Raw genomic sequence first — 140892 nt, forward strand, 5'->3', positions numbered from 1 at the left:
AAATTAATTATCACAAATTCATACTTCATACAATACACAAAACGTACATACAGTACAGTGCAACCATATGAATTAAATTTAATAAGCTTCCCTTACTTGGATCAGTGATGAACGTTCTAAGAGTAGGAATTTCGGTGGTCCGTCTACAGTTCTCTACCCCAATGGTTTCTTACTTCTTCCACTCAGGCTAACCATAACCAAAATACGAAAAGATTTAGATAATATCACTGCATGCAACCAAGTCTTGGTTTTGTATGTCACCCATGAACGAACGTTTTGAAAAGAAGACTTACCAGCTTCAGATTCTGAAACTGTTCGGTCCAAACTGCTGTCTATGGTGCCGAGAGCACTTCTATGGTGTCTGAACGGAGAAAGGAGAAGATAAATGATGAGTTTCAGTAGAAAGAAGGAGGAAGAGGGTTCTAGAGAGAAGGAGGAGGAATTGAAATCTGAGTTTTGGGAGGGAGAAGGTGCATGCAGGAGAGTGGAAAGGTTTTTCAGAATAAATCAGTTTTGTTCAATTCCCCTTCCAAACGGACGAGCGTCTCCCCTGTCGACACCTACACCCCCACTACTGACTTCAGAAGCTTCTATTTTGACAAGTGGTGTGCATGCATGGAACGTGTAGTGGGTTTTTAATGCCTCTGAGCAATGATGTGAGTGCATTTATGAGAGCTACCAGGTGACTCAGCAGTGCATTTACTGCGACGTGACAGGAGTTCTCTGCAGAACATCAAATTGGTTGGAGGGCAAGGAGTGGAGTAGATGTCACGGCTGCTGGAAGAGAAGAGTTCTGGTTGAGTTTTGGTGAGCACGGTGCACAGCAAGGAAAGGAGCTTAGCTTCAATAGGTCTTGTTTGTATCTTAATGCTTGAACCAATCTTATTCTACACGTTGGAAAACATTGATTGAAGTAGCTTTATTCCCTTTGCTGTTAACGTTTTCTTTTATGTAGTGTCATTTCCACTGTGAATTGCATTTAAATACTTAGTTACTTGTTGCATATTTATTTTATTTCATGCACTCAATGTTTACAAGGTTGCACTCAATGTTTGCTGTAATGGGAAAAGTGGTACCTTTATTTAATTGCTTTTAAGGAGGAATAACTAATTAATCTGACTAGAATGAAGTGTTAGTGGTCACGGCACATTTAATGGAGAATAAAAAAGAGAAAGAAGGAAGTGGGGTCTTAGCTTTTGAAGTGTTGCACGGTTCTTATTCCTTCTTTTAAAGTGATTCTCGTCTTCCATTTGTTTACAACACTTTTATTGAATGTTTTTGTCTTTTAACTCCAATATGTTGACGGGTTGCTGATGATGGGATGGAAGGAGTATGTTTAATCACATGGAGATTGAGAAGAGAGGCACGGGTTCTAGTGGTAGAATAGGAGCACTTTCACGTGAAGAATGAAATGGAGGCAAGTGTTGATTGGAGTAGAAGTGAAATGGTGCACGGGAATGTGAGCTGGAAAGTGTATTTTAGTTGCCACTTTGGATGAAGTTAAATTGTTTGGTGAAAGAGGAATGCTGCATGGTTGGAAGGATTGAAGGGAGATAGCATAATGGTAGTGGGGTCACGGCTGCTGGAAGAAAAGAGAATGGTTTCTTCAAATTGTTTGTGAATGATGAAGTGTAGAACGGTGGAGGGAGTGGTCAAAGAGTTCATTTCGTTGTGTGAAAAATTAGAAAAAGGATTGTTGATGGACAAATTTATGAACACCAAATTATGATGTCACAAACTTGTTTTTCAATCGGCAAGTATGACCGAATCGTTCAAGTAATAAACTTGGTAGACCAAGTATCGTTCTTCCCAAAGGACTCAGGGCCTAGTTTAGTTGTGTGATTTCTTGATTAGCTAAGACTTAAAGACAAGATATTTGAACTTTATATGCAAAAGACGAAAATTAAATATGTATGCATGAAGTTTTTGATCAATGGCAAGAGCAAAAGATAAACACTTTCAAGGAGATATATGTATGAATATGTTGTTGGGGGTCAATTTCATCTTATCCACTCTCATATATTTTAGGAATTCAACATTCAAATCATCATTGTTAATGCCACTCTCTAATGTACCTTTCAAGAAGGCTTCTCCCTAATCACGAGTTCATACAATTCCTAGCATTCCTAATGATCAGTTCATAAGTGCAGGAGCTTAACGACAACCAATATAAAATTGGGAGAAATTCCCCGTATCTAGACTTCCCCGTACGTGCCCGTATCGACAAAACCAATAATCATGCATCGAATGAGTTAAACAACGCAAGCATTAAGCAAAGAGGAAAAACCCTAACTAATGATGAAAGAAAGCATAAGTCTTAATTAAAAGATGTAAAAACAGATTCCATATATGAGAGCTTCAAAAGATTACATTGATTCCCCAACAAACATACAAGGTTTAGTTCACCATATTCATGGTGAACCTAGATGAATTACAATGAAAGAATGAAAGATAAAACCCTAAAAAGGTGAAGAGGAAGCCTCAGCATCCAAGATCCTCCTTCAAAGGGGTGGAAGAGAGAGTGTTTGCTTCGTTTCTGCCAAAGATACCTAACCCTAGGAAACCCTAAAGCTTAAATATCATTCGTAAATTACAAAAAATTAGGTCCAAGCCCATTAAAGTGCCGCACAGCGGTAAGTGCGTGTCTTGTTTTCTCCCCTCAGCGGCCATTTTGCCCCTCAACGGTCCTCCCGTGAGCTCCTGAGTGCCGCTCAGCGGTAAACTGCCGCTGAGCGGTGACTTCGGCTTCTCCTTTTGCACTTTTTGATGTCTTTTCTGATTTCATCTCTCTCCTTCTTCACTTCTTTCACCAAATTCACCTTAAAACCTGCACAAAACACTGAAATCAAGCATAAACCTGTCCAGCTCTCTTATTTCTTAAAATATTAATAAAAGCATGATTTCAAGCTAGTTTCTGAGTATAAAGGTTGCTTTTAGTATCAATTTTAAGCATGAAAATAACAGTTTTTCAACTGTTATCACAACCCCAAACTTAGAACTTTGCTTGTCCTCAAGCAAACAAGATGTAACTCAATCTTCAACCAATTCTTATGATGGTTCACTTTGATGGAAAACCATCAAGAAATCACATTGGACCTCTTACTAGAGCAATGGCTAGGAAGATTCAAGAAGAAGAAGGATCATCTAACATTTTACTTCTATGGAAGGTTACTTATAAAAATCCTTCTTCTCTTAACTAAAGCACTTATATTTTGTTTTGTAGGAATTAATAAATTTTGGAGAATATGATTGAGCCATCCGAGAAAGAACCAAGCAAAGGAGCCAAAAAGCAAAGGAGGTGCTTACGGCATGCACCAGCATTTTCCACGTGAATGTTGGCTGATTTGGAAGGAAGCACACACCTTGCTGGATGAGCTGGAATGAAGCATGGATTTTGCTTGATCAAAATCTGAATAATTTGAATTTTAGGAGGGAATTACAAACAGAATTTAGGCTCCTCTTCACCTATAAATAAGAGGGCCTTCTCTTTGTATTGGGTTACTTTTGAGCTTAGTAAATTGCTGCTGAAATTCATTGCCAGCCCTATTGCTCTTGAGTCACTAATTCTCTCTACTTTCTATTCCCTTTCCTCTAGCTTCCTTCCATTGTAGGAAGGCCTTCTGAGCTGTGAGGTTCCCACACATACTTATTCCACTCAAATACACCAAAATCTCACCCAATTGCTACTGCATCCATTCTGCTGTATTTCATCCACTGCATCAATACTGTTTTTCATCCGCTGCATCTGTTTTGTCTGCAAGGCCAGGTCATTCAAGCATGGATAAGCTTCCATCAAGTGGTATCCAGAGCTTAGGTTCTCCATGCACCAAGGAGCTAAGCATTTCTTCTCATTCTACAATTTAATTCTGCTGAATTCCATCTCTGTTTCTGTTTTCTATTTCTGTTTTAGTTTTAATTCTGCTTCTGTAATTATGTTCCAGCCTTTAATTCTGTGTCTTACAGTGCCTTATGTCCATCTTTCATTTTAAACGGTGAATTTTATTTGTTTGAGTCATTTCTACCTTTATTTTTTTCATTTTCCAGTAATGTCATGGTCATGTCTTGTTGTGCAGTTTTTCAACTCTGTCATCAAGTATTTGATTCTGTTCTAGCTTTCATTTTCGTTTTAAGTGTGTCCTGAGCAATTGCTAGCTCTATATTGATCATATAAAGCAATGGCAACATGTCCAGCTTTGATCATTTGAGCCAATTAGCATTGCAAATATTAATTCCAGTAGAAAAATCTGCATAAAACATCATTTCTGGATTAATTTGATATCAGCTGATGCAGTCCAGATTTCTTTATTTTCAAGCTTTGTACAAGTTTGTTTACTGTTTTTACATGTGTTTGAAGTGATAGCAACTCCTAATAATCACAGAATTGAAAAATGAGTGGTTGAGTTGCTTGAAATATGGTTTCAAATCACTGTTACTGTTTTAATCCAAGCTTTTCACCGTGCTAAGTTTTCTTGAATTGTATAATCTGAGTTTGGTCATGCTAAGCACATTAAATCTAGCTTAGATCTGTGTTTTTACACTTCTTAGAGTCATTTCCTTTGCTGTCCAGTTTTTGATTCCATGAAAAGCTAAAATTGGTTGGTTCATTGATGGTTTTTGCTGCATAATTTGGCCATAGCAAGGGTGATTTTCGAATCCTGCTATTTCTGTGTGTTTGGACAGTTTGAACAAGTCTAAATGGATGATTAAAAGTTGCTAATACTGTTCATTTGGTCAAAATTGAAGTTATATGCAGATTGGATACTTAAACCATCAATTTTGAGTAAAAATTGGAAGTGGACCAGTGAATTTGAGTAGTAAGCATTAATTCAGCTGTTTAAGAGTTTAAACATGTTTAATATCATGAATAAAAGTTGTTTGAACATTCATCCAAGCTGCTGAAACACTGCTACTCATTTTGGGTTCCAAAACCACCATTTTAGTTCATTTTTCTAGTGCAGTTTCTGTTTTCCAGCCACTGTTTTGGTAATTTTAGTGTAAAATTCATTGCTGGATTGTGAAAAAGCTGGTTCAATGTTTAAAAATGAAAATACATGATCAAAAGAAGAAGTATCAAGTGTTAAAAAGTTGTTAGAACCAACCAATCCAGATTACAGGCCCTGAAAAATCAAAAACAAAATCTGAAATTCATTGGGGCATTTTATCAAACACTTCTGAAAATTATCAAACAGTTTGCATTTGGAATAACTTCTGAGTTGTGCTTGTGTTTTTCTTGCTTTCTTCATCCATTCTAGTACCTTTGATAAGTTCATCTTGTGTACCTACTTTCATTTGTGTGCTGTCCAATTGTTTGTGTCTATTTTTTTTTGGCATCTAAAGTGTTCAATACAACAGCCTATACTGGTGCAGTATGCAGAAATTTGGTGCAAATTTTTAATCTGTTTGGTGTGATTTTGCTGAGTTTTGGAGTGTATGTGCAAGCTGTTTGGGGCATCCAGCACCAGAATCCTTCTCCTACTTTGGTAGCCTCCTAGGAAGTGGTTTGAGCATTGAAAGTGGAGCAAGAAGGAAGACTCAACAGCAGCCCAAACACCACTGTCCAGCAGCTGGAAAATTCTGTTACAGCAGCATTTCAACCCTGGAAAAAGAGCAACTCACACCTTCATTTTGAGTGGCTTTCTGCAGCAGCAAGAAGACAAAGCTCACATTACTTCTAGGCCTCATTTCAAGTTTATTTACATCAAATATCACGGAATTTGCTGTTTGAAAAGTGTATTTCAGTTTATTTTTGCTGTTTTGAGTTAAGTGACTTGGGAAAATGCTCTTGAAGCAATTCCAAGTTCACAATTGAACATTGTAATAGTCCAATTTCGTTTTCTTTAGTGTGGAAGTGTGTCAAGGGGCTCCAAGTGTCACTTGCACTTTCACTTAGGGCCGTCTAGCATTTACATTCTTGCATCTTTATTGCTTTCCTTAAATGTCTTGAGTAATCCTTTTGTTTTTAGGTCTCCGTGGTATTTAGGATAGCATAGCATATAGTAAACCTTTCTTTGGTTTGTAGGTTCATAACATTTAAAAAGAATTTGAAGAATTTCTACTTAGAAACTAAAGTAAAAGAACATTCTAAGGAAACTCTGGCTAAGGAAGAACTTGGTTTCTAAGCTTGTCCATTTGTGACTCACCTCTTCTTCCTGGGAGCTACTTAGAAACATCTTTTACTTCTAGAATCTCTTAGAAATTTTTCACCAAAAACAAAGAAAGCTTGTGAAAATCTTTTCACTCATTACTTGTCAAATATTTTGAAAACTTTGTGAAAACCTTTTCCTTTGACAAGAATGAGTCAATCAAGTGTGCAAGGAAGTTTGAAACCCAATAGTGAAATGTCTTTAAGGGAAGAATTTGAGCAAAGATTTGAACAAAGGGATAAAGAGATTAGTGAGCTCAAAGATATGATTAGTCAACTTTTGATTAATCAAGATAAAAAGAAAGAGAGGTCTTCCCATAGGAGAAGAGAAGAATCATCATCTTCTCCAAGTGAAATTGAGCAAAATAGTAGTCATCACAATAATGACCACTACCAAATGCCTCCTAGAAGACAACATAGAGTTAGAGAGCATTACCCAAGAGAGCCTAAGATTGATCTTCCTTCCTTCCATGGAAAGGATGATGTAGAAGAATACCTAGAGTGGGAAATGAAAGTTGAGCAATTGTTTGAGTGCCACCAAATAGATGATGAAAGGAGAGTCACCATGGCTTCTCTAAGCTTTCAAGGTTATGCCTTAATTTGGTGGACAGCCTTAGTCAAGGACCATAGGCTAAGACACTTACCTCCCATTAAGTATTGGAATGAAATGAGAGCTGCCTTGAGGAGGAGGCATGTACCAGCCTACTATGATAGGGAGATAATGGATAAACTCCATAAACTCCAACAAAGGAACATGAGTGTTGAGGAATATAGACAAAAAATGGAGTTACTCATGTTGAGAGCTGGGATAAGAGAAGAACCTAGGATAACAATAGCTAGGTTTCAAAGTGGACTTAACTATGACATAAGAGATAGGGTTGAACTTATACCCTACAATGATCTCAATGAGTTAGTCCAACTTTGTGTGAGGGTTGAGCAACAACTAAAGAGGAAAAGCTCCACCAAGAAAGATTACCCTCATAGTTCTTACCATAAGAAAGAGTATAAGAGGGAGGGTAGTCAAACCAAGCCAAGATATGAAGACAGAGAGAGAGAGAGGAAAAGAAAAAGTCAAAGAACCGTCAAGAGATCATAAGAGTAAGGAGACTAAGTGCTTTAGATGTGGGGAAAAAGGGCACTATGCATCTGAGTGCCGTAATAGAAAGTCAACTTACATCCTTGAGCATGATAGTGAAAGTGAGGGTTCTTCATATAGTGAGTCTGAGACATCCACTTCTGAAGAAGAAGAAGCTTTACCTTGTGATGGTGACTTACTTATGGTAAGGAGACTCCTGGAAAGTAAACATGTAGAATTAGAACAGTCACAAAGAGAGAACCTATTCCACACAAGATGCAAAGTTTTAGAAAAGACATGTTCAATGATAGTGGATAGTGGCTCTTGTTGCAACTGTTGTAGTTCTAGAATGGTAGAGAAGCTTGGCTTAACAACTACTCCTCATCCTAAACCTTACAAACTTCAATGGATCAAAGAGGATGATGGAATAGTAGTTAAAGAACAAGTAAGTGTACCAATTTCCATTGGCAAATATGAAGATCAAATTGTTTGTGATATAGTACCAATGGAAGCTGGGCACATATTACTTGGAAGACCTTGGCAATATGATAAACAAGCTTTATGATGGAGTCACCAACAAAATCACCATTCAACACAAGGGAAAGAAAATTATTTTGTGTCCTCTTACACCTTTACAAGTAAGAGAGGACCAAATAATTCTTAAGAAGAAGTTGGATGGAGAAAAGAAAAAAGAAAATAAGAAAGAAAGAAAGAATTTGGTAACCCATGCCTCAGCCCATGAAGTTGTCCAACCTCAAACCTTGAATATTTACAAAAATCTTTTTCTTGGACAACCTCATTTCCTTCTTTATTGCAAAGAGGCATTTGTTTCAATCACTCATGAACTTGGTTCTCTACCAAAGGGGTTGCAAAAACTTTTAAAGGAATTTGATGATATATTTCCTAAAGAGGTACCAAGTGGAATACCACCTTTGAGGGGAATAGAACATCAAATAGATTTGGTGCCTGGGGCAAGCCTACCCAATAGGCCAGCCTATAGAACCAACCCTATGGAAACAAAAGAAATAGAGAAACAAGTTAATGACTTGTTGAACAAAGGGTGGATCCAAAAGAGTTTAAGTCCCTGTGATGTGCCTGTGTTGTTGGTCCCTAAAAAGGATGGGTCTTGGAGAATGTGTACAGATTGTAGGGCCATCAACAACATAACTGTCAAGTATAGGCATCCCATTCCTAGGCTAGATGACATGTTGGATGAATTACATGGAGCAAATCTCTTCACCAAAATTGATCTTAAAAGTGGATACCATCAAATAAGAATTCATGAAGGAGATGAATGGAAAACTGCTTTCAAGACCAAGTTTGGTTTGTATGAATGGTTAGTCATGCCCTTTGGCTTGACCAATGCTCCAAGTACATTCATGAGATTAATGAATCATGTGCTTAGGGAATGCATAGGCAGATTTGTAGTGGTCTACTTTGATGATATCTTAATCTATAGTCAAGGCCTTCAAGAACATCTTAACCATGTCAGAAAAGTCTTGCTTCTTCTTAGAGAACATCATCTCTTTGCCAACTTTGACAAATGTACTTTTTGTCAAGAAAGTGTGATTTTCCTTGGATTCAAAGTGGGAAAAGAAGGTGTACATGTTGATCCAGAGAAGATCAAGGCTATACAAGAATGGCCAACCCCTAAAATTGTAGGAGAGGTGAGAAGTTTTCATGGGTTAGCAAGTTTTTACAGGAGATTTGTGAAAGATTTCTCCACCATAGCTGCTCCTTTAAATGAGCTAGTCAAGAAAGATATGCCTTTTATTTGGGGTGATAAGCAAGAGTTGTCTTTTGAGACTTTGAAACACAAGTTAACACATGCACCTATTCTAGTTTTGCCTGATCTTTCCAAAGCCTTTGAACTAGAATGTGATGCATCTGGGGTAGGAATAGGAGCTGTTTTAATACAAGGAGGACATCCCGTAGCTTACTTTAGTGAAAAACTTAGGGGGCCTACCTTAAACTATCCTACCTATGACAAAGAGTTGTATGCCCTCATTAGAGCTTTAAAAACTTGGGAGGATTACTTGGTAACTAGAGAATTCATCATACACACTGACCATGAATCTCTCAAGTACATTAAAGGGCAAGCAAAGCTAAACAAAAGACATGCAAAGTGGGTGGAATATCTTGAGCAATTTCCCTATGTCATCAAACACAAAAAGGGGAGTACTAATGTTGTTGCGGATGCTTTATCTAGAAGACATGCATTATTAGTAACCCTAGGATCCCAAATATTAGGATTTGATGACATAAAAGAGTTATATGAAAATGATGAAACATTTGCATCCACTTATTCATCATGTCTTAAGAAGCCTTTTGATGGATTCTATCTTTCTGAGGGGTATCTTTTTAATAAAGGAAAACTTTGTATACCCCAAGGATCCATTAGAAAACTTCTTATCAAAGAGAGTCATGGAGGAGGACTCATGGGCCATCACGGAGTTGATAAAACTCTAAACATTTTGAAAAGTAAATTTTATTGGCCACACATGAGAATATATGTTCAAAGGCATTGTTCTAAATGTATAGCTTGTTTGCAAGCTAAGTCCAAAATTATGCCTCATGGACTCTATACACCTCTTCCTATAGCTAATACCCCTTGGGAGGACATAAGCATGGACTTTGTCTTAGGATTACCAAGAACTCAAAGGGGGTATGATTCTATATTTGTGGTAGTAGATCGTTTTAGTAAAATGGCTCATTTTATACCCTGCCACAAAGTAGATGATGCTAGTTATATCTCTAGACTCTTCTTTAAAGAAATAGTGAGATTGCATGGCTTACCCAAAACTATAGTGTCTGATAGAGATGTGAAGTTTCTAAGCCATTTTTGGAAAACTTTATGGGAAAAGCTTGGAACTAAACTTCTATTTTCTACTACATGTCACCCACAAACTGATGGGCAAACTGAAGTAGTAAATAGATCTTTATCTACATTATTAAGGGTAATATTAAGAGGAAATAACAAATCTTGGGATGAACATCTACCTCATATTGAATTTGCTTATAATAGAGTAGTCCACAAGACTACAAATCTTTCTCCTTTTGAGGTTGTTTATGGTTTTAACCCTATCACACCTCTTGATTTACTACCTCTTCCAGAATCATCTTCTTTTCTTCATAAAGAAGGTGCTTCTAAAGCGGAGTTTATCAAGAAGTTACATGAGAAAGTTAAAATCCAAATTGAAAAACGAACTCAAAAATATGCAGAATACAACAACAAAGGGAGAAAGAAAATAGTTTTTGAAAAAGGAGACCTAGTTTGGCTTCATTTGAGAAAGGAAAGATTTCCCTCTCAAACAAAATCCAAACTTAGTCCAAGAGGAGATGGTCCATTCAAGGTGCTCAAAAAGATAAATGATAATGCATACATATTAGACCTTCCTGAAAGTTATGGTGTCAGTCCTACTTTTAACATCTGCGATTTAATTCCTTTCACAGGAGATGATCAACAGGATGAAGCAGATCTGAGGACAGATCTTTTTCAAGAGGGAGGGTCTGATGGAAAACCATCAAGAAATCACATTGGACCTCTTACTAGAGCAATGGCTAGGAAGATTCAAGAAGAAGAAGGATCATCTAACATTTTACTTCTATGGAAGGTTACTTATAAAAATCCTTCTTCTCTTAACTAAAGCACTTATATTTTGTTTTGTAGGAATTAATAAATTTTGGAGAGTATGATTGAGCCATCCGAGAAAGAACCAAGCAAAGGAGCCAAAAAGCAAAGGAGGTGCTTACGGCATGCACCAGCATTTTCCACGTGAATGTTGGCTGATTTGGAAGGAAGCACACACCTTGCTGGATGAGCTGGAATGAAGCATGGATTTTGCTTGATCAAAATCTGAATAATTTGAATTTTAGGAGGGAATTACAAACAGAATTTAGGCTCCTCTTCACCTATAAATAAGAGGGCCTTCTCTTTGTATTGGGTTACTTTTGAGCTTAGTAAATTGCTGCTGAAATTCATTGCCAGCCCTATTGCTCTTGAGTCACTAATTCTCTCTACTTTCTATTCCCTTTCCTCTAGCTTCCTTCCATTGTAGGAAGGCCTTCTGAGCTGTGAGGTTCCCACACATACTTATTCCACTCAAATACACCAAAATCTCACCCAATTGCTACTGCATCCATTCTGCTGTATTTCATCCACTGCATCAATACTGTTTTTCATCCGCTGCATCTGTTTTGTCTGCAAGGCCAGGTCATTCAAGCATGGATAAGCTTCCATCACACTTCATTCAAAAATCTTCTTTTCAAGATAAGTAAAAACATCAATCAAACTTATGACCAATAATTCAATCAAGATATGCACATGCTTTAGTGTTCATAAAGTCATTTAAATTCCAACAAATGCTATTTTTCATGAATGATCAATCAATTAAGCATGGATGTTCATATGTTCATGGAATATTTCCTCACTAGGTAAAGTGTTTCACTCACACACAAGTGTATAAGAGGTAATCACTCCTTCACTCTACTATCACAATGTCACATGAATCAACTTTGCCTTTCATTTTACCACAATCAAAAACATTCACAAGCATGCATTATCACAAGGACTTTTCAATGGCTTATAATGTGGCTGGGCTAACAAGAAAATTGGTTTTTCTGGATCACAAAATCCTTGAGTTAATAGAATCATAACAACACAATCATCTTATTCATTCCCAACTTTCTTTTTGCCTTTGCATTGAGCTTTGCTTCTTTTTCTTTTCTTTTCTTTTTCTTTGCATATTCTTACTTTTTAGCTCTTAGCTCAATGCTTTTCATGTTTTCCCAACAACCCCAAACTTGAATATTTAACAATACCACACAAAATCTTCTACTTAACTCAAGGTAAAGATTTTCAATCAAGGGTTTTCAGTGTATATTCAAAGCTAAGGGTTCAAAGGGTAGAACACAAAGTGTTCCCTTTTAGTGGGCTACTTTTACGAATTTGGCCAATAAAAAGGTTTCCAACAAATGGCCTTGATCATATGATGCAAAACAAGCAATTGATTCAATCATAGAAAACTTGGGCAAAATCATTCATGCTTCCAAAGTAATAGCATTTAACAATAACAACTCTGGAGCTGAAAACCTCACATATAAGCTCATTCACATTTGACATACACATCCTGCTTAGTCTCACAATCACAATCATGATATCATACTCAAACAGAGCGAAATCAAGCATGAAATGACATACAATGCCGCCAGCTTATATGAAGAGGGTGTGAGCAAGGTGTGCTTATTCCAGTATATATGACAGTATGAACCAGTGAAGGAGTTCCTTACCTCTTGGAGCTCCTGTGTTATTGCTTGGTGCGTGAAGCCGGTGATCTCCTTCTCCTTCTTCCTAGCCAACCTCTGTCTTTCTTTGCGGGTGAAAAATCTGGATGCTCCCACTAGGAATCAATGATCCTTTTTCTGAAGGCTCTCTCTAGTTTTTCTTTTTGGTCCCCTGTCCTCCAAATCCCCTTTTTTCTTCTTTTTCTGTTTTTTCTCCCCCGCTCCAACCTTGTGCTCAAACCTTTTTTGCTGATTCCGTATGCCCAAACCAAATTGTACCAAATCCGTACGACGCCCCAACGCCTCTGCCACCACCTTGCTCTATGCAGAAAATCGTTTTTTTCCCTTTTCTGCTCCCCACGTTCCAACCTCCACAGCCAACCTCTCTTTCTTTTTCAAATCTTTTTCTTATATTTTTCCTTTCTTTTTTTTTCTTTTTTAGCCGTATTAAACAAAATATTTAAAATGGGTAAAACTTAACACTAAAATGAAAATAGGATAAAAAATAAAAGCAATAACTAAATAGTAAAATTTTAAAATAAAAATAACGTAAGAAAAATATATATACATATATGTGGAGAAAAATAAGATAACATATAAAAATAGATAAAACAAAAATGATGATAATAATAAATAAAACAAAAAAAACAAATAATAATAAATAATAATAAAAAAAACAAATAAACAAGTAACAATAAATCAAGACAAAAACGAGAATAAAAATAAAGATACAAAGAAGTAAATAATAGATTACAGTAAAGCCAAAAACGATCCGGACGAAATTTGGTATTGACAGTTCACAATGCTTGTGAACCACCTGTATAAGCATATAATGTGCACATTCTCAACATCAATCAATATCAAAGCATCATCAGGCATTACTTATCAAACAACAATCATAAGCAAACCATCATAACAGACAAAGTTTCCAATTAAGTACATCAAATCCTATTCTAAAAACAAAAGTGATTGATAAAACAAATCCTACTCTAGTGCTTTGAAAAACTCAGACCCATCAATGATGCTCTCTCCCAACCCCAAACTTAGATGGAAAACTAGTGAGAAAGTGAGTGGAAGGGAGATTTTCTAAAGAGAAATGAAAGGAAAAATGTAGAGAACCTTTGTAAAAATGTTTAGGAGTGTGTGTGCAGAGAAGAATCTAAAAATAGAGGCCAAAGCGTGACTTAGGGTATAAAAATACCCTAATGGGCTCGGGTTCCGCTAAGGGGCAACCTAAGCCCCTTTTACGATACCACCGTTCAGCAGCACTTTCGTGTTGTGCTTTTCTTCTTCCTAGCTTACCCTAGGTGCCTTCTACTCATGCCCCTCACTTGCTCCCTACAATTAATTTCTCAAATCACTCAAACATTCAATCCCTATCATGCAACTAAAGCAGAATGAAAACAAACAATACAGATAAAATCAATCAACTGGGTTGCCTCCCAGGTAGCGCTTGTTTAACGTCACGAGCCTGACCCAAAATCCTCCAGCACCCTTCAGTAGATGCAAATCTTTCTTACCAACACCCATCAGTAGGTGTATACAAACATAGTATCCTTCAGTAGATACTCTTCCGCCTAACATCCATCAGTAGATGTAAACCCTGTAACAAACTTATAACAAAAACAAAAATACCCAAAAGTTCAAAATTACATCACTAAACCAAAAATTAAAAGTTCTTAAATCACTGGGTTGCCTCCCAGCAAGCGCTCTTTTAACGTCACTAGCTTGACCCAATAAAGCTCATGTTCCATCTTCTTTTTCTTCTTTCTACTGAACTTCTTCAGAAATTCGATCAAACCAGGAACCTGTTGCAGTGTCTCAATCATAGGAACTTTAATCTCCAATTTCTTGAAGATTTCCATGAAGCACTTAAATTTCTTTTCCTTCCTATGATACTTCTTTGGATGAGGAAGAGGTTTTTCATATGATTCTTTCTTTTTTTCTCTCGTCCTCTTTTTCTTTTCTCTCACTTTCTTTTTTTCTTTTCTTTTTCTACTCACTTTCTCAATCTTCACACAAATTTTCTCTTCTTCTTTCTCTTCTCTCTCTTTTCTCTCTTCTCTCTCTTCTTTTTCCAACTCAACTTTTTCAACATTTACACCCACTAGCACTTCACACTCTTCCCTAGGGTTAACCTCAGTATTAGCCCCAAAATTTTTGTCAGGCCTTTCTTCCAATTGCTTGGTAATCTGACCCATTTGAATCTCCAAGTTCTTAATAGCGGCTTCAGTGCTCTTTTGAGAAGATTCAGTTTTCTGTATGAAATTGTTGAGAGTTTCCTCCATCCTCGTGGACCTTTCATTAAGCATAGATAACTGTTGCCATAAGGTGGGTTGCTGCTGCTTATTATATTGACCAGCTTGCCCAGTTTGCCCTTGACCAATACTTGGGTGTGGTTTCCACCCCTGATTGTAGCTTCCTTGACGGTACTGATTGGTCATGTAGTTTACATCCTCTACGGCTTCAACTGGAAAGGCACATTGACCATTGATATGGTCGCCTCCACACAATTCGCACAACTAGGATTGTACCTGTGCAACAGTTTTCAACTCTTTGGGTAATTGTGCAAGAGTTTTGGTCAGAGTCTCCAACTGTTGAGTTAGAATTTTGTTTTGAGCTAGCAGGGCATCATGTGTCTGTAATTGGAGGACTCCTTTTTGCATAGGAGCTCCTTTCTCATTGTGTAGCTCATTATCACTAGTAGCCATGTTTTCTATGATCTCTGTTGCTTCCTCTGGAGTTTTCCATTTAATATTGCCTCTTGCTGAGGCGTCCAGCATCATCTTGGTTTGTGAACCAAGCCCTCCAAGGAAAGTTAAGACTACTTTCTGATCTTCAAAGCCATGCGTGGGTGTTTTTCTTAGCAAGCTTTTGTATCTGTCACATGCATGCCCCAGTGATTCTTCCATACCCTGCTTAAATGAAGAAATCTCTTGCTTGCCTTTTGTCACCCTAGATTGTGGGAAGTACTTGTTTAAAAATTTTGTGACCACTGCTTCCCACTCTGTGAAACTTTCTTCTGGGAAAGAATTCAACCAAAGCTTAGCATTGCCTCCCAATGAGAAAGGAAACAAGCTAAGTTTGATAGCTTCGTCTGGCACCCCATTAATCTTGATTGTGTTGCAAATCTCATTGAAGGTAGTGAGGTGCTCATATGGGCTTTCATGAGATAACCCATGAAATTGGTTGCTTTTCACCAGTTGAATTAGTGCTGGTTTGACCTCCATATTAGCTGCATTGACTCTAGGTCTAGCTATACTGTTAAAGTACTGAGGTCCAGCTATATTGGTGTAGTCAACAAGAGTTCTTCTAACATTGTTGTTCTCCATATTTTCTGTGCTATGAACAGAACCTTGTGGTGGTGATTGTAAGAGAGTTTCTGGAGAAGGGAAAAGTTCTCTAGATGTTCGGATTCTTCTCCTCCGTCTACTCTCGTCTAGACCTTCAAGCAGAGGTTCTGTTGTTTTCTTGCTCCTTGTTCTAATTGCTTCCTGCATGCACAAGAAAACAAAACCCTAGAAAAGATTTGTTAGCACAAAAAGATATAGGAGAAGATATAGGTTCAGAAGATAAAAGATTCAGAGGATAAGATAAAATAATATAAAATAAAATAAAATAAAATATAATCTAATCAAATCAAATCAAATAAAATAAAATCTAATATAATCAAATCAAATAAAATCTAATCTAATCAAATAAAATAAAATAAAATCAAATCAAATAAGATAAAATAAAATAAAATCAAATAAAATCAAATAAAAAAAGGAAATAAAAACAGAAATTCAAAATTAAAGTCAAAGATAATCAATAATCACACAAATTAACCAGTTAAACCAGAGTCCCCGGCAACGGCGCCAAAAACTTGATGGACAAATTTATGATCACCAAAATATGATGTCACAAACTTGTTTAACAATCGGCAAGTATGACCGAATCGTTTCAAGTAATAAACTCGGTAAGACCAAGTATCGTTCTCCCAAAGGACTCATGGCCTAGTTTAGTTATGTGATTTGTTGATTAGCTAAGACTTAAGAACAAAATAAGTGGAGTTTAATATGCAAAAGACGAAAATAAACATGTATGCATGAGGTTGATCAATGGATAAAACAAAAGACAAGCACTTTCAATGAAATATATTGATGAATATGTTGTTGGGGGTCAATTTCATCTTATCCACTCTCATATATTTTAGGAATTCAACATTCAAGTCATCATTGTTAATGCCACTCTCTAAATTACCTTTCAAGAAGGCTTCTCCCTAATTACGAGTTCATACAATTCCTAGCATTCCTAATAATTAGTTTTTTTAGCACAGGAGCTTAAGGCAACCAATATACTATTGGAAGAAATTCCCCGGATCTAGACTTCCCCGTACGTTCCCGTATCGACAAAATCAATAATCATGCATTGAATGAGTTAAACAAAGCAAACATTAAGCAAAGAGGAAAAACCCTAACTAATGATGAAAGAAAGCATAAATCTTAGATTAAGATGCAAGCACAAATTCCATATATGAGAGCTTCAAAAGATTACATTGATTCCCCAACAAACATACAAGGTTTAGTTCACCATATTCATGGTGAACCTAGATGAACAATAATGAAAGAATGAAGGATAAAACCCTAGAAAGGTGAAGAGGTAGCCTGAGCATCCAAGATCCTCCTTCAAAGGGGTGGAAGAGAGAGTGTTTGCTTCGTTTCTGCCAAAGATACAAAACCCTAAGACATCTAGGTCTTTAAATAGGACATAAAAATAATAGAAAACGGGTTCAGGCCCAAACAGATCATAAAATCGCAGAAAACTGGCCCAAAACTCGGATGGTTGACTTTTTCCGTATTCTGGTTGACTGTTGACTTTTTTGGTTGACTGGTTGATTTTCTGTTTGACTGGTTGACTTTTATGGTTTCTGGTTGACTTTTCAGCACTCCAATCATTCGGTACTTCAATTCTTCTTTCAAATCATTCAATTAGCCTACAAAATCAAGGGAATCTTGCACAAAACCATTAAATTCACTTTTAACTCTCTTATTCACAAAACTAAAGCAAAAATATGAGTTCAAGCTAGTTTCTAAGTCTTAAAGGTTGCTTTTGGTATCAATTTTAAGCATAAAAATAATGGTTTTTCAACCTTTATCAAAAGGGACGAAGTGGAGGAAGTGGTGGAAGTGGAGGAAGAGGAGGAAGTGGAGGGAGTGGAAGAAGTGGACGAAGTGGAGAAAGCTGACAAGTTGAGGGACTGAAGGAAGTGGACGAAGTGGACGGAGTTGACGAAGTGCACGAAATGGACGATGTGGAGGAAGTGAACGAAGTTGATGAAGTTGAGGAAGTGAAGGAAGTGGACGAAGTTGACGAAGTGGACGAAGAGCAAGAAGTGGAGGAAGGGGAGGAAGTGGATGAAGTGAATGAAGTGGTGGAAGTGGAGGAAGTGGAGGAAGTGCACAAAGTGGACGAAGTGGTCGAAGTGGACGAAGTAGAGGAAGTTGAGGAAGTGGAGGAAGTGGACAAAGTTGACGAAGTGAAGGAAGTGGACGAAGTTGACGAAATTAACGAAGTGGAGGAAGTGGAGGAAGTGAAGGAAGTTGAGGAAGTGGAGGAAGTGAAGAAAGTGGAGGAGCGGACGATGTGGACCAATTGCACGAACTGGACGAAGTGCACGAAGTGGACGAAGTTAAGGAAGTTGATGATAACAATTGAAAAACTGTTATTTTCATGCTTAAAATTGATACTAAAAGCAACCTTTAACATTTAGAAACTAGCTTGAAATCATGCTTTTGGTCATATTTTTAGAAATAAGAGAGCTGGACAGGTTTATGCTTGATTTCAGTGTTTTTGTGTAGGTTTTAAGGTGAATTTGGTGAAAGAAGTGAAGAAGGACGGAGATGGAATCAGAAAAGACATCAAAAAGTGCAAAAGGAGAAGCCGCAACTGCCGCTCAGCGGCAGTTTACCGCTGAGCGGCACTCAGGCAGTCACGTTGGATCCATTGAGGGGTGAAAAGGCCGCTGAGGGGAGAAAAACAACTCACGTACTTACCGCTAAGCGGTAGTTTACCGCTGAGCGGCACTATTTTTGGGCTTGGGAAAATTTTCTGTAATTTTAGAATAGTATATAAGCTTTAGGACGTCCTAGGGTTTGTATCTTTGGCAGAGACGAAGCAAACACTCTCTTTTCCACCCCTTGAAGGAAGATCTTGGATGCTCAGGCTACCTCCTCCTCTTTCTAGGGTTCTATCTTTCATTCTTTCATTATTGTTCATCTAGTTTCACCATGAATATGGTGAACTAAACCTTGTATTGTTGTTGGGGAATCAATGTAGTCTTGTGAAACTCTCATATATGGAATTTATTTTAACGTCTTATATTAAGATATATGCTTTCTTTCATCTTTAGCTAGGGTTTTTCCTCTTTGCTTATTGCTTGCTTTGTTTAACTCATTCATTGCCATGATTATTGATTTTGTCGATACGGGAACGTACGGGGAAGTCTAGATCCGGGGAATTTCTCCCAATAGCATATTGGTTGTCTTTAAGCTCCTGCACTTTAAGAACTAATTACTAGGAATGCTAGGAATTGTATGAACTTGTAATTAGGGATAGGCCTTCTTGCAAGGTGATTTAGAGAGTGGCATTAGCATTGATGATAAGAATGATGAATTCTTAAAATTTATGAGACTGGATAAGATGAAATTGATAACCCCAACAACATACTCATCCATCTAATTCATTGAAGTGTTTGTCTTATGTTTTTCTCCATTGATCAAATTCATGCATACATATTTAATTACTGTCTCTTGCATTAAAACCTACAATTAAATTGTTCTTAAGTCTTAAATAATCAACAAATCACATAGCTAAACTAGGCCGTGAGTCCTTTGGGAAAACGATACTTGGTCTTACCTTGTTTATTACTTGATACGATTCGGTTACACTTGCCGATTGTTCAACAAGTTTGTGGCGTCGTTTTTCACTGTTCATAAATTTGTCATCAAGTTTTTGGCGCCATTGTCGGGGACTCGTGGTTTAACTAGTTCATTTGTGTGATTATTGCTTATCTTTGACTTGAATTTTGAATTTCTATTTTTATTTTTTCTGTTTTTATTTTATCTTATTTTATTTTATTTTATATTTTTTATTTTATTTTTCTGTTTTTATTTTATCTTCTTATCTCTGATCTTATATCTTCTTTTATATCTTTTTGTGCTAACCAATTTTTCTAGGGTTTTGTTTTCTTGTGTATGCAGGAAGCAATCCGAACTATAAGCAAGAAAACTGCAGAACCTCTTCTTGAAGGTTTAGATGAGAGTAGACGGAGGAGAAGAATTCGTACATCTAGAGAACTTTTTCCTCCTCTGGAAACTCTGTTACAACCATCACCACAAGGTTCTAACCATAGCACTGAAAATATGGAGAATAATAATGCCAGAAGAACTCTTGCAGATTATACAAATATAGCTGGACCTCAACACTTTAACAGCATAGCAAGACCAAGGGTCAATGCAGTCAACATGGAGGTTAAGCCAGCATTAATCCAACTGGTGAAGAGTAACCAATTTAATGGGTTGTCTCACGAAAGCCCATATGAGCACCTCACAACTTTTAATGAAATTTGCAACACGGTGAAAATAAATGGGGTGCCGGATGAAGCAATCAAACTTAGCTTGTTTCCATTTTCACTAGGAGGCAACGCTAAGCTTTGGTTAAATTCTTTTCCAGAAGAAAGCTTTACAGAGTGGGAAGTAGTGGTGACCAAGTTCCTAAACAAATACTTTCCACAATCAAAAGTAAATAAAGGAAAGCAAGTAGTCCTAACCTTATTAAAGCTGGGACAGGTATAAAAGCTTATTAAGAAAAACACCCACGCATGGCTTTGATGATGTGCAAGTAGTCCTAACCTTCCTTGGAGGTCTTGGTCCACAAACCAAGATGATGCTTGACGCCTCAGCAGGAGGAAATATCAAATGGAAAACTCCAGAGGAAGCTACAGAAATCATTGATAATATGGCTACAAGTGATAATGACCTAAACAGTGAAAGAGGAGTTTCTAGTCATAAGGAGTTGCTACAATCAAATGAGGCCCTGCTTATTCAAAATAAAATTATTTCTCAGCAGTTGGAAGAAGTAATTTTGAAACTTTCTCAATTACCACAAGAAATACAAAATGTTTCAATGGTTAAATGGCAGCAGCAAAAATGGCAAAGGCAATTTACTCCATCTGAGAGGACAACAAAACTTGACGAGACTTTCCAGCAGTTTTTGAAGATGAATGCATCTTATTGTAAGAATGTGGAAGTTGCTTTTAAAAAAATGAAGATCCATATTGAGCGAATAGTTGACAAGATGAAAAATGGTAATCTCAGAAAGGAGTGTAAGACTATTGTAACCAGAAGTGGTAAGGTGTTAGAGGAGAGAAAAAAAGAAAGAGAGGAGAAAGAAAATGAGAGTGAAAAAGAAACATATGAGTGTAAAGAAGGAGTTGAGAGAGAGAAAAAAAGAAGAAGAAGAAGATGAGAAGAAAGAAAAAAAAGAGAGAGAAGAGAGAGATGAGAGAAAAAAAGAAAAAGAGTTTGAAAAACCACTTCCTTATCCAAAGAATTATTCAAGGAAGGAGAAAGAAAAGCAGTTGGAAAGATTCATGGAGTTGTTTAAGAAGCTGGAGATTACTATACCATTCTCTGAAGCATTGCAACAGATGCCATCATATGCAAAGTTTTTGAAGGAACTTCTTACAAAGAAAAACAAGTACATTGAAAAGGAAACTATCAAGGTACAGGGTAATTGCAGTGCAATCATACAGAAATTACCTCCTAAGCTTAAAGATCCAGGAAGCTTCACTATTCCATGCACCATAGGAGACTTGGAAGTTGGAAGAGCATTGATTGATTTGGGAGCTAGCATTAATTTAATGTCGTTATCCATGTGTAGAACAATTAAGGGTTTCGAAATCAAACCAACCAGAATGGCTCTTCAACTGGCGGACAGGTCTCTTAAATATCCATATGGAGTGGTTGAAGACGTTTTAGTGAAGGTTGATGTAACATCCCAAAAATACAGTAATAAAACCATATAATAGAATAATTACGATTAATAATAATACAGATCAGTCTTAACATTTAAAATAGAGAGTACAGTTATGGCCGAACGGCCTTACATAACATCCCAACTAAAACTGTACCACATAAGAGAAATTTTGATCGAACGGTTTACAAAACCAATACCGAACGGTCATTCAAAACTTAAAGAAAAAGGTGAACGAACGACCACCTAACCACACTAACCAACTACTAGCCGAACGTCCTATTGTTCGGTTTTCACCTCGACTTCGACCAAGTTTTCTTCCTCCAAATATTTCTCTTCCAACGCCTCTTCCAGCAATGCGTTTCCTATGCTCACATCCATACGGATGATCATTGCAAAGACAAAGACGGACGTACAAGGACAAGACAACACAAAGAAAACACAGGGTAAGCTTATGTAATTTAATTTAAGTAATACCATACATTTTCATATCCAAGCTCATTCAAATACATTTTAATAAACAATTTCAATCAACCCTGATATTAGACTGACAGTCCAGACTGTATGAATTCTGTGTAGCTACGACGTTCGTGCACCCGGGAGGTGTAGTAACTGGAATTCTCATCAGCTGCCACCCGAGGTTAGTCCGTTCCGTCCAAAGTACCCCTAAGGACTAGGACCTCCTGTCGTTCCCACACATGACCTACTCCCCTCTACTTGAGGACGAGTACTCACGGAACATCAGGATGAATCGCCAGCTAAGCTTTGTCCACATTCATACTTTACCAATTACAATATTCACACAAGAGTCGTTCCTCCCTGGAACGCTCGTTCAAATCCATAATTTCATACTCATCTCATAAACTCTTCATCATTTATAACTTTTCACTTAAGGGTCATTCTTATCATCATTTCAAAGAACATCAGATACCGAACGTTCAGCCTTCTTTAATACAAGGACGAACGACAGGAACGAAACACGAACTCTCTCGTTCTAGAACAGAATACTACCAAAGGGATTTTACTGAAATTTTAGAAAGGAATTAGGTACACCTATGCAATATGTGACGAACGTCTTCTACAACCCGAATCAGTTAAATAAACTGACTCTCGTGAACTCCAATCGAAACTCAAAGAATACCTAGAACTGGGAACTCTTGATCCGATACAATAAAGTGGACATATTAGAACGTCAAAGGACCAAACTTAGAATAATTCACATACAGAAATCTCATGTCAGTAATTGACCGAACGAGGAAAGGAAGGTTCTTCTGAAATTGGACGAACGTTATTTTTATCAGGGTAGATCTACTGTAAAAATACGAGCGCTTGGTGTAAGACCGAGCACCACTAAAAATTCAGAATAAAAGATTTATAAACAAGATATCATAGGAATGGTGTTTAGAAACAACTACCTATACAATCATATATATATATATATATATATATATATATATATATATATATATATATATATAGATACCGAATTTAGGTTTACTACTGGATACTCAGAGACAACTACGCTTGACCGATCGTTCAAGCACAACATTACGATAAGGAGGCGCTCGTCCTCAACTAGAATTCTTTCCAAATGAAAGAATCCCATTTTAACTATGTTCAACAGGAGAACCGAACGGTCAATGACCGTCCAGTAACGAATGTATTTTAGTATAATCTCATATAAAGAATCATTTATTTCAAATCAGTTTTCTCAACTTATACTCTCATAGCTTCAGAACTTTATAAACTTTCTATCAAGATCAACCTTCATATCTCATACATCACATATCATACAGGTTTCATATATTTCATACATCATAACCTAACTCAGCCATATTTCATTTCATCTCATCAAGTAAACTAACATTCAATTCATCCAACCATATCAACTAAACGAACATCAAACAGTTCAACAACATACAATTCAAATTAAATTAAATAAGCTTCCCTCACCTCTAGTGTCAACGTACGTCCTTCAGACCAAAACTCAGTTCGCAAAAATAAGATTTCTTCTACCCTCAATGCTCAACCAAACTCTTCAACTAAAACAGGTTACAGAAAACCAAGATTGGTTCAGATAAGGTGACTGCATGCAACCAGAGTTTGGCTTGCATGTTCATATGGACGAAAAGATAAAGACGAGAAACTTACCAGTTTCAGAATCAAGAACTGTTCGGTTCAAAGTGAAGCTTGAGACGCCGTGAATGCTTCTACGGTCTTTGAATGATGATCGGACAAGAGAAAGGGTGAGTTACAGTAGAGAGAAGGAAGGGTTTTCTAGAGAGAAGAAGAAGAAATGGAAAGTCAGAGATTGGAAAGGAGAAGGTGCATGCAGAAGAGAGTGGGTACGAGTTTTTCAGAAAATCACTTTTGTTTTTTCCCCGTCCAAACGGACGTCCGCTCTCCTGCTGACACCTGTCTTCCACTATCTGATTTTCAAAACTTCCATTCTTGACACCTGGCGTTAGTGCATCAGAGTTTGGGTGTGTTTTTAATGAGTCTGAGTAGGGGTTTTTGGTTCGTTTTTCGAGGTCTGACAGTTGACAAATTTGTATTCCCAGTAGATTTTATTGTAATGGAGATGGAAGGGAATAGTGATGTGCCTCTTATTCTTGGGAGACCTTTTATGAAGACTGCTAGAGTTTTAATTGATGTAGAGAATGGTAAGCTTAAATTGAGAGTTGATGATGAAGAAGTCACTTTTGACGTATCCAAGGCCATGACATATCCAAATTATGATAAAGCATGTTTTCAATTTGATGAACTTGATGAAGTTTGTATGGTGCAAGAAAGGATGGTGCGGTATGTTTCTCCACTAGAGAAAACTTATTGATGATTGTGAAGATTTAGATGATGAAGAAGAGAAATTAATTGATGAATGTCTGATGGACTTGGAAACATTGAAAAAGAGTCCAATGGAAGATCCAATATTTGAAATAATTGATAAGGAAGAAGAAGTCAAAGCAAAGACGCTAGAATTAAAAAGATTACCAGCACATCTAAAATATGTTTTTCTAGAAGAAGATGGAACAAAGCCAGTCATCATCAGCAACTCTTTATCTCTACAAGAAGAAGAACAGTTGATATAAATTCTGAAAGCTAACAAAGAAGCAATTGGGTGGTCAATCTCAGATCTTAAAGGTATTAGCCCAACTTATTGCATGCATAAGATCTTTATGGAAGAGGATTATAAACCGAGTGCTCAACCACAGAGAAGGTTAAATCCTGTAATGAAGGAGGTGGTTAGAAAAGAAGTGTTGAAACTGTTAGAAGCTGGTATCATCTATCCAATCTCTGACAGTGAATGGGTGAGTCCAGTACAGGTGGTTCCAAAGAAAGGTGGGATGACAGTAATTCATAATGATAAGAATGAACTTATTCCTACTCGGGCAGTTACTGGATGGCGTATGTGCATTGATTACAGGAATCTAAATAAAGCCACTAGGAAGGATCATTTTCCTCTTCCTTTCATGGACCAGATGTTAGAAAGATTATCAGGTCAAGGTTTTTATTGTTTTCTAGATGGATACTCTGGATACAATCAAATTGTGGTAGATCCAAAAGACCAAGAGAAGACGGCCTTTACTTGTCCTTTTGGTATCTTTGCTTATAAAAAGATGCCATTTGGATTATGTAATGCTCCAGCTACATTTCAAAGGTGTATGCAGGCAATTTTTGCAGATCTCTTAGAAAAATGCATTGAAGTATTCATGGATGATTTTTCAGTTTTTGGAAATTCTTTCCAAAGGTGTTTGGCTAATTTGAATACTTGATGAGTCAATATTTTATTGATTTCACTTAGTTTATTGTACCAAATTTAATTAGGGAATTGTGCTTAAATGTCCGGTATTTTTCCGTTGTTGCTAATTGTGCTTAATTTTACCAAAAATTCTTATTTTAATTAATTTGAATTATTTGAGCTAATTATTTGCATTATTAATTGTAGGGAAATTGTTGGATAATATTTGAGACATTTGGAGGTCAAAAGAAAATACCACATCAAATATACTTTAAACTAAGATGAGAGAGGAGGTGTGGATTTCATTTCCGGGGGTGCACACAGCAGAACACATAAGCAGGGGGTGTCCAAAGAAGTGGAGGTGCACGCAGAAGCACAAGTCCAGCATTTTCCAGCAGGCTTTGAAGAGGGTGGTGTCTAGTAAAGAGAAATGGTGTGACGGGTTGCACATCCAGGAGGTGCCACGGTCCAGCTGCCAGCTCCATGCTGCACACACTCCACGGCCTATGATGAAGTGACACGTCAAGAGCCCTTCACATGGAAGAAATTGCTGAATTAGCAATTTGTTTGGTAGCACACAGCAGCACGCGTCCAGCGCTACACGTGGAGAAAAGAAGAAGGCAGTTGCACGTCCCACATGGCTTGGAAAAGGAGGTGCTGGGAGAAAACTCAAATTCATTTGGGCTGCACTTGGCCGTCCAACAAATCCAACAGTAGCTTGGAGGTGCACGAAGAAGCTCATGGCCGGGCCTAGCAATGAGAGGCACGCTGATCACACATAAGATACATTTTGAAGTTTCAATTAAAAAGAAAGAGAAGAAGGCAGCAGACGTTCCAGGATGTGCGTCCAGCAGCAGACTTGGGAGCTTCATTACGTCCAGAGCGGGCCCATAAGCAAGTCTGGGAGGTGTGTATGTTGAGGAGGTGCTTGGACAAAAGCAAGGTGTTACATCCAGTAATTCACGCTCATCCAAGGGCACACGGTCCAGGGGCTTCACTCAAAAGCAAGGGCTCCAGCAGTGTTGGAGGGGGGTCTCGGCCTGGAGTAGAAGAGCAGCTGCAGTTTGGTGTCACGCGGAGAGAGGGATGAGAAGTGGCAACAAGAATACACGGCCCAGCAGCCACTTCATGCTTCCAGAAGCAGGCCACGTCCTAGTACGAGAAATGAGGCAGCAGCAACTCGGCTTTCAATCCAGCAAAGAAGAAAAAGTCCAGAGATGGCATGCACGGTCATGGCCCAAAGCAGAAGTGAAGAGAGCTGTTGAGATGGCAAAAGAAAAGAATCCAACAGCTTGGAGAATAATGCACACGGTCCAGCATCCAGGGACAGCTCCCATCCAGCTTGGCAGCAGCATGAAGAAGCCGTCTAGCTTGGCACCACGGAGAGGAGAGTCCAGCACGGCCCATGAACAATTACAAGAAAGCAGCAGCACGTGAATTAATTAGGAGGTGCTGGGAGAAAAAAAAAAGGGAAGAAGCTTGGATGGGCTACGCTTTGTGTGAAGGAAGCTTCACCGAAAGAAGGAGGAAGAGCAAGTGGTGTACACGGGAAGGGGACACACGGCCCAAGTCCAGCCGCCACAATCTTATTCTGCTTTGGTTTCCCTGTTGCGAAGTTTGACTCATGAATGAAAATGGGTTCAGCAGTTTTTTTTTTGCATTGACCACGCTGATTCTCTTGGAAAGAAGTAGGTGCTGATTCATTTGAGATTTTGGTGGTGCACACACGGAGGTTGAGTCATTTGGAAGCTGTTGTCACGTCCGGCATTGGGGTGCGCTAGCTGCTGTTGACATGTCCAGTGTTGGTGTGACGGTGACTCAATCAAATTCTTTTGGTTATTCATTCCAACAACACAAGGATTTGGTTTTTCCTTTTCTTAGAATATTAGCGGGCTGATTTCATTTTGGAGCAAGGAGAGGCGGTGATTCATTTCACATCCAGCCTTGGGAAGCACACGGATTCAATTTTCATTCAATTAGAATAGGGCTGCTGCCACGTCCAGAGGAGCTCCAAGGGTTTACTTTTATATTATTTTAAATGCTTAATCTTATAGTTAAGTTTGGTTACAATTTTCATATTGAATACATGCATGAATGCTTGCCAACTTTTAAGTCATTTTTGCTAATTCGCCAATTGCTTCTTTCAATGCTCATCATCACGAAAGTTACTTTTCACTTTTTTTTTTAAATTGGTTAAAATTTTTGCATTGAATGTTTTAGTTTTGCTGCCGTTTTTCGCACCTTGGGCATTTAATTTTATTTCACATGCTTGTCACTTTCAATGTTACGTTTTCTGATTTAGCAATTTCAATTTAAGTGAGTCACGCAAGTTTTCTTTGATTTAGTTGTAATGTTAGCTTTAGTGATCAACCATTTTAATTCTTCGTTTCGTTCCGTGTTTACATTCGCATTTTAATCTAGTTCACTTACATTCACAAAAATCTTCACCAACCCCCCCCCCCACTACGTGTTTGACCTAAGCCTCGAACCACATTTGGTCCTTGAGAGACGACCTAGGAGTCACTGATGAGAGGGTCGCACCTCACACAAAAGTTGACTGCAAAATTAATGCAGTATAGTTACTAGGAAGTGACTCCTAGGTCGTCTCTCAAGGACCAAATGTGGTTCGGGTCTTAGGACAAACACGTAGTGGGGGGTTTTGAAAGTGTTTTTTGTGATTCAAAATGAACTAATTTAAAAACTGGAAATTAAAGACAACCGAAAATAATTGAAAGCATTGAAGTAAATATTAAAATTAAATAAAGGAAAAAAAATAAAAAAAACTAAAAAATCTAACGGCCGCATTCCAGCTAAAGCAATTGGAGCAGTGAAATAAATTGTTGAAGAAAAGGACATCCATAAACCATCGATTGCAAAGCATTAAATCACGTGCAGCAAGAATGAAAATTCAATGCACGTTTTCATGAACCAATTGAATATGAACTTTTAACTTAACATTAAATGCATTTCATCACAAAATTCAATGAATTAAAAATACGTAAGCAATAAAGTGATTTAAATAAACAAGCTGCTTCTTGAATGCATATATAGAATCTAATTTATACTTATTGAATTCAAACGTGAAAGTGAAAAAGATGAGAATGAAATGAGCTAGCTGCTTCAACCTAAATCCACTTTAATATATAAGATATGAAAATAAAATTTGGCTCAAGCATGAAAAAAAATAAAAACCGAACACCTCTTCCTTGCTCCACATCATGGACAACACTCCGTTTCTTCATTCATTCTCGGACACCGTGCACACCAACTCTGGACCATCCATTTGTTGTCCGTGTGCTTCCAAAAATCCTAGACTCTTCTCCTCTAAACGTAACAAGCCTTCCACCGTCTCAAAATTCCACGCTGGAATCAAAATAAAATATAGAACCAATGCCAAACAATGTAACCGCGACAGCTTTGGAATCAAGAAGACAAAAGAGTACTCAATGCAAAAGTGTTGAATCCCACTCTAGAGAAGACAGCGTAAAAACAAACTCTCCAAAATACGTTCTAAAAACCAAGAGCAGAATCAGAGAAAGTGGCGGCTACAGCTCCAGGCCGAGACACACCCAACACTCTGGAGCCCCAGGAGCAAGCGTTCGTGGCGGCTCCCACACACGTCCCCCCAAAAACACACAAGCCTCCAAACCAAAAGCCTGGACCGAGAGTTAGTGAGAGAGTGGCGGTTGTCCTTCTTCTAAGGCCGTGTGTCCCTTTTTTTAGGGTAGGGTCGACACAATAAAACCCTAGGGTGCCAAGTCATTAACTTCTAATTTTTGGGTCTAATCTAATTTACCAAAAATTGACCCAAAATATAAGAGTTGATTCAAAAATTATAAACTACTGAATTACAATTTAATTAATTCAAAAATGTCTGTGTGGAGACTCTTGAATTTATTTGGCATTCTTCCTGATGTCCCAAAATGTATTTCCGAAATTTTCCTGCACTTCAAAAAATGCACTTAATCAGCTCAGAAAACCCAAATTAGCACAATTACAAATTTCTGACCAAATTAAGTAGAATTCGGAAAACGGGGAAATAACAAACAATTAAACACAATTCCCTGGTTTATTTAGGTGCATTAAACTAAATATAATTCAAGAAATAACGACTCATCAAAATAGACCACACTTAGTCTTTTGCACTCTTGGGCAAAACCAAGACGCAAACCAGGGAACTACTCAAACATCAGGGAGCTGACACAGACTCGACAGACAGACAACAAAGACTCAACAAGGATAGAAACAGAATTACACAGTTCTCCAGGAATCTGGACCAAGAAAAGAAGTAGACAATATCCAACACAGAGTCAATCAGAGAAAGCAGATACTCATGAAATTATCCAAGCAATTCAAGACATGGCAAAATGATCAATCAGTTCAAGGGGTGAATCAAAAGTAACAAAACCTCACAGATGCACTATTAGTGTTTCTCTCAAGTGTCTAAGGTAAAGAATATCAACTCAATGCACTCAAGAAAGCAAACAACAAGAGACTTGGCAAACCTCTAATATCATCACTCAAAACATATGCATGTTCAAATCAAAAGGTCTTTATGGATGTAATGGGGCCAAGGACAAGGGGGAATATATCTGGATAAGAAGCTACAAACCATAAGGAACAGAGGAGCAATGGGGAACAAGTGTAAACACATTCAAACACACCCACAACCTCTAATTCAATCCTCTTCTTGACTCCATTATTCACAAATTTTTTTTTTATTTTTCTCATTTTTTTGCACTTTTTTTTTTCATCCTATCTCTTTTCTTTTCTCTCTTTAGCACACAACTATAAGAGACAAGATATAAATCATATTTCTAAAAATAAAACAAGAAGAGGAACCAACTAGCCAATTTATCAGAATCCCCAGGGTGACCACACTTGTTCCCAAGACACTTCCAAAGCTCCAAAATTCCCTAAGGTTAAGGTAATCATGATTTTTCACTTAGGGCTAGTGTATGAGCTTCAAAACAGAGAAATGAGGAAAGTATAGGCTCAAAAGGGGTTATCAAAGGATTAGAACAAGGTAAGCTTATTTGGCTAGAGAGGCTCAAGAACAAAACTGCCTTTATCACTTCCAAACATGCATATCAATCAAGAATTATCAACAAGAGTCAAGCCAAGGCATATGTGCAAGCAATCAAGAGACATATCACGCACAAGAAAGAACATAAAGTGGCTCAAATTCTCACACAGGGCATTTGTGTCATAATCAATTCAACTCTCAAACATCATGATCATCTTCCAAGCAAAGAAAAGCAAGGAATCCAACATCTCAGAGTATCAATGAAGTGAAGGAAAACTGACAACCTAACCACAATCCAGAATTCACGAAAAGCATGCAAAACTGTACACAAGACACAACAAAACTACCTAGAAAAGAAAAAAAAAATTTAACAGAGAAAACAAAAATTAACAAAGAAAAGTCAGAATCTCCCCCAATAGACCACACTTAAACTACACAGTGTCCTCAATGTGTCATAAGCATAAGATCAGAAATCAAAACAGTCAACAGATCATGGACAAGTGCAATAAAAGTAGGGAAAGGGGGAGAAGAGAGAAAGAAAACTCCCCTGATCATGGTGGCACTTGCCAATTTTGGACTTTCAGGGAGATGTCTTCCACCACCGGATCCAGCAAGGAAGTTTTGAGGAAGAATTGCTTCATCCTCCATATTTGATCTAGCAGGGAGATATCATCCACAGCTGGATCTAAGAAGCAAAGATTGTTGATGAGCAGGTTCAGCTGGTGCCTATTGATCTTGAAGCTTTTGTCAATGTTAGCACCTTTATTTTCCACTGTGGGTGCATGTTGGTCAAATTCATGTGTACCTCCTGCAACATGGTTAGTGCAATGTGGCTCCAAAGAAATGACATGCAGAGGTACAACACCCAATCCTAATTTATCAATGTGAACTTCAAATATACTCTCAGAACATGAATCACTTTCAAATTTAGAAACAATATCAACAACATGCTCAGATTCATGTTCAATGCATAGATAAGAGGTATTCAGATAGGATGACAAAAGTTGTTTCTCATCATGCAAAGAGTGGAAATGAAAAGCATGCTCATCAACAAGATAATCATCAACATAATCCTCAACAACATAATCATCAACATAATCAAATTGAGGTATGTTTAACTCCACTTCCCTGAAGATTGGAAGAGTGGTGGAAGATGATGATGGTCTACCTTTCTCAAAAATGTTGCTCATATCTGCCTGGTCCTCAAAATCTTTCTCGGTCTCCTCAGGTGCAAGAGTGGGACCATCGGAAGGTGGGAAAGTATGTGGCGCAGTAGTAAGCTCATAACTCTGCTCCCCATCTTCTATGTGGATGACACTAACATCATCAGGAATCAGCACAGTCTGAAATGGTAACTCTGAATCTTGAGACTGTTCCTGATTTAATTGAGTAGCCATCTGTCCTATCTAGTCATTCAACCTCTGAATGGACGCTCTGGTCTCTTGCTGAAACTGCAGGTTCTGCATGGTCAACTGCTCCAACAACTCCTGCAATGTAGGCTCAGAAATAGAAGGCTGAGGAGCTGTTTCGGCACAAGCATCATATTGCTGACTCTGATATTGCTGGACTAGTGGAGGCATGAAAGTACTCTGGAATGGTGGTTCTTGATATTGATGTTGTGGAGCATTGTACCATCCCAAGGTAGGGTCATTCCATCCAAGACCGTTGTCGTATCCATCTTGCACATGGGAGAATTTGCTCAGAAATTTATGCTCAAGATCTTCCCATCTGGTAATGGATCCTGGAGGAAGAGAGTCTTTCCAATCTTTTGCTGCTCTTTCTAATGAGTGCGGGAATGCCCTTAAGAAAACTAGATCGTCCGGGTGATAACAATTGAAAAACTGTTATTTTCATGATTAAAATTGACACTAAAAGCAACCTTTACACTTAGAAACTAGCTTGAAATCATGTTTTTCTTCATATTTTTAGAAATAAGAGAGCTGGACAGGTTTATGCTTGATTTCAGTGTTTTTGTGCAGGTTTTAAGGTGAATTTGGTGAAAGAAGTGAAGAAGGAGAGAGATGAAATCAGAAAAGACAATAAAAAGTGCAAAAGGAGAAGCCGAAGTCACCGCTCAGCGGCAGTTTACCGCTCAGCGGCACTCAGGAGCTTGCGGGAGGTCCGCTGAGGGGCAAAATGGCCGCTGAGGGGAGCAAACAAGTCACGCACTCACCGCTGAGCGGTATTTTACCGCTGAGCGGCACTTTAATGGGCTTGGACTTGACTTTTTGTAATTTACGAATGATATATAAGCTTTAGGATTTCCTAGGGTTAGGCATCTTTGGCAAAGACGAAGCAAACACTCTCTTTTCACCCCTTGGGGGTAGATTGGGAGATGGTGACAGCTCTCCTCTTCTCTTTCTCGGGTTTTTCTATCTCTTTCATTCTTTCATTATTGTTCATCTAGGTTCACCATGAATATGGTGAACTAAACCTTGTATGTTTGTTGGGGAATCAATGTAATCTTTTGAAGCTCTCATATATGGAATCTGTTTTTACATCTTTTAATTAAGACTTATGCTTTCTTTCATCTTAAGTTAGGGTTTTTCCTCTTTGCTTAATGCTTGCATTGTTTAACTCATTCGATGCATGATTATTGGTTTTGTCGATACGGGCGCGTACGGGGAAGTCTAGATCCGGGGAATTTCTCCCAATTTTATATTGGTTGTCGTTAAGCTCCTGCACTTATGAACTGATCATTAGGAATGCTAGGAATTGTATGAACTCGTGATTAGGGAGAAGCCTTCTTGAAAGGTACATTAGAGAGTGGCATTAACAATGATGATTTGAATGTTGAATTCCTAAAATATATGAGAGTGGATAAGATGAAATTGACCCCCAACAACATATTCATCAATATATTTCATTGAAAGTGTGTGTCTTTTGTTTTAGCCATTGATCAACCTCATGCATACATGTTTATTTTCGTCTTTTGCATAGTAAAATCCAATTATTTCGTTCTTAAGTCTTAGCTAATCAACAAATCACATAACTAAACTAGGCCGTGAGTCCTTTGGGAAGAACGATACTTGGTCTTACCAAGTTTATTACTTGAACGATTCGGTCATACTTGCCGATTGAAAAACAAGTTTGTGACATCATAATTTGGTGATCATAAATTTGTCCATCACCGGGACATTTGGAAGTTTCATTAAAGAGCAAATTCGATAAAACCTATCCAAATGTTCATGTGGGCATTCATCTGCAAGACCATAAAACTTGGGCAACAAATTCATCAGTCCAGTGGTGAGAACTAAATGATCACCATCCTCATTAGGTGGAACCGGCTCCCAAAGAGAGCTCTCAGAAGTTGGAGGATGGGTCATATTGTTCTCAGCATAAAAATCAGCAGAATTAAAATCAGAGTAACATGCAGAAGGAGAATCGTAATTAGAGGCACAAGCAAAAGAAGCAGTATTCACATAATCAAAATAGGTAGACATGGAAAAAGAAAAATAATAAAAATTACGAAACAAATAAAACACAACACATTTATACATGCAACACGCACACACAAAACAGAACATCACATCACATCACATCACAACACAAGACAAAACACAACACACACAAACACACAAAAACCTAAGACTGAACCATTGGTCCCCGGCAACGGCGCCATTTTGATGAGAGGGTCGCACCTCACACAAAAGTTGATTGCAAAATTAATGCAGTATAGTTACTAGGAAGTGACTCCTAGGTCGTCTCTCAAGGACCAAATGTGGTTCGGGTCTTAGGACAAACACGTAGTGGGGGGTTTTGAAAGTGTTTTTTGTGATTCGAAATGAACTAAATTAAAAACTGGAAATTAAAGACAACCAAAAATAATTGAAAGCATTGAAGTAAATATTAAAATTAAATAAAGGAAAAAAAATAAAAAAAAACTAAAAAATCTAACGGCCGCATTCCAGCTAAAGCAATTGGAGCAGTGAAATAAATTGTTGAAGAAAAGGACATCCATAAACCATCGATTGCAAAGCATTAAATCACGTACAGCAAGAATGAAAATTCAATGCCCGTTTTCATGAACCAATTGAATATGAACTTTTAACTTAACATTAAATGCATTTCATCACAAAATTCAATGAATTAAAAATACGTAAGCAATAAAGTGATTTAAATAAACAAGCTGCTTCTTGAATGCATATATAGAATCTAATTTATACTTATTGAATTCAAACGTGAAAGTGAAAAAGATGAGAATGAAATGAGATAGCTGCTTCAACCTAAATCCACTTTAATATATAAGATATGAAAATAAAATTTGGCTCAAGCATGAAAAAAAATAAAAACCGAACACCTCTTCCTTGCTCCACATCATGGACAACACTCCGTTTCTTCATTCATTCTCGGACACCGTGCATACCAACTCTGGACCATCCATTTGTTGTCCATGTGCTTCCAAAAATCCTAGACTCTTCTCCTCTTAACGTAACAAGCCTTCCACCGTCTCAAAATTCCACGCTGGAATCAAAATAAAATAAAGAACCAATGCTAAACAATGTAACCGCGACAGCTTTGGAATCAAGAAGACAAAAGAGTACTCAATGCAAAAGTGCTGAATCCCACTCTAGAGAAGACAGCGTAAAAACAAACTCTCCAAAATACGTTCTAAAAACCAAGAGAAGAATCAGAGAAAGTGGCGGCTACAGCTCTAGGCCGAGACACACCCAACACTCTGGAGCCCCAACAGCAAGCGTCCGTGGCGGCTCCCACACACGTCCCCCCAAAAACACACAAGCCTCCAAACCAAAAGCCTGGACCGAGAGTTAGTGAGAGAGTGGCGGCTGTCCTTCTTCTAAGGTCGTGTGTCCCTTTTTTTAGGGTAGGGTCGACACAATAAAACCCTAGGGTGCCAAGTCATTAACTTCTAATTTTTGGGTCTAATCTAATTTACCAAAAATTGACCCAAAATATAAGAGTTGATTCAAAAATTATAAACTACTGAATTACAATTTAATTAATTCAAAAATGTCTGTGTGGAGACTCTTGAATTTATTTGGCATTCTTCCTGATGTCCCAAAATGTATTTCCGAAATTTTCCTGCACTTCAAAAAATGCACTTAATCAGCTCAGAAAACCCAAATTAGCACAATTACAAATTTCTGACCAAATTAAGCAGAATTCGGAAAACGGGGAAATAAAAAACAATTAAACACAATTCCCTGGTTTATTTAGGTGCATTAAACTAAATATAATTCAAGAAATAACGACTCATCAGTCACTTCCTAGTTTATACTGCATTAATTTTGCAATCAACTTTTGTGTGAGGTGCGACCCTCTCAACAATATTGTTCTTAAAAGATGTGTTCAGACAAATCTTGTTCTTAATTGGGAGAAATGTCATTTCATGGTAACTGAAGGAGTGGTGTTGGGACATAAAATTTCTGCTAAAGGAATTGAGGTAGATAAAGCTAAAGTAGAGGTCATTGAGAAACTGCCTCCACCAATAAATGTAAGGGGGATTAGGAGTTTTCTCGGTCATGATGGGTTTTATAGAAGATTCATTAAAGATTTCTCAAGAATTGCTAAACCATTGAGTAATCTTTTGATGAAGGATGCTCCTTTTGTGATGAATGAAGAATGTTTGAAAGCTTTTGACGTATTGAAGAGCAAATTAGTGTCAGCTCCAGTAATTGTAGCTCCAAATTGGAATAAAAATTTTGAATTAATGTGTGATGCAAGTGATTATGCAATAGGAGTTGTTCTTGGCCAGCGAAAAGAACAAATTTTTCATCCAATTTATTATGCCAGCAAAGTTCTGAATGATGCTCAGTTGAATTATGCTACCACAGAGAAAGAATTTCTAGCTATAGTGTATGCTCTAGAGAAATTTAGACCTTATCTTATTGGGTCTAAGGTGATTATCTATACAGATCATGCAACTATCAAATATTTGTTGACAAAGCCAGATTCTAAGCCACGTCTGATTAGATGGGTACTACTATTGCAAGAATTTGATGTGGAAATTCGTGATAAGAAAGGAAGTGAGAACTTGATTGCCGATCATTTGTCACGGTTAGTCAACAAGGAGGTCACTAGCAAGGAATCAGAAATCTGGGAATCTTTTTCAGATGAAGCACTCATGTATATTCAGCAGAGGCCATGGTTTGCTGATATGGCTAATTTTAAAGCTGCAAGGGTCATACCAGAAGATTTAACTTGGCAACAAAGAAAGAAATTTTTGCATGATGCCAAGCAGTTTGTCTGGGATGATCCTTATTTGTTCAAGATTGGAGCAGGTAATCTTCTGAGGATATGTGTGACAAATGAAGAAGCAGAAGGAATTCTCTGGCATTGTCATGATTCACCTTATGGAGGACATTTTAATGGAGAAAGAACAGCAGCAAAAGTTCTTCAATCAGGGTTTTATTGGCCAACTTTATTTAAAGATGCTCATAATCATGCTAGAAATTATGATAAGTGTCAAAGAGCAGGGACGATCACTAAACGTCATGAGATGCCATTACAAGGCATTTTAGAGGTTGAAGTTTTTGATTGTTGGGGTATTGACTTTGTGGGACCCTTTCCTCCATCTTTCAACAATGAATATATTTTGGTAGCAGTGGATTATGTGAGTAAATGGGTGGAAGCATTAGCTTGTCCTAAAAATGATGCTAGCACAGTAATTACATTTTTGAAGAAGCAGATATTTTCACGTTTTGGCACTCCAAGAGTGTTGATTAGTGATGGAGGATCTCACTTTTGCAATTATCAGCTAGAAAAAGTACTCAAACATTATGGAGTGAAACATAAGGTAGCTGCACCTTATCATCCACAAACCAATGGACAAGCTGAGGTATCTAACAGAGAAATAAAAAGGATCCTGGAAAAAACAGTGACTTCATCTAGAAAGGATTGGTCACTAAAGCTGGATGATGCTCTTTGGGCTTATAGGACGACAATGGAGACGTCTATGGGACTATCACCGTTTCAATTGGTCTATGGGAAAGCATGTCATTTTCCAGTAGAGTTGGAGCATAAAGCATTGTGGGCTTTGAAATTCTTGAATTTTGATCCTTATGAAACTCAAGGCATACGCAGAAGGCAGATTCCGGAGCTTGAAGAAATGCGATTACATGCATATGATTCACCCAAGGCTTATAAAGATAAAATCAAATTCTATCATGACTGGAAATTGGTAAATAAAGTTTTTAATCCAGGACAACAGGTACTATTATTCAATTCAAGATTGAAGATATTCCCTGGGAAATTGAAGACAAAATGGTCAGGACCATTTGTAGTAAAAGGAGTGCATCCACATGGAGCAATTGAAATATTTAATCCAGGTGCTGATGATCCACAGAAAAGCTGGGTGGTGAATGGTCAACGTCTCAAGCCTTATTTAGGGGGAGAAGTGAAACACTTGTCCACAATGATGCAGTTGGTTGATCCTTGAAATTCTGGGTCAGGCTCGTGACGTTAAACAAGCGCTTACTGGGAGGCAACCCAGTGTTCTTAATTACTTTTGTTTTTAGAATAGGGTTTGATGTACTCAATTGGAAACTTTGTCTGTTATGATGGTTTGCTTATAATTGTTGTTTGATAAGTAATGCCTGATGATGCTTTGATATTGATTGATGTTGAGATGTGTACATTAGATGCTTATACAAGTGATTCACAAGCTTTGTGAACAAATGCATGATATTGTGATTGTGATTGTGATATTAAGCAGGATGTTTATGTCAAATGTGAATGAGCTTATGTGTGAGGTTTTGAGCTTCAGAGTTTGTTGTGATTGAATGCTATTCCATTGGAAACATGAATGACTTTACCCAGGTTTTCTATGATTGAATTACTTACTTGTTTGCAACATATGATCAAGGCCATTTGTTGGTAACCCTTATATTAGCCAATTTCATGATTAGCCACTAAAAGAGAACACTATGTGTTCTATCCTTTGAATCCTTAGCCTTGAACATGATTTGGAAACCCTTGTTGAAAAGCTTTACCTTGAGTTAAGTAGAAAAAAATTTTGTGGTATTGATAAATGTTCAAGTTTGGGGTTGTTGGAAAATAAAAAGGGAAATTGAAAGCCTTGAGCTAAGTGCTAAGAAATAAGAATGTGAAAAGAAAAGGAAAAAGAGAAAGAAAAGAAAAGAAAAAGCAAAGCTTAGTGCAAAGGAAAGTTGGGAAAAATACGAATGATTGTGTTGATATGATTCTCTTAATTCAAGGGTTTTGTGATCCAGAAAAACCAATTTTCTTGTTAGCCCAGCCACATTATAAGCCATTGAAAAAGTCCTTGTGATGATGCATGCTTGTGAATTTATTTGATTGTGGTTAAATGAAAGGCAAAGACAATTCATGTGACATTGTGATAGTAGAGTGAATGAGTGATTACCTCTTATACACTTGTGCTTGAGTGAAACAACTTACCTAGTGAGGAAATATTCATTGAGCACATGAACATCCAAGTTTAGTTGATTGATCACTCATGAAAAATAGCATTTGTTGGATATTAAGTGACTTTGTGAACACCAAAGCATGTGTACATCTTGATTGAAATCTTTGTCATGAGTTTGATTGAAGTTTACTTACCTTGAAAAGAGGATTTTTGAATGAGTGAACCATTATAAGGTTTGGTAGAAGATTGAGTTACATCTTGTTTGCTTGAGGACAAGCAAAATTCTCAGTTTGGGGTTGTGATAACAGTTGAAAAACTGTTATTTTCATGCTTAAAATTGATACTAAAAGCAACCTTTAACACTTAGAAACTAGCTTGAAATCATGCTTTTGGTCATATTTTTAGAAATAAGAGAGCTGGACAGGTTTATGCTTGATTTCAGTGTTTTTGTGCAGGTTTTAAGGTGAATTTGGTGAAAGAAGTGAAGAAGGACAGAGATGGAATCAGAAAAGACATCAAAAAGTGCAAAAGGAGCAGCCGCAATTACCGCTCAGCGGCAGTTTACCGTTGAGTGGCACTCAGAAACTCACGTTGGATCCGCTGAGGGGTGAAAAGGCCGTTGAGGGGAAGAAAACAACTCACGCACGTGCCGCTGAGCGGTAGTTTACCGCTGAGTGACACAATTTTGGGCTTGGGCCTAATTTTCTGTAATTTTATAATAGTATATAAGCTTTAGGACGTCCTAGGGTTTGTATCTTTGGCTGAGACGAAGCAAACACTCTCTTTTTCACCCCTTGAAGGAGGATCTTGGATGCTCAGGCTACCTCTTCACCTTTCTACGGTTTTATCTTTCATTCTTTCATTATTGTTCATCTAGCTTCACCATGAATATGGTGAACTAAACCTTGTATTGTTGTTAAGGAATCAATGTAGTCTTGTGAAACTCTCATATATGGAATTTGTTTTAACATCTTATTTTAAGACTTATGCTTTCTTTCATCATTTGTTAGGGTTTTTCCTCTTTGCTTATTGCTTGCTTTGTTTAACTCATTCATCGCCATGATTATTGATTTTGTCGATACGAGAACGTACGGGAAAGTCTAGATCCGGGGAATTTCTCCCAATAGTATATTGGTTGCCTTTAAGCTCCTACACTTCAGAACTAATTACTAGGAATACTAGGAATTGTATGAACTCGTAATTAAGGATAGGCCTTCTTGCAAGGTGATTTAGAGAGTGGCATTAACATTGATGAAAAGAATGATGAATTCCTAAAGTATATGAGAGTGGATAAGATGAAATTGATAACCCCAACAACATACTCATCCATTTAATTCATTGAAGTGTTTGTATTCTGTTTTTCTCCATTGATCAAATTCATGCATACATATTTAATTACTCTCTTTTGCATTTAAACCTACAATTAATTTGTTCTTAAGTCTTAAATAATCAACAAATCATATAGCTCAACTAGGCCGTGAGTCCTTTGGGAAAACAATACTTGGTCTTACCTTGTTTTATTACTTGATACGATTCGGTCACACTTGCCGATTGTTCAACAAGTTTGTGGCACCGTTTTTCGGTGTTCATAAATTTGTCATCAAGTTTTTGGCGCCGTTGCCGGGGACATGTGGTTTAACTAGTTCATTTGTGTGATTATTGATTATCTTTGACTTGAATTTTGAATTTTGAATTTTCTTTTTTTATTTTTTCTGTTTTTATTTTATTTTTATTTTATTTTATTTTATTTTCTGTTTTTATTTTTATTTTTCTGTTTTCTATTTTTATCTTCTCATCTCAGATTTTATATCTTCTTTTATATCTTTTTGTGCTAACCAATTTTTCTAGGGATTTCTTTGCTTGTGTATACAGGATGCAATCCGAACTAGAAGCAAGAAAACTGCAGAACCTCTTCTTGAAGGTTTAGACGAGAGTAGACGGAGGAGAAGAATCCGTACATCTAGAGAACTTTTTCCTCCTCCGGAAACTGTGTTACAACCATCACCACAAGGTTCTGACCATAGCACTGAAAATATGGAGAATAATAATGCCAAAAGAACTCTTGCAGATTACTCAAATATAGCTGGACCTCAACACTTTAACAGCATAGCAAGACCGAGGGTCAATGCAGTCAACATGGAGGTTAAGCCAGCATTAATCCAACTAGTGAAGAGTAATCAATTTAATGGGTTGTCTCACGAAAGCCCATATGAGCACCTCACAACTTTTAATGAGATCTGCAATACGGTGAAAATAAATGGGGTGCCGGACGAAGCAATCAAACTTAGCTTGTTTCCATTCTCATTAGGAGGCAATGCTAAGCTTTGGTTAAATTCTTTTCCAGAAGAAAGCTTTACAGAGTGGGAAGCAGTGGTGACCAAGTTCCTAAACAAATACTTTCCACAATCAAAAGTAAATAAAGGGAAGCAAGAGATTTCATCATTCAGGCAAGGCATGGAGGAATCACTGGGGCATGCATGGGATAGGTATAAAAGCTTATTAACAAAGACACCCACGCATGGCTTTGATGATGTGCAAGTAGTCCTAACCTTCCTTAGAGGTCTTGGTTCACAAACCAAGATGATGCTTGACGCCTCAGCAGGAGGAAATATCAAATGGAAAACTCCAGAGGAAGCTACAGAAATCATTGACAATATGGATACTAGTGACAATGAGCTCAACAGTGAAAGAAGAGCTCCTATACAACAAAAAGGAGTTCTATAGTTACAAACCCATGATGCCTTGCTGGCACAAAACAAAATACTAACTCAGCAACTGGAGACTCTTACAAAAACACTTGCACAACTGCCAAAAGAGTTGAAGACTGTTGCACAGGCTCAATCACAGTTGTATGAATTATGTGGAGGTGACCATATCAATAGTCAATGTGCTTTTCCAGCAGAAGCCTTAGAAGATGTAAATTTCATGGCCAATCAATACCGTCAGGGGAATTTTAATCAAGGGTGGAAACCACACCCAAGTATTGGTCATGGACAAACTGGGCAAGCTGGACAAACTGGGCAATTCAATAAGCAACAACAACAACCAACCTTATGGCAACAGATTTCTATACTTAACGAAAGGTCAATAAGGATGGAAGAAACTCTTCATCAATTCATACAGAAAACTGAGTCTACCCAAAAGAGCACTGAAGCTACTATTAAGAATTGGGAGACGCAAATGGGTCAGATTACCAAGCAGTTGGAAGAGAGGCAAAACAAAAATTTTGGGGCTAATACAGAGGTTAACCCCAGGGAAGAATGTAAAGTGGTAGAGAGTACAAATGATGAGAGAGTTGAGTTAGAAGAAGGGGAGCAAGAAAAAGAAGAGAGAGAAAAGAGAGAAAAAGAAAAAGAAGAGAGAGAAAAGAGAGAAAAAGAAAGAGAAGAGAGAAAAGAGAAAGGAGAGAGAAGAGAGATAGAAAGTAATTTTCCTTTTCCAATAAATCAAGAGAAGTAATTTGATTTTACAGAATTATTCAAGATGGTGGACAATGATGTACCTTGGAATCAGATATTACAACAAATTGCAGCTTATACTAAACCTGAGGAAGAAGTCTCTACAAAGAAAAGACGTAGAGATGATGATACAAAGAAGTATAAAGCTATTAAAAAGGAGTCATTCCCTCAAAAGGAAAAAGATCCAGGAGGTTTCTCCATTCCATGCACAATAGGGAAGAAGAGGATAAACAAAGCCTTACTCGATTTAGGATCAAGTGTTAACTTGATACCTTATTCTTTATTGGAGCAGATCGGTGATGTTGATGTGAAGCCTGTAAAGGTTAACTTAGTAATGGCAGATGGATCTTCAAAGGAACCCTGTGGAATAGCAAAATATATTATAGTTTGTGTGGGCAAACTCCAGTTCTTGGAAGACCGTTTATGAAAATGGCCAAAGCTATCATTGATGTGAACGAAGGTATAGTGGTGCTCCAAGACAGAGAAGAGAGAGTTGTTGTAGATGTCTTCAAAGATGAGAGGCTGATGCAGGAGGAAGAAGCTAGTCATAAAGCTGCATTTCAAGATGTACTCATGACTAGCCCTCAAGAAGAAAAGCCCAAGGTAAAAGGTAAACATTGTTTATTGTTTCAGGTACCGGAAAAAGAAAAAAATGGAAGAGGAAGAAAAGTTCCTGATGACCAGATGAAAGGACAACTCCAACTAGGTACACTTCTAAGATTCAAAAACAAGTTATGGGTTGTGAAAGGCTATAAAGAAAAGGAGATGATAGAGATAGAGTCTCCATATTCTAGAAAAGTCAAAACAGTACACCGGAAGCAGTTGAGGAGTTGGTGGAATATGGACATCAACCAAGAAGAAGGAACTTGAACTTTATTGGGTCAAGCTAATGACGTTAAAAGAGCGCTTGCTGGAAGGCACTCCAGTAATTTGAGGACAATATTTACTTTGATTTTATTTGGTTTTATGTTCTGAACTTAATAATTTTTTTTAGAATAGGGTTTGATGTACTCAATTGGAAACTTTGTCTGGTATGATGGTTTGCTTGTGATTGTGATTGTATGATAAGTAATGCTTGATGACACTTTGATATGGATTGATGTGGAGATGTACATTATATGCTTATACGGGTGGTTCACAAGCTTTGTGAATAAATGCATGATATTGTGATTGTGATTGTGATATTAAGCAAGATGTTTATGTCAAATATGAATGAGCTTATATGTGAGGTTTTGAGCTTCAGAGTTTATGTGATTGAATGCTATTCCTTTGGAAGCATGAATGACTTTGCCCAGGTTTTCTATGATTGAATTACTTACTTGTTTGCATCATATGATCAAGGCCATTTGTTGGTAACCCTTACATTAGCCAATTTCATGATTAGCCACTAAAAGAGAACACTATGTGTTCTATCCTTTGAACCCTTAGCCTTGAACATGATTTGAAAACCCTTGTTGAAAAGCTTTACCTTGAGTTAAGTAGAGAATATTTTGTGGTATGTATAAATGTTCAAGTTTGGGGTTGTTGGAAAATAGAAAGGGAAATTGAATGCATTGAGCTAAGAGCTAAGAAATAAGAATGTGAAAAGAAAAAGAAAAAAAAAAGAAAGAAAAGAAAAGAAAAGACAAAGCTCAATGCAAAAGAAAGTTGGGAAAAGTAAGAATGATTGTGTTGATATGAGTCTCGTAACTCAAGGGTTTTGTGATCCAGAAAAACCAGTTTTCTTGTTAGCCCAGCCACGTTATAAGCCATTGAAAAAGTCCTTGTGATGATGCATGCTTGTGAATTGATTTGATTGTGGTTAAATGAAAGGCAAAGTAAATTCATGTGACATTGTGATAGTAGAGTGAATGAGTGATTACCTCTTATACACTTGTGTTTGAGTGAAACACATTACCTAGTGAGGAAATATTCATTGAGCACATGAACATCCATGATTAGTTGATTGATCATTCATGAAAAATAGCATTTGTTGGATATTAAGTGACTTTGAGAACACCAAAGCATGTGCACATCTTGATTGAAATCTTTGTCATGAGTTTGATTGAAGTTTTACTTATCTTGAAAAGAGGATTTTTGAATGATTGAACCATTATACGGATTGGTAGAAGATTGAATTACATCTTGTTTGCTTGAGGACAAGCAAAGTTCTAAGTTTGGGGTTGTGATAACAGTTAAAAAACTGTTATTTTCATGCTTAAAATTGATATTAAAAGCAACCTTTAACACTTAGAAACTAGCTTGAAATCATGCTTTTGGTTATATTTTTAGAAATAAGAGAGCTGGGCAGGTTTATGCTTGATTTCAGTGTATTTATGCAGGTTTTAAGGTGAATTTGGTGAAAGAAGTGAAGAAGGATAGATATGGAATCAGAAAAGACATGAAAAAGTGCAAGGTTTAGGATAGTATATAAGCTTTAGGACGTCCTAGGGTTTGTATCTTTGGCTGAGACGAAGCAAACACTCTCCTTTCCATCCCTTGAAGGAGGATCTTGGATGCTCAGGCTACCTCTTCACCTTTCTAGGGTTTTATCTTTCATTCTTTCATTATTGTTCATCTAGCTTCACCATGAATATGGTGAACTAAACCTTGTATTGTTGTTGGGGAATCAATGTAGTCTTGTGAAACTCTCATATATGGAATTTGTTTTAACATCTTATTTTAAGACTTATGCTTTCTTTCATCATTTGTTAGGGTTTTTCCTCTTTGCTTATTGCTTGCTTTGTTTAACTCATTCATTGCCATGATTATTGATTTTGTCGATACGGGAACGTACGGGGAAATCTAGATCCGGGGAATTTCTCCCAATAGTATATTGGTTGCCTTTAAGCTCCTGCACTTCAGAACTAATTACTAGGAATGTTAGGAATTGTATGAACTCGTAATTATGGATAGGCCTTCTTGCAAGGTGATTTAGAGAGTGGCATTAACATTGATGAAAAGAATGATGAATTCCTAAAAGTATATGAGAGTGGAGAAGATGAAATTGATAACCCCAACAACATACTCATCCATCTAATTCATTAAAGTGTTTGTTTTCCTCTTTTCCATTGATCAAATTCATGCATACATGTTTATTTACTGTCTTTTGCATTTAAACTTATAATCAATTTGTTCCTAAGTCTTAAATAATCAACAAATCATATAGCTAAACTAGGCCGTGAGTCCTTTGGGAAAACGATACTTGGTTTTACCTTAAAGAATGCAGTGTAGTGCTATAGGAAGTGACTCCTAGGTCGTCTCTCAAGGACCAATTGTGATTCGAGTCTTAAGTCAAACACGAATTGGGGGGTGTTTGTGATAGGTTTGTGAATGCAATTGAACTAAATTAAAACACGAATATAAACATAGGTGTAAACACAAATTTAAAACGGTTGGACACTAAAGCTAACAGTACAACTAAATTAACACTGCTGAATAGAATAGACAACATTAAAGTGAATCAAAGCAGTAAAGTGAATGATCCTATTTTAAGAAAATTAAAAACCAAACTTACGTTAACTTGAAATCACAGATTGAATGCAACAGGTAAATAAAGAAACGCATCTAATGCTATTAATTTGCAACATTCAGCTAACAAAATTAAATGCACATTGAAATAAAACTTGGAATAAAAGAGTAACGCTTAGCTAATAAATTAATTGAACATTGCAGCAGCTCTCAGGGCTCTCCTAAAATAAAGAAAGACTCCATCCTGCTGCTCTGTACTGCTCCGTGATGAATCACCCTCCTATTCAGCACAACCTTCCCGTCACCATCTTCCCCTAAATTAAAAGCATCAAGACGTGACACCGCTTTATTCAATAACGTGCTGGACGTGACACCACTTTATCTAATGACGTGCTGCTGCCTTCTCCAGAAACTAAATGAAAATGCTTCCCTCGGTGACGGGTGCTCTAAGCTCTCAATGCGCTACATCTTTTTTTAAAGTAAAAAAAATTGCTTCATAGGTGGCGGCTGGCTGCTGGAAGAGAAAGAAACTAAAGCTGTTGTTTTAACCTTAAAAGAAACACAAACGGTCTCTCCATCTAATCTACGTGCCGTAAAAAGAAATGTTCAAGCCTAAGCATAGAGGCTCTATAAACAACATTCAAAAGCAAAGCCAAAAATCTAAGAAAGTGGCGGCTGCACCAGTTGCCGACCCAGAATCAGCGTGCCATCTTCTCAAAGAAAGAAAATAAAACTCAATCTCCCCTACTGGACGTGAGCGCACACACCAACGCTGCCTCCTCTCCTATGGCGGCTGGAGACACTCCCAGTGCACACGGGTTGCACCTCTTCAAGCTGGACCTCCGTCACGTTGTTGGACGCTTCCGCTTTGGGCAATGGCAGCTGTGTGCACCTTTCAAGCTTGCGGATGGAGCTTCCAATTGAAAATTCAATCACCCGTGGTTTCTTGGCTTGACAAGCAGCGTGTGCAGCTTCCTTCCAGCCCAAGACCGTGATGCCCTTGCTGCTGTCTTCCGTTTGCACCCTTTCTCTCCATGCACACACCACTTCCAATCTGCTGGACGTTAGCTGGGCCGTGGAATTCTTTTCCCAGCCAGCTGGACCCGTGAGCTACTCAAGGACCATGTGTTGTGTGCTCTCCCTTCCACGTGTTGCTCCGTTTTCTCCTCTCTTCTTTTCTGGACCAAGGCCGTGAGTGCCTCCTGGATGCAAGACAAAGGTGCAGCCCATCCAAGCTTCTTCATCTTTTTCTCTCAACACCTCCTAATTAATTGCTCATGCCTTGCGTGTGCACCTCCCTGCCTTACTGCTTTGTTGGACGCTCCCCATAGGCTGTGACCGTGTGAAGACTTGAATGGTCGAGGCCGTGACGACTTGGACGTGCCAAGTGTGGGCCGTGTGCTGCTTTCCTTTTTGTGTGCACACCACTTGCCCAAGAAGAATGTAATAGCCTTCTACCGCACTACATTAGGTGGCGGCTCCTTTCCCTCTTTAATGTGCTGGGACGCTCCAAATTTTATTTGTCCATGGGTCCCGCTGGGCATGCAACCTGTTGCTGCTGTCCGCGTGTTCATCTCTCATACTTTTTCGATTGAAAATTCAATAGGTGCTGGCTTCTTTCCGTGTGCACCTCCCAAGCTGTTGGGGCCCGTAAAATTAGCGTGCTGCTGTGTGTACCTCCAAAAGAAATTAATCCCTAAATTTTATCCAATAATTTCCCTACAAATAAAAATGCAAATAATTAGTCTTAGATAATTCAAATTAATTAAAATAAGAATTTCTAATCAAATTAAGTATAATTAGTAAAAATGGGAAAATACTGGACATTCAAGAACAATTCCCTAATTAAATCTAGCACAATAAGTTAAGTGAAATCAAGAAAATATTGACTCATCAAGAGGAAGTGGAGGAAGCGGAGAAAGTGGAGGAGTGGACGAAGTTGACGAAGTGGACGAACTGGACGAAGTTGACGAAGTGTAGGAAGTGGACGAAGTGAATGAAGTGCACGAAGTAGACAAAGTGGACAAAGTTGAGGAAGTTGAGGAAGTGGACGAAGTGGAAGAAGTGGTGGAAGTTGAGGAAGTGGAGGGAAGTGGAGGAAGTTGAGGAAGTGGAGGAAGTGGAGGACGCAGACGAAGTTGACGAAGTGGACGAAGTGGACGAAGTTGACGAAGTGGACGAAGTGGACGAAGTGGACGAAGTTGAGGAAGTGGACAAAGTTGAGGAAGTGGAGGAAGTGGACGAAGTTGAAGAAGTGGAGGAAGTGGACGAAGTTGAGGAAGTTGAGGAAGTGAACGAAGTTGAGGAACTGGAGGAAGTGGAGGAAGTGGAGAAAGTTGACGAAGTGGACGAAGTGGACGAAGTTCACGAAGTGGACGAAGTTGATGAAGTTGACGAAGTTGAGAAAGTGGATGAAGTGAACGAAGTGAACGATGTGGAAGAAGTGGCGGAACGGGACGAAATGGAGGAAGTGGACGAAGATGACGAAGTGGACAAAGTTGAGGAAGTCGAGGATGTGTAAGAAGTGGAGAAAATGGACGAAGTTAACGAAGTGGACGAAGTGGACAAAGTGGACGAAGATGAGGAAGTTGACAAAGATGAGGAAGTGGAGGAAGTGGAGGAAGTGGAGGAAGTGGAGAAAGTGGAGCAAGTGGAGCAAGTGGACGAAGTGGACAAAGTGGACGAAATTGAGGAAGTGGACGAATTTGAGGGAGTTGAGGAACTGGAGAAAATGGTGGAAGTGGAGGAAGATGACGAAGTGAACGAAGTTGAGGAAGTTGAGAAATTGGAGGAAGAGGAGGAAGTAGAGGAATTGGAGGAAGTGACCGAAGTTAACGAAGTGGACGAAGTGAAAGAAGTGGAGGAAGTGAAGGAGGTGCAAGAAGTGGACGAAGTGCATGAAGTTTACCAAGTTGACGAAGATGAGGTAGTGGACGACGTGAACGAAGTGGAGGAAGTGGCAGAAGGGTACGAAGTGGAGGAAGTGGACGAAGTTGAGGAAGTGGAGAAAGTGGTGGAAGTGGAGGAAGATGACGAAGTTGAGGAAGTGAACGAAGTTGAGGAAGTTGAGGAATTGGAGGAAGAGGAGGAAGTAGAGGAATTGGAGGAAGTGGCCAAAGTTGACGAAGTGGACGAAGTGGAAGAAGTGGAGGAAGTGGAGGAGGTGGAAGAAGTGGACGAAGTTGACGAAGTGGATGAAGTTTACCAAATTGACGAAGATGAGGAAGTGGACGACGTGAACGAAGTGGAGGAAGTGGCGGAAGTGGACGAAGTTGACGAAGTTGAGGAAGTAGAGGGAGTGGACGAAGTGGACGAAGTTGATGAAGCCTACGAGGTGGAGGAAGTGGACGAAGAGGACGAAGTGGACAAAGTTGACGAAGTTGAGCAAGTGGACAAAGTTGATGAAGTTGAGGAAGCTAAGGAAGAGGAGGAAGTGGACGAAGTCGATGAAGTGGACGAAGTGGACAAAATTGAGGAAGTGGACGAAGTGGACCAAGTTGACGAAGTTGAGGAAGTGAACGAAGTGGACGAAGTGGATGAAGTTGACGAATTGGACGGAGTGAAAGAAGTGGAGGAAGTGGAGGAAGTGGAAGAAGTGAACGAAGTTGACGAAGTGGACGAACTGGACGAACTGGACGAAGTTGACGAAGTGGACGAAGTGTAGGAAGTGGATGAAGTGAATGAAGTGGACGAAGTTGAGGAAGTTGAGGAAGTGGACGAAGTGGAGGAAGTGGACGAAGTTGAGGAAGTTGAGGAAGTGAAGGAAGTGGAGGAAGTGGAGAAATGGAGCAAGTGGAGGAAGTGGAGGACGTGGACGAAGTTGAGGAAGTGGACGAATTGGACGAAGTTGAGGAAGTGGACGAAGTTGAGGAAGTGGAGGAAGTGGACGAAGTATAAGAAGTGGACCAAGTGGACGAAGTTGAGGAAGTTGAGCAAGTGGACGAAGTTGAGCAAGTTGAGGAACTGGAGGAAGTGGAGGAACTGGAGGAAGTTGACGAAGTGGACGAAGTGGAAGAAGTGGAGGAAGTAAAGGAAGTGGAGGAAGTGGAGGAAGTGGAGGAAGAGGAGGAAGGGGAGGAAGTGGAGGAAGTCCAAGAAGTGGACGAAGTTTACGAAGTGAACAAGGTTGACGAAGGTGACGAAGTTGAGGAAGTGAACAAAGTAGATGAAATGGAAGAAGTGGCGGAAGGGGACGAAATGGAGGAAGGGGACGAAGTGGACGAAGGTGACAAAGTTGAGGAAGTGGAGGAAGTGGAGGTAGTGGACGAAGTCTACGAGGTGGAGGAAGTGCAGGACGTGGGGGAAGTGGAGGAAGTGATGGGAGTGGACGAAGTGGACGAAATGGACGAAGTGAAGGAAGTGGAGGGAGTGGAGGAAGTGGAGGTAGTGGAGGAACTGGAGGAAGTTGACGAAGTGGACGAAGTGGAAGAAGTGGAGGAAGTAAAGGAAGTGGAGGAAGTGGAGGAAGTGGAGGAAGAGGAGGAAGGGGAGGAAGTGGAGGAAGTCCAAGAAGTGGACGAAGTTTACGAAGTGAACAAGGTTGACGAAGGTGACGAAGTTGAGGAAGTGAACAAAGTAGATGAAATGGAAGAAGTGGCGGAAGGGGACGAAATGGAGGAAGGGGACGAAGTGGACGAAGGTGACAAAGTTGAGGAAGTGGAGGAAGTGGAGGTAGTGGACGAAGTCTACGAGGTGGAGGAAGTGCAGGACGTGGGGGAAGTGGAGGAAGTGATGGGAGTGGACGAAGTGGACGAAATGGACGAAGTGAAGGAAGTGGAGGGAGTGGAGGAAGTGGAGGGGGTGGTGGAAGTGGAGAGAGTGGAGGAAGTGGAGGGAGTGGAGGAAGTTGACGAAGTAGAAGAAGTTGAAAAGTGGAGAAAGCTGAGAAGTTGAGGGAGTGAAGGAAGTGGACGAAGTGGACAAAGTTGACGAAGTGCACGAGTAGACGATGTGGAGGACGTGAACGAAGTTGACGAAGTTGAGGAAGTGAAGGAAGTGGAGGAAGTGGAGGAAGTTGACGAAGTTGAGGAAGTGGAGGAAGTGGAGGAAGTGGAGGAAGGTGAGGAAGTGGACGAAGTGAACGAAGTGGACGAAGTGAAAGAAGTGGTAGAAGGGGACGAAATGGAGGAAGGGACGAAGTAGACGAAGGTGACGAAGTTGAGGAAGTGGAGGAAGTGGACAAAATTGACGAAATTGAAGAACTGGACGAAGTGGACGAAGTTGAGGAGGTTGAGGAAGTTGAGGAAGTGGACGAAGTGGACGAAATTAAGGAAGTTGACGAAGTTGAGGAAGTTGACGAAGTTGAGGAAGTTGACGAAGTTGAGGAAGTGAACGAAGGAAGTGGAGGAAGTGGAGGAAGTCTACGAGGCTGAGGAAGTGGAGGAAGTCTACGAGGCTGAGGAAGTGGAGGAAGTGGGGGAAGTGGAGGAAGTGGGCAAAACGGACGAAATGGACGAAGTGAAGGAAGTGGAGGGAGTGGAGGCAGTGGAGGGAGTGGTGGAAGTTGATGACAAATTTATGACCACTGAAAAACGGCGCCACAAACTTATTTAACCCTCGGCAAGTGTGACCGAATCGTATCAAGTAATAAAATAAGGTAAGACCAAGTATCGTTTTCCCAAAGGACTCACGGCCTAGTTTAGCTATGTGATTTGTTGATTATTTAAGACTTAAGAACAAATTGATTATAGGTTTTAATGCAAAAGACAATAACTAAACATGTATGCATCAATTTGATCAATGGAAAAGAACAAAATAAACACTTCAATGAATTATATGGATGAGTATGTTGTTGGGGTTATCAATTTCATCTTATCCACTCTCATATATTTTCAGGAATTCATCATTCTTATCATCAATGCTAATGCCACTCTCTAAATTACCTTGCAAGAAGGCCTATCCCTAATTACGAGTTCATACAATTCCTAGCATTCCTAGTAATTAGTTCTTAAAGTGCAGGAGCTTAAAGGCAACCAATATGCTATTGGAAGAAATTCCCCGGATCTAGATTTCCCCGTACGTTCCCATATCGACAAAATCAATAATCATAGCAATAAATGAGTTAAACAAAGCAAGCAATAAGCAAAGAGGAAAAACCCTAGCTAAAGATGAAAGAAAGCATATATCTTAATATAAGACATTAAATCAAATTCCATATATGAGAGTTTCACAAGACTACATTGATTCCCCAACAACAATACAAGGTTTAGTTCACCATATTCATGGTGAAACTAGATGAACAATAATGAAAGAATGAAAGATAAAACCCTAGAAAGAGGAGAAGGTAGCCTGAGCATCCAAGATCTTCCTTCAAGGGGTGGAAAAGAGAGTGTTTGCTTCGTCTCTGCCAAAGATACAAACCCTAGGACGTCCTAAAGCTTATATACTATTCTAAAATTACAGAAAATTAGGCCCAAGCCCAAAAATAGTGCCGCTCAGCGGTAAGTGCGTAAGTTGTTTTCTTCCCCTCAGCGGCCAAATCACCCCTCAGCGGATCCAACGTGACTGCCTGAGTGCCGCTCAACGGTAAATTACCGCTGAGCGGCAGTTGCGACTTCTCCTTTTGCACTTTTTGATGTCTTTTCTGATTCCATCTCTGTCCTTCTTCACTTTTTTCACCAAATTCACCTTAAAACCTGCACAAAAACACTGGAATCAAGCATAAACCTGTCCAGCTCTCTTATTTCTAAAAATATAACCAAAAGCATGATTTCAAGCTAGTTTCTAAGTGTTAAAGGTTGCTTTTAGTATCAATTTTAAGCATGAAAATAACAGTTTTTCAACTGTTATCAGAAGTGGAGGGAGTGGAGGAAGTGGAGGGAGTACAGGAACTTGACGAGGTGGACGAAGTTGACGAAGTGCACGAAGTCGACGATGTGGAGGAAGTGAACGGAGTTGACGAAGTTGAGGAAGTTCAGGAAGTGGAGGAAGAGGATGAAGTGGACGAAGTGGGGAATTGGAGGAAGTGGACGAAGTGGAAGAAGTGGAGTAATTGGTAGAAGTGGAGGAAGTGGAGGAAGTAGAAGAAGTGGAGGAAGTGGAAGAGGCGGAAGAAGTGCACTGATAACAGTTGAAAAACTGTTATTTTCATGCTTAAAAGTGATACTAAAAGCAACCTTTAGACTTAGAAACTAGCTTGAAATCATGCATTTTGTTTATATTTTCAGAAATAAGAGAGCTGGACAGGTTTATGCTTGATTTGAGTGTTTTTGTGCAGGTTTTGAGGTGAATTTGGTGAAAGAAGTGAAGAATGAGAGAGAGGACATTAGAAAAGACAAGAAAGAGTGCAAAAAGGAGAAGTCGAAGGCACCGCTCAGCGGCAAACTACCGCTGAGCGGCACTCAAGAGGTGGCGTTGGAACCGCTGAGGGGCAAATGGCCGCTGAGGGGAAGAAAGAAGACGCGTAACCACCGCTGAGCGGTAAATGGCGCTGAGCGGCACTTTTTGGGCTTGGACTTTTGTAATCTTTTGTAACTCTAGATTAGTATATAAGGGCTTGCACGTCCTTTAGTTAGGTATCTTTGGCAGAAACGAGGCAAACACTCTCTCTTTCACCCCTTTGAAGGAGGATCTTGGATGCTCAGGCTACCTCTTCCACTTTATTGGGTTTATTCTTTCATACTTTCATTGTTATTCATCTAGGTTCACCATGAATATGGTGAACTAAACCTTGTATGTTTGTTGGGGAATCAATGTAATCTCTTGAAGCTCTCATATATGGATTTGTTGAATACATCTTTGAATTAAGACATATGCTTTCTTTTCATCATTAGTTAGGGTTTTTCCTCTTTGCTCAATGCTTGCATTGTTTAACTCATTCTAATGCATGATTATTGGTTTTGTTGATACGGACACGTACGGGGAAATCTAGATCCGGGGAATTTCTCCCAATATTTTACTGACAACATTATATTGGTTGCCTTAAGCTCCTGCACTCATGAACTAATCATTAGGAATGCTAGGAATTGTATGAACTATTTGATTAGGGAGAAGCCATCTAGAATGGTACATTAGAGAGTGGCATTAACAATGATGATTTGAAAGAGGAATTCCTAAAATATATGAGAGTGGATGAGATGAAATTGACCCCCAACAACATATTCATTCATTTAATCCATTGAAAGTGTTTATCTTATGTCTTTGCCATTGATCAATTCATGCATACATGTTTATTTTCGTCTTGCATATTAAAATTTCAATTATTGTTTTCTTAAGTCTTAGCTAATCAAGAAATCACATAACTAAACTAGGCCGTGAGTCCTTTGGAAAGAACGATACTTAGTCTTACCAAGTTTTATTACTTGAACGATTCGGTCATACTTGCCGATTGTGAAACAAGTTTGTGACATCATATTTTGGTGCTTACAAATTTGTCCATCAAGTTTTTGGCGCCGTTGCCGGGGACTCGTGGTTTAACTGGTTAATTTGTGTGATTATTGATTACCTTTGACTTTGATTTTGAATTTCTGTTTTTTATTTTTCTGTTTTTATTAGATTTTATTTTTTTTAGATTTGATTTTTATCTTTTAGGTTAGATTTGATTTTTATCTTTTTAGATTAGATTTTATTTTAATTTCGAATTTTTATTTTATTTTTCTGTTTTCTGTTTTTCTGTTTTCTGTTTTTTATTTTTCGGTTTTTATTTGATTTTATTTTATCTTTTTAGATTAGATTTTATTTTATTTTATTAGATTTTATTTTTTTTATCTTTTTAGGTTAGATTTTATTCTTATTCTATCTTTTAGGTTAGGTTAGATTTTATTTTATTTTATCTTTTAGATTAGATTTTATTTTTTAGATTAGGTTTTATTTTATTTTATTTGATTCTATCTTCTAAATCTTTTATCTTCTTATATCTTTTAAATCTTTAGTTTTTTCTCTATCTTTTTGTGCTAACAATTGTTTTTAGGGTTTTGTGCCTAATGTCTGCAGAATGCAATTTGGTCAAGAGTTTAACTATAGGGGCACTCAATTCTACCAAAGTAATCTCAACCAATGGTGGGAACCTCACTCAAGCATGGATCAAAGCCAATTTTGGCAAGCTGCTGGACAATTTGAGAACCAACCACAACAACAATGGCAGCAACAACCCTTTCTATCAGGAAGTTTGGATAGGTTGGAGGACACCCTTCAACGATTTTTGAAAAATTCCGACTCTACTCAGAAAAGCATTGAAGAATCATGTAAAAGAATGGAGATGCAACTTCGTCACATTAGTCAGATATTAAATGATGATGTTAATACTGATGTTAACCTTAAGGAGGAAGGGCAAGTCATTATCACTGAAAGTGACAAGATTCTTGATGAGGAAAAATTAGAGGGAGATGAGGAAAGGGTAGAGAGAAAAGAGAAAGAAGAGTTGAGTGAGAAAGATAAAGATGAAGAAAAAGAAAAAGAATTGGTTGAGAGAGAAGAGAGAAAGAAAATTTGTGTGAAGATAAAGAAGTTGAGGAGAAAAAGAGAAAGGAAGAAAAAAATAAAAGAAGAGAAAAAGAGAAAATTTAGGGAGAGAAAAAGGAAGAAAAAGAAGATGAGAGGAAAGAAGAAGAAATCACATGAAAATTCACATCCTCATCTAAAGAAGAATCATAGGAAGGAAAAGAAATTTAAGTGCTTTATGGAAATCTTCAAGAAATTGGAGATTAAAGTTCCTATGATTGAGACATTGCAACAGGTTCCTGGTTTGATCAAATTTCTGAAGAAGTTCAGTAGAAAGAAGAAAAAGAAGAAGGAACATGAGCTTAACAGGGTCAAGCTAGTGACGTTAAAGAAGCGCTTGCTGGGAGGCAACCCAGTGGATTTACAAACTTTTGATTTGTTTTATTTTGGTTGTGTAACTTGTAATTTATGAACATTATTGTGGACATTATTTTGTTGGATTTAGCATCTACTGAAGGATGCTATGTGGACAAGTATCTACTGAAGGATACTAGGTTTGTACCACCTACTGATGGGTGTTGGTGAGAAGATTTTGCACCTACTGATGGGTGTTGGTAAGTTGGAAACACCTACTGATGGGTGTTGGTGGAATTTGGGTCAGGCTCGTGACGTTAAACAAGCGCTACCTGGGAGGCAACCCAGTTGATTGATTGTTTTCTGTTTGTCTATTTTAGTTAGGGTTTGCATAAGCATTTTTAACATTGAATTGCAGGGAACCTATGAGGGGTATGCTAGGAAGGCACGTAGGTCAAGAAAAGAAGGAGAAGGGCACATCACGAAAGTGCCGCTGAGCGGCATTTACCGCTGAGCGGTACTAACGCAGATGGGCTTAAGTTCCCCTTAGCGGAACCCGAGCCCATTGGGGTGTTTTTAAACCCTAAGCTGCGCGTTTTTACACTCTTTCAAGTTCTTCTCTGCATAAACACTTCCACACCTCTTCTCCTAGGTTTTCCACATCTTTTCACTCTTCCCTCTTAAGAAAATCTCTCTTTCACTAGTGTGCCATCAAAGTTTGGGGTTGGAAGAGAGCATTCTAGTTTGAAGGCATTCTCATTGCATCTAGTATCTCCACCCAAGTAAGTAAAATGCATTTTGTTCATTCTAGGGTTCTTGAATTTGAATGTGATTGTCAAAGCATAAATACTTAGGGGTTTTAGTTTCTATGCATGATTTGATGATATATTTGATGTTTGAACCGATTAAACTGCTTGATTATGAACTGGAAAACTGAAAATTGCATTTGGGTGGAGTTAGGACAGTTTTAAAAAGAGATTTGCAAAAATCTGCAGATCACCGCTGAGCGGCATTTACCGCTGAGCGGCACTCTGCCAGATTTGTTTTTTCTGGTTTGTTGCATGTTTGGATGTGGCACTGGTGGCGCTGAGGGGAAATTCTGGCCCTCAGCGGTGGTTTAGCTTCGAAAGGAGTTGTGTTCTGTGTTTACTAATGATTAACATCATGTTCTGTGGTTTTGGATTTATGTTTGAATGCAGGAATGGCATCCTCTTCAGGAAAGAGATTGAAAACCATGGCAACCAAGAGAAAGGAAAAGGAACCAGAGCAGCCCCATAATGGCAGGTCCTCTCTAGGAAACATGAGAAGCACTTTAGGGTGGTTCAGGACAGGAGACTTCTAATGGAGAGAAAGGTTGGAATGATACCTAACTTTGCTCCTCAATTTGGAGAGCAAGTGTTAGGGAATGATTGGGGGAAGCTAGCCACTTATCCATCACCTGCCAACATAGCTGTGGTGAAAGAATTTTACACCAATGCAAAGAAGATTGGTGATTATCCAGCTGAGAATTATTTGGGCTATGTTAGAGGCCATGCTATCAGGTATGATTCTGACTCCATAAATAACTTTCTGGATACTGTGTGGGCTGGTGAACAATGCCAGTTTGCTCTTAGCATGGAGGAAGGTGCTGATTATGAGGATGTGGAGAGAGTATTGTGTATACCTAGAGGACACTTCCAAAGGAATAGATCTGGCTCAGTGGTTAACATTAGGAGGACAGATTTGACTCCTCTTGCAAAGTATTGGATGGCGTTTTCTCATGCCAACATTCAGCCATGTTCACATGTGTCAGATATCACTCTCAGCAGGGCACTATTCATCTACTGTGTTATCAGAAACTTGAATGTTAATATTGGGCAGGTGATAGCTGATGAGATTAGTGTGTGTGCTAACACCTCAAACAACAAAGCACCACTGGGACATCCTTCTTTGATCACTCACCTTTGCAAGCTAGCTGGGGTGGACACTTCTGTTCCACCATTTGAGAGGCCAAGAAAAGCTATAGATGAGGCCTATTACAGACAGTACTGTGGAGGTGATGAGGCAGCCCAGCCAGTGCCACCACGCCAGGCTCGTAGAGAGAGAAGGCCAGCACAGAGCAGGACTTCTGCTGATACTCATGAGGCAGAACCATTCCAGATGAGGGACATGTATATGTCTCTTATAGGTGCTCAGTTGCAGTCCATCCACAGAGGGCAGGTGGCCACGGCTGAGATGATAGTGGGGATGTATGATACCCCTCCAGCACACAGGTGGACTATGGATGAATTCCATAATGTGGTAGCTTGGCCAGAAGAACCATGGCATGGAGGAGCTGAAGCAGCTGAACCTTCAGCCCGTGACATGGATGAAGATGAAGCTGAGAAGGAGGATGCATTTGATGAAGATGATGATGAAGAGGAAGAGGAAGATACAGAGAGCTCGGACTGATGAGGAGCTGAGATAGCATTTACTGATGAATGCTATCATATGATTATGCTTTTGTGGTTTAAGTTTTCTGAACTTATTTGTTTTTGTTTTTAGATTAGGGTTTGATGTACTCTATGTGAAACCTGGTTTCTTGTGATGGTTTGCTATTAACTGTGATTGTGTGATAAGTAATGCTGAATGATGCTTATGATTGATTGATGTTGAGATGATGTGCATATTAAAAATGCTTATACAGGTGATTCACAAGCTTTGTGAACAAATGCATAATATCATGATTGTGATTGTGAAATTAAGCAGGATGTGCATGTCAAATGTGAATGAGCTTATATGTGAGGTTTTGAGCTCCAGAGTTGTTATTGTTGAATGCTATTACTTTGAAAGCATGAATGACTTTGCCCAGGTTTTCTATGATTGAATCAATTGCTTGTTTTGCATCATATGATCAAAGGCCGTGTTGTTGAAACCCTTTTTATTGGCCAAATTCATAAAGTTAGCCTTCTAAAAGAGAACACGTTGTGTTCTATCCTTTGAACCCTTAGCCTTAAATATACACTGAACACCCTTGATTGAAAATTTTTACCTTGAGTTAAGTAGAAGATCTTGTGTGGTATTGTTAAATGTTCAAGTTTGGGGTTATTTGGGAAACATGAAAAAGGAAAAAGCATTGAGCTAAGAGCTAAAAAGTAAGAATATGCAAAGAAAAGAAAAGAAAAAGAAGCAAAGCTCAATGCAAATACAAAAGCAAAGGCAAAAGAAAGTTGGGAATGAATAAGAAGATTGTGTTGTTATGACTCTCTTAACTCAAGGATTTTGTGATCCAGAAAAACCAATTTTCTTGTTAGCCCAGCCACATTATAAGCCATTGAAAAGTCCTTGTGATGATGCATGCTTGTGAATGTATTTGATTGTGGTTAAATGAAAGGCAAAGTTGATTCATGTGACATTGTGATAGTGGAGTGAATGAGTGAAACACTTTACCTCTTATACACTTGTGTGTTGAGTGAAACACTTTACCTAGTGAGGAAATATTCCATAAGCACATGAACATCCATGCTTAATTGATTGATCATTCATGAAAAATAGCATTTGTTGGAATTTAAATGACTTTGTGAACACTAAAGCATGTGCACATCTTGATTGAACTCTTGGTCTTAAGTTTGAGTGAAGTTATTACTTATCTTGAAAAGAGGATTTTGAATGAGTAAACCATCATATGAATTGGTTGGAGATGGAGTTATATTTTGTTTGCTTGAGGACAAGCAAAGTTCTAAGTTTGGGGTTGTGATAACAGTTGAAAAACTGTTATTTTCATGCTTAAAAGTGATACTAAAAGCAACCTTTAGACTTAGAAACTAGCTTGAAATCATGCATTTTGTTTATATTTTCAGAAATAAGAGAGCTGGACAGGTTTATGCTTGATTTGAGTGTTTTTGTGCAGGTTTTGAGGTGAATTTGGTGAAAGAAGTGAAGAATGAGAGAGAGGACATTAGAAAAGACAAGAAAGAGTGCAAAAAGGAGAAGTCGAAGGCACCGCTCAGCGGCAAACTACCGCTGAGCGGCACTCAAGAGGTGGCGTTGGAACCGCTGAGGGGCAAATGGCCGCTGAGGGGAAGAAAGAAGACGCGTAACCACCGCTGAGCGGTAAATGGCGCTGAGCGGCACTTTTTGGGCTTGGACTTTTGTAATCTTTTGTAACTCTAGATTAGTATATAAGGGCTTGCACGTCCTTTAGTTAGGTATCTTTGGCAGAAACGAGGCAAACACTCTCTCTTTCACCCCTTTGAAGGAGGATCTTGGATGCTCAGGCTACCTCTTCCACTTTATTGGGTTTATTCTTTCATACTTTCATTGTTATTCATCTAGGTTCACCATGAATATGGTGAACTAAACCTTGTATGTTTGTTGGGGAATCAATGTAATCTCTTGAAGCTCTCATATATGGATTTGTTGAATACATCTTTGAATTAAGACATATGCTTTCTTTTCATCATTAGTTAGGGTTTTTCCTCTTTGCTCAATGCTTGCATTGTTTAACTCATTCTAATGCATGATTATTGGTTTTGTTGATACGGACACGTACGGGGAAATCTAGATCCGGGGAATTTCTCCCAATATTTTACTGACAACATTATATTGGTTGCCTTAAGCTCCTGCACTCATGAACTAATCATTAGGAATGCTAGGAATTGTATGAACTATTTGATTAGGGAGAAGCCATCTAGAATGGTACATTAGAGAGTGGCATTAACAATGATGATTTGAAAGAGGAATTCCTAAAATATATGAGAGTGGATGAGATGAAATTGACCCCCAACAACATATTCATTCATTTAATCCATTGAAAGTGTTTATCTTATGTCTTTGCCATTGATCAATTCATGCATACATGTTTATTTTCGTCTTGCATATTAAAATTTCAATTATTGTTTTCTTAAGTCTTAGCTAATCAAGAAATCACATAACTAAACTAGGCCGTGAGTCCTTTGGGAAGAACGATACTTGGTCTTACCAAGTTTTATTACTTGAACGATTCGGTCATACTTGCCGATTGTGAAACAAGTTTGTGACATCATATTTTGGTGCTTACAAATTTCATCATGCACGAAGTGGACGAAGTTGACGAAGTCGAGGAAGTGAACGAAGTGGACGAAGTGGCGGAAGGGGTGGAAGTTGAGGAGGTGGAGGAAGTGGACGAAATTGAGGAAGTGGAGGAAGTGGATGAAGTTAACGAAGTCTACGAGGTGGAGGAAGTGGACAAAGAGGACGAAGTGGAGGAAGTGGACAAAATTGATGAAATTGAGGAAGTGGACGAAGTTGAGGAAGTGGAGGAAGTGGACGAAGTGGACGAAATTCAGGAAATTGAGGAAGTGGACGAAGTTGAGGAAGTGAACGAAGTGGACGAAGTTGAGGAAGTGGACGAAGTGGAGGAAGTGTAGGAAGTAGAGGAAATGGAGGAAGTGGAGGAAGTGGTGGAAGTGAAGGAAGTGGAAGAAGTGGACGAAGTTGACGAAGTTGAGGAATATGAGGAAGTGGACGAAGTGAATGAAGTGGACGAAGTGGAAGAAGTGGCGAAAGGGGACGAAATGGAGGAAGGGACGAAGTGGACGAAGGTGACGAAGTTGACGAAGTTGAGGAAGTGGAGGAAGTGGAGGTAGTGGAGGAAGTGGATGAAGTCCACGAGGTGGAGGAAGTTGAGGAAGTGGAGGAAGTGGAGGAAGTGGAGGAAGTCGGCAAAACAGACGAAATGGACGAAGTTAAGGAAGTGGAGGGAGTGGAGGAAGTGGAGGGAGTAGTGAAAGTGGAGGGAGTGGAGGAAGTGGAGGGAGTGCAAGAAGTTGACGAAGTGGATGAGGGTGACGAAGTGGAGAAAGCCTACAAGTTGAAGGAGTGAAGGAAGTGGAGGAAGTGGACGAAGTTGACGAAGTTCAGGAAGTGGACGAAGTTGATGAAGTGGACGAAGTTCAGGAAGTGGAGGAAGTGGAGGAAGTGGAGGAAGGTGAGGAGGTGGAGGAACTGGAAGAAGTGGAGGAAGTGGACGGAGTTAAGGAAGTGGACGAAGTGTAGGAATTAGACGAAGTTGAGGATGTGGATGAAGTTGCGAACGAAGTGGACGAAGTGGACAAGGTGGACGAAATTGACAAAGTTGAGCAAGTGGAGGAAGTGGAGGAAGTTGACGAAGTGGACGAGGGTGACGAAGTGGAGAAAGCCTACAAGTTGAAGGAGTGAAGGAAGTGGAGAAAGTGGACGAAGTTGACGAAGTTGAGGAAGATCAGGAAGTGGAGGAAGTGGACAAAGTTCAGGAAGTGGAGGAAGTGGAGGAAGGTGAGGAAGGTGAGGAGGTGGAGGAACTGGAAGAAGTGGAGGAAGTGGAGGAAGTGGACGGAGTGATGGACAAATTTATGAACACCAAAATATGATGTCACAAACTTGTTTTACAATCGGCAAGTATGATCGAATCGTTTAAGTAATAAACTTGGTAAGACCAAGTATCGTTCTCCCAAAGGACTCACGGCCTAGTTTAGTTGTGTGGTTTGTTGATTAGCTAAGACTTAAGGACGAAATATTTGGATTATACTATGCAAAAGACGAAAATAAACATGTATGCATGAGGTTTTGATCAATGGCAAAAGCAAAAGACAAACACTTTCAACGAAATATATATATGAATATGTTGTTGGGGTTCAATTTCATCTTATCCACTCTCATATATTTTAGGAATTCAACATTCAAATCATCATTGTTAATGCCACTCTCTAAAGTACCTTTCAAGAAGGCTTCTCCCTAATTACGAGTTCATACAATTCCTAGCATTCCTAATAATTAGTTCATCAAGTGTAGGAGCTTTTCGACAACCAATATAATATTGGGAGAGATTCCCCGGATCTAGACTTCCCCGTACGTTCCCGTATCGACAAAATCAATAATCATGCATTGAATGAGTTAAACAAAGCAAGCATTAAGCAAAGAGGAAAAACCCTAACTAATGATGAAAGAAAGCATAGGTCTTAAATATAAGATGTAAAAACAAATTCCATATATGAGAGCTTCAAAAGATTACATTGATTCCCCAACAAACATACAAGGTTTAGTTCACCATTAGATGAACAATAATGAAAGAATGAAAGATAAAACCCTAAAAAGGTGAAGAGGTAGCCTGAGCATCCAAGATCCTCCTTCAAAGGGGTGGAAGAGATAGTGTTTGCCTCGTTTCTGCAAAGGATACCTAACCCTAGGAAACCCTAAAGCTTATATACTATTCGTAAATTACAGAAAATTAGGTCCAAGCCCAAAATAGTGCCGCTCAGCGATAAACTACCGCTCAGCGGTAAGTGCGTGAGTCGTTTTCTCCCCTCAGCGGCCATTTTGCCCCTCAGCGGTCTTCCCGTGAGCTCCTGAGTGCCGCTGAGCGGCAGTTGCGACTTCTCCTTTTGCACTTTTTGATGTCTTTTCTGATTTCATCTCTCTCTTTCTTCACTTCTTTCACCAAATTCACCTTAAAACCTGCACAAAAACATTGAAATCAAGCATAAACCTGTCCAGCTCTCTTATTTATGAAAATATGAAGAAAAGCATGATTTCAAGCTAGTTTCTAAGTATAAAGGTTGCTTTTAGTATCAATTTTAAGCATGAAAATAATAGTTTTTCAACTGTTATCACAACCCCAAACTTAGAACTTTGCTTGTCCTCAAGCAAACAAGATGTAACTCCATCTTCAACCAATTCATATGATGGTTCACTCATTCAAAAATATTCTTTTCAAGATAAGTAAAACTTCAATCAAACTTATGACCAAGATTTCAATCAAGATGTGCACATGCTTTAGTGTTCACAAAGTCATTTAAATTCCATCAAATGCTATTTTTCATGAATGATCAATCAATTAAGCATGGATGTTCATGTGTTCATGGAATATTTCCTCACTAGGTAAAGTGTTTCACTCACACACAAGTGTATAAGAGGTAATCACTCATTCACTCTACTATTACAATGTCACACGAATCAACTTTTCCTTTCATTTTACCATAATCAAAAACATTCACAAGCATGCATCATCACAAGGACTTTTCAATGGCTTATAATGTGGCTGGGCTAACAAGAAAATTGGTTTTTCTGGATCACAAAATCCTTGAGTTAAGAGAATCATAACAACACAATTTTTCTTATTCTTCCCAACTTGCCTTTGCATTCGCATTGACCTTTGCTTCTTTTTCTTTTCTTTTCTTTTTCTTTGCATATTCTTACTTTTTAGCTCTTAACTCAATGCTTTTCCTTTTTCATGTTTTCCCAACAACCCCAAACTTGAACATTTAACAATACCACACAATATCTTCTACTTAACTCAAGGTAAAGATTTTCAATCAAGGGTTTTCAGTGTATGTTCAAGGCTAAGGGTTCAAAGGATAGAACACAAAGTGTTTTCTTTTAGTGGGCTAACTTTATGAATTTGGCCAATAAAAAGGGTTCCAACAAACGACCTTGATCATATAATGCAAAACAAGCAATTGATTCAATCATAGAAAACCTGGGCAAAATCATTCATGTTTCCAAAGTAATAGCATTCAATCAATAACAACTCTGGAGCTCAAAACCTCACATATAAACTCATTCACATTTGACATACACATCCTGCTTAATCTCACAACCACAATCATGATATCCTGCATTTGTTCACAAAGCTTGTGAATCACCTGTATAAGCATTTTAATGTGCACATCATCTCAACATCAATCAATCAATAAGCATCATTCAGCATTACTTATCACACAATCATAGTTAATAGCAAACCATCATAACAAACCAGGTGTTCAATAGAGTACATCAAACCCTTATCTAAAAACAAAAAACAAATAAGTTCAGAAAACTTAAACCAACAAAAGCATAAGCATATGATAGCATTCATCAGTAAATGCTATCTCAGCTCCTCATCAGTCTAAGCTGTCCTCTGTATCTTCCTCTTCCTCCTCATTTTCATCATCTTCAAATGTATCATCATCATCAGCTTCATCTTCTTCCATCTCTCTAACTGAAGCTTCAGCTGCTGCAGCTCCTCCTCCATGTACTGGTTCCTCTGGCCAAGCTACCACATTATGGAATTCATCCATAGTCCACCTGTGGGCTGGAGATGTATCATACATCCCCACAATCATCTCAGCAGTGGCCACCTGCCCTCTGTGAATGGACTGCAACTGAGCACCTATAAGAGACATATACATGTCCCTCATCTGGAATGGTTCTGCTTCATGTGTCTCAGCAGATGTCTGGCTCTGTGTTCGCCCTCTCTCTACGAGCACGGCGTGGTGGAACTGGCTGAGCTGCTTCCTCACCTCCACAATACTGTCTGTAATAAGCCTCGTCAATAGCTTTTCTTGGCCTCTGATAACAGTTGAAAAACTGTTATTTTCATGATTAAAATTGACACTAAAAGCAACCTTTACACTTAGAAACTAGCTTGAAATCATGTTTTTCTTCATATTTTTAGAAATAAGAGAGCTGGACAGGTTTATGCTTGATTTCAGTGTTTCTGTGCAGGTTTTAAGGTGAATTTAGTGAAAGAAGTGAAGAAGGAGAGAGATGAAATCAGAAAAGACAATAAAAAGTGCAAAAAGAGAAGCCGAAGTCACCGCTCAGCGGCAGTTTACCGCTGAGCGGCACTCAGGAGCTTACGGGAGATCCGCTGAGGGGCAAAATGGCCGCTGAGGGGAGAAAACAAGACACGCACTTACCGCTTAGCGGTATTTTACCGCTGAGCGGCACTTTAATGGGCTTGGACCTATTTTTTTGTAATTTACGAATGGTATTTAAGCTTTAGGGTTTCCTAGGGTTAGGTATCTTTGGCAGAAACGAGGCAAACACTCTCTCTTCCACCCCTTTGAAGGAGGATCTTGGATGCTCAGGCTTCCTCTTCACCTTTCTAGGGTTTTATCTTTCATTCTTTCATTGTAATTCATCTAGGTTCACCATGAATATGGTGAACTAAACTCTGTATGTTTGTTGGGGAATCAATGTAATCTTTTGAAGCTCTCATATATGGAATCTGTTTTTACATCTTTTAATTAAGACTTATGCTTTCTTTCATCATTAGTTAGGGTTTTTCCTCTTTGCTTAATGCTTGCATTGTTTAACTCATTCGATGCATGATTATTGGTTTTGTCAATACGGGCGCGTACGGGGAAGTCTAGATCCGGGGAATTTCTCCCAATTTTATATTGGTTGTCGTTAAGCTCCTGCACTTATGAACTGATCATTAGGAATGCTAGGAATTGTATGAACTCGTGATTAGGGAGAAGCCTTCTTGAAAGGTACATTCGAGAGTGGCATTAACAATGATGATTTGAATGTTGAATTCCTAAAGTATATGAGAGTGGATAAGATGAAATTGACCCCCAACAACATATTCATACATATATTTCATTGAAAGTGTTTATCTGTTGTTTTTTGCCATTGATCAAAAACTTCATGCATACATATTTAATTTTCGTCTTTTGCATATATAAAAATCCAAATATTTTGTCTTTAAGTCTTAGCTAATCACTAAACCACACAACTAAACTAGGTCGTTTGTCCTTTGGGAAGAACGATACTTGGTCTTACCAAGTTTATTACTTGAACGATTCGGTCATACTTGCCGATTGAAAAACAAGTTTGTGACATCATAATTTGGTGTTCATAAATTTGTCCATCAAGTTTTTGGCGCCGTTGCCGGGGACTCGTGGTTTAACTCGTTAATTTGTGTGATTATTGATTATCTTTGACTTATTTTTTTTATTTTTAATTTAAATTTCGAATTTTTCTTTATTTTTTGTTTATATTTTTCAGTTTGTATTTTATTTGATTTGATTTTATTTTATTTTTCTGTTTTCTGTTTTTCTGTTTTATGTTTTTATTTCATCTTCTTATCTTTGATCTTATATCTTCTTTTATATCTTTTTGTGCTAACAATTGTTTTTAGGGTTTTGTGCCTAATGTCTGTAGAATGCAATTTGGTCAAGAATTTAACTATATGGGCACTCAATTCTACCAAAGTAATCTCAACCACTGGTGGGAACCTCACTCAAGCATGGATCAAAGCCAATTTTGGCAAGCTGCTGGACAATTTGAGAACCAACCACAACAACAATGGCAGCAACAACCTTTCTATCAGGAAGTTTGGATAGGTTGGAGGACACCCTTCAACGATTTTTGAAAAATTCCGACTCTACCCAGAAAAGCATTGAAGAATCATGTAAAAGAATGGAGATGCAACTTCGTTACATCAATCAGAGATTGAATGATGATGTTAATAATGAAGTTAATCTTAAGGAGGAAGGGCAAGTCATTATCACTGAAAGTGACAAGATTCTTGATGAGGAAAAATTAAAGGGAGATGAGGAAAGGGTAGAGAGAAAAGAGAAAGAAGAGTTGAGTGAGAAAGATAAAGATGAAGAAAAAGAAAAAGAAGTAGTTGAGAGAGAAGAGAGAAAGAAAATTTGTGTGAAAATAAAGAAATTGAGGAGAAAAAGAGAAGGGAAGAAAAAAATAAAAGAAAAGAAAAAGAGAAAATTTGGGGAGAGAAAGCGTAAGAAAAAAAAGTTGAGAGGAAAGAAGAAGGAATCATATGAAAAATCCCATCCTCATCTAAAGAAGAATCATAGGAAAGAAAAGAAATTTAAGTGCTTTATGGAAATCTTCAAGAAATTGGAGATTAAAGTTCCTATGATTGAGACACTGCAACAGGTTCCTGGTTTGATTAAATTTCTAAAGAAGTTCAGTAGAAAGAAGAAGAAAAAGAAGATGGAACTTGAACTTTACTGGGTCAAGCTAATGACGTTAAAAGAGCGCTTGCTGGGAGGCAACCCAGTGAATTTAAAAACTTTTGATTTGGTTTTGTAATTTTTAAATTTGTGAACATTATTTTTGTAATTATTTTGTTGGAGATAGCATCTACTGAAGGATGCTAGGTGGTTAAGTATCTACTGAAGGATACTATGGATGTAACACCTACTGATGGGTGTTGGTAAGAAAATTTAACACCTACTGAAGGGTGTTGGTGGATTTTGGGTCAGGCTCGTGACGTTAAACAAGCGCTACCTGGGAGGCAACCCAGTTGATTGAATATTTCTGTTTGTTTATTTTAGTTAGGGTTTGCATAAGCATTTTGAACATTGAATTGCAGGGAACCAGTGAGGGGCACATATGGGAGGCACGTAGGTTAAGAAAAGAAGGAGAAGAGCACTTCACGAAAGTGCCGCTGAGCGGTACTCTCGCAGAATAGGGTTTTAGTTCCCCTTAGCGGGACCCGAGCCCATTAGGGTATTTTTAAACCCTAAGCTGCGCATTCTTTCACATTTTCAGATTTTTCTCTGCACAAACACTCCCACATACCTTCTCCAAGGTTTTGCACATCTTTTCACTCTTCCCTCTTAAGAAAATTTCTCTTCTACTCACTTTTTCACTAGTATGCCATCAAAGTTTGGGGTTGGAATAGAACATTCTAGCTTGGAAGCATTCTCATTGCATCTAGTATCTCCACCCAAGTAAGTAAAATGCATTTTGTTCATTCTAGGGTTTTTGATTTTGAATATGATTGTCAAAGCATGAATATTTAGGGGTTTTGATTTCTATGTATGATTTGATGATATATTTGATGTTTTGACCGATTAAATTACATGATTATGAACTGGAAAACTGAAAATTGCATTTGGGTGGAGTTAGGACAGCTTTAAACAATTTTTTCAAAAATCTGCAGAGTTACCGCTGAGCGGCAGTTTACCGCTGAGCGACACTCTGCCAGATTAGGTTTTGCTGAATTTTTGCGTGTTGGAATGTGGCACTGGTGGCGCTGAGGGGAAATTCTGGCCCTCAGCGGTGGTTTAGCTTCGAAAGGAGTTGTGTTCTATGTTTTACTAATGATTAACATCATGTTCTGTGGTTTTGTGTTTTTGTTTGAATGTAGGAATGGCATCCTCTTCAGGAAAGAGATTGAATGAGCTCTAGAGTTGTTATTGTTAAATGCTATTACTTTGAAAGTATGAATGATTTTGCCCAGGTTTTCTATGATTGAATCAATTGCTTGTTTTGCATCATATGATCAAGGCCGTTTGTTGAAACCTTTTTACTGGCCAAATTCGAAAAATTAGCCCACTAAAAGAGAACACTTTGTGTTCTATCCTTTGAACCCTTAGCCTTGAATATACACTGAAAACCCTTGATTGAAAATCTTTACCTTGAGTTAAGTAGAAGATCTTGTGTGGTAGTGTTAAATGTTCAAGTTTGGGGTTGTTGGGAAAACATGAAAAGCATTGAGCTGAGAGCTAAAAAGTAAGAATATGCAAAGAAAAAGAAAAGAAAAGAAAAAGAAGCAAAGCTCAATGCAAAGGCAAAAGAAAGTTGGGAATAAATAAGATGATTGTGTTGTTATTCTCTTAACTCAAGGATTTTGTGATCCAGAAAAACCAATTTTCTTGTTAGCCCAGCCACATTATAAGCCATTTAAAAGTCCTTGTGATGATGCATGCTTGTGAATGTTTTTGATTGTGGTAAAATGAAAGGCAAAATTGATTCATGTGACATTGTGATAGTAGAATGAATGAGTGATTACCTTTTATACAGTTGTGTGTTGAGTGAAATACTTTACCTAGTGAGGAAATATTCCATTAGCACATGAACATCCATGCTTAATTGATTGGTCATTCATGAAAAAGAGCATTTGTTGGGTATTAACTGATTTTGTGAAACACTAAAGCATGTGCACGTCTTGATTGAAATTTTGATCATAAGTTTGATTGATGTTTTTACTTATCTTGAAAAGAGGATTTTTGGAATGAGTGAACCATCATATGAATTGGTTGGAGATTGAGTTACATCTTGTTTGCTTGAGGACAAGCAAAGTTCTAAGTTTGGGGTTGTGATAACAGTTGAAAAACTGCTATTTTCATGATTAAAATTGACACTAAAAGCAACCTTTACACTTAGAAACTAGCTTGAAATCATGTTTTTCTTCATATTTTTAAATGCAATAAATTAATAAGAAAATACGGTTTTGGCTAAAACAGAAATGTACTCCAATATAATTAATATCCCATTGAGTTAGGTGCAGGCTTGAAGCTAGTAAAATGAAACTCTTTGGAGCTTTCTCCTTCAAAACGTAACTATGCACACTACTTTCTTCCTTCCTTCATCACCGTGCACCCACTTCTCCCTTTTTCCAAAATTAAAATTCAAACCCAAGAGCTACTGGAAGAGAAAGAAAATGAGAGCCTCCCTGGCAGCTGGACCACCCCCAAATGTTCAAAGGTGAAAAGCAGAAAAGAAAGGGTGGCGGCTGAACACCATTTCCCGTTTTCGGCCCCTTCATTCCTCCGTTCCCCCTTTTTCCCTACACTACTCTCTGGAGCTTAAGTGCTGGACTGCTGCCTTCTGGACCAGCCCGTGACACCCTATTCTTCTCCAAGCACCTCCCTTTTTGCTGCCAGCGTGTGCGTGTGCTTAAATGCTGTGTTGGTGCTGGGACGCGTGACATCTGCTCCTGCTGGACCACTTCTTTTTGCCACTTCTTGGACGCTTGAATTGTGCTGGAAAAATGAAGATGTGGGCCGCCTGCTTCCTTGCTTCAGCTGGACACACCCCCTCTTACGTGGCTGCTGCTGCTGGATTGGACAGTGAAGCCTCTTCGTGCTGGGCTTGCTGCCAAGTGTGGGCCAGGTGTGCTGAACGCTTCTTCCTTCAAGGATGTGGCTGCAGTGTGCTTCCTGGACGCTAGACAAATGTGGGATGTGGAAGCTGCTGGACTTGTGCTTCTGCGTGCATGATGGACAAATTTGTAAGCACCAAAATATGATGTCACAAACTTGTTTCACAATCGGCAAGTATGACCGAATCGTTCAAGTAATAAAACTTGGTAAGACCAAGTATCGTTCTTCCCAAAGGACTCACGACCTAGTTTAGTTATGTGGTTTCTTGATTAACTAAGACTTACAAACGAAATATTTGAGTTTAAAATGCAAGACAAAAAATAAACATGTATGCATGAATTTTGATCAATGGCAAAGACAAAAGATAAACACTTTCAATGGAATATATGAATGAATATGTTGTTGGGGGTCAATTTCATCTCATCCACTCTCATATATTTTAGGAATTCAACATTCAAATCATCATTGTTAATGCCACTCTCTAATGTACCATTCTAGATGGCTTCTCCCTAATCAAATAGTTCATACAATTCCTAGCATTCCTAATGATTAGTTCATGAGTGCAGGAGCTTAAGGCAACCAATATAATGTTGTCAGTAAAATATTGGGAGAAATTCCCCGGATCTAGATTTCCCCGTACGTGTCCGTATCAACAAAACCAATAATCATGCATTAGAATGAGTTAAACAATGCAAGCATTGAGCAAAGAGGAAAAACCCTAACTAATGATGAAAGAAAGCATATGTCTTAATTCAAAGATGTACTCAACAAATCCATATATGAGAGCTTCAAGAGATTACTTTGATTCCCCAACAAACATACAAGGTTTAGTTCACCATATTCATGGTGAACCTAGATGAATTACAATGAAAGTATGAAAGAATAAACCCAATAAAGGTGAAGAGGTAGCCTGAGCATCCAAGATCCTCCTTCAAAGGGGTGAAAGAGAGAGTGTTTGCCTCGTTTCTGCCAAAGATCTCTAACTAAAGGACGTGCAAGCCCTTATATACTAATCTAGAGTTACAAAAGATTACAAAAGCCCAAGCCCAAAAAGTGCCGCTCAGCGCCATTTACCGCTCAGCGGTGGTTACTCATGGACAAATTTGTAAGCACCAAAATATGATGTCACAAACTTGTTTCACAATCGGCAAGTATGACCGAATCGTTCAAGTAATAAAACTTGGTAAGACCAAGTATCGTTCTTCCCAAAGGACTCACGGCCTAGTTTAGTTATGTGATTTCTTGATTAGCTAAGACTTAAGAAAACAATGATTGAAATTTTAATATGCAAGACGAAAATAAACATGTATGCATGAATTGATCAATGGCAAAGACATAAGATAAACACTTTCAATGGATTAAATGAATGAATATGTTGTTGGGGGTCAATTTCATCTCATCCACTCTCATATATTTTAGGAATTCAACATTCAAATCATCATTGTTAATGCCACTCACTAATGTACCATTCTAGATGGCTTCTCCCTAGTCAAATAGTTCATACAATTCCTAGCATTCCTAATGATTAGTTCATTACCGCAGGAGCTTAAGGCAACCAATATAATGTTGTCAGTAAAATATTGGGAGAAATTCCCCGGATCTAGATTTCCCCGTACGTGTCCGTATCAACAAAACCAATAATCATGCATTAGAATGAGTTAAACAATGCAAGCATTGAGCAAAGAGGAAAAACCCTAACTAATGATGAAAAGAAAGCATATGTCTTAATTCAAAGATGTATTCAACAAATCCATATATGAGAGCTTCAAGAGATTACATTGATTCCCCAACAAACATACAAGGTTTAGTTCACCATATTCATGGTGAACCTAGATGAATAACAATGAAAGTATGAAAGAATAAACCCAATAAAGGTGAAGAGGTAGCCTAAGCATCCAAGATCCTCCTTCAAAGGGGTGGAAGAGAGAGTGTTTGCCTCGTTTCTGCCAAAGATACCTAACTATAGGACGTGCAAGCCCTTATATACTAATCTAGAGTTACAAAAGATTACAAAAGCCCAAGTCCAAAAAGTGCCGCTCAGCGCCATTTACCGCTCAGCGGTGGTTACGCGTCTTCTTTCTTCCCCTCAGCGGCCATTTGCCCCTCAGCGGTTCCAACGCCACCTCTTGAGTGCCGCTCAGCGGTAGTTTGCCGCTGAGCGGTGCCTTCGACTTCTCCTTTTTGCACTCTTTCTTGTCTTTTCTAATGTCCTCTCTCTTATTCTTCACTTCTTTCACCAAATTCACCTCAAAACCTGCACAAAAACACTTAAATCAAGCATAAACCTGTCCAGCTCTCTTATTTCTGAAAATATAAACAAAATGCATGATTTCAAGCTAATTTCTAAGTCTAAAGGTTGCTTTTAGTATCACTTTTAGTATTACATATACAGACCGACTGTCCGGACTGTATGAATCCTGTGTAGCTAAGGCGTCCGTGCACCCAGGTAGAACAACTGGAATGCTCATCAGTCGTCTCCTGAGGTTAATCCTTTCTGTCCAAGTTACAGTTATGGACTAGGACCTCCTGCCATTCCCACACATGATATACTCCTCTCTACTTGAGAATGAGCACTCACGGAATATCAGGATGAAACACCATCTAAGCTTACCACGTTCATACTTACAAATCTCAATTTCCATTCAAGAGTCGTTCCTCCCTGGAACGCTCGTTCAAAAACCACAATCACAATTTCAACTCTTATAGGGTTCACACATCTTAATTCTTCCTCTTAAATACATTTTCATTCTATGTTCCACTTTCATAAAAAAAAAAACGAACGTCCAACCCTCTTTGTAATAGAGGACGAACGTTAATACAATACCCAGAAAGTCTCGTTCACTAATAGAATAAAACCAACATAAGTTATTTAGATGGACTTCAGTACAACTTGAATCAGTTAGATGAACTGACTCTAGAATGATCTGGAATTTACTTAGAATAATTTAGGTTCAATAACGCTAGAGTGAATCCAATGTATAGATATATCACAAATTGTTTGGATAAATAAACCGAGCACGACTTATTTCAGAAGACAAATCGCCAGTCAATGACCAAGCGCGAAAATAGGTATTTAAATAAAGATTTTGGACGAACATCACTAAAATATTGGACGAACGTTACTAGAACTATTGGACGAACGCTATTTAAATTTATGGACGAACGCTTTTACTGCTTGTTGATAATTACGGAGAGAACGAGTGTTCGGTATAGGACCGAGCGCTACTTATCATTTACACTTTTAGGACGAGCGTTCGGTCTAAGACCGAGCGCCACTTAGGACGTACGCTTTTAGGTCGAGGTTATTCGCTGATTCAAAATCATAGAAAATTTGGATTTATATAAGATGAGATACTTAAAGTTTAGGTTTTAATAATATGACTAAGAGTTCAAAGGGATATTTTCAGGCTTCTCAAATTCTCACACAACACTCATGATGTGTACGTCAGGCCGAAAGCACAAACGTAAAGCTATATAAGAGGGCGTTCGTCCTCAAGGATAATCCTTTCCAAATGAAAGGGTTCGACTACTACAAAGAATTTACTACGAATACCGAACGGTCAAAGACCGTTTCGATAACGAACGTTCATTTTCATAGGATTTTCATATTTACATTCCACATACAGTAACCATATTTTCCAGTAGAAACTTTCATGCATTAAATCACTCATATCATAGTACAATTCATACATGTTCATTGCATCATCTCATCATACAGCTCACGTTTCAATTTAATCAAACCATAGCACATTACATCACTTTCATACATCATTTCAGAATCATATTCTCATACCAAAAGTCCAATATCATAGATCATACTTTAAACATCACATAAACGTACATGCAGTATAGAAAATCATATGAATTAAATCTAATAAGTTTCCCTTACCCGGATTAGAAATGCGCGTACGCTCTTCAGACAGAAAATCGGTTTTTCAGTAAGACTCTCTTCTACTCTTAACGCTCTAACAAACTCTTCAAGCTAAAAATTACAGAAAACCAAGGTTGGTTCAGATAAGGTGCATGCAGTCCAGATTTAGGCTTGCATGTTGGTAAGGAAGAACAGTTGAGAACGTGAAACTTACCCGTTTCAGAATCAAAAATCGTTCGGTTCAAATCGTAGCTTATGACTCCGGGACTGCTTCCACGGTGCCTGAATGTTGATCGGAGTAAGAAATGGTTAGTTGCAGAAGAGAGAAGGAGAAGGGTTCTAGAGAGAAGAAGGAGAAAGTTGAAATCTGAGTTTTGGGAGAAGGAAGGTGTGTGCAGGAAAAGTGGGATGATTTTCCAGAAATTACTTTTGTTTCATCCACGTCCAAACGGACGAACGTTCCCCTGCCGACACCTGTACCCCCAATACTGACTTCAGAACCTTCTACTGCAACATGTGGCTTTTGATGCATGGATTACTGAGTGGATTTTTAATGCACCGAGTGAGTGACGTGAGTGCATTAATGTAAGCAACTAGGTGACTCAGCATGGACATTAAGGAGACGTGACACACCTCCTCTCTCATTTTATTTTAAAATATAATTGATGTGGCATTTCTTTTCACCTCCAAATGTCCCAAATATTATCCAACAATTTCCCTACAATTAATAATGCAAATAATTAGCTCAAATAATTCAAATTAATTAAAATAATAATTTTTGGTCAAATTAAGCACAATTAGCAAAAACGGAAAAATACCGGACAATTAAGCACAATTCCCCGATTAAATTAAGTACAATAAGCTAAGTGAAATTGAGAAAATATTGACTCATCAATCAAAACCTCATGCATACATGTTTATTTTCGTCTTGTGCATAATATAATCCAAATATTTCGTCTTTAAGTCTTAGCTAATCAACAAACCACACAACTAAACTAGGCCGTGAGTCCTTTGCGAAGAACGATACTTGGTCTTACCAAGTTTATTACTTGAACGATTCGGTCATACTTGCCGATTGTAAAACAAGTTTGTGACATCATATTTTGGTGATCATAAATTTGTCCATCAAGTTTTTGGCGCCGTTGCCGGGGAATCGTGGTTTAACTGGTTAATTTGTGTGATTATTGATTATCTTTGACTTGTTTTTGAATTTTTAATTTAAATTTCGAATTTTTATTTTCTGTTTACATTTTTCAGTTTGTATTTTATTTTATTTTATTTTATTTTTTGGTTATTTTTTATTTTATTTTATTTTATTTTATTTTTCTGTTTTTATTTTTCTGTTTTCTGTTTTTATTTCATCTTCTTATCTCTGATCTTATATCTTCTTTGATATCTTTTTGTGCTAACAATTGTTTTTAGGGTTTTGTGCCTAATGTCTGCAGAATGCAATTTGGTCAAGAATTTAACTACATGGGCACTCAATTCTACCAAAGTAATCTCAACCACTGGTGGGAACCTCACTCAAGCATGGATCAAAGCCAATTTTGGCAAGCTGTTGGACAATTTGAGAACCAACCACAACAACAATGGCAGCAACAACCCTTTCTATCAGGAAGTTTGGATAGTTTGGAGGACACCCTTCAACGATTTTTGAAAAATTCCGACTCTACTCAGAAAAGCATTGAAGAATCATGTAAAAGAATGGAGATACAACTTCGTTACATCAGTCAAAGATTGAATGATGATGTTAATACTGAAGTTAACCTTAAGGAGGAAGGGCAAGTCATTATCACTAAAAGTGACAAGATTCTTGATGAGGAAAAATTAGAGGGAGATGAGGAAAGGGTAGAGAGAAAAGAGAAAGAAGAGTTGAGTGAGAAAGATAAAGATGAAGAAAAAGAAAAAGAAGTGGTTGAGAGAGAAGAGAGAAAGAAAATTTGTGTGAAAATAAAGAAGTTGAGGAGAAAAAGAGAAGGGAAGAAAAAATAAAAGAAAAGAAAAAGAGAAAATTTGGGGAGAGAAAGCGTAAGAAAAAGAAGATGAGAGGAAAGAAGAAGGAATCATATGAAAAATCCCTTCCTCATCTAAAGAAGAATCATAGGAAGGAAAAGAAATTTAAGTGCTTTATGGAAATCTTCAAGAAATTGGAGATTAAAGTTCCTATGATTGAGACACCGCAACAGGTTCCTGGTTTGATTAAATTTCTAAAGAAGTTCAGTAGGAAGAAGAAGAAAAAGAAGATGGAACTTGAACTTTACTGGGTCAAGCTAATGACGTTAAAAGAGCGCTTACTAGGAGGCAACCCAGTGATTTAAAAACTTTTTAGTTTGGTTTGTAACTTCTAATTTGTGGACATTATTTTTTGTAAATACTTGTTTGGATATAGCATCTACTGAAGGATGCTAGGTGGATATAGCATCTACTGAAGGATGCTAAGTTTGTAACACCTACTGATGGGTGTTGGTGGATTTTGGGTCAGGCTCGTGACATTAAACAAGCGCTACCTGGAAGGCAACCCAGTTGATTGAATATTTCTGTTTGTTTATTTTAGTTAGGGTTTGCATAAGCATTTTAAACATTGAATTGCACAGAACCTTTGAGGGGCATATATGGGAGGCACGTAGGTTAAGAAAAGAAGGAGAAGAGCACATCATGAAAGTGCCGCTGAGCGGTACTCTCGCATATGGGTTTTAATTCCCCTTAGCAGGACCCGAGCCCATTAGGGTATTTTTAAACCCTAAGCTGCGCAAGTTCTCATACTTTCAGGTTTTTCTCTGCACAAACACTCCCACATACCTTCTCCAAGGTTTTCCACATCTTTTCACTCTTCCCTCTTAAAAAAATTTCTCTTCCACTCACTTTTTCACTAGTGTGCCATCAAAGTTTGGGGTTGGAAGAGAGCATTCTAGCTTAGAAGCATTCTCATTGCATTTAGTATCTCCACCCAAGTAAGTAAAACGCATTTTGTTCATTCTAGGGTTCTTGAATTTGAATGTGATTGTCAAAGCATGAATATTTAGGGGTTTTGATTTATATGCATGATTTGATGATATATTTGATGTTTGAACCGATTAAACCGCATGATTATGAACTGGAAAACTGAAAATTGCATTTGGGTGGAGTTAGTGATGAGAGGGTCGCACCTTGATTGACAATTTTGTAAGCACCAAAATATGATGTCACAAACTTGTTTCACAATCGGCAAGTATGACCGAATCGTTCAAGTAATAAAACTTGGTAAGACCAAGTATCGTTCTTCCCAAAGGACTCACGGCCTAGTTTAGTTATGTGATTTCTTGATTAGCTAAGACTTAAGAAAACAATGATTGAAATTTTAATATGCAAGACGAAAATAAACATGTATGCATGAATTGATCAATGGCAAAGACATAAGATAAACACTTTCAATGGATTAAATGAATGAATATGTTGTTGGGGGTCAATTTCATCTCATCCACTCTCATATATTTTAGGAATTCCTCTTTCAAATCATCATTGTTAATGCCACTCTCTAATGTACCATTCTAGATGGCTTCTCCCTAATCAAATAGTTCATACAATTCCTAGCATTCCTAATGATTAGTTCATGAGTGCAGGAGCTTAAGGCAACCAATATAATGTTGTCAGTAAAATATTGGGAGAAATTCCCCGGATCTAGATTTCCCCGTACGTGTCCGTATCAACAAAACCAATAATCATGCATTAGAATGAGTTAAACAATGCAAGCATTGAGCAAAGAGGAAAAACCCTAACTAATGATGAAAAGAAAGCATATGTCTTAATTCAAAGATGTATTCAACAAATCCATATATGAGAGCTTCAAGAGATTACATTGATTCCCCAACAAACATACAAGGTTTAGTTCACCATATTCATGGTGAACCTAGATGAATAACAATGAAAGTATGAAAGAATAAACCCAATAAAGGTGAAGAGGTAGCCTGAGCATCCAAGATCCTCCTTCAAAGGGGTGAAAGAGAGAGTGTTTGCCTCGTTTCTGCCAAAGATGCCTAACTATAGGACGTGCAAGCCCTTATATACTAATCTAGAGTTACAAAAGATTACAAAAGCCCAAGCCCAAAAAGTGCCGCTCAGCGCCATTTACCGCTCAGCGGTGGTTACGCGTCTTCTTTCTTCCCCTCAGCGGCCATTTGCCCCTCAGCGGTTCCAACGCCACCTCTTGAGTGCCGCTCAGCGGTAGTTTGCCGCTGAGCGGTGCCTTCGACTTCTCCTTTTTGCACTCTTTCTTGTCTTTTCTAATGTCCTCTCTCTCATTCTTCACTTCTTTCACCAAATTCACCTCAAAACCTGCACAAAAACACTCAAATCAAGCATAAACCTGTCCAGCTCTCTTATTTCTGAAAATATAAACAAAAGGCATGATTTCAAGCTAGTTTCTAAGTCTAAAGGTTGCTTTTAGTATCAACTTTAAGCATGAAAATAACAGTTTTTCAACTGTTATCACAACCCCAAACTTAGAACTTTGCTTGTCCTCAAGCAAATAAAATGTAACTCCATCTCCAACCAATTCATATGATGGTTCACTCATTCAAAATCCTCTTTTCAAGATAAGTAATAACTTCACTCAAACTTAAGACCAAGAGTTCAATCAAGATGTGCACATGCTTTAGTGTTCACAAGGTCATTTAAATTCCAACAAATGCTATTTTTCATGAATGATCAATCAATTAAGCATGGATGTTCATGTGCTTATGGAATATTTCCTCACTAGGTAAAGTGTTTCACTCAACACTCAAGTGTATAAGAGGTAAAGTGTTTCACTCATTCACTCCACTATCACAATGTCACATGAATCAACTTTGCCTTTCATTTAACCACAATCAAATACATTCACAAGCATGCATCATCACAAGGACTTTTCAATGGCTTATAATGTGGCTGGGCTAACAAGAAAATTGGTTTTTCTGGATCACAAAATCCTTGAGTTAAGAGAATCATAACACACAATCTTCTTATTCATTCCCAACTTTCTTTTGCCTTTGCTTTTGCATTTGCATTGAGCTTTGCTTCTTTTTCTTTTCTTTTCTTTGCATATTCTTACTTTTTAGCTCTTAGCTCAATGCTTTTTTCCTTTTTCATGTTTCCCCAATAACCCCAAACTTGAACATTTAACAATACCACACAAGATCTTCTACTTAACTCAAGGTAAAGATTTTCAATCAAGGGTGTTCAGTGTATATTTAAGGCTAAGGGTTCAAAGGATAGAACACAACGTGTTCTCTTTTAGAAGGCTAACTTTATGAATTTGGCCAATAAAAAGGGTTTCAAAAACACGGCCTTTGATCATATGATGCAAAACAAGCAATTGATTCAATCATAGAAAACCTGGGCAAAGTCATTCATGCTTTCAAAGTAATAGCATTCAACAATAATAACTCTGGAGCTCAAAACCTCACATATAAGCTCATTCACATTTGACATGCACATCCTGCTTAATTTCACAATCACAATCATGATATTATGCATTTGTTCACAAAGCTTGTGAATCACCTGTATAAGCATTTTAATGTGCACATCATCTCAACATCAATCAATCAATAAGCATCATCAAGCATTACTTATCACACAATCACAGTTAATAGCAAACCATCACAAGAAACCAGGTTTCAAATAGAGTACATCAAACCCTAATCTAAAAACAAAAACAAATAAGTTCAGAAAACTTAAACCATAAAAGCATAATCATATGATAGCATTCATCAGTAAATGCTATCTCAGCTCCTCATCAGTCCGAGCTCTCTGTATCTTCCTCTTCCTCTTCATCATCATCTTCATCAAATGCATCCTCCTCCTCAGCTTCATCTTCATCCATGTCTCGGGCTGAAGCTTCAGCTGCTTCAGCTCCTCCATGCCATGGTTCTTCTGGCCAAGCTACCACATTATGGAATTCATCCATAGTCCACCTGTGTGCTGGAGGAGTATCATACATCCCCACTATCATCTCAGCCGTGGCCACCTGTCCTCTGTGGATGGACTGCAACTGAGCACCTATAACAGACATATACATGTCCCTCATCTGGAATGGTTCTGCCTCATGAGTATCAGCAGAAGTCCTGCCCTGTGCTGGCCTTCTCTCTCTACGAGCCTAGCGTGGTGGAACTGGCTGGGCTGCCTCCTCACCTCCACAGTACTGTCTGTAATAGGCCTCATCTATAGCTTTTCTTGGCCTCTCAAATGGTGGAACAGAAGTGTCCACCCCAGCTAGCTTGCAAAGGTGAGTGATCAAAGAAGGATGTCCCAGTGGTGCTTTGTTGTTTGAGGTGTTAGCACACACATTAATCTCATCAGCTATCACCTGCCCAATATTAACATTCAAGTTTCTGATAACACAGTAGATGAATAGTGCCCTGCTGAGAGTAATATCTGACACATGTGAACATGGCTGAATGTTGGCATGAGAAAATGCCATCCAATACTTTGCAAGAGGAGTCAAATCTGTCCTCCTAATGTTAACCACTGAGCCAGATCTATTCCTTTGGAAGTGTCCTCCAGGTATACACAATACTCTCTCCACATCCTCATAATCAGCACCTTCCTCCATGCTAAGAGCAAACTGGCATTGCTCACCAGCCCACACAGTATCCAGAAAGTTATTTATGGAGTCAGGATCATACCTGATAGCATGGCCTCTAACATAGCCCAAATAATTCTCAACTGGATAATCACCAATCTTCTTTGCATTGGTGTAAAATTCTTTCACCACAGCTATGTTGGCAGGTGATGGATAAGTGGCTAGCTTTCCCCAATCATTCCCTAACACTTGCTCTCCAAATTGAGGAGCAAAGTTAGGTATCATTCCAACCTTTCTCTCCATTAGAAGTCTCCTGTCCTGAACCACCCTAAAGTGCTTCTCATGTTTCCTAGAGAGGAACCTGCCATTATGGGGCTGCTCTGGTTCCTTTTCCTTTCTCTTGGTTGCCATGGTTTTCAATCTCTTTCCTGAAGAGGATGCCATTCCTGCATTCAAACATAAATCCAAAACCACAGAACATGATGTTAATCATTAGTAAACACAAAACAAAACTCCTTTTGAAGCTAAACCACCGCTGAGGGCCAGAATTTCCCCTCAGCGCCACCAGTGCCACATTCCAACACGCAAAAATCAGCAAAAAAAAACCAAATCTGGCAGAGTGCCGCTCAGCGGTAATTTACCCCTCAGCGGTAACTCTGCAGATTTTTGAAAAATCAATTTTAAAGCTTCCCTAACTCCACCCAAATTCAATTTTCAGTTTTCCAGTTCATAATCATGCAGTTTAATCGGTTCAAACATCAAATATATCATCAAATCATGCATAGAAATCAAAACCCCTAAATATTCATGCTTTGACAATCACATTCAAATTCAAGAACCCTAGAATGAACAAAATGCATTTTACTTACTTGGGTGGAGATGCTAGATGATATGAGAATGCTTCCAAACTAGAATGCTCTCTTCCATCCCCAAACTTTGATGACACACTAGTATAAAAGTGAGTGGAAGAGAAATTTTCTTAAGAGGGAAGAGTGAAAAGATGTGGAAAACCTAGGAGAAGGTGTGTGGAAGTGTTTGTGCAGAGAGAAGTCTGGAAAAAAACCCTAAAACGCAGCTTGGGGTATAAAAATACCCTAATGGGCTCGGGTCCCGCTAAGGGGAACTTAAGCCCCTCTGCGATAGTACCGCTCAGCGGTAATTGCCGCTCAGCGGCACTTTCGTGAAGTGCTCCCCTCCTTCTTTTCTTGACCTACGTGCCTTCCCTACATGTCTCTCATAGGTTCCCTGCAATTCAATGTTAAAAATGCTTATGCAAATCCTAACTAAAAATAAACAAACAAAAACAATCAATCAACTGGGTTGCCTCCCAGGTAGCGCTTGTTTAACGTCACGAGCCTGACCCAAAATCCACCAACACCCATCAGTAGGTGTTTCAAACTTACCAGCACCCATCAGTAGGTGCAAAATCTTCTCACCAACACCCATCAGTAGGTGTTACAAACTTAGTATCCTTCAGTAGATACTTAACCACCTAGCATCCTTCAGTAGATGCTAGATCAAACAAAATAATGTCCAGAATAATATTCACAAATTATAAATTACAAAACCAAATCAAAAGTTTGTAAATCCACTGGGTTGCCTCCCAGCAAGCGCTTCTTTAACGTCACTAGCTTGACCCAGTAAAGCTCAAGTTCCTTCTTCTTTTTCTTCTTCTTCCTACTGAACTTCTTCAGAAATTTGATCAAACCAGGAACTTGTTGCAGTGTCTCAATCATAGGAACTTTAATCTCCAATTTCTTGAAGATTTCCATGAAGCACTTAAATTTCTTTTCCTTCCTATGATTCTTCTTTAGATGAGGATGTGATTTTTCATGTGATTTCTTCTTCTTTCCTCTCATCTTCTTTTTCTTCCTTTTTCTCTCCCTAAATTTTCTCTTTTTCTCTTCTTTTATTTTTTTCTTCCTTTCTCTTTTTCTCCTCAACTTCTTTATCTTCACACAAATTTTCTTTCTCTCTTTTCTCTCAACCAATTCTTTTTCTTTTTCTTCATCTTTATCTTTCTCACTCAACTCTTCTTTCTCTTTTCTCTCTACCCTTTCCTCATTTCCCTCTAATTTTTCCTCATCAAGAATCTTGTCACTTTCAGTGATAATGACTTGCCCTTCCTCTTTAAGGTTAACATCAGTATTAACATCATCATTTAATATCTGACTAATGTGACGAAGTTGCATCTCCATTCTTTTACATGATTCTTCAATGCTTTTCTGAGTAGAGTCGGAATTTTTCAAAAATCGTTGAAGGGTGTCCTCCAACCTATCCAAACTTCCTGATAGAAAGGGTTGTTGCTGCCATTGTTGTGGTTGGTTCTCAAATTGTCCAGCAGCTTGCCAAAATTGGCTTTGATCCATGCTTGAGTGAGGTTCCCACCATTGGTTGAGATTACTCTGGTAGAATTGAGTGCCCCTATAGTTAAACTCTTGACCAAATTGCATTCTGCAGACATTAGGCACAAAACCCTAAAAACAATTGTTAGCACAAAAAGATAGAGAAAAAACTAAAGATTTAAAAGATATAAGAAGATAAGAGATTTAGAAGATAGAATCAAATAAAATAAAATAAAACCTAATCTAAAAAAATAAAATCTAATCTAAAAGATAAAATAAAATAAAATCTAACCTAACCTAAAAGATAGAATAAGAATAAAATAAAATCTAACCTAAAAAGATAAAAAGATAAAATCTAATAAAATAACATAAAATCTAATCTAAAAAAATAAAAATAAAATCTAACCTAAAAAAAAAATCTAATCTAATCTAACCTAAAATAAAATCAAATCAAATAAAAACCGAAAAATAAAAAAACAGAAAATAAAAATAGAAAACAGAAAAACAGAAAACAGAAAAATAAAATAAAATCAAATAAAATACAAACTGAAAAATATAAACAGAAAAATAAAATAAAATTAAAAAAATTCGAAATTTAAATTAAAAATAAAAAAATAAGTCAAAGATAATCAATAATCACACAAATTAACCAGTTAAACCACGAGTCCCCGGCAACGGCGCCAAAAACTTGATGGACAATTTTGTAAGCACCAAAATATGATGTCACAAACTTGTTTCACAATCGGCAAGTATGACCGAATCGTTCAAGTAATAAAACTTGGTAAGACCAAGTATCGTTCTTCCCAAAGGACTCACGGCCTAGTTTAGTTATGTGATTTCTTGATTAGCTAAGACTTAAGAAAACAATGATTGAAATTTTAATATGCAAGACGAAAATAAACATGTATGCATGAATTGATCAATGGCAAAGACATAAGATAAACACTTTCAATGGATTAAATGAATGAATATGTTGTTGGGGGTCAATTTCATCTCATCCACTCTCATATATTTTAGGAATTCCTCTTTCAAATCATCATTGTTAATGCCACTCTCTAATGTACCATTCTAGATGGCTTCTCCCTAATCAAATAGTTCATACAATTCCTAGCATTCCTAATGATTAGTTCATGAGTGCAGGAGCTTAAGGCAACCAATATAATGTTGTCAGTAAAATATTGGGAGAAATTCCCCGGATCTAGATTTCCCCGTACGTGTCCGTATCAACAAAACCAATAATCATGCATTAGAATGAGTTAAACAATGCAAGCATTGAGCAAAGAGGAAAAACCCTAACTAATGATGAAAGGAAAGCATATGTCTTAATTCAAAGATGTATTCAACAAATCCATATATGAGAGCTTCAAGAGATTACATTGATTCCCCAACAAACATACAAGGTTTAGTTCACCATATTCATGGTGAACCTAGATGAATAACAATGAAAGTATGAAAGAATAAACCCAATAAAGGTGAAGAGGTAGCCTGAGCATCCAAGATCCTCCTTCAAAGGGGTGAAAGAGAGAGTGTTTGCCTCGTTTCTGCCAAAGATGCCTAACTATAGGACGTGCAAGCCCTTATATACTAATCTAGAGTTACAAAAGATTACAAAAGCCCAAGCCCAAAAAGTGCCGCTCAGCGCCATTTACCGCTCAGCGGTGGTTACGCGTCTTCTTTCTTCCCCTCAGCGGCCATTTGCCCCTCAGCGGTTCCAACGCCACCTCTTGAGTGCCGCTCAGCGGTAGTTTGCCGCTGAGCGGTGCCTTCGACTTCTCCTTTTTGCACTCTTTCTTGTCTTTTCTAATGTCCTCTCTCTCATTCTTCACTTCTTTCACCAAATTCACCTCAAAACCTGCACAAAAACACTCAAATCAAGCATAAACCTGTCCAGCTCTCTTATTTCTGAAAATATAAACAAAAGGCATGATTTCAAGCTAGTTTCTAAGTCTAAAGGTTGCTTTTAGTATCAACTTTAAGCATGAAAATAACAGTTTTTCAACTGTTATCACACCTCCCACAAAAGTTATGCATAAAAGAATGCAGTATAGACTAGGAAGTGACTCCTAGGTCGTCTCTCAAGGACCAAATGTGGTTCGAGGCTTAGGTCAAACACGTAGTGGGCGGGGTGTGTGAATATTTTTTTTTTTGAGAGTGCAAGTGAACTAAATTAAAACACGAACATAAACACGGATGTAAACACAGATATAAACACATAATTAAAATGGTTAGTCACTTAAGCTAACATTGTAACTAAAATATCACAACCACAAAAAATAGAGAACGTCAAAATGAAAATCGCTTTAACCAAATTAAAAGTGCAACATTGAGCTAAACAATTTAAATGCACATCGAGAACGGAAACCAATTGAAATGAATGTGTAAAGAACACATAAAAGTAAATGCGTGAAGAAGTAAAAAAATAAAACTTTCTATCCTTCAACGTGTCTCATCACCACACAATGCTTCACATTTACATGGACACACCTTACTTCTAGATTGAAAAAAAACGTGAACACTTAAGGAATCAAAATGAGTGGCAGCAAATTAAATAAACTAAAACTACTCCACATGGCAGCTGCACCGTGAGTGCATTTCTCAATAAAAGAAAATAAAATGCATCCTAAAGCTAATAAATGAAGTGCTAGGTTGGTCTTCTTTCAAGACACCTCCATCACGTGAAAAGTATAAATAAAAGGACACATGAATAGTAATGGAATGGATTAGAATAATGGATAGTTAATGATGAACATTGAAAAACGCGAATGATGATTCATAGCAAACAACTTCAAAACCGGTCAATGCTTTTGGTATTTCAAAAATTGGAATATAAAATTCATTCTCATCCAAGCATAACTACAATAAACGAAAACCCTTTCGGGGGCTACTCCCCTCCTGATGTGCCAACTACTCTTTCTTCAAAGTGAAAGGAAAATGTGTGCTTCCAAAAAGAAAAGTGAATCAGCACCTTCACTTCTTCCAGCTATTCCGAATGAAATGAGCGTGCAGCATTCCAGCCATTCCAGCGTGCTTCTCTCCTTCTAGCCGTACCCCTCCATGTGCGTGGCTTTTTCTTTCTCCAACTCCTCCCCTACTTACTCTCGGTGGTTCCCTCTTTCTAGTGTGGTGGCTGGAGCTTCTCTCTGGATGACGCTACATGATGTCCATCCTAGGTTGCGGCTGGATCTGTGCTGGATGCACCCCCAAACTCTCAAGCACCACGTCTTCACAGCTGCTGGACCTGCTTGCTTCTGGACCGTGTGTTTTCTGCGTGCACCGCTGCTCTCCTTGCTGGACCGTGGACGTGGCAGCTGCTTCCAGATGTAACACTTCAATCTTCCAGAAAACTCCAGCCCAAAAGAGCGTGTCCGTGGCGTGATGTTGTTTCTTCAATTGAAAGCTGGATGTGCACCCTTGCTACTGGACACACCCCCAATTTTGCTGGACCGAGAGCTAGCAATTACCGTGTGCACCTCCCTTCCAACATGCACACCAATTTCCTTGTGCGTTTTCATCCGCGTGGTGTTGCTGGACGGGAGCTCCAAGGCTGGACCACTTCGTTTCTATGTGGGCCCTTCCATTTTGCTTCTTAAAATTCAAGAATTAAAGGACTTGGTTAAGAGTGTTGGGAGGTCTTAGCATCATCCAATGATCAATTCCAGCCACCACAATTACTAAACAACAAGCAAACAATGCAACAGATTAGAAATCACTCAAACAGCAAGCATTGGAATGACATAGGGGAGTAAAAAAAATACTGGGAACAACACAGAACGAATTTGAACAAAATAAAAACTATACGTGAAAATAGACATCCATACGAAACTATGAAAAAAAATTGCATGGAAAACGGATAAGAATTGAACTCAAACGAAGACACACAAGTTGACACAAACAGCAGTAATCACTGGACTGACATATGAGAGTAAAATAAATACTGGGAACAGCACAGAATGAATTTGAACAAAGTAAAAACTATATGTTAAAATAGACATCCAGACGAAACTATGAAAAAAAATTGCATGGAAAACGAATAAGAATTGAACTCAAACGAAGACACACAAGTTGACACAACATTCACGCGGCAGCCAGCGAAAATAAAAATGGCTAAGATGCATTGGCTCAATTGCCATTTCTCATTTAGCTTTCAAATGTCCCAAAAAGTTATCCAAAATTTTCCCGTAATTAATAATGCAAAATAATAAGCTCAGATAATTCAAATTAGTTAAAATAAGAATTTCCGATCAAATTAAGCACAATTAGGAAATACAGGAAAATACCGGACGTTTAAGCATAATTCCCCAACTAATTCTAGCACATTAAACTAAGTGAAGTGAATAAAATATTGACTCATCAGTTAGGACAGCTTTAAAACAAGATTTTCAAAAATCTGCAGAGTTACTGCTGAGCGGCAGTTTACCGCTGAGCGGCACTCTGCCAGATTTAGTTTTTCTGAATTTTTGTGATCTGGAATGTGGCATTGGTGGCGCTGAGGGGAAATTCTGACCCTCAGCGGTGGTTTAGCTTCGAAAGGAGTTGTGTTCTATGTTTTACTAATGATTAACATCATGTTCTGTGGTTTTGTATTTTTGTTTGAATGTAGGAATGGCATCCTCTTCAGGAAAGAGATTGAAAACCATGGCAACCAAGAGAAAGGAAAAGGAACCAGAGCAACCCCACTCTAGCAGGTTCCTCTCTAGAAAACATGAGAAGCACTTTAGGGTGGTTCAGGACAGGAGACTTCTGATGGAGAGAAAGGTTGGAATGATACCTAACTTTGCTCCTCAATTTGGAGAGCAAGTGTTAGGGAATGACTGGGGAAAGCTAGCCACCTATCCTGCACCTCCCAACATAGCTGTGGTAAAGGAATTTTACACCAATGCAAAGAAGATTGGTGATTATCCAGCTGAGAATTATTTGGGCTATGTTAGAGGCCATGCTATCAGGTATGATCCTGATTCTATTAATAATTTCCTGGATACTGTGTGGGCTGGTGAGCAGTGCCAGTTTGCTCTTTGCATGGAGGAAGGTGCTGATTATGAGGATGTGGAGAGAGTACTGTGTATACCTGGAGGACACTTCCAAAGGAATCGATCTGGCTCAGTGGTTAACATTAGGAGGACGGATTTGACTCCTCTTGCAAAGTATTGGATGGCGTTTTCTCATGCCAACATTCAGCCATGTTCACATGTGTCAGATATTACTCTCAACAGGGCACTATTCATCTACTGTGCTATCAGAAACTTAAATGTTAATATTGGGCAGGTGATAGCTGATGAGATTAGTGTGTGCGCTAATACCTCAAACAACAAAGCACCACTAGGACATCCTTCCTTGATCACTCACCTTTGCAAGATAGCTGGGGTGGACACTTCTGCTCCACCATTTGAGAGGCCAAGAAAAGCTATTGATGAGGCTTATTACAGACAGTATTGTGGAGGTGAGGAAGCAGCTCAGCCAGTTCCACCACGCCGTGCTCGTAGAGAGAGAGGGCCAGCACAGAGCCAGACATCTGCTGAGACACATGAAGCAGAACCATTCCAGATGAGGGACATGTATATGTCTCTTATAGGTGCTCAGTTGCAGTCCATTCACAGAGGGCAGGTGGCCACTGCTGAGATGATTGTGGGGATGTATGATACACCTCCAGCCCACAGGTGGACTATGGATGAATTCCATAATGTGATAGCTTGGCCAGAGGAACCAGTGCATGGAGGAGGAGTTGGAGCAGCTGAAGCTTCAGCTAGAGAGATGGAAGAAGATGAAGCTGATGATGATGATGCATTTGAAGATGATGAAGATGAGGAGGAAGAGGAAGATACAGAGGACAGCTCAGACTGATGAGGAGTTGAGATAACATTTACTGATGAATGCTATCATATGATTATGCTTTTGTGGTTTAAGTTTTCTGAACTTATTTGTTTTTGTTTTTAGATTAGGGTTTGATGTACTCTATTGAAAACCTGATTTGCTATGATGGTTTGCTATTAACTGTGATTGTGTGATAAGTAATGCTGAATGATGCTTAGTGATTGATTGATGTTGAGATGATGTGCACATTAAAATGCTTATACAGGTGATTCACAAGCTTTGTGAACAAATGCAGGATATCATGATTGTGATTGTGAAATTAAACAGGATGTGTATGTCGCAGCCGGAATCGCGACGGGACGACGATCCAAAACGAAACGCGGGGTTTTGAAAAAGAGATTTTGGAGTCGCCACCATAGTTTATTATGGGAAACTATGGAAAAACCATAAAACGATAAAACACGGTCCACGAAAACCAAAGATTTGGTTCGAGAGTCGGTTACGCGTGGGGAAGGTGTTAGCACCCCACAACGCCTGCCCTAAGGCAGTACCTTTAACTAAATGCACGAATATGATGTGGTTTTCAAAATGTTTAACTATCCCCTAAAATAAAATTCTAAATAAACAAAACATATTTTTTAGTTTTTTGGGCCCGACAAGGATTGACCTTGCTCCTACGTATTCTCATTCAAAAATGAGAAATCAGGGTTACGTAGTTCTTTTTGAAAATGTTTGAGAGATTTGTTTGAGAAATTGATTGAAAGATTTGTTTGAGAAAATGATTGAAAGATTTGTTTGAGAAAATGATTGAAAGATTTGTTTGAGAAAATGATTACGGATAAATTTGGATTTTTGGGAAAGTGAACCTGACAAGGGCTAGCCTTGCTCCTACGTATCTCCACTTTCGATGGAGAATCAAGGGTCACGTAGTTCTGGGTAGCCATTTGTTTGTTGTTTGAAATTGTAGATATTTTTAATTTTTTTGTAGATTTCTTGTTTTCTGTATTTTTATAAAATAAAGAGAAAAGGTTTTTAGCACAAGGACGATGCGTGCGATCACACATGTGCCTAAACCTTTAAAATATATTTTTGTAATTTTATTTAAGAAAGGGAAAAGGTTTTTAGCACAAGGACGATGCGTGCGATCACACATGTGCTTAAACCTTTAAAATATATTTTTTGTTATTTTATTTAAGAAAGAGAAAAGGTTTTTAGCACAAGGACGATGCGTGCGATCACACATGTGCCTAAACCTTTTAAAATATATTTTTTGTAATTTTTAGAAAAGAAGAAGAAAATGTTTTAGCACAAGGACGATGCGTGCGATCACACATGTGCCTAAACCTTTTAAAATATTTTTGTTATTTTTATTTTTATTGTTTATAAAAGTATATTTAAAAAGGCTTAATTACCTACTTAGTCCCCATGTTCGGAGGTAATTTGCTGTTTAGTACCCGGTTTTAAAAATGTAGGCATTTGATACCTATGTTTTGAAATTTGTATCAATTGAATCCTACCCACTTAACGCCGTTATAAATCTAACGTTTTTCTGACTGTGTATGTGATTTGTGGACGAGCGTTTGTGGACGAGCGACGAGGACGCTCGTCCAGCGAAGAGGACGCTCGTCCAGCGAGGCAGAAGAGGACGCTCGTCCAGCGAAGCGAACGCCCAGTCAGGCAGAAGAGGACGCTCGTCCAGCGAAGCGAACGCCCAGTCAGGCAGAAGAGGACGCTCGTCCAACGAAGCGAACGCTCGTCCATAACCGCTCGTCCACAAATCACATACACAGTCAGAAAAAACGTTAGATTTATAACGGCGTTAAGTGGGTAGGATTCAATTGATACAAATTTCAAAACATAGGTATCAAATGCCTACATTTTTAAAACCGGGTACTAAACAGCAAATTACCTCTGAACATGGGGACTAAGTAGGTAATTAAGCCATTTAAAAAAGGTAGATAAATATTTATAATGGAAACCAAAGGAAAGATAAAAATAAAAGATAAATAATAACAAAAGGTGCGGAAGTGCTTAAATAAGAGAAAGGGGTGTCTAAGCTATTTTTCCTTTTATACACGGATTGGGCCCAAGTGGAAGAAGGGGTGTGAAAACGAAACAAGGGGGTGCCAACCAAATTAAATTCTGATGACAGATTGGGCCAAAGCCCAAGTGGAAAAAGGGGCTCGACTTAGAAGAAATGGGGGTGGCAGAGGAGAAACGGTCAGAAGAAAAGGGGGTGGCAGAGGAGAAACGGTTAGGACGAGCGCCAGAATATGGAGTGACCTGCACGAGCGCTATTTGCTTCCTGAACGAAAGCTTAAACCCGAACGCTTGGAGACAAACGTCATTGAGACCGAGCGTTCAAACGAAGACCGAACGTTTATTAAAACATTATGACCGAACAGTTGACTCTTTGTATGACCGAACGTCCTAAAGATCTGAATGGCCGAACGGTCGAATACAGGACTCTTGAGAACGACCGAACGGTTGAAGCTGAAAATTGCCGAACGTGCTAAAGGTCAGTATGGACGAACGTTCGAATAAGGAAAAGTACGAATGGTGGAGGACGAACGTTCGTGAAAGTTAAAGGACGAACGGTCGTGAAAGTTAAAGGACGAACGGTTTGAAAGGGGAGAAAACGAACGCGCACGGTCGAAAAGGCTCAAGGTTAACGAGCGCTCGTTCGTGAGAAGGTTGAATGGTCAGTCGAGAAAAGCTTAAGGTTAACGAGCGCTCGTTCGTTTGGATAACGAGCGTCCGTTGGTGAGAAGGTTGAAAGAACGTTGGGAAAGGGGCTGAATGACGAGCGTTCGTTGGGACGAGCGTTCGTTGGGAATTGGCGAACGGACGCTGGGAAACGGCTGAATGACGAGCGCTCATTGTGGGCGAGCGTTCGTTGGGAAGATGAGGCGGGATGACGAACGTTCGTTAAGACGAGCGTTCGGTTGGGATATGACGAACGTACGTTGAGTACAGGAGGGTAGATGACGAGCGTTCATTGGATGATGTGACGAACGGACGTTGAGAAGAGGAGGCTGGTCGACGAGCGCTCGTTGGGGACGAGCGTTCGTTTGGAAGATGAGGCGGGATGACGAACGCTCGCTATGGACGAGCGTTCGTTGGGAAGATGTGGGAAATGGAGGCCGAATGACGAGCGTTCGAAAAAGGCCAAATAACGTACGTTCGTTTATGGGCCCGGCCCACCGGGGTAGTTTCTAACCTAGAAATCCCTTAGGGGTTCTGCCTTCCCATTCTCATTCACAATCAGCACATGAGAAACCCAGGGTCCCTTTCTCTGATCGGACTAGCCTAGGGCTGGGATTGCCTCCCTTGAACACCTGCGCCACTACTTCTTCCAACCAGCCACCGCGCCACCACCTTCCACCCGTCTCGGCGTCAGCGGCGACCCCAAGCACCATCGGAACCACGGCCGGCCACGGCGTTCTCTCCCCCTCCCTCTCTCGCACTAGCCTAGGGTTGAGGCTTTTCCACCTTGGGCACCTTCTGCCGCCGCCTCTGCCAGAGCCGGCCACCGTCGCCTCTAGCTGGAGCGCGCTTCTTCACCGGCGCCACCAGTGTCACTTTCCTCCCTCTCCGTCTTGGTTTTCTTATTGGCTGCTATTCACTGGTTCAAATCTGATTTTGCATGGAATTGGTTGAGGAACATAAACGTTGAAGACTGTGGAAAATCAGAGCTCGTGCTGCTCCATGTCTTTGAAAAGGGGAGACCGAAAATGGATTTCTATAGCTTCATTATGCATTGGAATGTGTTTGTGTGCGTATGAGTATGAATCGTGAATGAAGAGTTTGTCCTGCTCTGAGTATTGATATGGTCATGAGAAAATGATGAGTGAAGTTGAGAAATGGATTTGCTTGGAGGAGAGAAACACGATCAGAGAAGTGGAGAATCAAAGGGGTTGATGGAAGCTTGCGAGGGAGGGAGACAAAGGTTGGAGTAGGGAAATGGGTGAAGATGGTTAAGGGTAGGATGAGGCTGGGGTGGTGAAACAGAGAATGAATGGAAGGGGAGGTTAGTGAGTGGCGGACGATATCGGAGGTTTCAGATCGAAGACAACATGTAATTATACATTGGATGATGATGGAGAAACGCGGACATTCACACAACAATGCATTATCAATGGAACAACATCCAGTATGAAGCATAATACATCCAAGACTTATGACTATACGAGTGAGCAAGTCTACTTACCTCTTGGAGCTCCACTGGTTGTCGTTAGCTCCGCTAATCCGATGCCTCCTCCTCCGACGTGACTGAAGCGTTACCGGAAACAACCAAACTCACCGTGCTTCTCACTGTTCCCTTTTTTTTTACTGTTGAATTATTTGTGATTCTGTTGGATGAAGGTTGCAATTAGGTGAAGACGGAATCAAGGTTCGTCTATGGTTTGAAGAATACGTTGGCAAAAATGAAGGATGAATCGTGATGGCTAGTACGAGTATGATGGTCTCTGTTTTTGGTGGTTTTTGATGGTTCCTAGTGAATGCAGGTGGGTAGTGTGAGAAGTGTATGATAGATGATGAAGGCGTTGAGTTGAGGTGGTTACGGGTGAGAGGGGTCAAAGGTTGAGGTTTTTATGGTTACAGTGGGCAGGGGCTAGGAAAAAATGAGTGAATGAAGATGATGGGTGTTGGAGGCAATGGAGAAAAAAAATGTTCAGAGTGATATGCGTGAGGGAGGAAATGACGAGTGGGGGTAGCTACTGGAGAGACGGAAATGCGTGGAACAAAAAAAATGGAGAAGGAAGACGGCGGCTTTCTCCCTCACGCCTGGACGAAGAATGAGCCTATCCTTTTTTGGAGATTAGAGGTGTAGTGGATGATGGGTTTTCTGGCTTTGAGTGTGCTGAAGAAGATGAAAGGGAAAATGAAGATGCATTGATGATGAGGAAGGCGCTTCTCTATGCCATTGAATAGAGGAATCCAGAGTTGTGTGTGTGGTGATGGAGGAAAATAGAGAAAAGGGTCTGAGGTCAATGGTGGATCTGTTGGAGGTGAGGAATTGGGAGTGAAAGGGAAATGTGGTTGGGAGTGGTTACGGACGAGGGGAGCAAACAGGGGCGTTTGTCAGTGTGCGTAGTGCTGCCTCCCCCCGCTCTGTAGTCCTTACCTGCATAAAACCGTTTTCTGTCCCCTCCCCCCTTTAACACACATACACGCGATAAAACATTTATTTATTTTTTATTATTATTTTTCACTAAAGACAAAATGGTACGTTCCAAGCCTTTTCCTTTTCATTTTTTTTTAAAACTATGTTAATTCAAATTAACCATATTAATTATATTAGAACAAAACTAAAACTAAAAATAAAAGTAAAACAAAGTTAAAAAATGGAAATTATGAAAGGAAAAGTAAAATAAAATAAAAATGGAATACTAAAAAGAAAATAAGAATAAAATAAAAGAAAAGGAATGAAAATGACAATGTAAATGAAAACGAGTAAATAATAGAATATAAGACAATAGAATACGATGAAGCCAAAACCAATCCGGACGAAATTTGGTATTGACAGCTGCCCCTCTTTACTTAGATTTTACTAGATAATATGACAAACAACGTTTTTATATTATCAGAGTAAAAGATAAGTAAAGATAGAAATACTAATTTCGTCTGGATTTCAAAGAGAATGAGAGAGAAAAACAACCAATTCAAGCATATAATGACCGAATTCAGGAAGGAGATTACAACGCAGCAAAAAACTTGGCCAATGCCCAAAGAGAGGCGATTCACCAAACATAAACTTGGATTCGACCATTGCCCAGCAGATGGCCGTTTAAAAAAAAAAAAACTAAAACCTGGACTTGACCACTGCCTTGCAGAGGGCCAATATCGCAGAAGAAAACCTAAATTTGACCATTGCCAAGCAGAGGGTCAGCAACACGAAACAAAAACTTGGATTCGACCATTACCTAGCAGAGGGCCCAAAATCACAGAAAAACTAGAGGCGCCAGACAAGAGTGGGCTTGAAACGCTGAACCAAAACCGTGCTTGAGGGGAACGAGGTGTACAAACCTCGTGGAGGGTGTACAAACCCTGAACGAATGATGTGAGGTGTGCTAACCTCGTGGAGGATGTACAAACCCTAATGGATGAATGATGTGAGGTGTACTAACCTCGTGGAGGGTGTACAAACCCTATGGATGAATGATGCGAGGTGTACTAACCTCGTGGAGGGTGTACAAACCCTGTGGAATGAATGATGTGAGGTGTACTAACCTCGCGGAGGGTGTACAAACCCTATGGAATGAATGATATGAGGTGTACTAACCCTATGGATGAATAATATGAGGTGTACTAACCTCGTGGAGGGTGTACAAACCCTATGGATGAATGATGTGAGGTGTACTAACCCTATGGATGAATAATATGAGGTGTACTAACCTCGTGGAGGGTGTACAAACCCTATGGATGAATGATGTGAGGCGTACTAACCCTATGGATGAATAATATGAGGTGTACTAACCTCGTGGAGGGTGTACAAACCCTATGGATGAATGATGTGAGGTGTACTAACCTCGCGGAGGGTGTACAAACCCTGTGGAATGAATGATATGAGGTGTACTAACCTCGTGGAGGGTGTACAAACCATGTGGAATGAATGAGGTGTACAAACCTCGTGGAGGGTGTACCAACCCTATAGAAAGTGAATGAGGTGTACAAACCTCATGGAGGGTGTACCAACCCTATAGAAAGCGAATGAGGTGTACAAACCTCGTGAAGGGTGTACCAACCCTATAGAAAGCGAATGAGGTGTACAAACCTCGTGGAGGGTGTACCAACCCTATAGAAAGCGAATGAGGTGTACAAACCTCGTGGAGGGTGTACCAACCCTATAGAAAGTGAATGAGGTGTACAAACCTCGTGGAGGGTGTACCAACCCTATAGAAAGTGAATGAGGTGTACAAACCTCATGGAGGGTGATGAGAGGGTCGCACCTCCCACAAAAGTTGTGCATAAAAGAATGCAGTATAGACTAGGAAGTGACTCCTAGGTCGTCTCTTAAGGACCAAATTTGGTTCAAGTCTCAGGTCAAACACGTAGTGGGGGGGTTTGAAAATGTTTCTGTGAATGCAAATAAACTAAATTGAAAATTGGAAATTAAATACAATCAAACATAATTGAAAACATTGAATTAAATAAACAACGCATGAAGACCGAACGGCCCTACTAATGACCGAACGGTTCTACATTGTGACCAAACGGTCTCTAAAGCAAGTGAGGAAATTGGAAATACAGGAAGATAAAGAAGCCGAACATAATAGACAACATTAAAGTGAACGGAAACAATGAACCAAACATAATAGGCAGTGAAGGAAAACGATAAAGTGATGAACAATTCTAAAACGAGATGTGTGAACTAATTAAAATGCAGCAGTAATAATAAAACGTATGTTTGCCTAATAATGAAATGCACATTGCAACTTGGAATGAAATTTCAAGGAAAATTACCAATTAAAATGCACGGCGCTAAAGAAATACGTTCAATACTCTTAAAATTCAATGTTGAGCTAAGATGTAAAATGCTAAATTGCACATTGAAAACCGTGAATGTTGAATCCATGAGTAAGCTGCTTCCGTATGCAAATATGCTTGTCCTTCTTCTAGACTAAGTGATCAACGTGTGCTTTTCTTCCAGCCAATGAATCAGCAGCCAGCTCAACCGTCACACCTCCTTCCATCTCAATATCCATGTGCTTCTATTTAAAAGAAAGAAAAATCCTGCGTGCTGCTGCCAAAATGAAGATCCACGTGCTGCCCATAAACCCAAATCACAGAAAAGAAAGAGTGCTTCTAATTGTTAAAGCTGGACGTGGCAGCAGCAGCGTGTGCTTCCCTTTCCAATTGAAAATCAAAAGCCTTCTCCTAAGAAGGGAAAGAAAGTGATTCTCCAATTGCTAGAGTTGATATGACCGTGTGGTAAGCATTGAAAGCATGTATAAAATAAGAAGCCCTCACAATCAGCGTTTCATCCTACCGAGAAAGAGAATTGTGTTTCTTTTTCATTCAACAAATTGTAACAGCGTGTGCACACAACAAACAGAAAAAAAGAAAATAAATTGTTCTTCTTTCCTTCAACAAAATGGAACCGTGAACCCCCTTTCAAGCCATCCTAAAAGTTCAAAAGTGAAAAACCAAGAGAAGAGTCGCAACTGGAGCCATTGCCCTTCTCTGCGTCATCCACCCAAAATCCATCACCTAGAAAACCGAGAGCTTCAAGAAGAAAAAAAAAAGAACGAGAGCTTTCCCAAGGCACCAAACACTAGAAGTTACTTCTTCCGTCAAGGCTGTGACACCCCCTGTTAAATTAAATCAACCAAATGCCTCTTGAAGCAAAACGAAAACACATCTCCTAACAATGAAAGCAGCGTTCTAATTGTTAAAGCTGGATGTGGCAGCAGCTGCGTGCTGCACCGCTTCTCTCCCTCCAAAACCAATTTTCCAGAAAAACTCGAGCCAAAAGAGCGTGTAAGTGGCGGCTCGAACAGCTCCAGGCCGAGACACCACTCTCCCTCGCGCCACTATGCTTTTTCCAAATAAAACTCCCACATCTGCACCATTTTCATTCAATGCTTAACTCAAAAAAATAAAACCTTTAGCCTTGACCGTGACAACAGCAGCATGTGCTGCCCCTTTTCCAAATCATAGAATGCTAGAAGATATTGAATAATTGTGCACAAAACCAAATGGAAAATGCAACGAGAATTCAGCAAAGATGATAAAAAAAATCATTCCATTCCTCCCAAAAAGCGTTCAAAACCCAGAGAAGAAAAGCTAGTAAAACGTCGCCAAAAAAATGTAAGTGGCGGCTGGCACAAGGGTCGTGTGTCCCTCTTTAATAAGGGTAGGGTCCACACACACAAAAACCCTAGAGTGCCAAGTCATTAACTTTTAATTTTGGGTCTAATCTAATTTACCAAAAATTGACCCAAAATATAAAAGTTGATACAAAAATTCTAAACTACTGAATTACAATTTAATTAATTCTAAAATGTCTGTGTGGAGAGTCTTGGATTTATTTGGCATTCTTCTTGATGTCCCAAAATGTATTTCCGAAATTTTCCTGCACTTCAAAAATGCACTTAATCAGCTCAGAAAATCCAAATTAGCACAATTACAAATTTCCGACCAAATTAAGCAGAATTCGGAAAACGGGGAAATAACAAACAATTAAACACAATTCCCTGGTTTATTTAAGTGCAATAAACTAAATATAATTCAAGAAATAACGACTCATCAGAGGGTGTACCAACCCTATAGAAAGTGAAAGATTTGAGCTTGATTGCTGGGTTCGACCATTGCCTTGCAGAGGGCCGAGATACCAATAGCAGAAAGTAAAATTGTTTGATTGTTTTGAATTTGAAATTTGGATTTTGTTGAAATTTTGAGATGTTGAAATTTATTGATTTTTTTTTTCTTGAGATAGAAATGAGTGTCCATTTTTATTTTTTTGAAATGAGAAGCATGGTTGATGTAAATTTGGAAATTACAGGAGAAAGCTTTGATGCATGTTGATTTTTTTGTCTTTTTGAAGGAAGAAGATTTGATAAATATTTACGAAAACAAATTCAAAGTTTTTGAAAATATGTACATGATGTTGACTCTGATGATTTTTTTTTGAAAGTTTTGAAATCAATAAACAAAGTGTTGCATTTTTGTACAAGGATTTGAAATCTCGATACGTAAGAGAGATATGGTGGATGTAAATTTTGAAATTCGAGGAGAAGACTTTGTTGTATGTTGATGATTTTTTTTGTCTTTTTGAAGGAAGAAGATTTGATAAACATTCATGAAAATAAATTCAAAGTTTATGAAAATATGTACATGATGTTGACTTGTGATTTTTTTGTTTTTGTTTTACTGGAAGATTATGAAACTGACACTTTTTTTTATTGAGTCAATTTGTTTCCTTTGAAATCATCAAATTTATGAGGATTTAGACCTTCATTTTATTTTTACGATGGATGTTAAATTCTAAAAGTCAAATGTTCGAACTTGTGTGCTCAACATTTTCTTTTGAAACATCAGTGTATGCATGCCTGATATCAAGGGTTGGGACAAATGTGTGGAGGATGATTGGAAGGATTTGGAGAGTACCGGGTTGGCTACTTGGGGCCTCTCACTCCATAAAACGACTACAAATCCCAATGTGAGGTAGTAGATACTCAGAAGCTGCTCCAGTTTGGGGCATGGTAAAAAGGTAGGTATGGACAAATGTATCTGTGAATTGTGAGAGAATAAGTCACGAATCAGGGAGTGAGAATATCATGTGTGATTTACAAATTGCCCCAATTTTGGTGGTGATGGATTTTTGAAGTTCGAGGCGAACCAAAATCATGCGAGGCCCAACAAGGGATGCCCTAGTCTTTGTATGAGCTTTGAATATTCAGATGAAAGATTAACAAAGTTACCCAATATTTTGAGTGGGCCAAAACACATGAAACTCACAAAATTGCCCCTAGTTTTGGAGAACGGGGAAGAGTTCGAATGGGATATGAATTTGTGATGTATATGAAAATGATTGGCTTGAAAGGATTGCCCCAATTGGCTTGATTTTCCTTTGTATAATTTTGATCAATAGGGAGTTCCCTTCTTCCAAGGACATTTATTTTTCATCATTTTTTTTTAACAACTCATTGTTAGTCATTTTTTCTTGTCTCAAAATTAAGCTTTATGAAAATTTAAGCAACCATCTCTCAATCAGTGTGGACTTTTATTTAGCTTGTAATGTGGTTTGGGCTAAAGGGTATTGAAAGAAAGGATATAAAGGCCCAAATAAATGTTTATGGATTTTTTTTTTTTTTTGAAACAAGAGTTACCATCTGCACCTTGTATCAGTTATTCGTCAAATCCGTTTTGCCTATCTTGCCATTTCTCAAATTTCATTCTTTGTTTGTCATCACTTTGTGATTCTTTCTATTTTTTTTTGCTTTGCTTTTGATGAATTCTCTTCATTTGATCACTAAGTGTGTTTTTTTTTTTGCAATTTTAGTTGACTTCTACTGTGATGGTAACCCTTGTTTGGGTAAACTTTTGAAAAGAAATTTCTTATTGGCTCAAATTTGGGTATCAATGGATATATTTTTTTTTTCTTTTTTTTCTTTTTTTTTTTTGGGTGAAGAAAAATGGCCACACATCATTTCAAATTTTGGTTGTTTTATTTTCACAAGATTAATTAGGAGACAAAACTAAATGATCTCAACAAGAGTCAGTTTTTCTTATTCTTTTTTTTCTTTTTTGTTTTGTTTTTGTTTTGTCCTAACGGATTCAAGGATCTCCCAAATGAAAGCCAATGAAGGTAATCTTAACAAGGAAAATCTGCCCCAGGGTAAGAGTTTGCGTTTATTTGGGCTCAAGAACATGATTGGGGTCAATCTTTGGTTTAGTGAAGGTTGAAGGATGATGTTTCCAAGCAATGCACACACAAATACTTCTTAAGAATACGTGATTTGATCATTTGACTATAGGAGATTATGACATCCATTAAATTTTTTTTTTTTTTTGAAATGTCATAAAATTGATGATTTGCATCGAAAAAAAAACTGACTCAACTTTGATACGATATGCATAATTTTTGGGTTTTATGAATGAAGAAATGTAATATGAAATGAAAATGATGCACGTAACTAAAGAAAATGTATTTTTTATTTTTATGATTGAAGACATGTATAACTGGAAATTTTTTTAGAGAAAATTGGGTTTAAGGGCCAGTCGAGCCTGACTTTGTGGGCCGGCGCTGAATCTGGGCTTTGTGGGCCAGCGTGAAAACTGGGCTTTGTGGGCCAGTGTGGAAACTGGGCTTTGTGGGCCAGTGTGGAAACTGGGCTTTGTGGGCCAGTGTGAAAACTGGGTTTTTATGGGCCAGTGTAGGAACTGGGCTTTTGGGCCAGTGTAGGAAACTGGGTTTTTATGGGCCAGTGTAGGAACTGGGCTTTTGGGCCAGTGTAGGAAACTGGGCTTTTGGGCTAGTGTAGGAAACTGGGCTTTTTGGGGCAGTGTAGGAACTGGGCTTTTTGGGCCAGTGTAGGAACTGGGCTTTTGAGGCCAGTATGGAAAATAAGCTTTGCGAGCCAGTATGGAAACTAGGCTTGGTGAACAATGCAAAAATTGGTATGAGAAAGCTTGATTTAGAAAAAACGTTTGAGAAATAAATGTTTTTTTTTCAAACTCCATCATTTTTAAATGTGAAAAATATTAAACCTATTAGAAGAAAAACTTTTTTTTTTGTGTTTTTATTGAAGATTATGTATGTAACTGGGCAAAAATGAGCTCATAAATTGTTTGAACATTTTTTCATTTTGATTTTTGATTTTTTTTTTGTTTTTATTTTTGTTTTTATTATTATTTTTTTTTGACGTTTTTAATAATTTTTTGGAAGTTTTTTTTTTGAAGGATAATGTGAAACCCTGATAAATTAATATATACAAATCCATTCTCTGATCACACTTTTAAATGCACCGTGCCACGTCAAATTCCACTCTCTTCCTCTCTGCATGCACTAATGCCATCTGTCACGTTGGAAGCTTCCAAAAGCTGTAGTGGAAATCAGGTGGCAGTACGTGAGTGCACCATCGTTTGATGAGGGAGAGAAAAACAATTTCTCTGAAAACACTTCTCTTCCTTCCATGCAATCTTCTTCTTCCTCAAGAAATTCTGGCCTTCCATCTTCTCTGCATTCTCCCTGAACTCTTTCATATTCTCTCTAAGATAACTCACCTTCATCTCCTCCAATCTCATTTCAGACACCGTAGGAAACCTCTCTGCACCGTGAGCATTCTTCTGAACCGAACAGAACTGAGAACTGAACTGGTAAGTTCTCGTCTCTGCACCTTCATCTATTTAGTTCATGCGAACCAATTTCTGGTTGCATGCATGAGTTATAGGTCTGAACCTTATGTCATTTTGGTTTATTAGATTTAGTGAGAATCTTGGAGTGACTCGTTGGGTAGAAAGCCGTGAGAGCACTATAGAAACCATAAGCATTTGGGAGTTCACTGCTAGACCAGGTAAGGGAAGCTTTAGTAATTTAATTTAATACTGGTTTGATTGTATGACAGCAATGAAGTGTACTGAATGTTTGAATTGTATGAAATCTATGAATTTTGGAGTATGCAAGCACGAGTCTATTGTACTGATTGTATATGACTGATAAACTTGGGAATTATATGTTGATGATGTTATTGGTTGAGCTGTATGCAGAGAATGAGATGTATATTCTGGAATGTGATTGAAATTCTGTATGGTGTGGAATGATATTGTTTTGAACTGTATGTAAATGATGAGATGTTTGAACTGGGAAACTGGAAAATACTGTATTGATGAGATTCTAATATGAATTCTGTAATGTATTAGATTTATGGTGAAGGTGAAATTATTAAAGTTCAAATCATATGAAATCTGTGAAATTATCGTGTTAGAAAAATCTGGAAATTTTGATCTTCTCTGATTGATCAGGTACGCTCGTTATCGAACGGTCTTATACCGTTCGGTTTCCCTGCAATTTCCTTTAGAATAAGGGTTCTTTCATTTGGAAAGGACTCTGATTAAGAACGAGCGTTATTGGTGTCAAGAGTTAAGTGTGAGCGTTCGGCTTGGCCTAGCTTGTACCACGATTGAAAATAAATTGAAGTATAGTTAGGACGCTCGGTTTTGTTTACCAGCGTTCGTCATAAGCAGCGCTTAGTATTAGACTGAGCGTTCGTCCAAAGGAACTCTCGGTCTTAGATTGAGCGTTCGTCCTAGTTAGCGTTCGGTCTGATACCGAAAGTCCGTTCAGATGAGCGTTCGTTCTATTTGGTGCTCGGTCATTGACCTAGCGTTCGTCCTAAAGAGGGTTCAGTTTCTACTGAACGCTCGTCCTTATCATTGCTCGTGAGCGAACTTCACAGCGTTCGTTCAATTTATTAATTAACGTTCGGTCTTTGACTGGCAGTGTTCGTTTCCGAATTTACTAATGCTCTGATTATTTATTTGAAATCATTTAAACTGTGATGGTCCTTTTCATTTAACCTCAAGTCTTTATACTTAGAATTTTCCTAAGTATTATTTGGATCTTTTAGACTCAATTTCAATTAAATTAGTCAATTGTCTCAACGTCTGTGAATGAATAATGGTGCGTTTCTTTTGTTCAGAAACGTGATAGCAGTGTACTGTAATACAATCATCTGAATCTATTAAATGATAAACTTTGTTTAAATTAAGAGAGTGGAACATAGAATGAAAATGTGAATAAGAGAACTGGTTAATATGTGCGAATGGTATTTGAATGAATTTTATGGGATTGGATTGTGAATGAGCGTTCCAAGGAGGAACGTCTCCATGATGTGAATATGAGAAGTAGTGTAGTATGACCATGGTAAAGCTGCTGATGGCTGTTCATCCTGATATTCCGTGAGTGCTCATCCTCATGTAGAGGGGAGTAGGTCATGCGTGGGAATGGCAGGAGGCCCTAGTTCTACTGAGTACTTTGGACTGATAGGGTTAACCTCGGGTGGCAGCTGTTGAGTGTATCCCAGTTACCACACCACCCGGGTGCAAGAACGCCTGTAGATACATGGCTTCATACAGTCCGGACAGTCTTTAATTATGAGAATTTGGATAAGCTACTGCATGCGAGAAGATATATCTAATGTTGTATGAAATGTATGATTGATTTACTATGTTAAAATATGTTGATTGTATAAATTAAATTACCTAAGCTTACCCTTGCGTTTTCCTTGTGTTGTCTGCTGTTTCTGTATGTCCGTCTTGTCAATGCAATGATCATCCGTTGTGGATGTGAGCAGATGGTGAGGCACCTCTGGAAACAATGCTGGAAGAAGAAAATTTGGAGGATGCCAACTTGGTAGAAGTTGAAGTTAAAGCTGAGCAGTAGAGTGCTCGTTCCGTAGTAGCTGTTAGATTTTCTGTACTGTATTTTGGAAGTTCTGTATATAGTTTTGCAGTACTGTTCATCCAGAATTTGTTATAATTTTGATAGATCCTGAACGCTGTAATTGTAGTACGTTCAGTTTTAAATTTTGAGCAGCTGTTGTAAATATTAAGACTGCACTGTAATTTTTGTAAATGTGATTAGTTCTGATTAATGGTAATTACTATTTATTGGGATGTTACATTTATTGGTATCAGAGCAGTTTTGTTCTTTTAAGGACATGTAGGGTTATGAGTACACTATACTTTCGTTGTGTGCTTATTGTGTGTTGATGAGTTATTATTTTTTAACTCTTGAACATAACTAACTTACGTTTTCTCTGATCCAGAAAACGAATGGCGCCTAGACTTCCTCCCCCACCTCAGCCAAACGAGGCTGACAATTCTAACAATACCAGAATGTTGGAGACGGTCATTGACAAGCTTCAACAACAGAACACCACTTTGATAGAACAGAACGCTGCCTTAATGAGGCAAAACCAGGAAGCACTGAATAGTTTGGAGGCCTCACGTATCAGCTCTGAAGCAACTCAGAGGCAGTTGATGGACCTGCTGACCTCTGCTAGAGGCACACCAGGAGCCTCTTCTTCTAATGCTGCACCTCATGCCGAATGGAGTTTGGAAAGCTTCTTGCAGCACCACCCTGCAAAGTTCAATGGAAAAGGACTTCCTGATGAAGCGGATCAGTGGCTTAGAGATATGGAGCGAATCTATGATGCGAAGAGGTGTCCAAATGACAATCGGTTGGCCTTTACAGAATACTTATTGACTGGTGAAGCTAGTCACTGGTGGACAAGCATGAAAGCCATCCTGACTGACGTGCAGAATCCTATTAATTGGGAGGTTTTTAGAGCAAAATTTTACGAAGAGTATTTCCCAGACAGTGTGCGCTTTGCTAAGGAGGTGGAGTTCCTTCAATTGGTGCAAGGCAGTATGTCCGTCTCAGAATACACCAACAAATTCAAACATCTTGTCCGTTTCAATACCATGGCTACCAGCGAAGAATGGCAATGCAAGAAGTTTGAGAACGGGTTGAGGAGTGATATGAAAGTATTAATATCCTGCCTGTGTATCAGATCCTTCCCTGCTATGGTTGAGAGAGCAAAGGTGCTTGAGAAGAACATTGCTGAGGCCGAACGACATAAGAAACAACAAGTGAGTAGGGGTCCGGTTTTGTCCAGAGGTGCATCAAATGTGAGAGGGTCCCCATATACTCGTCCCACTCAATCCTCTGGTGGATCACAAGCTTTGGTCACTGTTGGCCAATCTGGACAGCCGAGAAGCTTAACCTGTTATCAGTGTGGAGGACCACACTATCGGTGGGCTTGTCCACAGTTGCCAGGAGGAAAATATTGTACTCGTTGCAGACAGAATGGCCACTTGGAGAACGAGTGCAATATGGGAGGACGTGCGGCAATGAGGCCGCCGAACACTGGGAGAACCCAACAAGGGAGAGGTGGACGTGCGCAAGCCACAGGAAGGGTGTACGCAATCACTGGTGCTGAAGCTGCTCGTTCAGGTACACTCATCACCAGCACTTGCATGTTGTATGGAAAGCCTTGCTGTGTACTGTATGACTCGGGGGCAACTCATTCCTTCATCTCGAAGGCGTGTGTTGAGAAACTGGGAATAGTGGAGAGTGAATTACAGTTTGACCTGGTGGTGTCAACCCCAGCGGCTGGTGGGATCAAGACGTCTACAGTTTGTGTAAGATGTCCTATAGAAGTTGAGGGACGTAGATATAAGGTTAATCTCATTTGCTTACCCCTTCAAGACTTAGAAGTAATTTTGGGCATGGATTGGTTGGCTACCAATCGGATCCTCATTGATTGTGGGAAAAAGGAGTTAGTCTTTCCAGATGAAGAAGAGGAAGAATTGTCACTCACTCTCGGTCAGTTGAAGGAGGACATCATGGAGGGAGCAAGCTGTTTCTTGATCATGACGTATGAAGACAACGAGGTAGAGTATTCGTCCAACAATGAGAGCAGTAGAGGACGAATGGTAGTAGATGAATTCCCGGACGTCTTTCTGGATGAAGTCCCTGGTCTACCTCCCATTCGTGAGGTTGAATTCACGATTGATCTTGTAACTACTGCTGCACCAATCTCGGTTCAACCTTACAGAATGGCACCAGCTGAATTGTTGGAACTCAAGAAGCAGATTGAAGAATTGATGGACAAGAGGTTCATCCGTCCAAGTGCTTCACCTTGGGGAGCACCTGTATTATTGGTAAAGAAGAAGGATGGCAGCTCCCGTCTTTGTATTGATTATAGGCAACTTAATAAGCTGACCATCAAGAACAAGTATCCTCTTCCAAGGATAGACGACCTGCTGGATCAGTTGCATGGTGCGTGTGTGTTTTCTAAGATTGATTTACGTTCGGGCTATCATCAAATTAGAGTGAAAGAGGAGACATTCAGAAGACTGCATTTCGGTCTCGTTATGGCCATTACGAGTACGTGGTGATGCCCTTTGGAGTGACGAACGCACCTGCAATCTTCATGGATTACATGAACAGAATTTTCAGGCCGTACCTTGATAAATTTGTTGTGGTATTTATTGATGACATCCTCATTTACTCCAAGAGCTTTGACGAACATGAAGAACACTTGAGGATCGTCTTGAGCGTGTTGAGGGAGAAAGAGTTATATGCCAAACGTTCAAAGTGTGAATTTTGGATGAAGGAGATCCAATTCTTGGGGCACGTTGTTTCTGCTGGTGGTATTACAGTGGATCCAGCCAAGGTGAAAGCAGTGCTGGATTGGGAGAGTCCACGTTCAGTCACGGAGGTTAGAAGCTTTGTGGGACTCGCGGGCTATTATAGGAGATTCATTGAGGGATTTTCTAAGATAGTAGCCCCTTTGACTTACCTCACTAGGAAGGACCAGCCTTTTGCTTGGACGGATCGTTGTGAAGAGAGCTTCCAGGAATTGAAGAGGAAATTAACGAGTGCTCCTGTGTTGGTCATTCCAGACACGGCCAAACCTTTTGAAGTGTATTGTGATGCATCGTATCAAGGTTTGGGCTGTGTACTGATGCAGGAAAAGAGGGCAGTGGCTTACGCTTCCAGACAGTTAAAAATTCATGAGAAGAATTACCCCACACACGACTTGGAGCTAGCAGCAGTCGTGTTTGCATTAAAAATCTGGAGGCATTATCTGTATGGTGCAACGTTTCAAGTGTTTAGTGATCACAAGAGTCTCAAGTACCTCTTTGATCAAAAGGAATTGAATATGAGACAAAGGAGGTGGCTTGAATTCTTGAAGGATTATGAATTCGAACTGCTGTATCATCCTGGAAAAGCTAATGTGGTTGCGGATGCATTGAGTAGGAAGGCAGTAAGGGTCTCGGCAATGATGGTTAAGGAGCTGATCTTGGTGGAGAGTTTTAGAGATCTAAGGTTACAGTTCGACTTAGGAACGAACGTTATCAGGTGCTGTAACCTTAGAATTTCCAGTGATGTGTTTGACCGAATTTGGAGGAAGCAACGTGAGGATGAAGAACTGGTGAAAATTTTGAGCGTGCTTGGTACAGATCAGGCCAAGGAGTTTAATGCTGGGACGGACGGTATGCTACGTTACCTTGGTAGGACGTGTGTTCCCAATGATGGCGAACTGAAACGGATCATCCTGGAGGAAGCTCATCATAGTCGTCTTAGCATACACCCTGGTATGACTAAGATGTATCAAGACCTTCGTTTATCCTTCTGGTGGCCTGGTATGAAGAGTGACATTGCACGTTTTGTGTCCTCTTGCTTAACTTGTCAAAGAGCCAAAGCTGAACATCAAAGACCAGGAGGATTGCTGCAGCCATTGGAAATTCCAGAATGGAAGTGGGACAGCATCTCCATGGATTTTGTGACTCATCTGCCACGTACAGTCCGAAACCATGATTCAATTTGGGTGATTGTGGATAGATTGACTAAGAGCGCCCATTTCCTGGCTGTTAATTTAAAGATGTCCATGACAAACTTGGCCAAATTATACGTTAAGGAGATTGTTAGATTGCATGGAGTTCCTTCAAGTATTATATCAGATCGGGACACGAGATTCACATCTCGTTTTTGGCAGTCATTGCAAGGAGAATTGGGAAGCAAATTGCAAATGAGTTCTGCTTATCACCCTTAGACGGATGGCCAATCTGAACGAACCATCCAGACTCTTGAAGACTTGTTGAGGACGTGTGTTATAGATCATATGGGAGTATGGGATGAAGTTCTGCCGCTTGTTGAATTCACATACAATAACAGCTTTCAAGCAAGCATAGGAATGGCACCGTTTGAAGCTCTTTATGGAAGAAAGTGTAGAACTCCTTTGTGTTGGTTCCAAGAAGGTGAGACTGCATTAACCGGACCTGAATTAATCCAACAAACAACCGAGAAGGTGAAACTAATTCAAGAACGATTGAAGACGTCTCAAAGCAGGCAGAAATCATATGCTGATAAGAGAAGAAGACCCTTAGAGTTTGCTGCTGGAGATCACGTGTTCCTCAGGCTGAATCCAATCACTGGAGTGGGGAGAGTTCTTCGTCCAAAGAAGCTATCACCTAAGTACGTTGGACCTTATCAAATTCTGAAGAAGATTGGATCAGTTGCGTATGAACTGGCTTTACCACCTCAACTGTCCAACCTTCATCCAGTCTTTCATGTTTCACAACTCCGGAAATATATAGCTGATCCATCACATATACTGGAATTAGAAGACATTCAAATTCGCCCAGACAGGACACTAGAGATGCAACCTGTTTGTGTGGAAGACAGCCGCACCAGACTCTACAAAGGCAAAGATGTTCGTCTCGTAAAAGTGGTGTGGAATGCAAAGACTGGTGACTCAACATGGGAGGTTGAAGAGGCTGTGAGAGAATTATACCCGCACCTATTTCCTGGTAAGCCTTAGAATTTTCGAGGACGAAAATTTTTTTAGTTAGGGGGAATGTGAAACCCTGATAAATTAATATATACAAATCCATTCTCTGATCACACTATTAAATGCACCGTGCCACGTCAAATTCCACTCTCTTCCTCTCTGCATGCACTAATGCCATCTGTCACGTTGGAAGCTTCCAAAAGCTGTAGTGGAAATCAGGTGGCAGTACGTGAGTGCACCATCGTTTGATGAGGGAGAGAAAAACAATTTCTCTGAAAACACTTCTCTTCCTTCCATGCAATCTTCTTCTTCCTCAAGAAATTCTGGCCTTCCATCTTCTCTGCATTCTCCCTGAACTCTTTCATATTCTCTCTAAGATAACTCACCTTCATCTCCTCCAATCTCATTTCAGACACCGTAGGAAACCTCTCTGCACCGTGAGCATTCTTCTGAACCGAACAGAACTGAGAACTGAACTGGTAAGTTCTCGTCTCTGCACCTTCATCTATTTAGTTCATGCGAACCAATTTCTGGTTGCATGCATGAGTTATAGGTCTGAACCTTATGTCATTTTGGTTTATTAGATTTAGTGAGAATCTTGGAGTGACTCGTTGGGTAGAAAGCCGTGAGAGCACTATAGAAACCATAAGCATTTGGGAGTTCACTGCTAGACCAGGTAAGGGAAGCTTTAGTAATTTAATTTAATACTGGTTTGATTGTATGACAGCAATGAAGTGTACTGAATGTTTGAATTGTATGAAATCTATGAATTTTGGAGTATGCAAGCACGAGTCTATTGTACTGATTGTATATGACTGATAAACTTGGGAATTATATGTTGATGATGTTATTGGTTGAGCTGTATGCAGAGAATGAGATGTATATTCTGGAATGTGATTGAAATTCTGTATGGTGTGGAATGATATTGTTTTGAACTGTATGTAAATGATGAGATGTTTGAACTGGGAAACTGGAAAATACTGTATTGATGAGATTCTAATATGAATTCTGTAATGTATTAGATTTATGGTGAAGGTGAAATTATTAAAGTTCAAATCATATGAAATCTGTGAAATTATCGTGTTAGAAAAATCTGGAAATTTTGATCTTCTCTGATTGATCAGGTACGCTCGTTATCGAACGGTCTTATATCGTTCGGTTTCCCTGCAATTTCCTTTAGAATAAGGGTTCTTTCATTTGGAAAGGACTCTGATTAAGAACGAGCGTTATTGGTGTCAAGAGTTAAGTGTGAGCGTTCGGCTTGGCCTAGCTTGTACCACGATTGAAAATAAATTGAAGTATAGTTAGGACGCTCGGTTTTGTTTACCAGCGTTCGTCATAAGCAGCGCTTAGTATTAGACTGAGCGTTCGTCCAAAGGAACTCTCGGTCTTAGATTGAGCGTTCGTCCTAGTTAGCGTTCGGTCTGATACCGAAAGTCCGTTCAGATGAGCGTTCGTTCTATTTGGTGCTCGGTCATTGACCTAGCGTTCGTCCTAAAGAGGGTTCAGTTTCTACTGAACGCTCGTCCTTATCATTGCTCGTGAGCGAACTTCACAGCGTTCGTTCAATTTATTAATTAACGTTCGGTCTTTGACTGGCAGTGTTCGTTTCCGAATTTACTAATGCTCTGATTATTTATTTGAAATCATTTAAACTGTGATGGTCCTTTTCATTTAACCTCAAGTCTTTATACTTAGAATTTTCCTAAGTATTATTTGGATCTTTTAGACTCAATTTCAATTAAATTAGTCAATTGTCTCAACGTCTGTGAATGAATAATGGTGCGTTTCTTTTGTTCAGAAACGTGATAGCAGTGTACTGTAATACAATCATCTGAATCTATTAAATGATAAACTTTGTTTAAATTAAGAGAGTGGAACATAGAATGAAAATGTGAATAAGAGAACTGGTTAATATGTGCGAATGGTATTTGAATGAATTTTATGGGATTGGATTGTGAATGAGCGTTCCAAGGAGGAACGTCTCCATGATGTGAATATGAGAAGTAGTGTAGTATGACCATGGTAAAGCTGCTGATGGCTGTTCATCCTGATATTCCGTGAGTGCTCATCCTCATGTAGAGGGGAGTAGGTCATGCGTGGGAATGGCAGGAGGCCCTAGTTCTACTGAGTACTTTGGACTGATAGGGTTAACCTCGGGTGGCAGCTGTTGAGTGTATCCCAGTTACCACACCACCCGGGTGCAAGAACGCCTGTAGATACATGGCTTCATACAGTCCGGACAGTCTTTAATTATGAGAATTTGGATAAGCTACTGTATGCGAGAAGATATATCTAATGTTGTATGAAATGTATGATTGATTTACTATGTTAAAATATGTTGATTGTATAAATTAAATTACCTAAGCTTACCCTTGCGTTTTCCTTGTGTTGTCTGCTGTTTCTGTATGTCCGTCTTGTCAATGCAATGATCATCCGTTGTGGATGTGAGCAGATGGTGAGGCACCTCTGGAAACAATGCTGGAAGAAGAAAATTTGGAGGATGCCAACTTGGTAGAAGTTGAAGTTAAAGCTGAGCAGTAGAGTGCTCGTTCCGTAGTAGCTGTTAGATTTTCTGTATTGTATTTTGGAAGTTCTGTATATAGTTTTGCAGTACTGTTCATCCAGAATTTGTTATAATTTTGATAGATCCTGAACGCTGTAATTGTAGTACGTTCAGTTTTAAATTTTGAGCAGCTGTTGTAAATATTAAGACTGCACTGTAATTTCAGTAAATGTGATTAGTTCTGATTAATGGTAATTACTATTTATTGGGATGTTACATTTATTGGTATCAGAGCAGTTTTGTTCTTTTAAGGACATGTAGGGTTATGAGTACACTATACTTTAGTTGTGTGCTTATTGTGTGTTGATGAGTTATTATTTTTAACTCTTGAACATAACTAACTTACGTTTTCTCTGATCCAGAAAACGAATGGCGCCTAGACTTCCTCCCCCACCTCAGCCAAACGAGGCTGACAATTCTAACAATACCAGAATGTTGGAGACGGTCATTGACAGGCTTCAACAACAGAACACCACTTTGATAGAACAGAACGCTGCCTTAATGAGGCAAAACCAGGAAGCACTGAATAGTTTGGAGGCCTCACGTATCAGCTCTGAAGCAACTCAGAGGCAGTTGATGGACCTGCTGACCTCTGCTAGAGGCACACCAGGAGCCTCTTCTTCTAATGCTGCACCTCATGCCGAATGGAGTTTGGAAAGCTTCTTGCAGCACCACCCTGCAAAGTTCAATGGAAAAGGACTTCCTGATGAAGCGGATCAGTGGCTTAGAGATATGGAGCGGATCTATGATGCGAAGAGGTGTCCAAATGACAATCGGTTGGCCTTTACAGAATACTTATTGACTGGTGAAGCTAGTCACTGGTGGACAAGCATGAAAGCCATCCTGACTGATGCGCAGAATCCTATTAATTGGGAGGTTTTTAGAGCAAAATTTTACGAAGAGTATTTCCCAGACAGTGTGCGCTTTGCTAAGGAGGTGGAGTTCCTTCAATTGGTGCAAGGCAGTATGTCCGTCTCAGAATACACCAACAAATTCAAACATCTTGTCCGTTTCAATACCATGGCTACCAGCGAAGAATGGCAATGCAGGAAGTTTGAGAACGGGTTGAGGAGTGATATGAAAGTATTAATATCCTGCCTGTGTATCAGATCCTTCCCTGCTATGGTTGAGAGAGCAAAGGTGCTTGAGAAGAACATTGCTGAGGCCGAACGACATAAGAAACAACAAGTGAGTAGGGGTCCGGTTTTGTCCAGAGGTGCATCAAATGTGAGAGGGTCCCCATATACTCGTCCCACTCAATCCTCTGGCGGATCACAAGCTTTGGTCACGTTGGCCAATCTGGACAGCCGAGAAGCTTAACCTGTTATCAGTGTGGAGGACCACACTATCGGTGGGCTTGTCCACAGTTGCCAGGAGGAAAATATTGTACTCGTTGCAGACAGAATGGCCACTTGGAGAACGAGTGCAATATGGGAGGACGTGCGGCAATGAGGCCGCCGAACACTGGGAGAACCCAACAAGGGAGAGGTGGACGTGCGCAAGCCACAGGAAGGGTGTACGCAATCACTGGTGCTGAAGCTGCTCGTTCAGGTACACTCATCACCAGCACTTGCATGTTGTATGGAAAGCCTTGCTGTGTACTGTATGACTCGGGGGCAACTCATTCCTTCATCTCGAAGGCGTGTGTTGAGAAACTAGGAATAGTGGAGAGTGAATTACAGTTTGACCTGGTGGTGTCAACCCCAGCGGCTGGTGGGATCAAGACGTCTACAGTTTGTGTAAGATGTCCTATAGAAGTTGAGGGGCGTAGATATAAGGTCAATCTCATTTGCTTACCCCTGCAAGATTTAGAAGTAATTTTGGGGATGGATTGGTTGGCTACCAATCGGATCCTCATTGATTGTGGGAAGAAGGAGTTAGTCTTTCCAGATGAAGAAGAGGAAGAACTGTCAATCACTCTTGGGCAGTTTAAGGAGGACATCATGGAGGGAGCAAGCTGTTTCCTTATCATGACGTATGAAGGCAATGAGATAGAGCGTTCATCCAATGTTGATACCAGTGGAGGACGAACAGTAGTGGATGAATTTCCAGATGTTTTTCCGGATGAAGTACCTGGTCTACCTCCCATCCGTGAGGTAGAATTCACAATTGATTTGGTAACCACTGCTGCACCCATCTCGGTTCAACCATACAGAATGGCACCAGCTGAGTTGGCCGAACTCAAGAAACAGATTGAAGAATTAATGGACAAGAGGTTTATCCGTCCAAGTGCTTCACCATGGGGAGCACCTGTGTTGTTGGTTAAGAAGAAGGATGGCAGCTCACGGCTATGCATTGATTATAGGCAACTTAATAAGCTGACCATCAAGAACAAGTATCCACTGCCAAGGATAGACGATCTTCTAGATCAGTTGCATGGTGCGTGTGTGTTTTCTAAGATTGACTTACGTTCGGGCTATCATCAAATTAGAGTGAAAGAGGAGGATATTCAGAAGACTGCATTCCGGTCTCGATATGGTCATTTTGAGTATGTGGTGATGCCCTTTGGAGTGACAAACGCACCTGCAATCTTCATGGATTACATGAACAGAATTTTCAGACCGTACCTTGATAAATTTGTGGTGGTATTTATTGATGACATCCTCATTTACTCCAAGAGCTTTGACGAACATGAAGAACATTTGAGGATCGTCTTGAGCGTGTTGAGGGAGAAAGAGTTGTATGCCAAACGTTCAAAGTGTGAATTTTGGATGAAGGAGATCCAATTCTTGGGGCATGTTGTTTCTGCTGGTGGTATTGCAGTAGACCCAGCCAAGGTGAAAGCAGTGCTGGATTGGGAGAGTCCCCGTTCGGTCACAGAGGTTAGAAGCTTTGTGGGACTCGCGGGCTATTATAGGAGATTCATTGAGGGATTTTCTAAGATAGTAGCCCCTCTGACTTACCTCACCAGGAAGGACCAGCCGTTTGCTTGGACAGATAGATGTGAGGAGAACTTCCAGGAATTGAAGAAGAAATTAACAAGCGCTCCTGTGTTGGTCATTCCAGATACAGCCAAGCCTTTTGAAGTATATTGTGATGCATCATATCAAGGTTTGGGCTGTGTACTGATGCAGGAAAGGAGGGCAGTAGCTTATGCTTCCAGACAGTTAAAAATTCATGAGAAGAATTACCCCACACACGACTTGGAGCTAGCAGCAGTCGTGTTTGCATTAAAAATCTGGAGGCATTATCTGTATGGTGCAACGTTCCAAGTGTTTAGTGATCACAAGAGTCTCAAGTACCTCTTTGATCAAAAGGAATTAAATATGAGGCAAAGGAGGTGGCTTGAATTCTTGAAGGATTATGAATTCGAACTGTTGTATCATCCTGGAAAAGCTAATGTGGTGGCTGATGCTTTGAGTAGGAAGGCTGTAAGGGTCTCTGCAATGATGGTGAAGGAGCTGAATTTGGTGGAAAGCTTTAGAGATCTAAGGTTGCAGTTCGACTTGGGAACGGACGTTATCAGATGCTGTAATCTTAGAATTTCCAGTGATGTGTTTGATAGAATTCGGATGAAGCAACGTGAGGATGAAGGACTGGTGAAGATCTTGAGCGTGCTTGGTTCGGATCAAGCCAAAGAATTCAATGTTGGAACGGATGGCCTATTGCGTTACATGGATAGGACGTGCATTCCAAATGACAGTGAGCTGAAGCGGATTATAATGGAGGAGGGACATCACAGCCGTCTTAGCATGCATCCTGGCATGACTAAGATGTATCAAGACCTTCGTTTATCCTTCTGGTGGCCTGGTATGAAGAGCGACATTTCACGTTTTGTGTCCTCTTGCTTAACCTGTCAAAGAGCCAAGGCTGAACATCAAAGACCAGGGGGATTGCTGCAGCCATTGGAAATCCCAGAATGGAAGTGGGACAGCATCTCCATGGATTTTGTGACTCATCTGCCACGTACAGTCCGAAACCATGATTCAATTTGGGTGATTGTGGATAGATTGACTAAGAGCGCCCATTTCCTGGCTGTTAATTTAAAAATGTCCATGACAAACTTGGCCAAATTATACGTTAAGGAGATTGTTAGATTGCATGGAGTTCCTTCAAGTATTATATCAGATCGGGACACGAGATTCACATCTCGTTTTTGGCAGTCATTGCAAGGAGAATTGGGAAGCAAACTGCAAATGAGTTCTGCTTATCACCCTCAGACGGATGGCCAATCTGAACGAACCATCCAGACTCTTGAAGACTTGTTGAGGACGTGTGTTATAGATCATATGGGAGTATGGGATGAAGTTCTGCCGCTTGTTGAATTCACATATAATAACAGCTTTCAAGCAAGCATAGGAATGGCACCGTTTGAAGCTCTTTATGGAAGGAAGTGTAGGACTCCTTTGTGTTGGTTCCAAGAAGGCGAGAATGTGTTAACCGGACCTGACTTGATCCAGCAAACAACTGAGAAGGTGAAACTGATACAGGAACGTTTGAAAACATCTCAAAGCCGGCAGAAATCGTATGCTGATAAGAGAAGAAGACCCTTAGAGTTTGCTACTGGAGATCATGTGTTTCTGAGGTTGAATCCAATCACTGGAGTGGGAAGAGTCCTTCGTCCAAAGAAGCTATCACCTAAGTTCGTAGGGCCATATCAGATTCTGAAGAAGATTGGATCAGTGGCGTATGAGCTGGCTTTACCACCTCAACTGTCCAACCTGCATCCAGTCTTTCATGTTTCTCAACTCCGGAAATATATATCTGATCCATCACACGTACTGGAGTTAGAAGACGTCCAACTTCGCCCAGACAGGACACTGGAGATGCAACCTGTTTGTGTGGAAGACAGCCGCACCAGACTCTACAAAGGCAAAGATGTTCGTCTCGTAAAAGTAGTGTGGAATGCAAAGACTGGTGACTCAACATGGGAGGTTGAAGAGGCTGTGAGAGAATTATACCCGCACCTATTTCCTGGTAAGCCTTAGAATTTTCGAGGACGAAAATTTTTTTTTAGTTAGGGGGAATGTGAAACCCTGATAAATTAATATATATACAAATCCATTCTCTGATCACACTTTTAAATGCACTGTGCCACGTCAAATTCCACTCTTTTCCTCTCTGCATGCACTAATGCCATCTGTCACGTTGGAAGCTTCCAAAAGCTGTAGTGGAAATCAGGTGGCAGTACGTGAGTGCACCATCGTTTGACGAGGGAGAGAAAAACAATTTCTCTGAAAACACTTCTCTTCCTTCCATGCAATCTTCTTCTTCCTCAAGAAATTCTGGCCTTCCATCTTTTCTGCATTTTCTCTGAACTCTTTCATATTCTCTCTAAGATAACTCACCTTCATCTCCTCCAATCTCATTTCAGACACCGTAGGAAACCTCTCTGCACCGTGAGCATTCTTCTGAACCGAACAGAACTGAGAACTGAACTGGTAAGTTCTCGTCGCTGCACTTTCATCTATTTAGTTCATGCGAACCAATTTCTGGTTGCATGCATGAGTTATAGGTCTGAACCTTATGTCATTTTGGTTTATTAGATTTAGTGAGAATCTTGGAGTGACTCGTTGGGTAGAAAGTCGTGAGAGCACTAGAGAAACCATAAGCATTTGGGAGTTCACTGCTAGACCAGGTAAGGGAAGCTTGAGTAATTTAATTTAACACTTGTTTGATGTTTATGACAGCAATGAAGTGTACTGAATGTTTGAATTGTATGAAATCTATGAATTTTGGAGTATGCAAGCACGAGTCTATTGTGTTACCAATAAGGAGTATTGGTAAATCTTGAAGAAATTTGTTTTGATGATGCTACAAGAAGTTTTAGTTGAAGAAGATATTAGAATTAGTTAAAAGCAAGTTGTAGAAATTAAATGTAGTAGGAAATTCTTGTAAACCTTGTAAAACTTGCATTTTTAACCTGCAATAATCGATTATGATTAAGCAATAATCGATTATCACAAGTCATACTTGAATAATCGATTATCACTTCATATAATCGATTATCACATTTTTGAAAACCTGTAACGGACTTGAATAATCGATTATCACTTACAATAATCGATTATTCATGGCAGTTGGGAGCTGTCCTTTGGCATTCAGTGTACTTGGCTATATATTTTGATTTGGAGAAATCAGAAGGTAACGTTGTTGAACAGAAGCTCTTGCAGAATACTGTTTGTCAGAGGAAGTTCTTAGAAGCTATAGTTCAAGTTCCCTTGCTTGGTCTCGTGAACAGGAGAGGCTCGCGTGTCGTGTGTCGATAGTCGGAGCAAGCTCTCTTCGAGTTAGCAAGGTGCTCTGCCTGGTCTCGTGAATAGGAGAAGCTCGTGTTTCGTTTGTCGATAGTCGGAGCGGTTCTCTTCGAGTTGGCAGAGTGTTCTTCTTCCGGTTCGTTCGTCGAAGGAAGGTTTATTTATCTGCTTTATTCACTATTTCTTGTAATCTGTTAAATAACTTTTTAGTGAAAAAGGTTAATCACTATTTATAGTGATTAACGACTGGACGTAGATTCTTTTGAATCGAACCAGGATAAAAATTGCTTGTGTGATTTTCTATTCCCTACACTCTTTATCTTTTACGCATATCAACTGTTTGATAAATTTTCTCTAAGAAAATTGTTTTTCTAAAATGGACCATTAAACTTGATTTGTGACCGTAACACGCTTTCCGAATATTTTATTCCGCTGCGCGACTCTATAACGGTACCGATTATAAGCATTTGGGAGTTCACTGCTAGACCAGGTAAGGGAAGCTTGAGTAATTTAATTTAACACTTGTTTGATGTTTATGACAGCAATGAAGTGTACTGAATGTTTGAATTGTATGAAATCTATGAATTTTGGAGTATGCAAGCACGAGTCTATTGTACTGATTGTATATGACTGATAAACTTGGGAATTATATGTTGATGATGTTATTGGTTGAGCTGTATGCAGAGAATGAGATGTATATTCTGGAATGTGATTGAAATTCTGTATGGTGTGGAATGATATTGTTTTGAACTGTATGTAAATGATGAGATGTTTGAACTGAGAAACTGGAAAATACTGTATTGATGAGATTCTAATATGAATTCTGTAATGTATGAGATTTATGGTGAAGGTGAAATTATTAAAGTTCAAATCATATGAAATCTGTGAAATTATCGTGTTTGAAAAATCTGGAAATTTTGATCTTTTCTGATTGATCATGTACGCTCGTTATCGAACGGTCTTATACCGTTCGGTTTCTCTGCAATTTCCTTTAGAATAAGGGTTCTTTCATTTGGAAAGGACTCTGATTAAGAACGAGCGTATTGGTGTCAAGGGTTAAGTGTGAGCGTTCGGCTTGGCCTAGCTTGTACCACGATTGAAAATAAATTGAAGTATAGTTAGGACGCTCGGTTTTGTTTACCAGCGTTCGTCATAAGCAGCGCTTAGTATTAGACTGAGCGTTCGTCCAAAGGAACTCTCGGTCTTAGATTGAGCGTTCGTCCTAGTTAGCGTTCGGTCTGATACCGAACGTCCGTTCAGATGAGCGTTCGTTCTATTTGGTGCTCGGTCATTGACCTAGCGTTCGTCCTAAGGAGGGTTCAGTTTCTACTGAACGCTCGTCCTTATCATTGCTCGTGAGCGAACTTCACAGCGTTCGTTCAATTTATTAATTAACGTTCGGTCTTTGACTGGCAGTGTTCGTTTCCGAATTTACTAATGCTCTGATTATTTATTTGAAATCATTTAAACTGTGATGGTCCTTTTCATTTAACCTCAAGTCTTTATACTTAGAATTTTCCTAAGTATTATTTGGATCTTTTAGACTCAATTTCAATTAAATTAGTCAATTGTCTCAACGTCTGTGAATGAATAATGGTGCGTTTCTTTTGTTCAGAAACGTGATAGCAATGTACTGTAATACAATCATCTGAATCTATTAAATGATAAACTTTGTTTAAATTAAGAGAGTGGAACATAGAATGAAAATGTGAATAAGAGAACTGGTTAATATGTGCGAATGGTATTTGAATGAATTTTATGGGATTGGACTGTGAATGAGCGTTCCAAGGAGGAACGTCTCCATGATGTGAATATGAGAAGTAGTGTAGTATGACCATGGTAAAGCTGCTGATGGCTGTTTATCCTGATATTCCGTGAGTGCTCATCCTCATGTAGAGGGGAGTAGGTCATGCGTGGGAATGGCAGGAGGCCCTAGTCCTACTGAGTACTTTGGACTGATAGGGTTAACCTCGGGTGGCAGCTGTTGAGTGTATCCCAGTTACCACACCACCCGGGTGCAAGAACGCCTGTAGATACATGGCTTCATACAGTCCGGACAGTCTTTAATTATGAGAATTTGGATAAGTTACTGTATGCGAGAAAATATATCTAATGTTGTATGAAATGTATGATTTATTTACTATGTTAAAATATGTTGATTGTATAAATTAAATTACCTAAGCTTACCCTTGCGTTTTCCTTGTGTTGTCTACTGTTTCTGTATGTCCGTCTTGTCAATGCAATGATCATCCGTTGTGGATGTGAGCAGATGGTGAGGCACCTCTGGAAACAATGCTGGAAGAAGAAAATTTGGAGGATGCCAACTTGGTAGAAGTTGAAGTTAAAGCTGAGCAGTAGAGTGCTCGTTCCGTAGTAGCTGTTAGATTTTCTGTATTGTATTTTGGAAGTTCTGTATATAGTTTTGCAGTACTGTTCATCCAGAATTTGTTATAATTTTGATAGATCCTGAACGCTGTAATTGTAGTACGTTCAGTTTTAAATTTTGAGCAGCTGTTGTAAATATTAAGACTGCACTGTAATTTCAGTAAATGTGATTAGTTCTGATTAATGGTAATTACTATTTATTGGGATGTTACATTTATTGGTATCAGAGCAGTTTTGTTCTTTTAAGGACATGTAGGGTTATGAGTACACTATACTTTAGTTGTGTGCTTATTGTGTGTTGATGAGTTATTATTTTTAACTCTTGAACATAACTAACTTACGTTTTCTCTGATCCAGAAAACGAATGGCGCCTAGACTTCCTCCCCCACCTCAGCCAAACGAGGCTGACAATTCTAACAATACCAGAATGTTGGAGACGGTCATTGACAGGCTTCAACAACAGAACACCACTTTGATAGAACAGAACGCTGCCTTAATGAGGCAAAACCAGGAAGCACTGAATAGTTTGGAGGCCTCACGTATCAGCTCTGAAGCAACTCAGAGGCAGTTGATGGACCTGCTGACCTCTGCTAGAGGCACACCAGGAGCCTCTTCTTCTAATGCTGCACCTCATGCCGAATGGAGTTTGGAAAGCTTCTTGCAGCACCACCCTGCAAAGTTCAATGGAAAAGGACTTCCTGATGAAGCGGATCAGTGGCTTAGAGATATGGAGCGGATCTATGATGCGAAGAGGTGTCCAAATGACAATCGGTTGGCCTTTACAGAATACTTATTGACTGGTGAAGCTAGTCACTGGTGGACAAGCATGAAAGCCATCCTGACTGATGCGCAGAATCCTATTAATTGGGAGGTTTTTAGAGCAAAATTTTACGAAGAGTATTTCCCAGACAGTGTGCGCTTTGCTAAGGAGGTGGAGTTCCTTCAATTGGTGCAAGGCAGTATGTCCGTCTCAGAATACACCAACAAATTCAAACATCTTGTCCGTTTCAATACCATGGCTACCAGCGAAGAATGGCAATGAAGGAAGTTTGAGAACGGGTTGAGGAGTGATATGAAAGTATTAATATCCTGCCTGTGTATCAGATCCTTCCCTGCTATGGTTGAGAGAGCAAAGGTGCTTGAGAAGAACATTGCTGAGGCCGAACGACATAAGAAACAACAAGTGAGTAGGGGTCCGGTTTTGTCCAGAGGTGCATCAAATGTGAGAGGGTCCCCATATACTCGTCCCACTCAATCCTCTGGCGGATCACAAGCTTTGGTCACGGTTGGCCAATCTGGACAGCCGAGAAGCTTAACCTGTTATCAGTGTGGAGGACCACACTATCGGTGGGCTTGTCCACAGTTGCCAGGAGGAAAATATTGTACTCGTTGCAGACAGAATGGCCACTTGGAGAACGAGTGCAATATGGGAGGACGTGCGGCAATGAGGCCGCCGAACACTGGGAGAACCCAACAAGGGAGAGGTGGACGTGCGCAAGCCACAGGAAGGGTGTACGCAATCACTGGTGCTGAAGCTGCTCGTTCAGGTACACTCATCACCAGCACTTGCATGTTGTATGGAAAGCCTTGCTGTGTACTGTATGACTCGGGGGCAACTCATTCCTTCATCTCGAAGGCGTGTGTTGAGAAACTAGGAATAGTGGAGAGTGAATTACAGTTTGACCTGGTGGTGTCAACCCCAGCGGCTGGTGGGATCAAGACGTCTACAGTTTGTGTAAGATGTCCTATAGAAGTTGAGGGGCGTAGATATAAGGTCAATCTCATTTGCTTACCCCTGCAAGATTTAGAAGTAATTTTGGGGATGGATTGGTTGGCTACCAATCGAATCCTCATTGATTGTGGGAAGAAGGAGTTAGTCTTTCCAGATGAAGAAGAGGAAGAACTGTCAATCACTCTTGGGCAGTTTAAGGAGGACATCATGGAGGGAGCAAGCTGTTTCCTTATCATGACGTATGAAGGCAATGAGATAGAGCGTTCATCCAATGTTGATACCAGTGGAGGACGAACAGTAGTGGATGAATTTCCAGATGTTTTTCCGGATGAAGTACCTGGTCTACCTCCCATCCGTGAGGTAGAATTCACAATTGATTTGGTAACCACTGCTGCACCCATCTCGGTTCAACCATACAGAATGGCACCAGCTGAGTTGGCCGAACTCAAGAAACAGATTGAAGAATTAATGGACAAGAGGTTTATCCGTCCAAGTGCTTCACCATGGGGAGCACCTGTGTTGTTGGTTAAGAAGAAGGATGGCAGCTCACGGCTATGCATTGATTATAGGCAACTTAATAAGCTGACCATCAAGAACAAGTATCCACTGCCAAGGATAGACGATCTTCTAGATCAGTTGCATGGTGCGTGTGTGTTTTCTAAGATTGACTTACGTTCGGGCTATCATCAAATTAGAGTGAAAGAGGAGGATATTCAGAAGACTGCATTCCGGTCTCGATATGGTCATTTTGAGTATGTGGTGATGCCCTTTGGAGTGACAAACGCACCTGCAATCTTCATGGATTACATGAACAGAATTTTCAGACCGTACCTTGATAAATTTGTGGTGGTATTTATTGATGACATCCTCATTTACTCCAAGAGCTTTGACGAACATGAAGAACATTTGAGGATCGTCTTGAGCGTGTTGAGGGAGAAAGAGTTGTATGCCAAACGTTCAAAGTGTGAATTTTGGATGAAGGAGATCCAATTCTTGGGGCATGTTGTTTCTGCTGGTGGTATTGCAGTAGACCCAGCCAAGGTGAAAGCAGTGCTGGATTGGGAGAGTCCCCGTTCGGTCACAGAGGTTAGAAGCTTTGTGGGACTCGCGGGCTATTATAGGAGATTCATTGAGGGATTTTCTAAGATAGTAGCCCCTCTGACTTACCTCACCAGGAAGGACCAGCCGTTTGCTTGGACAGATAGATGTGAGGAGAACTTCCAGGAATTGAAGAAGAAATTAACAAGCGCTCCTGTGTTGGTCATTCCAGATACAGCCAAGCCTTTTGAAGTATATTGTGATGCATCATATCAAGGTTTGGGCTGTGTACTGATGCAGGAAAGGAGGGCAGTAGCTTATGCTTCCAGACAGTTAAAAATTCATGAGAAGAATTACCCCACACACGACTTGGAGCTAGCAGCAGTCGTGTTTGCATTAAAAATCTGGAGGCATTATCTGTATGGTGCAACGTTCCAAGTGTTTAGTGATCACAAGAGTCTCAAGTACCTCTTTGATCAAAAGGAATTAAATATGAGGCAAAGGAGGTGGCTTGAATTCTTGAAGGATTATGAATTCGAACTGTTGTATCATCCTGGAAAAGCTAATGTGGTGGCTGATGCTTTGAGTAGGAAGGCTGTAAGGGTCTCTGCAATGATGGTGAAGGAGCTGAATTTGGTGGAAAGCTTTAGAGATCTAAGGTTGCAGTTCGACTTGGGAACGGACGTTATCAGATGCTGTAATCTTAGAATTTCCAGTGATGTGTTTGATAGAATTCGGATGAAGCAACGTGAGGATGAAGGACTGGTGAAGATCTTGAGCGTGCTTGGTTCGGATCAAGCCAAAGAATTCAATGTTGGAACGGATGGCCTATTGCGTTACATGGATAGGACGTGCATTCCAAATGACAGTGAGCTGAAGCGGATTATAATGGAGGAGGGACATCACAGCCGTCTTAGCATGCATCCTGGCATGACTAAGATGTATCAAGACCTTCGTTTATCCTTCTGGTGGCCTGGTATGAAGAGCGACATTTCACGTTTTGTGTCCTCTTGCTTAACCTGTCAAAGAGCCAAGGCTGAACATCAAAGACCAGGGGGATTGCTGCAGCCATTGGAAATCCCAGAATGGAAGTGGGACAGCATCTCCATGGATTTTGTGACTCATCTGCCACGTACAGTCCGAAACCATGATTCAATTTGGGTGATTGTGGATAGATTGACTAAGAGCGCCCATTTCCTGGCTGTTAATTTAAAAATGTCCATGACAAACTTGGCCAAATTATACGTTAAGGAGATTGTTAGATTGCATGGAGTTCCTTCAAGTATTATATCAGATCGGGACATGAGATTCACATCTCGTTTTTGGCAGTCATTGCAAGGAGAATTGGGAAGCAAACTGCAAATGAGTTCTGCTTATCACCCTCAGACGGATGGCCAATCTGAACGAACCATCCAGACTCTTGAAGACTTGTTGAGGACGTGTGTTATAGATCATATGGGAGTATGGGATGAAGTTCTGCCGCTTGTTGAATTCACATATAATAACAGCTTTCAAGCAAGCATAGGAATGGCACCGTTTGAAGCTCTTTATGGAAGGAAGTGTAGGACTCCTTTGTGTTGGTTCCAAGAAGGCGAGAATGTGTTAACCGGACCTGACTTGATCCAGCAAACAACTGAGAAGGTGAAACTGATACAGGAACGTTTGAAAACATCTCAAAGCCGGCAGAAATCGTATGCTGATAAGAGAAGAAGACCCTTAGAGTTTGCTACTGGAGATCATGTGTTTCTGAGGTTGAATCCAATCACTGGAGTGGGAAGAGTCCTTCGTCCAAAGAAGCTATCACCTAAGTTCGTAGGGCCATATCAGATTCTGAAGAAGATTGGATCAGTGGCGTATGAGCTGGCTTTACCACCTCAACTGTCCAACCTGCATCCAGTCTTTCATGTTTCTCAACTCCGGAAATATATATCTGATCCATCACACGTACTGGAGTTAGAAGACGTCCAACTTCGCCCAGACAGGACACTGGAGATGCAACCTGTTTGTGTGGAAGACAGCCGCACCAGACTCTACAAAGGCAAAGATGTTCGTCTCGTAAAAGTAGTGTGGAATGCAAAGACTGGTGACTCAACATGGGAGGTTGAAGAGGCTGTGAGAGAATTATACCCGCACCTATTTCCTGGTAAGCCTTAGAATTTTCGAGGACGAAAATTTTTTTTTAGTTAGGGGGAATGTGAAACCCTGATAAATTAATATATATATACAAATCCATTCTCTGATCACACTTTTAAATGCACTGTGCCACGTCAAATTCCACTCTTTTCCTCTCTGCATGCACTAATGCCATCTGTCACGTTGGAAGCTTCCAAAAGCTGTAGTGGAAATCAGGTGGCAGTACGTGAGTGCACCATCGTTTGACGAGGGAGAGAAAAACAATTTCTCTGAAAACACTTCTCTTCCTTCCATGCAATCTTCTTCTTCCTCAAGAAATTCTGGCCTTCCATCTTTTCTGCATTTTCTCTGAACTCTTTCATATTCTCTCTAAGATAACTCACCTTCATCTCCTCCAATCTCATTTCAGACACCGTAGGAAACCTCTCTGCACCGTGAGCATTCTTCTGAACCGAACAGAACTGAGAACTGAACTGGTAAGTTCTCGTCGCTGCACTTTCATCTATTTAGTTCATGCGAACCAATTTCTGGTTGCATGCATGAGTTATAGGTCTGAACCTTATGTCATTTTGGTTTATTAGATTTAGTGAGAATCTTGGAGTGACTCGTTGGGTAGAAAGTCGTGAGAGCACTAGAGAAACCATAAGCATTTGGGAGTTCACTGCTAGACCAGGTAAGGGAAGCTTGAGTAATTTAATTTAACACTTGTTTGATGTTTATGACAGCAATGAAGTGTACTGAATGTTTGAATTGTATGAAATCTATGAATTTTGGAGTATGCAAGCACGAGTCTATTGTACTGATTGTATATGACTGATAAACTTGGGAATTATATGTTGATGATGTTATTGGTTGAGCTGTATGCAGAGAATGAGATGTATATTCTGGAATGTGATTGAAATTCTGTATGGTGTGGAATGATATTGTTTTGAACTGTATGTAAATGATGAGATGTTTGAACTGAGAAACTGGAAAATACTGTATTGATGAGATTCTAATATGAATTCTGTAATGTATGAGATTTATGGTGAAGGTGAAATTATTAAAGTTCAAATCATATGAAATCTGTGAAATTATCGTGTTTGAAAAATCTGGAAATTTTGATCTTCTCTGATTGATCATGTACGCTCGTTATCGAACGGTCTTATACCGTTCGGTTTCTCTGCAATTTCCTTTAGAATAAGGGTTCTTTCATTTGGAAAGGACTCTGATTAAGAACGAGCGTATTGGTGTCAAGGGTTAAGTGTGAGCGTTCGGCTTGGCCTAGCTTGTACCACGATTGAAAATAAATTGAAGTATAGTTAGGACGCTCGGTTTTGTTTACCAGCGTGCGTCATAAGCAGCGCTTAGTATTAGACTGAGCGTTCGTCCAAAGAACTCTCTGTCTTAGATTGAGCGTTCGTCCTAGTTAGCGTTCGGTCTGATACCGAACGTCCGTTCAGATGAGCGTTCGTTCTATTTGGTGCTCGGTCATTGACCTAGCGTTCGTCCTAAGGAGGGTTCAGTTTCTACTGAACGCTCGTCCTTATCATTGCTCGTGAGCGAACTTCACAGCGTTCGTTCAATTTATTAATTAACGTTCGGTCTTTGACTGGCAGTGTTCGTTTCCGAATTTACTAATGCTCTGATTATTTATTTGAAATCATTTAAACTGTGATGGTCCTTTTCATTTAACCTCAAGTCTTTATACTTAGAATTTTCCTAAGTATTATTTGGATCTTTTAGACTCAATTTCAATTAAATTAGTCAATTGTCTCAACGTCTGTGAATGAATAATGGTGCGTTTCTTTTGTTCAGAAACGTGATAGCAATGTACTGTAATACAATCATCTGAATCTATTAAATGATAAACTTTGTTTAAATTAAGAGAGTGGAACATAGAATGAAAATGTGAATAAGAGAACTGGTTAATATGTGCGAATGGTATTTGAATGAATTTTATGGGATTGGACTGTGAATGAGCGTTCCAAGGAGGAACGTCTCCATGATGTGAATATGAGAAGTAGTGTAGTATGACCATGGTAAAGCTGCTGATGGCTGTTTATCCTGATATTCCGTGAGTGCTCATCCTCATGTAGAGGGGAGTAGGTCATGCGTGGGAATGGCAGGAGGCCCTAGTCCTACTGAGTACTTTGGACTGATAGGGTTAACCTCGGGTGGCAGCTGTTGAGTGTATCCCAGTTACCACACCACCCGGGTGCAAGAACGCCTGTAGATACATGGCTTCATACAGTCCGGACAGTCTTTAATTATGAGAATTTGGATAAGTTACTGTATGCGAGAAAATATATCTAATGTTGTATGAAATGTATGATTTATTTACTATGTTAAAATATGTTGATTGTATAAATTAAATTACCTAAGCTTACCCTTGCGTTTTCCTTGTGTTGTCTACTGTTTCTGTATGTCCGTCTTGTCAATGCAATGATCATCCGTTGTGGATGTGAGCAGATGGTGAGGCACCTCTGGAAACAATGCTGGAAGAAGAAAATTTGGAGGATGCCAACTTGGTAGAAGTTGAAGTTAAAGCTGAGCAGTAGAGTGCTCGTTCCGTAGTAGCTGTTAGATTTTCTGTATTGTATTTTGGAAGTTCTGTATATAGTTTTGCAGTACTGTTCATCCAGAATTTGTTATAATTTTGATAGATCCTGAACGCTGTAATTGTAGTACGTTCAGTTTTAAATTTTGAGCAGCTGTTGTAAATATTAAGACTGCACTGTAATTTCAGTAAATGTGATTAGTTCTGATTAATGGTAATTACTATTTATTGGGATGTTACATTTATTGGTATCAGAGCAGTTTTGTTCTTTTAAGGACATGTAGGGTTATGAGTACACTATACTTTAGTTGTGTGCTTATTGTGTGTTGATGAGTTATTATTTTTAACTCTTGAACATAACTAACTTACGTTTTCTCTGATCCAGAAAACGAATGGCGCCTAGACTTCCTCCCCCACCTCAGCCAAACGAGGCTGACAATTCTAACAATACCAGAATGTTGGAGACGGTCATTGACAGGCTTCAACAACAGAACACCACTTTGATAGAACAGAACGCTGCCTTAATGAGGCAAAACCAGGAAGCACTGAATAGTTTGGAGGCCTCACGTATCAGCTCTGAAGCAACTCAGAGGCAGTTGATGGACCTGCTGACCTCTGCTAGAGGCACACCAGGAGCCTCTTCTTCTAATGCTGCACCTCATGCCGAATGGAGTTTGGAAAGCTTCTTGCAGCACCACCCTGCAAAGTTCAATGGAAAAGGACTTCCTGATGAAGCGGATCAGTGGCTTAGAGATATGGAGCGGATCTATGATGCGAAGAGGTGTCCAAATGACAATCGGTTGGCCTTTACAGAATACTTATTGACTGGTGAAGCTAGTCACTGGTGGACAAGCATGAAAGCCATCCTGACTGACGCAGAATCCTATTAATTGGGAGGTTTTTAGAGCAAAATTTTACGAAGAGTATTTCCCAGACAGTGTGCGCTTTGCTAAGGAGGTGGAGTTCCTTCAATTGGTGCAAGGCAGTATGTCCGTCTCAGAATACACCAACAAATTCAAACATCTTGTCCGTTTCAATACCATGGCTACCAGCGAAGAATGGCAATGAAGGAAGTTTGAGAACGGGTTGAGGAGTGATATGAAAGTATTAATATCCTGCCTGTGTATCAGATCCTTCCCTGCTATGGTTGAGAGAGCAAAGGTGCTTGAGAAGAACATTGCTGAGGCCGAACGACATAAGAAACAACAAGTGAGTAGGGGTCCGGTTTTGTCCAGAGGTGCATCAAATGTGAGAGGGTCCCCATATACTCGTCCCACTCAATCCTCTGGCGGATCACAAGCTTTGGTCACGTTGGCCAATCTGGACAGCCGAGAAGCTTAACCTGTTATCAGTGTGGAGGACCACACTATCGGTGGGCTTGTCCACAGTTGCCAGGAGGAAAATATTGTACTCGTTGCAGACAGAATGGCCACTTGGAGAACGAGTGCAATATGGGAGGACGTGCGGCAATGAGGCCGCCGAACACTGGGAGAACCCAACAAGGGAGAGGTGGACGTGCGCAAGCCACAGGAAGGGTGTACGCAATCACTGGTGCTGAAGCTGCTCGTTCAGGTACACTCATCACCAGCACTTGCATGTTGTATGGAAAGCCTTGCTGTGTACTGTATGACTCGGGGGCAACTCATTCCTTCATCTCGAAGGCGTGTGTTGAGAAACTAGGAATAGTGGAGAGTGAATTACAGTTTGACCTGGTGGTGTCAACCCCAGCGGCTGGTGGGATCAAGACGTCTACAGTTTGTGTAAGATGTCCTATAGAAGTTGAGGGGCGTAGATATAAGGTCAATCTCATTTGCTTACCCCTGCAAGATTTAGAAGTAATTTTGGGGATGGATTGGTTGGCTACCAATCGATCCTCATTGATTGTGGGAAGAAGGAGTTAGTCTTTCCAGATGAAGAAGAGGAAGAACTGTCAATCACTCTTGGGCAGTTTAAGGAGGACATCATGGAGGGAGCAAGCTGTTTCCTTATCATGACGTATGAAGGCAATGAGATAGAGCGTTCATCCAATGTTGATACCAGTGGAGGACGAACAGTAGTGGATGAATTTCCAGATGTTTTTCCGGATGAAGTACCTGGTCTACCTCCCATCCGTGAGGTAGAATTCACAATTGATTTGGTAACCACTGCTGCACCCATCTCGGTTCAACCATACAGAATGGCACCAGCTGAGTTGGCCGAACTCAAGAAACAGATTGAAGAATTAATGGACAAGAGGTTTATCCGTCCAAGTGCTTCACCATGGGGAGCACCTGTGTTGTTGGTTAAGAAGAAGGATGGCAGCTCACGGCTATGCATTGATTATAGGCAACTTAATAAGCTGACCATCAAGAACAAGTATCCACTGCCAAGGATAGACGATCTTCTAGATCAGTTGCATGGTGCGTGTGTGTTTTCTAAGATTGACTTACGTTCGGGCTATCATCAAATTAGAGTGAAAGAGGAGGATATTCAGAAGACTGCATTCCGGTCTCGATATGGTCATTTTGAGTATGTGGTGATGCCCTTTGGAGTGACAAACGCACCTGCAATCTTCATGGATTACATGAACAGAATTTTCAGACCGTACCTTGATAAATTTGTGGTGGTATTTATTGATGACATCCTCATTTACTCCAAGAGCTTTGACGAACATGAAGAACATTTGAGGATCGTCTTGAGCGTGTTGAGGGAGAAAGAGTTGTATGCCAAACGTTCAAAGTGTGAATTTTGGATGAAGGAGATCCAATTCTTGGGGCATGTTGTTTCTGCTGGTGGTATTGCAGTAGACCCAGCCAAGGTGAAAGCAGTGCTGGATTGGGAGAGTCCCCGTTCGGTCACAGAGGTTAGAAGCTTTGTGGGACTCGCGGGCTATTATAGGAGATTCATTGAGGGATTTTCTAAGATAGTAGCCCCTCTGACTTACCTCACCAGGAAGGACCAGCCGTTTGCTTGGACAGATAGATGTGAGGAGAACTTCCAGGAATTGAAGAAGAAATTAACAAGCGCTCCTGTGTTGGTCATTCCAGATACAGCCAAGCCTTTTGAAGTATATTGTGATGCATCATATCAAGGTTTGGGCTGTGTACTGATGCAGGAAAGGAGGGCAGTAGCTTATGCTTCCAGACAGTTAAAAATTCATGAGAAGAATTACCCCACACACGACTTGGAGCTAGCAGCAGTCGTGTTTGCATTAAAAATCTGGAGGCATTATCTGTATGGTGCAACGTTCCAAGTGTTTAGTGATCACAAGAGTCTCAAGTACCTCTTTGATCAAAAGGAATTAAATATGAGGCAAAGGAGGTGGCTTGAATTCTTGAAGGATTATGAATTCGAACTGTTGTATCATCCTGGAAAAGCTAATGTGGTGGCTGATGCTTTGAGTAGGAAGGCTGTAAGGGTCTCTGCAATGATGGTGAAGGAGCTGAATTTGGTGGAAAGCTTTAGAGATCTAAGGTTGCAGTTCGACTTGGGAACGGACGTTATCAGATGCTGTAATCTTAGAATTTCCAGTGATGTGTTTGATAGAATTCGGATGAAGCAACGTGAGGATGAAGGACTGGTGAAGATCTTGAGCGTGCTTGGTTCGGATCAAGCCAAAGAATTCAATGTTGGAACGGATGGCCTATTGCGTTACATGGATAGGACGTGCATTCCAAATGACAGTGAGCTGAAGCGGATTATAATGGAGGAGGGACATCACAGCCGTCTTAGCATGCATCCTGGCATGACTAAGATGTATCAAGACCTTCGTTTATCCTTCTGGTGGCCTGGTATGAAGAGCGACATTTCACGTTTTGTGTCCTCTTGCTTAACCTGTCAAAGAGCCAAGGCTGAACATCAAAGACCAGGGGGATTGCTGCAGCCATTGGAAATCCCAGAATGGAAGTGGGACAGCATCTCCATGGATTTTGTGACTCATCTGCCACGTACAGTCCGAAACCATGATTCAATTTGGGTGATTGTGGATAGATTGACTAAGAGCGCCCATTTCCTGGCTGTTAATTTAAAAATGTCCATGACAAACTTGGCCAAATTATACGTTAAGGAGATTGTTAGATTGCATGGAGTTCCTTCAAGTATTATATCAGATCGGGACACGAGATTCACATCTCGTTTTTGGCAGTCATTGCAAGGAGAATTGGGAAGCAAACTGCAAATGAGTTCTGCTTATCACCCTCAGACGGATGGCCAATCTGAACGAACCATCCAGACTCTTGAAGACTTGTTGAGGACGTGTGTTATAGATCATATGGGAGTATGGGATGAAGTTCTGCCGCTTGTTGAATTCACATATAATAACAGCTTTCAAGCAAGCATAGGAATGGCACCGTTTGAAGCTCTTTATGGAAGGAAGTGTAGGACTCCTTTGTGTTGGTTCCAAGAAGGCGAGAATGTGTTAACCGGACCTGACTTGATCCAGCAAACAACTGAGAAGGTGAAACTGATACAGGAACGTTTGAAAACATCTCAAAGCCGGCAGAAATCGTATGCTGATAAGAGAAGAAGACCCTTAGAGTTTGCTACTGGAGATCATGTGTTTCTGAGGTTGAATCCAATCACTGGAGTGGGAAGAGTCCTTCGTCCAAAGAAGCTATCACCTAAGTTCGTAGGGCCATATCAGATTCTGAAGAAGATTGGATCAGTGGCGTATGAGCTGGCTTTACCACCTCAACTGTCCAACCTGCATCCAGTCTTTCATGTTTCTCAACTCCGGAAATATATATCTGATCCATCACACGTACTGGAGTTAGAAGACGTCCAACTTCGCCCAGACAGGACACTGGAGATGCAACCTGTTTGTGTGGAAGACAGCCGCACCAGACTCTACAAAGGCAAAGATGTTCGTCTCGTAAAAGTAGTGTGGAATGCAAAGACTGGTGACTCAACATGGGAGGTTGAAGAGGCTGTGAGAGAATTATACCCGCACCTATTTCCTGGTAAGCCTTAGAATTTTCGAGGACGAAAATTTTTTTTTAGTTAGGGGAATGTGAAACCCTGATAAATTAATATATATATACAAATCCATTCTCTGATCACACTTTTAAATGCACTGTGCCACGTCAAATTCCACTCTTTTCCTCTCTGCATGCACTAATGCCATCTGTCACGTTGGAAGCTTCCAAAAGCTGTAGTGGAAATCAGGTGGCAGTACGTGAGTGCACCATCGTTTGACGAGGGAGAGAAAAACAATTTCTCTGAAAACACTTCTCTTCCTTCCATGCAATCTTCTTCTTCCTCAAGAAATTCTGGCCTTCCATCTTTTCTGCATTTTCTCTGAACTCTTTCATATTCTCTCTAAGATAACTCACCTTCATCTCCTCCAATCTCATTTCAGACACCGTAGGAAACCTCTCTGCACCGTGAGCATTCTTCTGAACCGAACAGAACTGAGAACTGAACTGGTAAGTTCTCGTCGCTGCACTTTCATCTATTTAGTTCATGCGAACCAATTTCTGGTTGCATGCATGAGTTATAGGTCTGAACCTTATGTCATTTTGGTTTATTAGATTTAGTGAGAATCTTGGAGTGACTCGTTGGGTAGAAAGTCGTGAGAGCACTAGAGAAACCATAAGCATTTGGGAGTTCACTGCTAGACCAGGTAAGGGAAGCTTGAGTAATTTAATTTAACACTTGTTTGATGTTTATGACAGCAATGAAGTGTACTGAATGTTTGAATTGTATGAAATCTATGAATTTTGGAGTATGCAAGCACGAGTCTATTATACTGATTGTATATGACTGATAAACTTGGGAATTATATGTTGATGATGTTATTGGTTGAGCTGTATGCAGAGAATGAGATGTATATTCTGGAATGTGATTGAAATTCTGTATGGTGTGGAATGATATTGTTTTGAACTGTATGTAAATGATGAGATGTTTGAACTGAGAAACTGGAAAATACTGTATTGATGAGATTCTAATATGAATTCTGTAATGTATGAGATTTATGGTGAAGGTGAAATTATTAAAGTTCAAATCATATGAAATCTGTGAAATTATCGTGTTTGAAAAATCTGGAAATTTTGATCTTCTCTGATTGATCATGTACGCTCGTTATCGAACGGTCTTATACCGTTCGGTTTCTCTGCAATTTCCTTTAGAATAAGGGTTCTTTCATTTGGAAAGGACTCTGATTAAGAACGAGCGTATTGGTGTCAAGGGTTAAGTGTGAGCGTTCGGCTTGGCCTAGCTTGTACCACGATTGAAAATAAATTGAAGTATAGTTAGGACGCTCGGTTTTGTTTACCAGCGTGCGTCATAAGCAGCGCTTAGTATTAGACTGAGCGTTCGTCCAAAAGAACTCTCTGTCTTAGATTGAGCGTTCGTCCTAGTTAGCGTTCGGTCTGATACCGAACGTCCGTTCAGATGAGCGTTCGTTCTATTTGGTGCTCGATCATTGACCTAGCGTTCGTCCTAAGGAGGGTTCAGTTTCTACTGAACGCTCGTCCTTATCATTGCTCGTGAGCGAACTTCACAGCGTTCGTTCAATTTATTAATTAACGTTCGGTCTTTGACTGGCAGTGTTCGTTTCCGAATTTACTAATGCTCTGATTATTTATTTGAAATCATTTAAACTGTGATGGTCCTTTTCATTTAACCTCAAGTCTTTATACTTAGAATTTTCCTAAGTATTATTTGGATCTTTTAGACTCAATTTCAATTAAATTAGTCAATTGTCTCAACGTCTGTGAATGAATAATGGTGCGTTTCTTTTGTTCAGAAACGTGATAGCAATGTACTGTAATACAATCATCTGAATCTATTAAATGATAAACTTTGTTTAAATTAAGAGAGTGGAACATAGAATGAAAATGTGAATAAGAGAACTGGTTAATATGTGCGAATGGTATTTGAATGAATTTTATGGGATTGGACTGTGAATGAGCGTTCCAAGGAGGAACGTCTCCATGATGTGAATATGAGAAGTAGTGTAGTATGACCATGGTAAAGCTGCTGATGGCTGTTTATCCTGATATTCCGTGAGTGCTCATCCTCATGTAGAGGGGAGTAGGTCATGCGTGGGAATGGCAGGAGGCCCTAGTCCTACTGAGTACTTTGGACTGATAGGGTTAACCTCGGGTGGCAGCTGTTGAGTGTATCCCAGTTACCACACCACCCGGGTGCAAGAACGCCTGTAGATACATGGCTTCATACAGTCCGGACAGTCTTTAATTATGAGAATTTGGATAAGTTACTGTATGCGAGAAAATATATCTAATGTTGTATGAAATGTATGATTTATTTACTATGTTAAAATATGTTGATTGTATAAATTAAATTACCTAAGCTTACCCTTGCGTTTTCCTTGTGTTGTCTACTGTTTCTGTATGTCCGTCTTGTCAATGCAATGATCATCCGTTGTGGATGTGAGCAGATGGTGAGGCACCTCTGGAAACAATGCTGGAAGAAGAAAATTTGGAGGATGCCAACTTGGTAGAAGTTGAAGTTAAAGCTGAGCAGTAGAGTGCTCGTTCCGTAGTAGCTGTTAGATTTTCTGTATTGTATTTTGGAAGTTTTGTATATAGTTTTGCAGTACTGTTCATCCAGAATTTGTTATAATTTTGATAGATCCTGAACGCTGTAATTGTAGTACGTTCAGTTTTAAATTTTGAGCAGCTGTTGTAAATATTAAGACTGCACTGTAATTTCAGTAAATGTGATTAGTTCTGATTAATGGTAATTACTATTTATTGGGATGTTACAGTAGGGCCATATCAGATTCTGAAGAAGATTGGATCAGTGGCGTATGAGCTGGCTTTACCACCTCAACTGTCCAACCTGCATCCAGTCTTTCATGTTTCTCAACTCCGGAAATATATATCTGATCCATCACACGTACTGGAGTTAGAAGACGTCCAACTTCGCCCAGACAGGACACTGGAGATGCAACCTGTTTGTGTGGAAGACAGCCGCACCAGACTCTACAAAGGCAAAGATGTTCGTCTCGTAAAAGTAGTGTGGAATGCAAAGACTGGTGACTCAACATGGGAGGTTGAAGAGGCTGTGAGAGAATTATACCCGCACCTATTTCCTGGTAAGCCTTAGAATTTTCGAGGACGAAAATTTTTTTTTAGTTAGGGGAATGTGAAACCCTGATAAATTAATATATATATACAAATCCATTCTCTGATCACACTTTTAAATGCACTGTGCCACGTCAAATTCCACTCTTTTCCTCTCTGCATGCACTAATGCCATCTGTCACGTTGGAAGCTTCCAAAAGCTGTAGTGGAAATCAGGTGGCAGTACGTGAGTGCACCATCGTTTGACGAGGGAGAGAAAAACAATTTCTCTGAAAACACTTCTCTTCCTTCCATGCAATCTTCTTCTTCCTCAAGAAATTCTGGCCTTCCATCTTTTCTGCATTTTCTCTGAACTCTTTCATATTCTCTCTAAGATAACTCACCTTCATCTCCTCCAATCTCATTTCAGACACCGTAGGAAACCTCTCTGCACCGTGAGCATTCTTCTGAACCGAACAGAACTGAGAACTGAACTGGTAAGTTCTCGTCGCTGCACTTTCATCTATTTAGTTCATGCGAACCAATTTCTGGTTGCATGCATGAGTTATAGGTCTGAACCTTATGTCATTTTGGTTTATTAGATTTAGTGAGAATCTTGGAGTGACTCGTTGGGTAGAAAGCCGTGAGAGCACTAGAGAAACCATAAGCATTTGGGAGTTCACTGCTAGACCAGGTAAGGGAAGCTTGAGTAATTTAATTTAACACTTGTTTGATGTTTATGACAGCAATGAAGTGTACTGAATGTTTGAATTGTATGAAATCTATGAATTTTGGAGTATGCAAGCACGAGTCTATTGTACTGATTGTATATGACTGATAAACTTGGGAATTATATGTTGATGATGTTATTGGTTGAGCTGTATGCAGAGAATGAGATGTATATTCTGGAATGTGATTGAAATTCTGTATGGTGTGGAATGATATTGTTTTGAACTGTATGTAAATGATGAGATGTTTGAACTGAGAAACTGGAAAATACTGTATTGATGAGATTCTAATATGAATTCTGTAATGTATGAGATTTATGGTGAAGGTGAAATTATTAAAGTTCAAATCATATGAAATCTGTGAAATTATCGTGTTTGAAAAATCTGGAAATTTTGATCTTCTCTGATTGATCATGTACGCTCGTTATCGAACGGTCTTATACCGTTCGGTTTCTCTGCAATTTCCTTTAGAATAAGGGTTCTTTCATTTGGAAAGGACTCTGATTAAGAACGAGCGTATTGGTGTCAAGGGTTAAGTGTGAGCGTTCGGCTTGGCCTAGCTTGTACCACGATTGAAAATAAATTGAAGTATAGTTAGGACGCTCGGTTTTGTTTACCAGCGTGCGTCATAAGCAGCGCTTAGTATTAGACTGAGCGTTCGTCCAAAAGAACTCTCTGTCTTAGATTGAGCGTTCGTCCTAGTTAGCGTTCGGTCTGATACCGAACGTCCGTTCAGATGAGCGTTCGTTCTATTTGGTGCTCGATCATTGACCTAGCGTTCGTCCTAAGGAGGGTTCAGTTTCTACTGAACGCTCGTCCTTATCATTGCTCGTGAGCGAACTTCACAGCGTTCGTTCAATTTATTAATTAACGTTCGGTCTTTGACTGGCAGTGTTCGTTTCCGAATTTACTAATGCTCTGATTATTTATTTGAAATCATTTAAACTGTGATGGTCCTTTTCATTTAACCTCAAGTCTTTATACTTAGAATTTTCCTAAGTATTATTTGGATCTTTTAGACTCAATTTCAATTAAATTAGTCAATTGTCTCAACGTCTGTGAATGAATAATGGTGCGTTTCTTTTGTTCAGAAACGTGATAGCAATGTACTGTAATACAATCATCTGAATCTATTAAATGATAAACTTTGTTTAAATTAAGAGAGTGGAACATAGAATGAAAATGTGAATAAGAGAACTGGTTAATATGTGCGAATGGTATTTGAATGAATTTTATGGGATTGGACTGTGAATGAGCGTTCCAAGGAGGAACGTCTCCATGATGTGAATATGAGAAGTAGTGTAGTATGACCATGGTAAAGCTGCTGATGGCTGTTTATCCTGATATTCCGTGAGTGCTCATCCTCATGTAGAGGGGAGTAGGTCATGCGTGGGAATGGCAGGAGGCCCTAGTCCTACTGAGTACTTTGGACTGATAGGGTTAACCTCGGGTGGCAGCTGTTGAGTGTATCCCAGTTACCACACCACCCGGGTGCAAGAACGCCTGTAGATACATGGCTTCATACAGTCCGGACAGTCTTTAATTATGAGAATTTGGATAAGTTACTGTATGCGAGAAAATATATCTAATGTTGTATGAAATGTATGATTTATTTACTATGTTAAAATATGTTGATTGTATAAATTAAATTACCTAAGCTTACCCTTGCGTTTTCCTTGTGTTGTCTACTGTTTCTGTATGTCCGTCTTGTCAATGCAATGATCATCCGTTGTGGATGTGAGCAGATGGTGAGGCACCTCTGGAAACAATGCTGGAAGAAGAAAATTTGGAGGATGCCAACTTGGTAGAAGTTGAAGTTAAAGCTGAGCAGTAGAGTGCTCGTTCCGTAGTAGCTGTTAGATTTTCTGTATTGTATTTTGGAAGTTTTGTATATAGTTTTGCAGTACTGTTCATCCAGAATTTGTTATAATTTTGATAGATCCTGAACGCTGTAATTGTAGTACGTTCAGTTTTAAATTTTGAGCAGCTGTTGTAAATATTAAGACTGCACTGTAATTTCAGTAAATGTGATTAGTTCTGATTAATGGTAATTACTATTTATTGGGATGTTACAGTAGGGCCATATCAGATTCTGAAGAAGATTGGATCAGTGGCGTATGAGCTGGCTTTACCACCTCAACTGTCCAACCTGCATCCAGTCTTTCATGTTTCTCAACTCCGGAAATATATATCTGATCCATCACACGTACTGGAGTTAGAAGACGTCCAACTTCGCCCAGACAGGACACTGGAGATGCAACCTGTTTGTGTGGAAGACAGCCGCACCAGACTCTACAAAGGCAAAGATGTTCGTCTCGTAAAAGTAGTGTGGAATGCAAAGACTGGTGACTCAACATGGGAGGTTGAAGAGGCTGTGAGAGAATTATACCCGCACCTATTTCCTGGTAAGCCTTAGAATTTTCGAGGACGAAAATTTTTTTTTAGTTAGGGGGAATGTGAAACCCTGATAAATTAATATATATATACAAATCCATTCTCTGATCACACTTTTAAATGCACTGTGCCACGTCAAATTCCACTCTTTTCCTCTCTGCATGCACTAATGCCATCTGTCACGTTGGAAGCTTCCAAAAGCTGTAGTGGAAATCAGGTGGCAGTACGTGAGTGCACCATCGTTTGACGAGGGAGAGAAAAACAATTTCTCTGAAAACACTTCTCTTCCTTCCATGCAATCTTCTTCTTCCTCAAGAAATTCTGGCCTTCCATCTTTTCTGCATTTTCTCTGAACTCTTTCATATTCTCTCTAAGATAACTCACCTTCATCTCCTCCAATCTCATTTCAGACACCGTAGGAAACCTCTCTGCACCGTGAGCATTCTTCTGAACCGAACAGAACTGAGAACTGAACTGGTAAGTTCTCGTCGCTGCACTTTCATCTATTTAGTTCATGCGAACCAATTTCTGGTTGCATGCATGAGTTATAGGTCTGAACCTTATGTCATTTTGGTTTATTAGATTTAGTGAGAATCTTGGAGTGACTCGTTGGGTAGAAAGCCGTGAGAGCACTAGAGAAACCATAAGCATTTGGGAGTTCACTGCTAGACCAGGTAAGGGAAGCTTGAGTAATTTAATTTAACACTTGTTTGATGTTTATGACAGCAATGAAGTGTACTGAATGTTTGAATTGTATGAAATCTATGAATTTTGGAGTATGCAAGCACGAGTCTATTGTACTGATTGTATATGACTGATAAACTTGGGAATTATATGTTGATGATGTTATTGGTTGAGCTGTATGCAGAGAATGAGATGTATATTCTGGAATGTGATTGAAATTCTGTATGGTGTGGAATGATATTGTTTTGAACTGTATGTAAATGATGAGATGTTTGAACTGAGAAACTGGAAAATACTGTATTGATGAGATTCTAATATGAATTCTGTAATGTATGAGATTTATGGTGAAGGTGAAATTATTAAAGTTCAAATCATATGAAATCTGTGAAATTATCGTGTTTGAAAAATCTGGAAATTTTGATCTTCTCTGATTGATCATGTACGCTCGTTATCGAACGGTCTTATACCGTTCGGTTTCTCTGCAATTTCCTTTAGAATAAGGGTTCTTTCATTTGGAAAGGACTCTGATTAAGAACGAGCGTATTGGTGTCAAGGGTTAAGTGTGAGCGTTCGGCTTGGCCTAGCTTGTACCACGATTGAAAATAAATTGAAGTATAGTTAGGACGCTCGGTTTTGTTTACCAGCGTGCGTCATAAGCAGCGCTTAGTATTAGACTGAGCGTTCGTCCAAAAGAACTCTCTGTCTTAGATTGAGCGTTCGTCCTAGTTAGCGTTCGGTCTGATACCGAACGTCCGTTCAGATGAGCGTTCGTTCTATTTGGTGCTCGGTCATTGACCTAGCGTTCGTCCTAAGGAGGGTTCAGTTTCTACTGAACGCTCGTCCTTATCATTGCTCGTGAGCGAACTTCACAGCGTTCGTTCAATTTATTAATTAACGTTCGGTCTTTGACTGGCAGTGTTCGTTTCCGAATTTACTAATGCTCTGATTATTTATTTGAAATCATTTAAACTGTGATGGTCCTTTTCATTTAACCTCAAGTCTTTATACTTAGAATTTTCCTAAGTATTATTTGGATCTTTTAGACTCAATTTCAATTAAATTAGTCAATTGTCTCAACGTCTGTGAATGAATAATGGTGCGTTTCTTTTGTTCAGAAACGTGATAGCAATGTACTGTAATACAATCATCTGAATCTATTAAATGATAAACTTTGTTTAAATTAAGAGAGTGGAACATAGAATGAAAATGTGAATAAGAGAACTGGTTAATATGTGCGAATGGTATTTGAATGAATTTTATGGGATTGGACTGTGAATGAGCGTTCCAAGGAGGAACGTCTCCATGATGTGAATATGAGAAGTAGTGTAGTATGACCATGGTAAAGCTGCTGATGGCTGTTTATCCTGATATTCCGTGAGTGCTCATCCTCATGTAGAGGGGAGTAGGTCATGCGTGGGAATGGCAGGAGGCCCTAGTCCTACTGAGTACTTTGGACTGATAGGGTTAACCTCGGGTGGCAGCTGTTGAGTGTATCCCAGTTACCACACCACCCGGGTGCAAGAACGCCTGTAGATACATGGCTTCATACAGTCCGGACAGTCTTTAATTATGAGAATTTGGATAAGTTACTGTATGCGAGAAAATATATCTAATGTTGTATGAAATGTATGATTTATTTACTATGTTAAAATATGTTGATTGTATAAATTAAATTACCTAAGCTTACCCTTGCGTTTTCCTTGTGTTGTCTACTGTTTCTGTATGTTCGTCTTGTCAATGCAATGATCATCCGTTGTGGATGTGAGCAGATGGTGAGGCACCTCTGGAAACAATGCTGGAAGAAGAAAATTTGGAGGATGCCAACTTGGTAGAAGTTGAAGTTAAAGCTGAGCAGTAGAGTGCTCGTTCCGTAGTAGCTGTTAGATTTTCTGTATTGTATTTTGGAAGTTCTGTATATAGTTTTGCAGTACTGTTCATCCAGAATTTGTTATAATTTTGATAGATCCTGAACGCTGTAATTGTAGTACGTTCAGTTTTAAATTTTGAGCAGCTGTTGTAAATATTAAGACTGCACTGTAATTTCAGTAAATGTGATTAGTTCTGATTAATGGTAATTACTATTTATTGGGATGTTACAAGCAGCCTCCAGGTACTACTGTTCACGGTGAAATATATTTTCTCCAACATGCTCGAATTATACATACTCACTATCCTTGCGATTATTCTTTTGAGCCGAAAATTTGTTCGGTTTCCACTTTTGAGTGTCACTTAGTTGCTTTATGATGGCTGACT

The 140892-nt window shown here is 39.4% G+C and overlaps 1 protein-coding gene across 1 annotated transcript; it reads left to right on the forward strand.

Annotated features, from left to right (window-relative positions):
• Positions 1 to 6539: 6539 nt before the first annotated feature.
• Positions 6540 to 69984, forward strand: LOC148195525 (uncharacterized). Its single transcript, XM_088095230.1, has 6 exons — positions 6540 to 7158; positions 8361 to 8884; positions 8975 to 9395; positions 9636 to 9659; positions 10248 to 10627; positions 69790 to 69984. The coding sequence occupies exons 1-6, from the start codon at positions 6540 to 6542 to the stop codon at positions 69982 to 69984; spliced, it is 2163 nt and encodes a 720-aa protein (XP_087951356.1).
• Positions 69985 to 140892: the final 70908 nt, after the last annotated feature.

The sequence above is a fragment of the Vigna umbellata genome, chromosome 7 (genome assembly GCF_029865625.1).
Source record: "Vigna umbellata cultivar VRB3 chromosome 7, Vumbellata_1.0, whole genome shotgun sequence".
NCBI classification, from domain to species: domain Eukaryota; kingdom Viridiplantae; phylum Streptophyta; class Magnoliopsida; order Fabales; family Fabaceae; genus Vigna; species Vigna umbellata.

Coding starts and splice junctions, on each gene's coding strand:
- LOC148195525 (XM_088095230.1), top strand. CDS start 6,540: ATGCCTCCTAGAAGACAACATAGAGTTAGAGAGCATTACCCAAGAGAG. Junction 7,159..8,360: donor GAAAGAGTATAAGAGGGAGG/GTAGTCAAACCA, acceptor GAATGTGTACAG/ATTGTAGGGCCATCAACAAC. Junction 8,885..8,974: donor CCCCTAAAATTGTAGGAGAG/GTGAGAAGTTTT, acceptor GAGCTAGTCAAG/AAAGATATGCCTTTTATTTG.